The sequence below is a fragment of the Onychostruthus taczanowskii genome, unplaced genomic scaffold (assembly GCF_017590055.1).
Source record: "Onychostruthus taczanowskii isolate IOZ18803 unplaced genomic scaffold, ASM1759005v1 scaffold66, whole genome shotgun sequence".
Classification (NCBI taxonomy): Eukaryota; Metazoa; Chordata; class Aves; order Passeriformes; family Passeridae; genus Onychostruthus; species Onychostruthus taczanowskii.
Window position 1 is genome coordinate 33,835 of NW_024504344.1, and position 144,179 is coordinate 178,013.

Sequence of the window (144,179 nt, forward strand, 5' to 3'; positions counted from 1 at the left end):
GTGGTTGCATCCAGAGAGTGGTGGTCAGTGTTAAAGTGTCTGGATAGACATAAATTATGTCACTCAAGGGTCTGTACTGGGACCAGGGATAATTAATTTCTTCCTCAATATCATGGACAGTAGAGTCAAGTGCACCTTTAGAAAATTTGCAAATGACACCAAGATGAGTGGGGAGGTTGTCACACCTGAAGGACAGGATACCACCCAGAGGGCCCTGGACAAGCTTGAGAAGTGAGTCCGTGGGAATCTCATGTGATTTAACAAGGCTGGGTGCAAGGTCCTGGTATAAATACAAGCTGGGGCGTGAATAGATCGAGAAGAGCCCTGAGAAGAAGGACTTGGGGCTACTGGTAGATGAAAAGCTGGACATGACTTGACAAAGCACTCTCACAGCCCAGAATGCCAACTAATCCTGAGCTGCATCCAAAGGAGTGTGGGCAGCAGGTGGGGGCTGGGATTCTGCCCTCGCTTCCCTCTAGTGAGACCCCCACCTCCATCCAGCCCTGTAGGCTCCATCCAGCCATGCAGGCTCCATCCAGCCCTGCAGTCCTCAATGCAGACAAGATGTGGGACCTGTTGGGGTGAGTCCAGAGCAGGGACACAAAATGATCATAGGGCTGGAACACCTCTGCTATGAAGACAGACTGAGAGACCTGGGGTTGTTCAGAGGAGAGAAGGATCCAGGGAGACCTCACTGCAGTCTGTCAATGCTTCAGTTAGGCTCATAAGAAAGACTGGGACAGACTTATTAGAAGAGACTGTTGTGACAGTGGTAGTATAGGGATAAAATGTTTCTAAAGATAAAATGTTTCTAAAATCATGGGATATTCAGGGGAGTTGAAAAGAAAAATTTGGCCTGGTAGGCCCTGGGAAAATGTTAGGCTTTACTGGACCATGTGAAACTGCACCTGCATAATCATTTAATGATTATGATAAATGATATGATCATTATATGATAAATGATATGATTGTTAAATGCCATGATTGTTTAGTATTTGGAGATAATTATTGTTTAATCATAACAAGAATCATGAGAAACTATGTTTGGGGGATTTGATAGAAATTACAAAAACCCATGCTTGGATGAAATCAATGTATACAATAGAACAATATAAGTTTAATAATTAATATGTAGTTATATAATGATAAGGGTATATAAACATGCTCATCCCGAACCCGTGTCAGAGTCAGATTTGGGTCTGTACCACTGACACCCAAAGCTCTTCAATAAAAGCTCCTGAATATACTCATTCAGTGATTATGTGTTTCTGAATGCTAACAACAGGACAAGGGGTATTGCTTTTAAACTAAGAGATGGTAGATTCAGGCTAGAGATAAGGAATAAATCCTTCACAATGAGGGTGGTAAAACACTGAATCAAGTTGCCCAGAAATGTGGTAGTTTCCCCATCCATGGAAATGGTCAAAGTCAGGTTGTACTGAGCAGCCTGATCTAGCTGAAAATGTCCCTGCTTATTGCAGGGGATTTGACTTGATGACCTTTAAAGGTCCCCTCCCACCCAAATTCTTCTATGAGTGTATGACAGACCTCTAATGAAATGGAGACTCAGCAGGTCACACAATGTGGTTCCCCTGGAACTGACACTGCAGGGAGTTGCTACTTTTCTCAGAGAAACATGAAGGAAGGCACACAAGGGCCAGAAATATTACTTCTTTGAAGTGGATCCTCATCTCTGTTTTCTCCTCATCTCTGCCCTTATCTTAAAGCACTAGTCAGCTGAGTGAGAAAGACTATTGATATATATTGATATATTGATATGTATTGATATATAAACCTGAGGAGCAGGAAAAGGAGTTTATTGTAGCCTGGTCATTCTCACTGACTGCTCCCACCTGCTGTTAGTGGCTTCCCTCCCATTAATTTGCTCTTCTAACATGTGCTGTTTTGAGACTATGACCTGCAGCTCTGCCCAAGTGTCAGAAAGTGTCACTTGGAAGAAACTGCAATCCTTTTATGAGGATTTTAGTTTCAGGAATACGCTAGGTATTCCTGGTATTTCTTCAGGATTGTAAGCTTAGAAAAGGCATAATTTCTGAATCCCAGAAAGGCATAACATTAATTAGGTGCCAGCTCACTCAGTTCTTGCAAGATACTTTATGTGAGACTTCAAAATCATTTTTAGGCCTGGACCACCTTGTCCATTCTTTTCCTCACATAGTACTAATATATTCCTTTATCCAGGGGGCTTTGTTTCTCCATATTGAGCTGCAGTGAAGATAAACACTGTGTGGCTGGTTGGTGAGATACAAGGTGAGGTTCTGCACTGAGTCACTCTGGCTTGAGATAACCAGCAAGCAAATAAGAGAAATCAGAACCACTGTCATATCGTGACACTTAATCTGTGTGTACACTCATAAGAAAAGTCTAAATCAGTATAACTGGTATTTTCACCTCTCCTATTGTCCTTTTGTTTTATATGAGATTTTTCTTCCCTTGTTTCTGTCTAGTGGTCAGGTTTATTGTTGTTTTTTTTTTTTTTTTGTTTTTTTCCCTATCACTGTATCTTACTTATCATTCCACTATCCAGCTCAGCACATGAATTATTAATACTGGTTTTATGCTAAACATCTCTGCTTTGCACATAGTTTGACCTTACTTACTGAAGATGTATCTGTGCAAACCCTTCAGAACACATTACCCTCACTGTGTCTATGAAAAATGTTTCTTCCTTGTGTTTGACTTACTAAACCAAGATTCAAAACACTTTGAACAGCCATATGACCATTTTTATTAGCCCTTTTTTCATTACAGAGTAAGAAATAAAAAAAATAAACTACTAACCTTTCTGAAAACTAATTACTTTTTTGGTTGCTAGTAATTGTCCCTGTATTTTCATACTGGCATCTATCCTTGAACACACAGGGAAAGTGAAAAAATTAAAACTTGACTTCCAGTACACTTAAAAAATTACTTGATCATCAAGAAATATTCTGTGCAGCTTTCAAATGTGGTTTAGGAAGGAGCTGTAGCTTGTATTGACCTCAGGATAACTGGAAAAGGTCTCAGTGTATCATATTGGTTCTCTATTCAGCAAAATGTTTTCTTATACCTTTCCCAACACAGTAAAATTTTAATCCTGTACTGAGTTCAGCAGGAACAATTTTAAACACCTGCTGTCTCAGTCATAATGTCCACCATCTTTCCCTTAGGGAGTGTAGTTTCATTTCCATGTGGAACTTGAAAGGTAATTCCAAAGTCTTTATTGAAAAGGTGTATGTTTACCAACGGTCTGGTTCACTTCCAGGGAAAATAACAGGAGATGTCAGACATTTTGAAAGGCAAATGTTTGCTAACAATAATCCATTACAGAATAAATAGTTATCAAGCAGCATAAAATATTCATCAAGTTAACAATTAGCATTGTGGTTATGCTGATGACCATTGAAATGTCGTCTTGCTTTCTCAGCCCTGATATACCCTTGCTTCCATATTATTCTGTGGAAAGGGTTTTCATAGCCCAATCAGAAATTCATGCCCTTTTTGAGTACCATTATTTCCTCCAGTTTCAGTTCTCCTACTGGTTTTCCAAATATTTTTTTTGTGTTTCATTTTTCTCCTTGCCAAAAGAAGAAAGTCTGGTCTTTTACAGTTTTTGCCACTTGACAAATTCTTTCCTTATTGCACCGATTTCCTTGCTTACCTGGATCCCCTCAGGCTGTTTGTGTGAAGCAGTGGGCAGCACAGCAATTGGATGAGTTCACAGCCTGTAGTTTTTCAACTTGCAACAGTTTTTGATTTCAGAATGTGCTCATTGCCCACTTCCAGCAGCCTCCATTCACTGAGGTTTTAAGGTGGAGGAACAGACTGAGTAGTAGCCAGACAACACCTCACTCCTTTCTGTCTGAGTGTAAATTTGGAGATCCTTCTTGAAATCTGCTCTGACATGGATAGGGAAACCCCGTCAATCTGAGTTGTCATCAGATTTTTTTTTTTCTTCAGGAACCTCAGCATGTAAATTCATATTGTTTTATTCAATCCTGATGAAACAGAGCCTCAGCCATTTGTAACCCAGAGAATATTGACCTCTTTATGCTTTTTTTAAGTTGCATGAACATGTAAAGAAACAACTTATCCTATCTTCTATATGGCTTACCTTTTGCCTGTAATATAATTTACTTTATTTGTAGATAAAAATGTACTTACATTCTCATGCTCACGACATGATAGGAAAAAAAAATCTTAACTGTGAAACTGCAGCAACAAGAATATTTATACATACTAGATTACCAAAATTGTAAATATTTGGCAGTTATCACTGGGACTAATTGTAAAATTCACTCTCATTTATAACTAGCCAGAATGTCACTTATGAGATACTATTTTGAAGACATTAACTTTCCCTTTATTATTATTATCATGAATTTGAAAAAAAAAAATGCTCATAATTGTACCCTTACCAATGTGTAGGCTTTCATTGGTAATCAAAGTTTGTTTAGATTGTGCTGTGTCTGACACTTTGCTTTCCTTGCACGAGTGCTGCATTCTGCTGTCTTATCAGAATACATTCATTGCAAAAATGTAATAGACTGTTTCTTAATAGACACCTTCAATGTCTAAATTATTTCTGAATGCCTTAAAAGTCAGCAAATTAAATCGCCCATTTCTGCCTTTTCTCCAGCAAAATCAGAAAGAAAGAGATAATACAAGGCAAATAATTATCATCACAACTTTTACAGTAGAAGCTTAAAAAATAGAGTCAATTAATTTAAATGTCAACATATTGTCAGGTTATTTTCTTTTTTTTTTTTTCATTTTTTCCCCTTCAAATGTCAGCCTTGAATAAAAATTGTTTTACAATATTAAATTATGTACCCAAATCTTCAGTACAAGATAAACTTTTAGAAAGGAGTAGGTTGACTCTGCTTTACAAAATAAACAGGTATTTGAGTATCTCCTTCTTCTGATATTGGCATTTGATGAGTACAGGTGAGCACTGTAAATCTGTCCAGGCTGGAAACCATTTGGGCATAAATATTTGCATGGCTGAAATGTCAGTATGTGTTGGAGATAAGCCAAACTTCCTAAACTTCTTTTTCATTTTTATTTATGTAAAAAGGAGAAAGTACCAGGATACAGAACAGGTTAAACTCAACTCTGCTTCTTCTATTAGTTTTCATAAGGAAAAATATGTCCTTTCCAGCATATTGAAATGAAATAGGCAAATCCATGCCATCCACAACTCATTGACACAGGCAGAGCAGCATCCTCTGACATCAGGGCTGGATTTTAGATGTGAGAGTTACATGTCACTCATATCCAGAGTAGTAGCAGTAGAATTATTACTGCTGATATATCCCATTTATATAAAATATCACTGATATGTGCCAGTTCCCTAGAGATGTGGAGTTTCTTCATTATATGTGATTAATGCAGGAGATGGAGAAGATCCAATCTATAATGTTCCTCTTGCTCTGTTTACATTCATTAGGAGTTTTTTTTTTTGCTCACTTCTTCCCAAGTTACTAAACTGCTGTTGTTCCTATACATTCATGTCACAATTGATAAACTTTGGTGTTATCATTCCTACATTTAATGCAGTTTTCACAGCTAATTAGTACACTTCTGTGTTACTAAGACTATTCGAATTCAATTCCAAATTCTGCTGTGAACTTTAATGAGTTTATCAGGCAGGATCCTGCAGGGAAAGTTGGCAGGGCACCACATGGAGTCTTGTGTTTGACTCTGGCAAGTCACTTCTCCATCTCTCACCCAACATCTGCCCATCCTGCATAGTCAGCGAGCAAATCCTTCACCTGACGTGGCCTGTGCCAGCAGTGCACTGCTGGAGCTGGCAGTTATTGGAAAGCTGAATCAGGGCTTAGAACTGTGCTAAGACTTTGCCATAAAACCAGGTAGTTTAGGAATGATAAAGGAGTAGGTTGGGAAAGGACTCACTGCTAGATATTCTCCTTCTTAACAGAGTGTCCCACCTCCCTCCCATGGATAGGTCAATGGTCAATATCACAGGATGTTTAAAGATGAAGTTTCCTTTTCAAGAAATTCACATGAATTTTCAGGAGATTTCAGAAAATTTCACATGCTTTGGACTGACATCACTGCCTTAACCTTGGATGGAACATCCTCTCAAAACAACATATGGTATCCAGTCAGTCTCTGTGAGCCATCTTTGTTTCACCATTTTTGCACCACTGAAGTGCTCAACGTTGATGTGGGTTTTGTCTTTAAAAATAGTTTCAGTGTACGTGTCCATATTGCAGACAGAGAGGGAGACTGAGAAAGAGGCAGGAAATTTTACTCTGTGAACATAAATGTACTGAACACTTCAGGAATACATTATTTAATCTGTGATTTGATAGCGATCACTGTCAGTTACCCAAATCCAATACAAACTAATTTTCTGTTCTTTTCTTCCTTATTTTTTTTCTTCAGTTTTTAGCACCCCTGGCACAAAAGACTAGAAGTAAAATATTAACAGAGATCTTGTGCCAGAAAAGCTCAACTCAAGGGTGTGCTGGGTAATCCTGTTTTAATTTCCCAAGTTTCTAGTGCGTCATATGATACTTGGTCAATCAGTAACGCTCAAACCAGTAGTCTGGTTTGCATTAACAAAGACAATTTAAACTGCTTCTTTAATGCTAAAAGAGGAAATCATTTGCCTGAATTAACTGACAAGTGGCAAGTTTGTCAGTGTGCAGTGGATAAAGAGAACAATGAATTGTAAATCCCCTGTGAAACATGCTTTTCACACAAGCTCTAGGGAAGTTGTTGATGTGGTCAAAAGCTCCTGTTTTTGATCTCATTACATTTTCTAGTTAAGTCTTATTTTAGTTATGCCCATCTATATTGTGGTTTTATCATTCAAACATGAATGTTGTACTGTATCACAATTTGCTTAGACAACACAATGACAAATTGGCTCCTGGCAGTAGTGGTGTAGGATTGAAGTCTAAACTTTTGTTAAAAGTTCTGTTCTACTCAGCTATGATGGTCTAAAACAGACCTGGAGACAACTTTGGGTCTACAATATTAACAATGCTCTGTAGCTCATAAAGGCTATGGAAAATGAAAAGTGCATATATCAAATGTATGTCAGAATTAGAAATTACTGATTCCCAGTTAAGACAATTTAAACACAACACCCAGATTTGGTGTGAGATATTTGGCCCTGAAGACTGGACAGTCAAGCTAGGATGGATGTCTGCTATGCCATTTTTGAAAATCCCTATTTTTCTCTCCCATCTTCCTAAGTGAAACATTTGAATCTTTTCTTTTGCTTGACTTTAGGCCAAGTCTGTTCTTTAAAGTAGAGTTGTTTACTATAATGTGTCCTAGAAGTGACAGGAACCTCCAGGATTAATGAGAACAATGATATGGGAAAGAATATTTGACTTACTGAAGTATTTCATAGGTATGACCCAGAAGACAATCTGCATGTCCTGGAGCATGGTGTAACTGGGTTTGGCTGGGATGAAGTTCCTCAGGTGAATTCCTTTGTCACAGCCTGTGTGGGGATTTGCCCTTGAGATTAAAATTGTGGATAACAGTTTTGGCTGTTGCTGGGCACCTCTTGTACATTATCAAGGTTTTCTCACTCTTTTCCCTCACCCTCCCAAGTAAGGAGGTTGGAATTGAGCAACAGGCTGGGAGGAAACATATCCAGGAGAGCTGTCCCAAAGTGACCAAAGAATTATTCCATGCCACATTACATCATATTCAGCAATAAAACTCATGGTAAGGAGAAGGAAGAAGAAATTTCAGAGTTATGGCATTTGTCTTTCCAAGCACCTGTTATGCAAGCTGAGACTTTTCTTACCAGGAGAGAGATGGACATCTGCCCACCAACAGGAAACAGTGAATTTATTCACATTTTTGCTTTACTTGCACACACAGCTTTTGTTTTTCTTATTAAATTATTATTATTATCTTTATTCACAAGATCTTTTGACTTCCTTCAACTTCCTTCAGCTCCCATACCTTCCAAGAGAGGAGTGAGGGAAAGTCAGGGTCAGTATTTGGATGCTGTTGGGGTCAGCCCATCACAGCTGCCCTTATAGAATAGGAAAGTTATGGCTGTTATCAGAGACAGAACACATTGGGCAAGAGCAGAGGACCTTGCACATTCTCTTTTACATAACACACCTTATTTGATGTTTCCAAAATTGATTTTTTTTCTAAGTACAGTGTTTGGTGGGGGGGGGGGGGGTTGGGACCCAAGTTAAGACAACCGCATCAGGGGTCTGCTTCTTAATGTGCACTGGGTTCTTACTATGGGCCCTGCTTAATGACCCAAACACCTGAGAGGCAGTGGGGTACCTTGCCTGGGCTCTGTCTGTTGGTCCAGAACAGTCCTGGGTATGTTGTGGGTCCAGTGTGGTATCTGCCAGCCCCATGAGCCCCTGCTATCTTAAACACCTCCATACCTACCTGAGAGTGTCTGAATATTACCACTACCCAATGCAAGTGGAGGGGGAGATGCCATTAGCTCCTAAAGTGGATGGAGCAGCTGAATTGCTAAATTGCTGAATTGCTGAATTGCTCTCTGGGCTCTGTTGGCTGAGCTGACAGATGAGCCAGGCAAGAGGATACCTATAGATAGGGGTCTGATGGCACCTGGGACATTCAAAGGTACCCAGGACCACCCAAGAACCTATGACAGAACTTTTAAGAGTACATGACTCCTGGGAGTGGCACTTGGAGGAAAAGCAGGGTGCATTAAATGTCTTGTCCCACTGGAGATGACGTTCAAGCAACTGAAGTGCATCTCTAAAATTTCAATCAACTACAGAGAAGTCTTAGACACTAAAAGCAGAGGTGAACATCTATTTGTAAATACTTTTATGAGTATTTATAATACAATTTATGAGTATTTATAATACAATTATGAGTATTAAAATGAATCCCACCTGGTAAAGGCAGGATAATTGTGCCCAGGATGGGGGGGTGGCTGGTGCCATTTAATGGAGCTCTGCTCCACTTCCAGCTGCTGCTCCAGGTAAGTACAGGTTCTGTGCAGCAGCTGCCAGCCCTGGAAGATGTCTCAGCTATTTGTGGGTGTTGCAAATAACACCTGACACCTCTGAATAGGCAGCTGACTCAAGCCTCAAGATTCATTCAAGCAGTCTATCAAACAAAAATGGAAATTACAACACTGACGTGGTATGAAATGCTATGCTTAGGATCTGCATAATTGCAAATAATAGAGCAAAAATGCCTTTTGACTATATTTGCTATGATGAACTAAAATGGAGTCATTGTATAATCATCAATAGCTGAAGGAAAACAAAACAAAACAAAACAAAACAAAACAAAACAAAAAAAAAACCCCAAAAAACAAAAAACCAAAAAAACCCCAAATTAAACCTACTGTAAACTTCATAAAAAAACCTGGAAGCAAACTGTCTGGTCCCATGAAGCAGATTAACTATACATGTGATGGAGGGATATTAAATTGATTATATGAGAAAACAGATTGACAGCTCCCTGGCTGAGTCTCTGAACTCTTCAGTTTTGGTTTCAATAGGTTGCCTAATTTTCATTAGTACAGGTATTTTTGGCAGTATTAGTTAGACTCCACTGAAAATCTTTTCAAACTAATACTGCCAAAATTACATCCCTGGAAAATTTGCTATATCTTCACATTTGCATTTACATGATATTTAGTTGGTGTAATTTTTATGTGTGATGTTCACTATGCAAACACAGCTATTATACCTTTCCTAAACACATAATCACCATTTTTTTTTCTTCTCCCTAGAACATCTGCAATAGTTTCTGAAGTTGATGGCCCTTCGATGCTTATCAAATCCTAACAGCTAACATAGAAATGGTTGCTTGAATTCTCCAAATTAAAGTGCAAACTGAACCAGACTCATAGAAATCAACAGTGATTGTTCCAGTCTAAGACATCTCTGCAAAGAGGAGAATGGATTTGTTTTACTTTGCTTTTGAGAAGAGTAGGAACCCCACATATTCAGCTTCTATGTCTTGATGGGAACAGTAACGAGGAGGTGAACAGTACTAGCAAACTGCTGCTGTAGAAGTCTGAGAGCATGTGACTACATTTTAGGTTCTGTGATAACAATTCACACTTTTCCTGGAAAAACTTGGTTCTTTCTTTATCTGGTTGCACATGACAACTGGAAAACATAAAAGTCATAGGCTCTGGAAATCTATAAAATCACAAAATGTTAATTAAAAGCAGACATGTGGATCTTCAGAGAATTTGTAAATTTCATCAGTATAGAGTCATGGAATTGTAGAATTCTTTGGTTTGAAAATACATCTAAAGACCATCAAGTCCAACTCTTAATCCAGCACTGGCAAGTCCACCGTGAAACCATGTCCCTACATACCACATGTCTTTTAAATACCTGCAGTCATGGTGACCCAACCAAAAGTCTGGGCAACATGTTGCAGTACTTGACAACCTTTTAGGTGAAGAAATTTTTCCTAATATCTGACCTAAACCTCCCCTGGTGTAACTTGAGGCCATTTCCTCTTGTCCTTCACTTCTCACCTCAGAGAGGAGACTGCCGCCCACCAGGATACAACCTCCAGGCAGCTGTAGGGAGCAATAAGGTCAGCCCTGACCCTCCTTTTCTCCAGGCTACACATCTCAGTTGCTTCTCAACAAATTTGTGCTCCAGACCCTTTCTCAGCTCTGTCACCGTTCCCTGGATCTGCTTCAGCACCCCAATGTACATTTTGAATTGTGGGTCCCAGAACTGGACACAGGATTCAAGGTGTGGCCTCGCCAGTGCCCAGCACAGAGGGACAGTCACCACCCTGGTCCTGCTGGCCACACCAGTGCTGACACAGGAGGCCACTGGCCTTCTTGTCCACCTGGGCACACTCTGGCCCATGATTTCCACTGGGAGCTTCCCAGCCACTCTGCCCCCAGCCTGGAGCACGGCAGGGGCTTGCTGGGACACGAGGGCAGGAGAAATATATCCATGGAGTTACACTCATTTACATCAGTTAATGATCTCCCTGATGGAGTCTAGTAACCTTTCACCAATGGTAGACAAAAATGGTGCTGAATGTAACTAAAAAATACAAACTGGCTACCTTATATTTAAAGAGAATTTGAAAAGACTGTTACAATTGCAACTGCCATCATTGCCTTCAGCTCTCCTTTGCAAATCCATGTGCTGTTTCCTACCTCATAACCCTTATAACCTTTATAACCTTTATAACTCAACTGGAAATCTTGCTTTGCAGGGCTCCTATTTTTACCTACAAGCATATTTTCAGCCATGTTTCAAAAGAAAGATGATGCAGTGATCCATCATTGTAAATCCTAGCTAATATTAGCACTACTATTACAGATTGTTCCTAATTAAGAGGGAAAGCTAATCATTTGAATAAGGCATGGAAGACAAAAAGAGGAAGAGATAGAGAGAAAAATCTAGTTAAACTTAGAAACTACTTGTACTTTCTAAAGAAAACAAGAAGGCAGTAAAAAAATTGAGACCAATTTTGATTAAAAGTGAGGAGTCTCCTTTCTATCTTGCAACTGATACCAGGTCTCAGTGCAAGGTGCTTTAAAAATAACTGTGATGATACATGACTAAAATCTCTGTCTGTAAAGAAATCCTCAGAGAGACATAAGGAGCTTGTACACAGCAGATTCTCAGAAAGCTGACTTTTTTTTAGAAATATTGAGAAAGTTCCATGTTTAAAAAGTAGTTAAGGGATGAAGGTGAGTTTGTTCAAAGGAGTTTGGCCTGAGAAAGATGCATCTAATTGAGCTGACGTTGTGAATAAAGCAGGAGAAGCAAGGTGTTCCTCACAAGAGCTCACTGAGATGGAGGCTGATAGCAAACAACAATAATATTTGTCATTTGCTCTCTTAACCTTGGAAACTCAGTAAAGAACAGAAGCCATGCTGTATTAGACCCCCCCCCCCCCCCCCCCCGCCCTGTTTGCCACTGTTTTGCTTGAAAAGACAGCAGAAGATAATTACTTATTTCAAATATTTTCTATGTTTCTTTTGAGGTAGAAACTTCATTATCATGACTCTGAATGTGTTTATTTATTCAGATACCATTTATAATACATCAAAGCTAACTTTTCCAGGTTGTGACCATACGAACACTGAAACAATGAACCCTACAATGATTGAGGTCCCGTAACCTGCTTTATGTCTGACTTAGTGATTGGCACTCTTCAGCTGTCTGGGAAATTATTCATTCACTTGAGAAAAGGTAATGAATAGATTTTAAATAATAATAATCAGATTCTCCTATGGCAGATTTTGACCTTTTGATGGAAACTTGAAAACACTTTGACCCTGAAATATCACACTGGTTACTCCTGGTTGATCCAGGAATCACATTTTATAAAGAAGAATAAGGGTATGAGACACAGAATTCATGAGTCAAAGAGACAGCCAAGCAGCCAAGTGTCAGCAGAAGTTGGAAACACCAAATAATTTGAGTCTGAGCTTCCCCAGGAGACACTTTCTTGGACATTTCATTGAATGATATTTTTTTCCTTTGAAGCTGCCTCAGGAGATTTATCTATTTAATTAATTTTTTAAAATTAATTGGGTGAATTGTTGGCAGAGAGGCTATAGATTTAAACACTTACACTAGACCAGCTTGATTTTTCTCAGTAGAACTGGTCATTTAGACATGAAGTATATTTCTTTCCACTTACACTATAAACAATTCACTTAATTTTTTTAAAAAGCAGAATTTATTTGTATTTTCTTTTGCTGCATAATGTTTTATTGATCTAAAACAACACAATTTTTATTGCCTTTTCCAATTTTGATAGATCCTGAATACAAAGGGGATACCAGCTCAGTTCTAAAAATAGGTTTTTATTAAGGTGCATTTTCATTGACTTTTTTTGGCTGGAAATTACCTTAAGATATTTTTATTCCCTGATGTTTTTCCTCCCAAGAGGCCTCTTCACCTGCATTGAGAAAAAAAAAATGCTGGTGTTCCTGTGCAGTAAAGCATGTTTCTCCGAAGTCCCAGTCTCTCTGCCTCAGAGCCTGAGTGTTGTGGCTGTACTTTTTGGCCAAAAAGTTACTTGTGACATGGGGCACCAAGGCACATTTGATGGTGATTTTTGGAAAGCAAGAGAATATAGAAAAGTAATCATTTTAGTGATGTGGAGTAAAGAAATAAGACTTGAGAGTTAGAGGGAGAAAATCACATTGTAGGCAGGACCTAGCTCTGAAAAATAAGAGCAAAACAATCTGTAGTTTTTAAAATAGTCTCTTGTGAGGTTTAAGTCTTCAGGAATTGGTGCTATCTTCTATGTTATATTCTTGGTTAGTGGGACTGGGGACTGAAGTTCTGACCTGTATAATGCTCATGTTTGGTTAGAGCAGTGCTTCAGAAGAATAAAAACCAAATTAATGCACCAGCTCTCACATTTTAAATGCATCCAGATGCAGAGTTTTGGAGGGAGAAAGTTGGATTTCTTGGTGCCAAACAGGGAAACAGCAGCTGAATTCCTGCATGGATGCACCAACCCACTGGATATCACACCTCAGCACCCAGCTGGTGTGCAGGTTTGGCACATGGAACCATTTCTCTACCATCAAGATACCAAATGCAAAAAGCAATTTGCTTTGAAAGGAATCAGCTTCCCTTACTTGGAGATGTGACTCTTCCTATGGGAGTGAAGGTGATTGCTTTAGGGTGGGCACATGTCGTGTGTGTGGCTGCAGTCAAGTGAAATGGATTTTACTTATTGAGATCATGTAACTTAGAATCCATAAAACACCATAGCAGAACATCTCAGACATTTTTTGCAGAGGCACACAGAATGATGCTATTTCTTAATTTTCTTCCTTCTGTATGGTTTTGTGGCAGACTGTCTTTCTAATCTATCAGTATTTATGAAATGCTCAGTTCTGAGTCCCAAGTAACTTAATTTCCTACAGAACATATAAATTGGAGACTGCTCTTTCTATATAAGTAACACATGCAGGTATTATTATATGATCAGAAAGAACTCAAATAAATTTACAGGACAGAATTTTGAAAACAAGGTAGAAAACTTTAGTATATAGCTCACAAACACTTAGGGGCTGAAAAGAATCTCTGCCTTAATTGCTTGAAAATAAATTTCCAATTAATTAAGGAAAAAAAAAAGAGAAGATGAGCTAAATAAGGATTCTCAATTAATAATCCTGAAAACTGAAATTAAATCTCAGTCATTAAACTCATGTAATGTCTCTGAACCTAATTATGATTTCCCCAGAATTCCTCTTAAATTTATATTTCACATTATCTGAACTTAATGGCCCTATTATAATTGGACAAGATGTAAACTTAGCCTCAGCTCTGTGCATTGGACCAATCCTCAATGAGGAAACTACAAGTGCATGAGCAGTGTGAGTAATAAAGCAACACTGAGCTGAACGGAGTGGGGAGAATTTCAACTCCTGGAAGGCCACTAAAGATAAGTTGTGTTAAATACAGGTAGGTATGCACAGGACATCCTCTGTAGCTTCCTTTTCAAATACTGTCATTCGCGATGACTACAATATCCTAAGGAAAAAGAAAAAGAAAGAGAAAAAGAAAGGGAAAGAGAAAGAGAAGAGAAAAAGAAAGAGAAGGAGAAAGAGAAAGAGAGGAATAAAAAAGAAAGGAAAAGGAAAAGGAAAAGGAAAAGAAAGGAAAAAAGAAAAAAGAAAAATAAAGAAAAAAGAAAAAGGAAAAATCAAAATAATTTTTCTAAGAGTTTTTTTCTCTGAACTCTTTTTATTATTAACAGAATAGCCATCTTACTAATTTTCTTTAACTTTCCCTGGCAATTTAACAAAGTAAGCATATTATTCATGCAAATAGACTAGAAGGAACCTGTATATATGTATATATGAATGCAGCATACTGGGGACTGAAGTTCTGACCTGTATAATGCTCATGTGCACAACTGTGAAAGCTTTATCACCTGACCAGCAGAGCTTTTGCATAACAGGAATTCCTGTTTAAGGGGGACCAAATCTGGAGCTGAAACCAGCACACAGAAATGATTTAGTCTCTTTTCTGTAAAATTAACTTGGAATTCTATTCCTTTCTCAGCTCCTCAATGTGTACCTAGTAGGCATTTCATGCATGTCAGACCCACTAATACTAAATTTCTTTCTCAGACTCATCCTTAAAAATTTATGTCAATATTCTCCTGGATATATCCATTTAACAATAGAGATTCCTTGCCAAATTTGAAAAACTTGTCATCGGGCTGTATTAGCCTATTAAAAATTTAAAATTACCCTATGGATTAGGCAAATTCAGGGCCATGTTAATGCCTTGTGTGTCAGTTTAGGGTTCAATGAAAAGCAGGGAGGTCAGGGACAGAGAGAAACCCTGCAATATCTAAAGGCAGCAAAACAAAGTGCACATGTGAAATCACGAAGGATTTTGTTTACTGTTGATAGGTCCTAGTAGGATTTGTGGTCCCAGCAAGACACCTGGCTGTAGGATAAAGGATCCTAGAGAGACAGCTGTTTTGGGTGAGAAGAAGGAAAAATGGCAGCAAGATAACCACAGTGCAAAAATACACAGCACGGGAAAGTAGAACCCCAGCTAAGATTTTTAAGTGAGCAAAGTAAAGCAAAAGTTATTTTCCTTTTTGGTTCTGTTGGTGGTTTATTGTCCCTATGGTGGGACATGAATATCCTTAAAAGAGATGCAAAGTAAGAGATAAAAAATATTGTTAGGATCTCCACAAGAGACAGTGAAAATACAATATATACCTATAGGAGCAAGCACAGGAAGAGTTTGGTCAAGATGAAAGAGCAGGAATCAGTGTCTGCAGGGCACTCTGCTGTCCCATCGCTGCTGGTGAAGGTGTCAGGCTTCAAATCCTAATGCTATTTGTCTTCAGGTCACCTGCTTGGAATACGAACGGGTCATCTAATCTATGCCAGACAGATCCCAGCCCACATTTCATAAACCTTCTTTTCCAGCCCTGGGAGTATTAAATATGTCCTGGTATGTCTGACATGAAGCCAGAGGAAAAAAAACCCAAAAAACCTACAAAACAAAACAAAACAACCTAGAAAAAAACAAAAGGAAGCATTCCACTGTTGGGAACTCCCCATGTGTGGAGATGTGAGGCTTGACTGCATGTTTCCAGAAGGCTGGTTTATTATATTATGATATATATTACATTAAAATACTACATTAAAACTATACTAAAAGAATAGAGAGAAAAAGATTGATCAGAAGGCTTGAAAGAACAAGAATATAATATAATGCATAACAAAATCTTGTGACAGCTCACAGCCTTGGCACAGGTGACTGTGTTTTGTCATCAATCAAAAACAATCCACATGAACCAATGTTGCATTCCATAGCAGTAGATAGTTATTGTTTACATTTCTCTCCTGAGGCTCCTCAGGAGGGAAAAATCCTAGCAAAGGATTTTTCATAAAAGATCATAACTACACTCCACTACTTTCTTTTCTTCCTGATGCAAATGCCCATCACGTAAAATTTTGTTAATGGTGGTAAATTCATATGGAATGATCAATCAGAACAGTTTGTCCTTTCCATATTTCTGAGTCTAAAGTTATTGCTATTTGTCCATTTCAGCTGGCTGCTGTTTAGAGCCAAAGCAAGAACTGGTACTGGTGGGGAACTGCAAGTAAGCTGCAGAGAAATGGAAAAGCAGTTTCTGTCTCAACAGAGTGAGAAGATGTCAAGCCATTTTAATACATTATTCTGGGTTCTCAATATGTTTCTTAAGTGTGGAGCAGTATTTCATGCTTGACAATAAGAGAGGTTGCAAAAGGACTTGGAAGGCCTCTAATAAAATCTTTAATCAGCTGACAGAAGAATTTTATTAGCCAGTATTATTAACATGGTTTACACAACTCCATGCCTTTGCCTGCATCCAGACAAAGCTATGTCTGTACTACTGCTGCTTTTACTACTTCGAAAGGCTTAAAGTTGGCCTTTCAATGAGTTACCTGTGGGTATTCTCACAAGCAGTGGACTTAACACAGTACTTGATACTGTACTACAGCCAATAAATCCAGCACGAGTTACTTCAGTGTTCAGTGGATTGTAATATTTTTGATTGAAGATGGGAAATTACATGCCTCAGGCTGAGGCATGGGTCTGGAATGACATTAGTGACTTATCATTTTCTTACACAAATCAGGAAGGATGTAGGTGAGACTCACAAATCTCAGATGGAGAACTTTGTAAGATGTCAAGAGCTTCTCAGTAAATCAGTGGGTGGAGCTTGATGAAGCGTGGTGATGGATGGATGGATGAAAAGCCTTTGTAGATGTGTGTGACCTTTTCTGCAGAACAGGATTCTTCCACAGAGCTCAATTCCATAAACTGAAGATGCAGGTTGGGTTAATTACAGACTTGAAAGGTTCAGTTGCAGCTTAAGCCTTTCTTTGCAGACATCAGAGTCTTCCCATGGCTTTTTAATGCACACCATGGCCAGGGAAGAGAATAGGATGAGAGGATATATCAAAAGCAAATGGTACTGTACAGTGTTAGATACTCACCAGAATCTTCATTCAAGAACTAAACCACAGGCTCCTGATTAAAGCCTTTGTCCTGGTTAAAGAAATTTTGGAATTTGTTTATGTTTTTGCATTTTCAAACAAAGGCATCTTTTACGGTTTAGGAGCAGAAGAGTTTTGTCAGATGCCTGGTCTGATTCTACAACTTTCTGTAGAACTTCAAGGGAGTGTAGAGGGACTGCACTCCTTGTGAAGGTGGTGCAGTTAAACTCTCAACATAAGACAGGATGAATTAGGGTCACAGTGAATTTGGTAGATCTCACAGCAAGGCTTTCTTTTGACTCTCAGCTGCCTGGCAGAAAGGCTTGCTGATGAAAGCAGAGGTCAGAACTTCACAGATGGATATCAGTGAAGATCAATTCTTCTTCTTTCAAACACTTATCTTTAAACACAAACAGAATTTTTGAGTGTCATAATAGCAGCTTAACTGCAGTCCATATAACCACAGGTACAGTGCACTCTGTTTCTCACACTTTTTTCTCAGTTCTTTAAATTCCTGCAGTGTAACAGAATATTTATCCTAAAGCAGTTGTAAGATGTTTACTTCTAGATGTGGATTTCTGCAATTTCTGGCTGTGTTTTAATTTGGAAATCATTTCTAATTGCATGCTTGCAGAGAAAATTCTTCATGAGTAATTTCTTTCTGTTTTACTCAATATAATGCAGTATATTTACATATTGTGAAGCAGAAGATAGCTCTCTGTGGTTTTCTCTAACTATACTCAGGGAAAAAACTCAGCAAAATGGGTATAATTTCCTGCCTTTTAAAATATTTTTGTTTGTTTGTGGCTTTTTTTGGTCATTTTTGTTTTGTTTTGTTCTGTGTTTTTAGATTTTTTTTGTTTTGTTTTGGTTTGGTTTTTTTGTTAGATGGTGGAGCACTGTGGGAAGCCTGGAACATTGATCTTGGGGTACCTGGACAAGGAGAGAGCAAAACAGTAGATTTGAAAGATTGTATAGGACATGTGAAATATGCCATACAAAAACTCAATTTCTGTTGCATAGTGCAAATTTCTCAACTGGCTTCACCCCCTGTTTGCACCACTGAAGTTATCCGTTGACACAAATTAGTGTTTTGTACACAGAGATCGACTTGCTGTGGTGAAGAAAGCATGCTGAAATCCATAAAGACACTAGAACCTGTAAGAGGACACAGAGCTTTGTCTTTTTAACACTTTTGTGCTTTCCAGACTGACTACATATCAGCATCTGCTGTAAAAATAAAACCTGCTTTCTATTTAATTTACCTCCTCCCACCCAATAAAGGATGCCGTCTTTTCAGGTAGAGCCAGAGTAAAACTACACTCACTTTCCCTTTCCAAAGCTTCTCATATAAACATAGAATTCTGTGGACTGGAAGGGACCTTAAAGATCATCTGGTTCAAAATCCCCTGCCATGGGCACGGACACCTTCCCCTAGACCAGGCTGCTCAGGATCTCATCCAACTTGGCCTTGAGCATTTACAGGGATGGGGCAGCCCCAGCTTCTCTGGGCAATGTGTGCCAGGGACTCACAGTGAAGAATTCCTTCCTAATAGCTAATCTGAAGCTATTCTCTTTCAGTTTGAAGCCATTCTCCTTTGTTCTGTCACTACATTCTCTTGTAAATAGTCTCTCTCCAATCTCAAGGGAGTGATTGCTGTTCCAGAAGTCTGACTGCAGCAAAGAGTTGAATCCCTAAATCTGTATCAATATGTATGTTAGACATAGGGGAAGAGGAGGCTTTTTTTTTTTTTTTTTTTTTTTTTTTGCAGTGGCAGCATGTTTGTGACTCATGAATTTTGTTTGGTAGAATTGCTTTAATAATTTAACCTTGCCAAAAGTGGCTGCGCCTCTCAGTAGTTTTTCATTATGAAAGATCCTCTGTGTTGCCCCTAGATAGTCTCAAGCCAATAAAAAGAAACTGATTATTACATATTTTTTTGTCAAATAGAAGAAAAAATACCCAATGTGCATAATAATAATGGCAATAATAAAAGATACTGACAATACTTAGAGATCAGCTGAATAAGCCCATGAACTGCACTGTTTTTGGGAGTGTATTTTCATGTCCCTTCTTGATGACACTGTTGGAGTGTAATGTATTCTGCCTTCCAGATGACACACTACTTTTAACTTTCATGTACAATATAAGCTAATAACATCTCATGGCTTTTCAATTGGAAGTTGTTCTTCCATAAACTGACAGTGATATGAGCACTCCTGCAAGATATTATTTTTGGAACAATGGAGAGAGAATTGGAGATTCTATGATTAGTGACAAATTTTCAGTGGCAATCATTGTATATTGCCAACACCAAAATCAATAGGAGAATTCTAGAAATAATGTTCTACATTGTGTGTGAAAAGAATGTGACCTATCATTAACACCTTCAGGCAAATAAGTGATGATTTAGGGCACTTAACAAAAGCTCATTTGTCTCTTAGGCTTTTGAAAATGAGGACAGGAACTGTAATAGCAACAGTGGGGAAATTTTTGAGCACATGAGAGATTTGAGATTGAAATTTCCTGTTGGAGTATTTTTTTACTGTACTGTTGCACTTAAATTGTACTTTGAAGTTACATCAAGGACATCCAGAGTGTGCAGATAACCAGCCAGTCTCTGTCAAGTCCTAATACTAAAAAATGAATCACAGAAATATGTTGTTACTTAGAACAGATGTTTTTATATTACCATTATAAACTTATAGAATTAGAGCCACTCAAATTAATAAATGTCAATAAAAATGCCATTGAGATCATGAACCTCAGAATAAAAATGAAATCTACAGATAAACAGTCTCCAGTTGTATTCTAGCCATTACTCACACTGTTAATCAGAGTGTGGGCCAGTCAACATCCTTCCCTTCTGCTAAAAATGAATCCAGTGTCCAAAAAGGAGGAATGACAGATCCAAATATTTAGCCTATCTGTTCCTTCCAAGTGTTCGATAAAGTTAATTTAGGACATTTTAGTGTCATAGACATCCAATATTTTACATCTTCTAACAAAAGGCAAGGTTCCATGTCAATATTTTGACCAGATAAATCTCTCCATGTTCCTTCCACCAGTCTCTAAAGAGGGAATGTCCTTGTCAACCAGGTGTCTCCATCTGTTTGGGATATGTTCCAACAGCATTTTATTTCATGCATGCTTTAAATTCTGCTGTGTGGATCTTCAGCACTGCAGAATATCCTGTCAATACTTCCAAATGAGTTTCTCTGTTTCAACTCGTCCATTTCGTACCCATAAATTGTATCTCACATTATCCTGTTTTTCTCTTACAAGAGGTTGGATAGAAGGTGTATCGAGCCATTAGGTAATTTCCAAGGTACATTAATCATCTTACCAGAGTGTAAGAACAAGCTCACAAGTGCCAATTTCAAAGCTAAGTGTTGTGCTTGGAGGTGTCCCACTGCTCTTGAGGAAGGTCAAATAACATACAATAATGTAAATGACAACGCTTTCACTAAACAATTATTCTCCATAATGTTCCATAAAAGGAACACAGAAATAGATACCCTGGGTCCAAAGATGATTTTTTGAATCAGAATGTCAGAAGCAGACACACCAATCTCTTCATCAAATACAAGTGATGTCCCTTTAGAGTTACCCTTCAAACACTAGCTTTTATAACAAATGGATTTGAAAGCAGACTCAAGTCAGAGCTAAGGCTCTCTTCAGAGCCAAGAAAAGAAAGCTTCATCAGTTTGCACCAAATTCACAGTATAAAGCTTCTGGTGATCTCAGTGGTGGGGCATTTAGAATTCTTATGTACTGAAACGGGAGCACATTTCCCCTCTGTGATCTGGCTGCCCCAGCCTGACACCAGCAGCCTGTGCTCTGCCAGCACAGCTGCAGAGGAATCCTTTCACTCTTGAGGTGCAAACCCCAGTGTTAATCAGGCCAGCACGATGCAAAACATCAGCTGCCCCCAGATACTGCTCAGCAGTGGGAGAATTCCCTTCCTAAGGAAGCTTCTTTGGACTGGGATGCAGGTAGGAGCCCAGATCCATCTCTCCTGATTCCCTCCCTGGGTTGGAAAATGCTTCAGATATCTCTGAAGTTCTCTTCTGGCCAGAATTTTCTCTCATCTAGGGCCCAGTGCAAGTTCTGTACAAAGACACAGACATTCTTCTTTTTTTTGCCTTCAGGCATATTTCAGCTTTTTTTCTTTTATTTTAAGGGCTCATCCATCAAAACACAGACAATTGCAGATGTGACTATCTTGGCGAGTCTGTCTGATCATTACAAAAGGGGAGTGGGAGATGATGATGACAGCTGTGTTTTTTGGAGAGGGAGACAGGAATTTTAGGTCTCATTTGATTCTTCACTTTAACTGGCTTTTGCAAATGGCAGGAAGATTGCAATATCTTCATTCCCAGAACAATATCAAATCTGTAAAGCCTCAAATTTCACAGAATTGCTTTTAAATTCAGATATCATTCCCAGTCACTATACAAAGGATATTAATGCTGGGATTAAACTACAGAACGACATCAACCAAATTAATTTTCTCCCCTTGTATCCCCATGTTCACCATGTCCTGTATCTTGTCTGAAGCATGAATGAAAATTAATTTCCTATGGAGGGAAAATGGCTGCGAGAAATATTGAAGCAATTAATTACTGTAAATTTTGTTCCTCTTGACCAAGACATTTATATTTTCTTAACACTTAATTGATGCTGAGTTTTCAAGTAATGGAATGGGGAGAAGCTGAAGTGATACTATGTGGAATTGGATTACACTCCCCTTCTTCCTCCACATCATCTGGGATGCTTGCTCACATTTTAAAAAGGAGTTTCACAAGGTTAAAACTTATGGAGTATAATATGTAGATCCTTGAGAAATAGATTCTGGTTTTACTTAAAAATCAATAAAAGATAGAGCTGCTGAAAACACCAAATGCATCTTAAAAATGCAATAAATAATGGTTGAAAATTATTAATGACTTTTAAATAATAACCAAAAAATATTAGATCTTCAAAGGGCCATCATGACCTTTCTTTGTTACCAATTACATATTGAAATTAGAATGTAAGGTTTCAATATATCCTTCCCAACCCTGTCTGAACATCAAAATAAACTCACCTTATGCAATTTTCTTTCACAGCTGATTTTCCCTTTTATCACAAGACCATCAGAAGTGCAGTGTGCATACTCATTTGTATGAGTATGTACTTGGATTTGTACATATCTGGATTTTTCACGCTGTAAAGAACATCGACACTTCTGTTCTTCTTCAAGCATTACAAACCACTGTCATCAAGCAGCCCTCCACAGCCAGTGGAGTTAGCCCTGGGTTTAATAGCTGACTGACCCTTCATGTTTGGTGATGCAGAAATCTGTAGTCAAACTCATCCAAACGTGGGGATCAGCAGCAACTCTCAGTGTTTCACTTCACAGTGGGATTTTTATGAATTTCTATAAACCACGGAATTTCTATAAAGGGACCGTATCCTCTGCAGAGCGGATAAGCAAACAATTGTCAGCTCTTTTCTCCCAGTGAGAAAGACTCCCAATTTAGAGCAGCTAATTAATAGTTAACTGTAATCTCTAGAGCTGTGTATTTGGAGGATAATAAATCCTAAGCCTGGATAAATCTTTGTGGGTAGTATAACAAGACCAGCCCTCACCTGTATCTTGCCACACAGGTATGAAACCCAGTCTGGGACTATTCACAGCTTGTGGTCCTTTGTTAATCACTTGTGAATCCTCAGAACTGCTCCAGCACTGGTAGGGTGAGTCTGGCTGTGGCAACTGCTCAAGGCAGTGAAAAAACCAAGTTTCAGGAAATCATACCTTTTGAGACACTTTCCAAGTTTCTAATCCCTGATTTTGCTACCAGAAATTTCTTGGTGTTTCTGTTGACACGAACAAGTTGTAGCAAGATGCAGAGCATTACAGAACTTCCTTTGCAATTACATCAGTATTACTAACCATGGTCCACAGGCAGAAAGCTCAATATCAGCTGAGCAAAGATACGTTTTCAAAAAAGGTCCTACATTTTTGGACACCCTGAGCAATATGCTGAAGTCCCCAAACCATGTTTAGAGCTAGCATCACTCAGGGATGATTGACTGATTGATTGATGTGAAAAACTGGCACACAATGACAGGCACCAAAAATCAAAAGTTAGTTGCAAAATGTCTCCCCAGTAAGACCAGCTTTAAAGTCAGGTAAAAAGTGCTTGGAAGAGTTAAAATGCAAGGTTAATATGAGTGCTTATTGCCATGCTTAATGCACAGAGTGCTATTTCCAGTGGTGGTCTTTCCCTTCCCCAAAAGAATTATTGAAAGTGACATTCCAATCTGACAGATGTTTAATTACATATGAAACTCTGCTGAAGTCAAAGGCAGATTGAGTATTTCTGCAGATAAACAGAAATACACTGATTTAATTCTAACAGCAACATATTTCAGTATTGGAAGGGTGCAAAGAGAATACCTAATAAAAAGTTAAGGATTTAGAAGAAACTTCACTGATAGGTTTACACACTATGATTTTTCCTTATCTGAATCATTTATAGAAATTTATGCTGCTCTTATAGATATCTGACATTTTATCTACATTTAGTGCAGGTCTTGCATTCAGTTTCTGTCTATGTATTTTCAAGCCCAAGGTTCCCCTTTGAATTCTGGTGATAAAGTTCAAAGTAATTCCAATCTAACTTTCAAGGTGTCACTTAAACTTATAATGAAGTCACAATTTTTGTTTTGATGAGTTTAAAAATAAATTTTGCGACCAGCCTCACACACTGCCTTCTCAGGTCTCTATTTCCACTGCTGCTAAAATGTCTCCTGTCTTGGTGTTGTCATACTTAGGTCTTGATCTCATTGCCTGGAGGTGAGATCTGCTGCTGTGGTTTCCAAACCTCCACGCGAGGCTGACAGGTATCACACAGGACCTCGGCAGACCTGGTGCTTTTAGAACAGGAGCTGGAAGTCTTTTCTAATGATGCCTGATTACCCTGTTCAGACAATCAAATTTCACTCTTCTTTGTAAAATGGGGCAGAATAAATAAACTCCCCCACACACGTAAAATTCATGTCTGAGTTCTTAATTCTGGTTAAACCATGAGGGCTTTCTGCCTAGGCACTGCTAGTGAGACATTAATGAAAGCAAACCACCATAACCATCACTCAGAATTGATGTTCTGATCCAATAAAAATGAGAAAATTTTGCTATTGAAGGCTCCTTTTCTCTGGACCCATACTGTGATATACCAGGTATGATATATAGAAGCTGAACCATTTATACCAGAACACAGAAATGATGTTACTGCTGCAAATATCTCATTAAACCATGCACGTACCCTGATGAAAAATAGCTTTTGCAAAATCACATACACAGACCACTCTGTCAGGATCATGGATAATCCTTGGAACACTCAATAATCACTGGCAGGATTTTGCTTTATAATTTACAAATATCCCCTTGGGAATCTTAGCTCTACCATGCAATGGCTCTACTTCAGGAAGGGTCACAAGGCATTTGTAACATTGCACAATCCCTTTTGCCTCTTTGAATTTAAAAATGAAAGAGCTGAAAAAATAAACCAGGTTCAAAGCTGTAACTATCACATGGGAACTTTCCTGAAATCTCCCCTCCCCTGGCCAAACCAGAGCTTGCCTAATGTCATTTTTGATATTTAAATGAAGTAGCAACAGCATATTAAATATATAGACATTGAGAATTTTGTGTTTTCCAAGGAAACACCTGGAAGCAGATGTTATGTTCAGTCCCAAAAAGGTGTTTCTAACATTTCAGTGAAAGCAAAGGAGGATCAGCAGCTCTCCAGGCAATGCCACAAACAGGGCCCAGTTGTTTATTTGATGTTGGTGTTATAAACATGCAGTCACCTTTTTTTTATAGGCAATTACTTTTTAGTTTCAAGGGGAGCTTTGGTTTAATTTCCTTATTTGGTACATATGGAAGAGCTGCCTAAAGCACTAGGCAGGAACTTTTGACATTTCTATAAAAACCCAAGTGCAATCAATAGCTAGATATTGAGGTCAGAAAAGTAGCTACTGAAAAAGTTCAGTTAGTTACTGTAGTTTGCACAAAGAAACCACTTTTCATTTAAACCCACAGACTTAGGATAGAAGCTAGTGAAGGGCTATAGGGATGACATGATGTCAAAATAAAAATAAATTGTCAGTATAAATCCAGGGAGACACTGTCACAATATCAGCTTGAAACAAAATGACACCAATGCAAATTTTATAAGAAACAACTTTAAGATGTCAAGACACTGGTAAATTGATGTCAGTTCAGGTCTGCAGGGAGACTGTTAGGATTAAAAAAGAAAAACCTAAACAAACTAAAAAGCATTCCCAGAGTAATGGCTATAATAGGCATTTCTAATTTTGTCAGTTGAAGTTAGCTGTAGCAACACAAACATGCAGATACCATGATTAAAATGTCAGCAAAAAAACCCCAAAACCACACACAAACCCAAAAGAAAATATTGATAAAACATAATACACACTTGTTGCATTGTTTGTACAGCTAGGTACAGATATTTCCAGTTTAGATGGCTTCTATATTTAAATCCGTAATCTCTGATGCTATTTCAGTTGACTAATAAGAAATCTGGAAGCTTCTTCATGCAATACAAACCTCCTGTAGCTTTTTACCCATGCAGTGTGCAACAGAATTTATGGTGAGTCGAACAGATCAAATAGACAGCAGGAGCAGAGCTTGGCTCTTCCAGTCTCTCATTATCAGGCTTTGCTGGATCTCCCTGTCATCGTTTCACATGTCCTGTAATTCAGTATATCCTGGTAAATCTGAGCCCAGCCCCACCAGCAACCAAGAAGGCTCAGAAACACAAACAGATTTATTTTGAAAGTCTTACAGGGTTTTCTAGGAGTGTTTTGAAGTACTGTTTTTGAGCAGTGGGATGTTGGGGGCAGTTGTGAGAACACTTAATGCCTGGCATCTCTTGAAGTCATTTACATTCAGGCAAAAGTGGGTGGAAATTCTGCCATGTGAAAGCGACATTTGCGAATGTGTAAATGACTGCACAGTGCTTTTGGAGCAGTCACAACCAGGGCCCTGCTCAGCACTGTGGTTCTGCCATGTGCAGCATTAACCTTTACCATGTTCTGCTTTCCCTGAACACAATAACAGCAGATCCTTGTCAGGGGGTGGTTACACAAGATGGTGCATATGCTTCCAGGCTCCCAGTCCCAGATCAAAAATACACAGCATGTAGCACAGAACTATCTATACTCATTCCCCATTCTAAATTGATTTGAAATACTTTAGGGTGTACATCTGCCTCTGAAGACTTTTTGGCATGAATCCTACATTTTAAGCCCTGGCTACTTTAAAATAGAAACTATTATACCACTGGGACCAAAGTGGATCAGGTTCCAACTGCCTGAAGTTCTGATCGACCACAGGCGATCTATTTATCATCAACGTGAGCCCTGTTGAAATTAAATACATTCTGCAGCCCCATTTTGGTGTATGTTCAGTCATACAAACCTAAATAATGACAAAACCCACAGGCAATAATAATAATGGCACCTTTGAAATCATTAATTCCTGAGTTTGTGTTTAGAAGCTGACTGAAAATATCGCAGGGCCAGATTTCAACACCTTCCATGCTGGAGCCTATCTGAAGTGAAACCATTGACGTCAGTGGAACGATTCCAGATTTATAGCTGCCAAGTTATGCACATCTCTGTGTGTGTCACTTTATGTTAGTTATTTAATGCATTGATTTGCATACCATAAGCAATTTGCATAGAACTGAAATTTGCATAGGACAGCATGGAGCCACACCAACATGCCTGAAGAGGTGAGGGGAGTAAAGCATCTGGAAACTGGGGTGAAGGTGTCAGTGGCTGTGTGCAGTGAGACATGAGGGTCTGTGGCTGATTTGGGGGCTGATGCTGTGATAACATCAATGAATCTGTGAGATACTGTGCCTTTCACCTGCCATCCTTGTGCACAGAGGTTGTGCCTAAAGGTGCCACTGCATTTCCTACCCAGGGCACAGCTGCTGGGAGTGGGGACTGAAGGCTGATGCAGCAGGAGGAGAGGAGTCAGGAAGCAGGAGGGATGCTGGCCATGTTTTCTGGTGAAAACATCACTTGGTGGCTAACACTTGCACTGCCAAGTTAAATTTGCAGCCAGATGAGAGCAGGCTCATGTGAAATACACATGTGAAAGATATAATGAAAAATACATGGATTTGCTAAGCCCACAGATGTACTCTAGGGTAAGTGGAATGAGAATTCAGCTAAAGTTGACCTGACATAAAGGAAACTGTCATCAGGAAACTGGGATTACCAACAAAATCAGCTACTCCCTGCTCAAAGCACACATCTCAGGTACTGCTCCTTTGACCACTTTCTAAAAATTGCAAATCTAGTCTGGAGGAACTACAAAAATTTTACTTTGAAGGGTTACCTAGAAACTCAGTTCACATCATTAATATCCTTAGTTTTGTGGGATGAAAGTAATGTTTTTCTCCTCAGAAATCTCTCTGAGATTAATTGCCCACTGGCATTTTCCATGCATACACATCCACTCAGCACCACCTGGGGTCCCTGAAGGGCAAACTGGGGAATAGTGCAACCCTGCCAGGTTCTCTGGTTCCCAGGGTGCTCAATGCCTGCTAATGCCTACATTTTCAGCAAGAAATTCCTGATTCTGTGCAAATTTAAATTGGTGGCTCTTAGCAGCTTGGATTCTACAGAAGTTCATCAGACCTGTCCTTCTCTCTGAATGCCCTCAGTGGCTTTGAGGATGCTGTTGGAGATGCAGCCCTGCAGCCACATTCATTTCAAGCCCCAGTTAAGGTAGTTGAGTTGATCATTGTGAGAAGCAGAAGAGCAGCCCTGGAGTCATGCTTCAACCTTGAGAACTTCAATCCCAGCTGCTTTCCCATACACTTTTGGTGTTGCTTTCTTTGCTGGCACCCAGAAGAGGTTTTTTTTTTTGGTTTGGTTTTTTTTTTTTTTTTTTTTTTTTTGTTTGTTTGTTTTGGTTGGTTTTTTTTTTTCCCTACACCTTGGGTAATGTCAGGACTGAATCAGAATGCAGAGATGCTGCCTGTTTCAAAGGCTAAGTAACCAGACCATTTCTGTTAGGAGACCTGGGATGTCTGCAGTACAACTTCTCCAAAAAATGAAGCCTCACCCAAGGAAGTTAGTTTAGTGGTACTGTGGGATCCCAGCTTGCTTTCCCCCTAAATATATAAAGTTTGTATAATGAGAAGATAGTGCGTCCTTAGACTCTGTCTTTCTTGGGGACACTTCACTCATTTTAACTAGCAGAAATTAGTTCACTTGCAGCAAAATCTAGGAAGGCAACAGTTTAATTTTCAGTTTTAACAAAGGCTAAGTGTTCATTCATGAAGCAACCCAAGTAGCAGAGGTGCAGTCACATCATCTCTGCTGCATGTCCCCTGCTCAGGTCAGACCTGTCTGCCATTGATTTAGTGGGCTGAACTAAATTCAGTAGGCTCCAGATTTTAACTAGACTTTGCTAGTCTTTGCTAGAAACATTTATTACATTCATTTCTCTTTTGGCCTACTTTTAGACAATCTGCAGTTGTTTGGGGGGACAAAAAAGGACACATTTTCTAGCTGAAGACAGGGCCTTTCAGTGCAACCCCCTTCCAGCAACGGTTAAAGGGGAAAATCCAGTTTTTACAAACTGCTCCTGCAACAATATGTTACCCATTATTATTATTATTATTCATTATGAATAAACTGAGGTTATTTAGGTTTATATAAAAAAGTGGAGCTCAGCTGTGACTTTCAGTAACTGTCATGAGTGAATTGCTGGGATGATGGACAGATTTCAAATGGTCAATTCTGTTTCTCCCACTGAGATCTAGATCAGTTAGTCAATCAGATCTGTTAGTGATAATCATTCCTAAGCAAACAAACAAACAAACCTCAAACAAAGCTCACGCACAAATTTTTGCATCAGAACTTGTATTTAACTTTAAATGGGTGGCTGTCTGCAGTTTCTGCTCTTTATTATTCTGCTTCTCTGTGTTTGTCTCCATCTATCGTGTGTTGTTGCATTTATTAAAGTTCTTTTCTTATGAATATGTTTCTAATCACAAAATAAGTCCCAGTGTAGCAAGTTAAATTAAGGCCACTCACAATACTTCAGGTATTAAGTGGTAGTGGTTCTCATAAACCCTCTCTTTTTGGTTTGGTCACAGTTCTGCTCCAGGGCACCTGAAATACCATTTCAATACTTCTAAAGATAAATAGAATTCTGTCAATAAACTAAAAATTGCTGACCTTGTCTTGTTCATCAATTTAGGCATCGAAAAAATTCTGCCTCCTGGGATTGGCAGTGCTTTTCCATCTGAACTGAAGAATGCTAAGCCTGCCATATTTAATGACAGGCCCGGGAGGGTTAATGAAAGAGCAGAAGTGGCATTTCACCTTGACTTGCAGCTGCCCTATAACATTGCCTAAGGGTCCAGCTAAGTGCTAGCTCCATCTGAGCAGTGCAGGGCAGGAGCAAAGCCCTACAGAGAATTCTAACAGGATATCCTCAATTGCCCTGCTTCTTGCCCTGCTTGCCTTTGTGTGTGTGTGAGTGTTTGTGTGAAACCTGTAACCAATGAAGCCTCGGGGATTTCTGTCTTCATTGGTAACAAAAGCCCTGGAAATGCTGAAAAAACTGAGCAAGAAAGAAATGCTGCAATGAATGACTAAATCATCTTCTAGCTTATGCCTGGAATCTACCAGCATTTCAGAATTTGCTTTTGTTATTGATAGATTAATTTTTATTAGCTAAACATTGATGATTAGTCTAGACTGGTAATTAGAAGTGATCCTTTTACACAGAGGCTTGGATTAAGAGCTTTTGTGATTTTGTGGACTCTAGTTTGTGTGAATGTCAATTTGATCCTTTTAGCATGTTTATGCTAAGTATCAATAGGCTCCTGGGAATCCTGGAAGTGCAGTGCTGAACCTCTCAGACGCTGAGCAACAGCTGGGGTGCCGCTTCCGTTTGAAAAGCTTTCTTCTCTTCTCACTAATGGAGGATCAAAAGTCATCCCTTCAATTAAAAACTAAAGAAAGAATCTCATTCTTCCGCATTTTATGTCTAATTAAGGATTTTATTTGGAAATGTACAGCAGTGCTCACTGATTAATTTATCAAACATAAAAGTCCCGCTCTCCTTTACCAGTCCAATTAGCCAGGCATTTTATATGGCTGAGAGATTGAAACACTGTTACTACATGGAAACCAGAGGCTCTTTGCATTTGAAATTGTGTGGTAAAGAGACTGGAAAATTTCTTGTCTAATACCGTGCATACTTAGGGCCTGATCCTGTGAATTATTGAAAATCCCTGCTAAAAAATGCATGGTCTTCTGAAGGTCCATTCCAGTCTGATATTCAATATCCTGAACACAAAGGAGCATCAGGGAAAAGCAGAGGATGCTGAATGCTTTGGAAAATAGAGCATTTACTGTATAAAATGCCCAAAGGGAAGCATAGCTGCTGCTCAGACGATCTCAAGCACAGTGGAGCATAATTCAGTGTTAGCTGCTGCCTTCTTACCTTGTGCTGAGATCTCTGTGCCTTTCAGAACCAGGGATTGATCTCTCCTTCCACAAGCCACCTGTCAGAAACAATGTGGAAATATATTATCAATCATTTGTCACTCTCCTCTAACACAAGGATCATGAATCACACTGTTTGTCAGCTCATGTCCCTTGCCTATACATCAGAAAGGGTTATTATCATCTCACTTTTCCTCTGCTGAGAGCAGGCATGTGAGCCACAGCATCCAGACCACTCTCCCTGTGGTATGAGTGTCTCCCAGGAATACACTGGGAAGCATATTACCTTTCATGAGTTCTTTGTTTGCTTATCCTCCCTCTCAGGATAGTGTTTGGTGAATGGCTTTGTGTTGTGGTATATTTTTGGTTTTTTCTTTTTTTTCCCCCATTTTATTCTGATATTTGATGATTTTGCTGTTGTTGCTACTTGTTGTCTTGTTTAATTTATTTTGAAGAATTATGTTGCATCTTTGTTATGGAAGGTAAGATTAAGGGAACATGCTTGGTTTTTCAGATGGATTTGAACAGCTCTGGGGCATGGGGATGCTCCATGAACCTAGCCTTGAGTAATGAATTAGTGCTAAACTGCACAGCCCTGATAAGAGCAGCTGGGACGTGCTGTGGCTGCACTTGGGTGGATAGATGAGGTCATATCCAAACACCTTGGAGTGCAGACCTTAGCAGGTTTGCATCTAGAGTGTGTCATTGAAGCAAATCTCCTCATTCTTTCCACTTGGTGCCCTTTGATTTGCATTGGGCAGAGCTCTGAGGCCATGACTTGGGCTCCTTCCAGGTGATATTAAATCGGAAGAAGTGTGTCCTGGTCCTGAGGGCGCTCCCAGGCCATGCTGGCCCTGGCCTGCCCCACCTGGTGCCTCTCACTTCCCTTCCTGTGGGTGCCAAACCCCATTTTGGTCCAGACTGAAGAGAACAGTCTGTTCCCCAGGGTTCTTCCCAGCCATCCCAGGCTCTGTCTGACGTGATTTCCTCTCACTAGGTCTCATCCTGACCCTTGTGGTGGTTAACCCTGGCTAAGGGTGGAGGATTCCCTCACTGCCCTTCTCCCTTGGAATGGGGGGGAAGCAGGATGAGAAATCTCGTGCTTCAAGACACAGGCAAAGATGGGATGGGCAAAGATGGGCTGGGCAAAGATGGCATGGGGGTTGTGCTCAGTCCCTCTCAGCCCCTCTGGGCTGCTCCTCCCTGTGCTCCCAGCTTGGCTGAAGGGCTCAGCTGTGCCTTACCTCAGTCCCACCCTGCTCTTCGCCTGGCACACCCCAGTGCCAAGGATCCTCTGTCCCAGCATGGCCCTGCCTTTCTCTGCTCCTGTGTGCCCATGTCACAGCAACACTCGTGTCGCTCTGAGAAAGGGTTTTGTGGCAGCTCTTCAGGCTGGCAGACAGGTGAGTTACAGCAAGAGTGATAAAGGTCTGTAAAACCATGAGTGGCAGGAGAAGATGAATGATGTTCACTGTGCCTTCTGTTGAGTGCTGCAGGAAACATCAAAAGGAACTGGCAGATTAAAGGAAAAGCAATGCAATCTGTATATTCCTGTAGTATGGGAACTCCTCACTGAAGTGTTGATCATAAAAGTTAACAATTTCATTAAACCATTGGAAAAATTAACAGGAGTGGAAAAAACCCCAAATTAAATCAAGGATTATGAAATGCAAGTAAGCTGGCTCAGGCAGTCTGAGACTTACAAAGAACTAGAGATTGTAAAATTCTTCTTGGGCATCATCATGTTATGCTGTCCCTGCATGTCCCTGTCTTTCTTGAACACTGTTGGACAGAGAATTTTGAACCAGACACACCTTTAGTCTGACCCATTGTAACCATTCCTGCACTTTTATTTCATTCTCACTCTTAAAACCATGAAAAGGGAAGATCAAACTCTGATCTCTTTGTGTTCAAAGCTTGTGTGCTGCCCTTTGCAGAGAAACCTCCATGGCCTCATCCCTCACTGGTGGAAGATCAGTCCTTCTCATTGCACAGTCTGAGCTTTGGATGGAGTGCAGGGTAGCCAGAGAGACCTCATTTGTTCTTTTCCTAATGCAGTCTCCTTTCTCAGGAGAAAAGTAAGCCAAAATTAAATAGGAGGGATTGGGTAATTTTCCAAATATGCTGTGATTAATGAAGAAATAATAAAAATATATTGGAAATTTTCTCCCCAGAGGAAGATGTTACAAAGAGCTAGAGTGATTTGGATACTGTGAAGAATTTGTTGACAGGGAACACAAGAATTAGATGGGAGTGACTATCAAGGAAGACAAAATTATGTTTCTGGAGGATGAGATCATTGAAGAGGAAGAAGATTAAGGCTTTATGAGGAGAGGAAAACCAGTTCACATTTATATTGGCAATATTATGAACTTCATTACTTGCCCAGCCAGTTATGGTGGATGCCTACAGCCTGAATTAAAAGCTCCAGATAACATGATGGGGTAAAACTGGAAGCCATGTCAACACCATTATTCCCTCTCTTCACCTTGCATTCTACCAACTTGCACTAAGGACATGGTTTTGATGTCTGTATGACCCTTTCTTTCACAGGTGATGCCTCTGATTTTTCTCTGTTGATCATTTATACTCTTCATAAGTGGTTGGCACTGCATATCTGAATTACCAAGAAAAAGCAGAATTGCACAGTCAGGCAGAATTTGTCTAAACACATACAAGCACAAGATAAGGCAAGGAACACTCTGATGCCTTGGAGTGGCTACCTAGAACAAGGCAAGACAAGATTAAGAGAATTAAGTGGATATTTATTAAAGGCCTTCAATAGATACACCTTGGGTAGTCAAAAGCCCTCAAGAGGGGCTGCACCCGAGGTGGATGGAGGCCATGAGTTTTTCAGACAGATGTAAGTTTTGTCTATTAGCATATCAGTTAATCCTCCTCTTACAGCTTCAGGTAATGAAGTTATGTACCCCCAGTTTTCTTCCCCCAGTTCACTTTTGTTTATGCTTTTCAGGGCCTGAGGCAGAGGGTGTCCTTGGATCTCAGGTCTGGAGGGATTGTTTTGTCTGACCAAAATGTGAAGAGAGTTAACAAACTCTTTATATGGAGTTTAGAATTACGCATTAATGGATCACTACAGGATGTAGAAGGCATCAGCTTCTACATACAGCTCTGGTACTAGGAAAGCAAATTTGTAACTAATACATAGATAAATTCAGGCTATATTTGGGTCTTATTTAACTGCATTTAATATTTGTCTTCTGGAATTCTAAACTTTAAAGTTCTGGTGGCATGGAAGGGAGAAGTGCAAGGATAACTCATCTTTCAGCAGCATTTGGAAAGTTAAGAGTACCTGCAGCCTACTCCCAAACAATAGGAAAGAATTTTTGATAAAAAACTATTCTGCCTGGTCAGGTAGCAGATGGAAAAAGAGGATCTGTTATCCTTAACCTGGCAAATCTCTCAGTTTTCTGTTCTGGTCTACAGCGGTTTTGTACACCTGACGTACAGGTGAGCTGCTTTGGATGATGCCTTTGGTGCAGAAACATCTTTGCCCTGCAGTAACCTCTGAAGGGTACTTTTTCTTGCCTCTGTACATTTGCCAAACATCCCTCATTTTCAATGGATGTCCAATTGGAACATGGGAGAAAGTCTTCATGTTAATAGTTCACACAGATTAATCTTTTTGTATGACAGGAAAATGATTTTGACAGGTAGAAACAAACATATAGATAGAGCAGGAGAAATTTTACACCCTTTGACAGCTAAAGAGCAAGACTGGCTCATCTGGATTTTTTTATACAGTCCACACTCTCCAAAACAGTTTTGGAGATTTCTGTTTGCAGTGAGAGTGACTGAAGCTTCAGCTGAGTATTTTCAGGAAACTTGGAGTGTTACAAAGCATGTACGTGCTCCCTATTTTCAAAGGCTAAACAAGCATGACTGCAAACACTATCACAGCACTAGCAAAAAGGTGCTGAACCACACTATAAGAGACAGTAATTCATGATGGAGAATACTCTGTTATCCATGAGGGAGATTGGTCTTTGTGTAGTGTGAGAAAAAGATAAGCATATTGACATGGCTTCTTTTGAAGTGTCCATCCACTCTGGCACAGCCTCCCCCTTTCTGCTCGCCTCCTATTGATTATGTCTGCACTAAAGTTCAGCTGACCATTTATATTTCAAGTGAGAAGGAGGGAGAACTGTTAAAACCATTTAAACACCTCTTGCTAGAGTTAATGCTTGCATGTCACCAGCAGTTGTCAGGACTCAGGCAATGAAATTCCTGAGGGTGGTTCATAATGATTCAATTTGTCAGCATTTCAAGCATTTCAAGCAGAAACATGCAGGTCTGATATTCCAGTCCAGGGGGTATAAGAACAGCCAGAAGAGTGTGTCTCTGTTACTCACCAGTCAGCAGATGATAACACAGAGCTGGTGGTACAACTTTAACTGCATTGCAGGATAAATTGGGGGTGCAGGCACAGAGGCCACTGAAATACCTGTCTGTGAGAACTTTCTGTATCTGCTGTGTTAGTTCCTCTGGTAAATACAAACAAAGGTACAGCACAAGTGTGTGCACATGAATGAGGGATGCTCTGAAAATCCTGTGTAAAGATGTACGTGGTCTTTTACATTTGTATTTATGTACCTGACCCATGCTTGTTGTACGTGTATTTCAGGCTCTGACAGGTCTTCAGTAAAATCTGTAGTCAACTTCTGCAGGTTTTTGTAATCCTATTTTCTTATTCTTTAGCAGTGTTTGGAGACCTGCACAGACAAGAGGGGAAATCAAACAGCCAGAAGAAGATACAGGGTACAGCCTATTCATTATTCTGTTCTGCCATTTCTTCTGTTGCCTGCTTTGTCTTTCCAGACCACATACCTGGTGTAATTTGTGCTGTACCTGTGCTAAATCTGGGGCAGATTTTTTTTTTTTGCCTTTTTTGTTCAGCACAGTAGGTGATAGATTGGCGACCTGATATGCCCCCACAGTGCAAACACATGGTGAAGTGTTGTTAAAAGTGCAAAGCAAACAGGATAACAGGAAGGATATCTTGCTTGTCTCCTTGTATAAGGTCAGATTTAAGGGGAAGTCTGGAAAGGAGAGCAAGCTAAAAAAAAAACAAATACAACCCCAAGAAACAAAACAAACAAACCCAAACAGAAAACCTCCTAAATAATACTAAAAAAGCCATTACTAACCTTTTCTCATAAGTGCTAATGGCTTAGTTTCAACCAATTAAAAACTACTCTCTAGGTTAGGTGAGCCTTTTCATTAAACTATGTCTGCACACAGGCTTAAACCTGTGATCTGAGAAACCTGGTGGTTTGATGGACTACTCCTAAGTAGCTGTCATGAAAGGTGACTGAGAGAAGTCAACACATGGTTTACAAGTTCAAAGTCCCTCTTAAGGATCTCTGTTTTCTCCAGTGGGAAGCATGGCTGTTTTCCTGACATAGAAAAAGTCTAAATAATTACCAACTAGGAAAATTGAAAGAGTAAGCTGGAAACTAACCTTACAGACTGTGTCCAGCCCAAGCTTACTCTCTTGTTTGCAGATCTTGTATACTGACAATAAATAAGCATAGGTTATACATACGTGAAAAGTAAAATTTGATCTCCATTGGATTTTAATATTTATTTATCTATGAGAATCTTCTGTATCAGTTAATGTAATGTACTTGTCTGGGGTACCTTTTTAGTAAAGATTCAATATTCTGCTTCTGATATGGGTTATTCAAATAACTGATTAATAAAGCTGCACAAAAAAGTAGGAGCAGGTTTTGTTTTACTACAGTAGGGTGACTCTCTTAGTGTAGAACCTTTATGCAGCTTCCATTTCCCATACACTACTCTCTTTTTAATGATTTATTTAAAATGCTCACATTAAAAATAAATTTAACGCAAAACACTCATAAAGCTTGAATCCTCCTATGACTGTGGAGCTTATTCTAGACTAATTTCATAGGGCAGTTTCATTAAGGGGCAATTTTGTCTGCTGCTTCAGGCTGGTTTTTCAGAAGGTCTGGAATGAATAGTCCATGAGGAAGGACAAAGTGAACCAGCATTGTTACATCTTTATACGACTGAGGGGAAGGTTAATTGCAATGTAAGAATCTGAAAGATAAAAGATGTGATTAGTAACACTGAGCTTGAAGTACTGGAAGGAAAAAAAATACATCAGACATAAGGAAAAAAATTAGCAATTCTCAAAGGATACAGAATTATTATAAAGTAATAATAAAAAATAAGTAAAAGTATCTGCCATTGTCTTTAAGCAAAACAGGGCACAATAAAAAGGGACAGAATTTAGGCTCTGAAATGGGTAAAAGTAGATATTTATTGTCTATGGATATACAATGGAGTAAAAAGAAATTTTTATAAAAATAGGTTCAAGCCACAAGACTGAAGAATTTTAGTGCTTGATTTTAACAAATACTAAAACACTATGTCATCTTTGATTGAATTCTTCAAAAGCAAATGCTTAAATAAGGCTTTTCCTCTCTGTTTATTTTTCTTTGGAATTCACTGTTAAAAATTCCAGAACTGGGTGTTGCCAAGAACCTCTATCACAGAGGTCAATCATCTGAGAAAATAGATATTCCCATCTATTAAACCTAGTGAATTTTTACTTGGTGTCGTGGATGGATATTGTAATATCTTCTCTTTGTGCTGCAACAATTAAGGTGGAGATGACATTTCCATTAGAAAGATTATATAACTTAGTGGGGAAAAACTAAATGATCCAACTGGGCTGAAGCTGTGCTTTGGACATATCTGCCTTGAAGAGAATGTTTCCATCAGATTCAGATTTTAAACTGAGATGTGTCTAAATAAAATCATGGAAATATTTTTTTTTAGGGACCAGGGAATCTGTGAAATGCTATGTAGATAAAAGCATTCTGAGGCTGTACAGCCCTTTGCATAGAAATTCTTTTCCTGAACTGGATGAACAATTCCACAGGGAAGTTATTGGGAACGAAGTATTTTAATTAAAGTGGTGACTGTTCTCAGTAGTTTTGGGCCTTAAGTGGATTAAAAAACTTGATATTAGAATAGGAAATCCTGCACAGTTCTCCAGATAGGTCCTGATGTTCCCAAATTTCCCTCTCCCTGCCTCCCTTCAGACTCAAGCCAGGCCATGGCTTCCTCAGGAAGAGTACAGCAATCTTCTCTGGCAATACTTAAGCCATTTCCCTCTCTTCCTGACTCTCCTCTCCCAGTATCCCTTTGATAGAAGTCTGAAGAGTGGGGCATAGGAAGGGACTGTTTTTAAGGAGTAGCAAGACTCAGTTCTAGAGCAGAAAGCACAGAAATTCTTCAGCCCTCCTGGACCCTCACAGCTACAGCATCCAGCACACATCTGGAGCAGAGGGAGTCTGAGCCCCAAACACCCAGGTTTCCTTTTGCAGTCATCTCCTAATGGGGTTATTTAGGAGCAGGAAAGATAAATGCAATCAGAATCGATCCAGACACATTCACAGGGGAGAAGAAATGTTACAGTACTTGGGATAATAAGGCCAGGTTTGCAGTGACCCCATCACACCTTTCCTTAAGGAGGATGTAATTTGGCTCTTACTCTGTCCTAAGGATCAGACTGGGTACAGCCATGAGCGTTTGTGATTTGTGACATAAGGACTAAGACTAAACTGAGCATCCTTTTAGTATCAGACTGGGACATTGACTCATCATCTTGCTGACTGTTCTCACAACAGCACAAGGTCTTCCATTATCCCAGACCTTCAACTTTTAGCAGACAACTTGTTATACACTATTTACTTGAAGAGCAAAGCAGCCAGAAAGTTTCTTTAATGAGTACAATAGATTCTGATCTCTGCTCAGTTCTCATTTATCTCAAATCCATGTTCCAAAGTCAGTGTTGAGTGCAAGTGAAGGAAGAAAATGAGGCATAAGGGTTAGCTAAGAGAGGCCAAACTGCAAAGATAAGAGGCCAATAACACATATGACAATTATAGATATAGGAAAAAAAAAGATTAGAACTTATGTGAGAAGATCTAATGTAGTCAAATTAAAACAATCCAGAGCAATGGTTAGTGCTTTGACTCACATCCTGACTTCATTTGGGTACAAGCTGGATGGAATATCAGGCAGGGTAGTGTGGCCATTCACCAAGCTCTGTGTACTGGACACTGGAACAGCTTTAGTGTAGCCTAGCCCAAGTCCTGATGGCAGGTACAAATATGTGGTGACCACTGCCAAAACCCAAGGGAATGGAATAAAGCTCTATCAGGGGAGATCTAATTTAGGTGTTGGGAAAGGGTTCATCTTTCAGAGGGTGATTGGGCACTGAACTTCCCTAAGGAAGTCAAGACAGCTCCAAGCCTGAGAGAGCTCAAGAAGTGTATGGACAATGCTCTCAGGCACATGATGGTATTCTTGGGGTGTCCTGGGCCAGGAGTTGGATTCTATAGTTCTTGTGGATCCATTTTAACTAAGGATATCCTGTAACTGTGCAAATCTAAAATATTTTATAAATGCAAGCCTTGTCTGGGCTTTGTATGCTTTTTGTCCTGTTAAATGTTCCAATATCTAAATAGAAATAACCTTTTCACATAATGACTTTTACTTTAATTCAGCATTATCAGTGCAACCATAGGAAAACTTTTCTTTGTGATACAGAAACTCAGCTGGTGCTTTGTGGCTGTCTCATAACAGTCTAAAATTTTCCTTCCCTGCTCAGCATAAAATTAGCCCTAATGGATATCAACTTTAGAACACAGTTCTTTCTTTGTTTTTTTTTTCCCCCCCCACATATTTCTTTGTACTTTCTCCCTCCAATATTTCTCCCTGAATTATTATCCAATCACGGTATACTGTCAAGCTTCTCAGATAAAAGTGCAGAAGTGGAGATTAAATGTCACTTGTTCTGTTTTCACACTTCTCCGTTTTCCTCGGAGCCCATCATGATAGGACCGAAGTGGTTTCTGTCTGAAATGCAGGAATGCTCACTGAATGAGGACACTGGGAGAGACAGGCAGGAGGGTGTTTGAGGCAGGTCAAGGCAGCTCTGCCACAGCAGAGACCCCTGGAACACAGCCCCGTGCAGAACCATGTGGAAGGAGGGATGTTCTACTTGGACTGTTACCATCTGTGCTGGGTTTGAATGGGATAAAGTTAATTTTATTCATAGTATTCAGTATTAGGCTGTGTTGTGGCTGAACACCTGCCTGCCCATGGGAAGCAGTGAATGAATTTTTTGTTTTTCTTCTATGCATGGTTTTTGCTTTGCCTATTAAACTCTCTATATACCAGCCCACAGATTTGCTCATTTTTACCTTTCTGATTCTCTTCCCTATCCCACCCAGTGGGGAGTGAGTGAGCTGTTTTGTGGGGCTTAAATCCAGTTCCCAGCTGGATTTAAACCACACCATCAGATGCAGAAACTTCTCCTGCTTTTTTCTGTCACATTTGAACAGTAAGAAAATCCCTTTGCTGTTGCAGAGTTAACATGCTGACCAATCTAGGGAAATGTAGATCCTCTCCTAAAATGTGATATGGGTCTGGATCTTCTCCTGCACCTCAGAAGTTATCAGGACCCTTAGGCATCTTTGGCTATGGAATGGGGCCCAGGAACTCAGTATTTCAAACCAGTTGCTGTGAAATACTAAAACTGTTGGCAGCCTGGGGAAGAGAAACGTGTGTTTCTGCCTCCCTCGCCTGCACTAATGTTTGTTATATCTACACTCATCCCAGCTTTTAGCTCCAGCTAGAACTCTCATCAATCACCACATGGGAACAACTTCCCAGAGCAGGCGGACGTGAGCTTTGGTGAGGAAAAGCAGAGGGAAGGAGGCTGTGAGTGGAGGTGTGAGTGATGATTTTGGGGTGCAGAGTTAGAGACTGAAGTGAGGAAGAAGTAGAGCAAGGAGGGAAGAGGAAAGGACACTGCAAGAGCTGTTTGGGGAGATAGAATGAGAAAGAACAGAGGGGAAAAAAAAGACAACCCTATTTCAAACTAACTGGGCAAAGGGGAGAGGAGTGCATTACTAACAATATCCCATTTAGACTGCTCTTTGCCACAATTGCTGACAAATTCTAAGAGAAAAAAATGTAATTAGGTCAAGACCATTTGCCAATAGCAAAGATGAGGCCAGGAGGAACCCTCCCCCCAGTTTCTGGTATAGTTCTTCCCTCCCTGTGAAGACTTTCATCCAGATCTCATTAGGAACAATTTTCTTTTTGGCCATAATTTGTGCTAAGAATGGCATAGAAAGTACCCCAGGGCAGGCAGCTCTCCCATTTCCTGCAAGGTTTTACTCTGATCTCTAGTAATTGGTAGACTGCTAATAAGGTTATTATTATTTATTATGTTTATTACAGTCATGCCTAACAGCCAATAAATGATATGGTTTCCTTATGTTAAGCACTCTACAAACATACAGTGATAGGAGATCTTTTCCTCAAAGAACTTGAAGTTCAAGCAGAGACATGGGTGAGGCTAAGATCTTTATACAGGGGAGTGAGGAGAGTGCTGGCAGCATAGGCAGCACTGCAGCACGTGGCAGTAGCTCCATGCTTTTATGTCATTGACATGATGAGAGGATTAACTATAGAAAAGAAAACTTGGAGTATGGAGAGAAGAAGAAGAAGAAGAAGAAGAAGAAGAAGAAGAAGAAGAAGAAGAAGAAGAAGAAGATCAAGACACATGATGTGCTGTCAAGGAGTTCTAGGAGTACAAAACTGGCCCATTGAGACCTACAGATATGCCTGAAATTCAATAATGCCCTGGTTTGGACTGTTCTTAACCCATTGCTTAGTATCTTTTAATGATGCTTCTCCACAGGTTATTTCCTTTTTCTTTTTCTTTTCTTGGGGAAAACAGTTGCTCACAATACAGAAGACATAGTCCAGCACCATGTTAGGCACAAGATGTTCAACTTATGTGCTGCAGATGAAAAACAATGCTCTTACAAAGCCATTTTTCACTGCTCAGTCATTTTGTCACTGTTTTCCAAAAAACATATAGCAATGCCACTGGAACAATACATAAGGAATGGAAAAGTCTCTAGTTTTTTACTGATTTGCAGATAAGAAATATTTTCTTTTGAAAATGTAAGGAACTTTTGTTTTCTCTAAATTGAAAACTCTGGGCACAAACTTTCCTTAAGTCAGAGATATTGTCTGAGACATTCATGGCCTGTGATATGGTCCTGCACAACAACCTTCACTCTATGTTGGAGGGACAGAGATTTGGTGGGTGGGCTGTTTGGTGGAGGATGAACTGGTTGGGGGGGTCACATCCAGAGAGCAGTGGTCAGTGGCTCACTGCCCAGATAAAGGTTGGTGACAAGTGGTGTCCCTCAGGGGTTCCCACTGGGGTCAGTGCTAATTAATGTCTTCATCAATGACAGACAAGGGGATTGAGTGCACCCTCAGCAAATTTGCAGACAGCATCAAGCTGAGTGGTGCTGTTGACACACCTGAAGGACAGGATGCCATCCAGAAGGATCTGGACAAGTTTGAGAAGTGGCCCACAAGAACCTCATGAGGTTTAACAAGACCAAGGGCAAGATGCTGCACTTGGGTGGGAGAAACCCATTATCAGTCCTGGCTGGGGATTGAAGGGACTGGGAGCAGCCCTTCCCAGAAGGACCTGGTGGATGAGAGGCTGGACATGACCCAGCAATGTGCTCTCACAGCCCAGAAACACCCCCTGTCCTGGGCAGCAGGTGAGTGAGGAGATTCTGCCCCTCTCTCTGCTCTGCTGACGCCTCACCTGCAGTGCTGCATCCAGCCCCGGAGTCACCAGCACAAGAGAGATTTAATCTGTTGGAGCAAGTCCAGATGAGGGGAACAAAAATGATCAGAGAACAACTGTCCTATGGAGAAAAGCTGAGCTAGTTGGGGTTGTTCAGCCTGGAGAAGAGGAGGCTCTGGGGGCACCTCACTGCAGTCCTTCAGTACTAAAGGAGGCCTACAAGAAAGACAGGGAAAAGGTTTTTGGCAGGGTGTGTTGCTGTAAGACAAGAGGCAGATTGCTTCAAACTAAAAGAGTATATTTAAAATAAATACAAGGAACAAATTTGTATGGTGATGGTGGAGAAAAAATGAAATAGGTGGTCCAGAGAGGTGGTGGATGCACTGTCCCTGGAAACACGTGGATACCATTTAGCTGTGATACAGAACCATGTGTGCAATTCCTCTCTTTATAGACAGAAAGGCTACACATCTGATAAAGAAGGGGTTGGTTTTGGGCTGAGTGTGCAGATAGCATGGCACAGGTCATACCTGTCTGATAAAGCCCTTCTCTTTCTAGTCTCAAATAGGGTGACTGTACTGAGTAACAAGAAGAGACCATGACTGATGCTAATACCAAGCTTAACAAGGAAATTCTGCCAGCTGGCACAAGAATACTACAGCATTAAAAAATGTGGATAAGCATGGACCAGCTTTGTTTCCATGTCTCTGCCATGGGTAGTCTATAGTATAGACAAAACTGAAAGAACCAACACTGTAAACCTCTCATAATGAAGCCAGACAATTTCTTTTCAGTGCAGTGCTTTTATTTCAGACTCTCTTTGGTGACTGTGCCATGACAGAATAGATTTATTTTTTTTTTCAAAGGTGATGAATTTGTAACTTATTTTAGAGTTTCATTTTTGGGACCTTTGCCTGAACCAAGGCATGCAAGATGAATGGCCTTTGCTGAGAATAGTAGCTCCACAATCTGGTGCTGGAACACTTTGATCCTAGATCCTTCTCCTTTTCTTCTATTTTGATCCAAACGACAAAATCAGTCTAAATCATTTCTGTGCCTGGAGCTGCTCAGATGCTGGCTGGATCAGTATGCAAGCCGTATTCTTTGACAACAGGGAATGTCAGACGAGTGTGACATGTTGTGTTTCCTTTTAGGTAAAGATGGCAGTATCTCGGGTTTGGTGATTGTGGCAGTTTCTGTCTGAGTCTTTCAGCAGATGGCTTCGATATGCTGGAGCTCAGTCCCTTCCTTTGAAAGACAAAATCCTTGGCTAATTTTATGATGCAGAGCAACACTGTGGGACACAAAAATTATATACCTTTTATAACAAGTGGCATTACACATTTGATGATATGATGCCAATTATGCATTTCAGGATGTCTTAAAAAATCAGTATGTGACAAAGTTTTAATTTGAAGGGAAAACTTAGAGATAAATTATTACCTTCTCACTTTCAGATGTTTCTATGTTGAATGTTCCATACCAGTAGAGTAATGAGATTTGCGCATATATATCATCATTTTCTTTTGAGCTTCACTGTCTAATTTCAATGCTCATTAAGATTTCTTATATATAGCAGTGCTTTTTTTTATAATTGGGGATCATCTTTAGTTAGCCTTAGGGCCATTCTAATCAGTGTGATATCTTAAAGGTAGCATATTTTCTTTTGCTTTTAACTATTCTAATATCTACATCATCTGCAGCTAATTCTACTTGTCAGATTTTTACCATCTATATACAGGAATCAAGTGTTGCCATTCAGTTGTTTTTTGGGATGGAAGAACAGACACAAATTCTGCAAAGTAGATTTAACATTTACTTTTCTGTACATACAGTCTTTAATGCACAATTTTCAGCATCTTTAATACTGTGTTAAAATGTCAAAGAAAGTTTTACAGCTAAGAGAAATTGCTGGTTTATGCTGCTGAATAATTCTTCTTAAAGCAAAGATGTAGATATGGAAATGAAAGAGAGAAGAAAACAATGTAGGAGATACAGAAACTCAGTCGTGACTTGGAACCACGAGCCAATTATTGCACTGTAATTTGGAAAACAGAGTAGGACTGCTCTATACAATGCTTATTTCGAGTCTGACAAGGAAAATTCACAATTGCTTTAATCACAAAGTTGTGAGGTACATGTGAATCACTTGTAATGGTGTTTCCTAAGTAAGAAATTGTATCTGTTTAATGCTTATGAACTTAAAAAGACCCATAATTAAAATTCAGGAGGGAGAGTGCCAGTGAGATATTTGTTAGGGAAATGGTAGAAATGAAAGATCTTTGCATTTTCCAAGTAGGATGGTTGGTTTCACCTTTCATTGTAGGCAGCACCTAGAAGAAGCATGGAACAGCATAAATCTAGGTAATAGTCCCTGCAGAAAATATCTCTTGGTGATTTGGTTTTAGACCCTAAAGAAAGCTTCCACTATGAAAGGCAGAAAAAAAAAAAAGTACCTGACTTGCATTTTATCTTCACCTAAGGAGGAAGCAGGGCATCTAGGACTGCAGACGTAATTGGACAGGGACTTTGCTTGAAATGATAAATATGGGAAAATAATGGTAAAAACATTAAAGGAAAAATAATGCTTAAAACAGAAGACATATTTGTAATGTCTGTGCCCCAAAGTAAAAATATATAGGGAAAGTATTTGCCATTTATATATAAGCATTTATCTTTCATAATATTTTATTTTAGTGCCTCTTTGTGAGTAAATAATCTTATTGTGACAGAATGAGAAATATTCATCCACTGCTAAATCCAATAAAATAATATTTGATTTTCTCCCAAACCTTTATAGGCAAACTTGTTAAAATTTTGTGCAAGATTTGGGTAAGGGAGGACTTGAGAATTTAGCTTATTTCAGAGACTAATTCATTTAGTAACATGTTCATTTGGCCTTTCATCCTCTAACCAGATTCTTTGGTCCTTTATGTAAAAAATAGAAAAAATTAATTTTATTTCTACATTCATTATGTGCAAGTATGGTGCAAAAATTCTGAAACTCTATATTTCACTGTTTGTTGCCCTTAAATTTTGCATGGGTACAAGGGGCCTGAAGTAAGTGAGAGCTCTGAGGTGGATTTGGAGCACACCACAAACACCCAGCATGCTCTCCATCATCCCAGATGTGTTTATAGAAACACAAGAAAGAAGTAACTTTGAAAGTAAAATTGTAAAGTGATATTTCAGAGCTAAATCCTTTGGGTAAAATGCATTAGAAATTAAAGGATTTGAAATCATATTCCTCTGTTATTCTTTCTTAAAATGCCTCAGCCCAGTGGTTGGTTTTCAGAACCTTTCTGGGCTATAACAAACTCCACATGAGTAGGCTGCATTTGGTTCTTGGAAGTCTTTTCACTCATTCTCTAGAAGTTTACCAGTCTCAGTCTTTGTTACAGATTTCCTGCTGCCCTCGTCAGTCTCTGCACTCCAACTGCTTCACTCAGGCTGTTCTCAGGAAGGGCACAAATTCCCCTCAGCCCAGAGAGCACCACTTCATGCAGGGAGTATCTGTCAGCTTAGGGAGGTGAGCAGCTTTCCTTCCTGCACCCCTTTTCAGCAGAACAGTACATGTAATAGAATAGATCAGACTGCAAGAAAGAAGATTAACGAGTAGTTCAATCCATCACTGTGTCCTTCCTTAATGCTGTCTCCCTAGTGAGACCTCTTTGAATTCCCTGCCATGATTTCTTATATTTATTTCTTTCCTTTGCTGGAAATAAGATTTTTAATTTTTGTGAGTGCGGACCTTATTTTCTGGTGAGTCAGAACAACTCCTTTCATAATGGACACCAGTTTTCTTTCACTCCCTTGACCATTATCATAACAGAATATAAATTATAATGTTGATATGCTGGGGTGGACTACTTAAATATTCCTTCAATAGTGCTTCCATCTCATTCCTGCTTTGTGTTTCTGAGAGGTGCTTGTTGATTGCTTGAAGCAGATTTTGCTGTGTATGTTAAAGTGCAAACAGAGGGGAGATAAAAGAATTCTTGTTGAAAAAGTGGCCACTGTGCTCATGGGTCAATGTGCAATATTCAGTTGCTGAATTTTCAATTTCCAGTAAGGTGCCCAATACATCTCTGTTTCAGTGCCTATTGTATCTGTGTCATCACCTACTGTCAAACTAATAAGAGTAATTTCATTAGTCCGGACATTCAGAAAAGCAAAACTTTTGTCTGAGATTAATAACTCCCACAGATTAATCAAAGGTAATTATATTAGGAGAAGTTATGTCTTCTTGTATCCTGAGTCATAAAATGAATTTCTCATTAAAATTGTATTACATTCATTACCCAGATTCCCAAAGATATACATTATATAAGAATCTCCATTTCAATATTGCTTGCAAACCTCATTTTGATTCAGGGCCAGGGCTTCAGAACAAAAGTGTTAGGTCTGAGGAAATCATACAATCCGTCCACACACAACTTGGATTGTTCTGTTGTGAATAAAAGATGTTGCATTCAACTTAGCAAAGGCCATTTGTGGTCACTTTGCCCTCTTGTAAGCTCCAACTGATTTGTGGCTATAACTATCAATCCCTGTTTCAGGAGGATAATTTAGTTACAGTTGCACCTCTCCTCTTGAGAGAAAAACCTGAAATCACTGAGGTTTTATTACATGTTGTTTTTTTGTGCTATGAGGCAGCACAACAATTTGGGCAGAACCCAAGCTTAAAACTCATGTGATGAGCACTTTCTTTAGCATTTTTCTGAATGCACTCCCATTCTGTCCTCCGACTTTTATCATTGTTTTCTTCTGAGCGTTGAGCAGCAGCTTGCTCCTTCCATGAATCTATGTAATGCCTCACACAATGCAGCCTTGACCTTGGTTGGGACACTGCAGTGCTGTGAACAAGAAAAATGTTAATTAACTGCTATGTCCCAGCCAAAATATTTGTCCTTCAAAGGTGCATAAGGGTTTTGCTCTTCCTATTGGTTGCAATAAGAACTGCCAACTCTGTGCTTTTGTGGTGAAAAGCTCTAGAGATATATACAGTGTTAGCTTTTTTCAAGGCAAGATATCTACTAGAAAGGTTGCTTTGAGTAAGAGATAAGGTTGTGCAATTCTTTTTTGAGGCCAATAATATATTAATTACTTGGACAGAGAAAAAAACCTTAGGGAGGGGTATTCCTTTTTAAACTTTTCTCACCATCATTTAATGATGTACTTTTCTAACTTATCTCAGAAAATTCCATAGCTGCTGCTTTCTTTTGACTCACCTGTGGTCCTGCAACTTTCCCCTGAAGTCCATGTCTTCATTTGAAAGAGCATGATAAAGGCTAAGGAAATTTTCTGAATGAGAACAGTATGCAAATAACTTGTAAAAATGAATCTGGGATTTGGAAATCATCTGATTCCTAAAATCACCCTATTTTTGCTTGAAAACTGCCATTATCACACAGCACTGCTGCCTTTCTGAGATCACCTCCAGGATGAAGTAAATCAAAGAACAAAATTTTTGTTATCAAAGTGAATCAAACTAATGAAATTAATACCAGGTTAAAAATAAGGCAAAAACCCCAAAGCCAAAGCAATGTTTTGGAAAACAACAAAACCACATATTAAGTGGGATTTGTTGTGCTTTCTGGAAAATGAAACTGTTCTTTGAATTTCCACTTGACACTTTTTGACCAGATTTACAGCTTGGACCAACTAAGCACATCCTCTATTCTTCATGAGGGGCAGATCTGGCTCTGAGCTCTGGTTTTGGTGCGTTAGATGAGGAACCTCACCTGGGAGTCCTGGCACAGGGGTTTATCAGGGCAAAGGAGCTGCCAGAAATGTTCTTTATACAGCAGAGGAAGCATGATAGGAAACACAAGCCTAGAGGTAAATCACAAATAGAAAGCTACTGAAAGAACCTGAAACCAAACAAGAACAAGCCAACCTGTTCCTATGATACAGATAGGGAGGTCTTTATTTTCACATCATGAATTTTGTGGATTTTGTGCACAGATGCAAGGAAACTTATGGAATGGAGCTCGGAGGAAGGGACTGGAAGATGAGGCTGTGTTGGGTGCCTGATCACATCATGGCCATCCCAGCAATAACACTTGCAATTCCAAGAAAACAGAAACACTGCTCCTGGGATGGAGTTAAAGGTAATTGTGTGCTTCTGACTTGGGTACCATGTGACCTGTTTCTCTGCAATGCAATGAGGGTATATTGTCATGTTTTCAAGTCACCCCCATGCCAGGATGCAGGGCCCTATGCTCAGATGAAAGGAGACAGGAAACAGAGCACTTTTACCATAACAGCCACTCCTTTCTTGGCAGGTCACCTCATGGAGTAATTCTTAGAGAAGATAAATTTATGAATGACAGCTTCTTTTGTGCTCTAAGGCTTCATATGGTCAATGGAATCTTGTTGTCACAGAGGTCTCCAAATGGACTAGAAAAGTTTCATTTCTTTGCTTGGCACAGGACACTGGCAAAAACCTTCTTGACACAAGCACAGGAAAGGAACAGTCTTGTAAGGAGCTCCTGAGCAGCAGCAGTGGCAGCACACTCGTGGCTGACCTGTCAGCTGTAACACATCATGCAGGGAAACTTTCCAGGAGGCCACTCATGGAAACAGGCAAGAACTGTACAGAATACACAAACCTGCAGCCTGCAAACACCTGGGGCAGAGACCAGACCAGCAGCAGCAGGTGTGAGGCCACCAGTCATGTGAACAAGTGAGTATTTCTGCACTGGCCACCAGGCAGAGTTATACAACAGAGCCCTTCTAGGGGTAGAGTTTTGTTCTTATCAGCATGAGACACCTTGGTGACGAGTCTGCTCACACCTCTCTCACTTACATCCTCCTTCTTTGTGGTGACCTTGAGATGACTTCTCTCAGCTCCTCATGTGTTGGAACTCACCCCAAGCAAATTCTGCAGAATCTGGCAAAGCTACCTCATGCAAATTATGGCTTGATGTCAACTGGGCTTATTTTTATTCATAGGGAAGCTCAAGGAAGGTGTTGTCAAAAAAGGTGTGGACAGAAGGAGCATTTCTATAAATCTGAGAAACTGAAAGTGTGACAAAACTAGATAAAAATGGGGATGAAAAAACTGGGCACAAGTCAGTATCACTGCCAGAAGACCTCTGCAAAACACCAGCTGACAATAGTAAAAAAATCAAGGGATAATGAAATGGGCATCTGCCTCCTTTTTAAAGTAACTCCAGTATATCAAGACCTTGTGGGAACTATCTGTTACACTTCTAATTTGTTCTCTAAAACATTGCGATGTGTCAAGAAAGTCCTTTTCTTTAATTCACTTTTGCCACTTGAGAACAGATTAAATCTATCTAGGAGAGTAACTTCAGATGTGTAACAGAGAAGACAAGACTTCCCTAAGTTCAACTCTGCTGTGAAAACTATGTCTATTTTAATGGATATGTATTGTCCAATTCTAATCTACTCTAAATTTATTTAATACTTGTGTTTAACCAAAGCACCAAAGCATCTCATACCTTTCTTTAAAGGAGAGTGGTATTTCTACTAAGGTAGGTTTTGTTTTTACCCCCAAGACCCATAAATCAGCTTTCAGAGAGCATGGCCCCTTATGTAAGTCAGTTCATTTTCAACCAGAAGGCCATTTTACACTAAAGCAAGTGATACCTATCTGGCATATCTTAGTCTATGATCTTTCACTTCTTTTCCCTGGCTTACACCTAGAATACATTGCTGGAAACTGCTTTAACCTTTTTGTAAAGCCCATAAACCCCTGACTTTTTGTCTAATTTAGTTTGGCAGTGCTTGTTCTTCTAAGGAAACATTTGCATGATAGTACCAAAGAAAAAATTGTAATTAAGCAAGGACTCTTCCAGCAATTTTATGTGCTAGATGGAATAATTTTCCAGTAATAAAAGCTTTATTTGCTATCTGTAGCTTGATTTAATCATGTTACTAAAAGGACGATGTAATCCAGACAGCCTTACGTTCACTCTCAAGTATCTAGAGTGTAACACTGTGAACTTTTCAGGCTTTGTAGCCTTAAAAATAAATGCATGCTATTACATATGAATTAGTCACTGTCGATTTCTTTTAGCCTAATCATCTGTTTGGCATTTACTTTCCTTCTATTTCATTGGTTGATGAGCAAATAGAATTTTTTCTAAAACTCATTTCATTTCCAGAATTTTTTTGTTGTTGACAACTTCATGCTGCTGCCTAAATCAAAATAATTTTCTCTGATAGAGCATTATGATAATTATTAACAGTAGCAGTAATTGTCAACTGCTGCAATAATTATTATTTTCTTACTTAATTGCCAGGAAAGCAAAAATCTCCAGAATGAGCATTTTACCCAAATACAGCTTTGGCTTAGTGGAAGAATTCATTAAAGAATTAGGATATTAAAAAAATATGTTTGTCATCTGTTTTCTACACTGGATTTAAAAGCATGGGTTAATACGTTCCCATCGGAAAACATTTAGGCATTTCTGTAAATCAAGTATGGTGCTTATTCTAATTTTTATCATCTTTTAATTATGTTGAAATAATTCAAGTTCAGGAAAAATGTGTTTCCCATTTTTCCTGATACTTTGAAGACCTGTGACAGGTAATTGATGTGCTGGAGAGGAGCACAGTGCACACTACAGTAGCACACCAGGTTCTCAGCCCATATTTTGCTTTCCTGATCCTGATTCCTCACCACAAGTGGCTCCAGGAGTACATTAAGTGACCTGGCCAGCTCCTGACATTCAGTCTGCCCTTTCCTGCTCTCCCCAGCAGTGAGTGAGGTGTCTCTTTGAGAAGCCCTTGCTCACTGTTTCAGTGCACGTGTTCTGTGTGCTTGTGCTAGTGGTGGCGCGGACATGGCAGCTCCAGCCAGAGCAGGAGTGAGGTTTGGGAGGGTTGTTTCTCAAGACCATTGTCCCTACAAGGTCACTTAGGCATGAAGCCAATCCCATGTAACTCCCTGGGTACTGCTGGGCTCTGCTGGGTGTTGGGAGCAGCTGTGGGTCCACACACCAGTTGTGATTGTCCCATCTGGTGCAGTAAAATATGAGTTTGACCAAGAGCCCTGTGATCCGTCCTTGCTGAGAAGCCAGGTGGCATCCTTGGTGGCACTAGCCAACAGGCTAAGTGTCAATAACAGTGTGTCAGCATTGCAGTACAGACTAAATCATCTGAATCAAGTGCTAAAAAATCAAATGTTATTTGGTTTGTTAAGATGCTAATGCAGAGAGAGGAGAGTAGCCTTGATATCGCCAGTGTGGAAAGGGTTAAACTGATAAAATTCTCATATTATCAGCTGTCCTTGGTGACAAAAACTAGCTTGAGAATTTTGCCAGCTGTGGATGATTTGCTGCCCACAATTTTTATATTGATTGGCATTAGTTTTATCTCTTATTGATCAGGGCCACCTGTTTCTATCCTGTGCCTGGTGGCTCTGGATATCATGTTAATATCATATTAAGTGTCTGTTGTGAGATCTTAATTGTCCCTAGTCCATTTATTTTCCATTTTAATTTTTAGCAGCAACAGAGAGCTCTCTGCCATGCTGTATGAGAGCAATGCTCTTGCTTGATTTCGTTATTTATTTTGTTGTTATGTTTTCCCTTTGTTCAAATAATGAGATATTTTAAAATATTTTAATTAAATTATGTCTTGTAAATTCATATAAATGGCTTCTTTGTGTTTGGTGACATTAATAAGGCCATAACAGACCTGAGAAATTATGAGAAAACAAATCTAGACAGAGGTTTCTTTCTCCTGTTTCAGGGGCTAAAGTATTCTGATGAGGTTGAGCTAAGGAAGCTGGATTTGAAATCTTTGCAACAGTTTGCCTTCACCAATATCTTTCCATCACTCCTCCTAAATTTCTGTGGTTGCATCAGGGTAGAATTCAGATCTTTATGTGGAACAGAGTACAATTTGTGTCATGAGGAAGCAAGAGTTTACAACATTCCTTCCTACAAGAAAAAAAGGTGTGAAGGTCATGCTGACGGTACGACTGTCTCTGCTGCACAGCAGTCACTGCCCATTGCAAAAACCCGTGCAGGTAAATAATTTTCCCCAGGTGGTTCCCATGGATGTTGCAGTGCATGCCATCCATGCAGCAGAGTGAGAGGCAGAGGACCCAGCCCCCAGTTTGCTTATCAGGGCTGACCAGCTAAATTCCTCCAGGGAGCTTCATCTGATCAGCTTCTGCGCCCAAGGACCCCAGTCAGGACTGAGATTTCACAGTGCAGGGGGAACCAGGCTGCTTCCAGAAGGACACCATTTCCTCATTAACAAAATGACAGATTATAGAGGATCTTGCCATAGCAGCAGCAGGTAGTTTCAGAAATGAAATGAGAACAATGTGACATGGTACCCTTTTCATATGTACAGCTTTAATTAAGTTAGTGGCACAACTCATGTTACTAAAGAAGAGTAAGCAGAAGATTAATAGAAGCAATATCTAGATCAGAGGCAATTATAATGGCTCCAGTCGTCTAATTAAGAAATTCAGCTCCTGAAGTGACTTTGTTTTTTATATGCCAGCCACATGGTTTTATAATTGAAACCCCCACAGTGCATAAATCTCTTGTGAAGAGCATGTGGATACACAGCTGGTTTGGAAGTGACAATAAATAAATAAGTGTCTTAATTTTTTCTACCTGTAAATGTGAAAAGAGGTCAGAGCTGCAGTGACAATTTATAGAACAACAAGGAACATATCTGAAATTAATAAGAGCAAGAGTCCATTTTCTTATGCTTAGGAAAAAGTCATAGAAACTTAGCAGTCAATATATTCTTTTACTGTGCTGAGTAAACAGTAAAAAGAAAATGTAATTTGCTCACAGACTATTTCATTGTGGAGAAAATTGTGGGAATGGCATCTTTTTATTAACTTATAAATATATGTGCATATATAGGACAATTTAAAGACTGGATTTCAAATACTGATGGATGTGGAAATGCCATATATATATATTACAATGAAATGAATAAATTTTGGAGAGGATGAAAAGTTAACTTACACATTTCCAACAGCTGCAGCCCAACTTTTAATATAAATACAGGATTAATAAGAAAGTGCATTAAGCAGTTGGTTCTAAGTGTGCCAGGTTGTAAATGTTTAAGGTATCATCTTTAAGGAGAGAAGTGTCTTTCACCCAAACCCAGGTTTATGCCCTGTGTTGATATTTCTGCAAAGTGATGGAGATTTCATATGTTTAGAAGTCCTGTCTCCAGATAGAGCTGGAAAGCACTGTCCTCTCAATGTAGATCCATTTCATGGGGTTTTTGTTGATTCATTGGAAAGTTTGAAAAAAGTCCATGACATCCTGGGTCACTGGTATTGCTTGTCTCCTGAAAGTCATGTGCACAACCTAAGCTTTTGATAAGCCAATAACGAACACTGAGTTGTGCTCACAACACTTCTGTATAGGAGCTTCACTTTGGGGCATGGAGAAAAGTATGCAAAGGCTGAACAGGGAAGACGTGGGGCTCTTCTTGGACAAAATAAAGTGTAATAGTAGAGGAATCAGTGCTGGTTCATCTAGAGGAGCTGGCTGAACAGGTTCATCAGTACTGGTGGGTAGTTCCTTGTCAGCAGTGCCACAGCTGCCACGTACCTTCTCCAGCTGTAACACTGCACAGAACTCTTGTGCCTCACTGGTGACCTCCTTGTGTGAAAAAACAGAGCTACCAAATGCTGAATATCAGCCCCGAGTGTAAGACTGTGAAGAGAGCAGAAAGGATAAATCTTCTGATGTCAAGTATTGCAGCACCTGACTTTCAGGGTGGCCAATCACGGGAACATTCAGCATTCAGGTGAGGTGTACTAGGAGAACTACACATTTCCTGGGATGACTCAGATGCCTAATGGGAGAAGGAGAAAGCATTGTACTCTTTCCTTATCCAATAACTCAAGAGCTGGGGAGGACATTTAGCTAAAGTGAGATTTGACTCCACCTGAAGGGATTTGGAGACACATTCTCCATTATATAAAGCAAACACCTACACAGGACAATTAAATCATACAACACAAAAAAGGGTAAATTTAGGGCTGGACAGGTGATCATAGCTCAGAATTTGTGAGAAAAATGGCATTTCTATAGAGGGACAAATGTTATTGTTTTCTGCCCTGTCTCCTGCTAAATTGTCTTAACTTTTTTTTTTTACTTGCAGGCATGATCTGAGTATAGTGAACCTAGACATCTCTTCTTTTTTCTACTTTCAAAACCACTGTCCCAGTTTCCATCCACCATAAATATAAATAACTTGGTTAGGAAAGGTGGCAAGGATGAGGAGAGGAGCTTATTATCCTCTTCCCCACCAGCAATTTTCAATACCAGCTGCCACGGTGACATTGACACAGTGGGATCAAATATGATGAACCACAAGGTGCCACTTTAACTGTCACTTCAAATTCCTGGAGTCTTCATATATTTAGTCATGTTTATTTATAAGATAAATTTCCTGTTTCTATATTGGCACTGATTTTAAACTGTCTGAAACTAAACATTTGCCTGTCAGAATATGTCTCTCTCTTACTAAGTATGTATCATGGTGAATATCATATTCATAACCCAGAAAATTATTCTTTCCAGTCTATGGAACTAAACATCTATTGTAGTCTCATTTACTCTCCAGCCCAATCAACACCCCATGCTTTTTTCTCCTTTCAATCTAGCAAATATTCCTTCATGTTGCTGTGAGCTAATTTTGAGATTTCCTTGAGTGATTTTCAAATCACCTGACCATCTGTTTCAAATTTAAGCATCCCCAGATGCAGACAATCTAAATATGGGAGTTATGTTGTAAATTACATTCAGAGCTACCCTTTAAATTATCTGGAGTTCTGTTTGTTGATATTAACTGCTCCATGCGTAGGGCTATAATTGACTTTAAAACTTGTAAGCACTTTATTATCTAGAAGAAAGAACTCAGTGTTGAAATAATGTTGATGAAGGCAACAAACAAATCAATGCCTGAAGCAGACTCCCAAACAGAGCAAGTTCAGAGGGATCAATTAATAGTAGCTCACTTGGAATGGGTGAGATTGGTAACTGTGAAAACCCTGCTAGAGCTGCATTCCCAGGTAGATGACAACAAATCATTTCCATCAGTTCAAAAGAATGAATAAATCTTAAATTGGGGTTTGAGTGTAGATTAGATTCTGTTTGGCATGTTACATCTGAATTAGGATTGGTGCCTAGATCAGATGACTGTATGTCTCTCCCAGAACTTCCTGCCTCAGAAATTGCAGATCTAGAACACTGAGGTCCTCAAGTATCAGAAGCCATTATTTTCTAATGAATATTGAGGTTTCTTCATTCATAAATTAATCTTGGTGTTTCAACACAACAAAAGTCAGAGCAGGTGTTCCTTCTACAACAGAAGGGCAATGTGTGGATTGACTGGACCACAGAAAGTAGGAGAAAGAGACAGAAACTTTCACTGCAGAAGAAACTATTCAAGAAAATTTGCTCTGCTGACTCAATAGTCCTCTGTCAGGAGAATGAAGACACATCTCCACAGCTGTTAATATGGAATCTTACCCCAAATCTAAAATTTACTTCCTATAGCTAAAAGAGAACATCAGATATATGTAAGGCTGCTGCTGAATGTCCCTTGACTACAGAGAGGACTTATCTAATGAACTGTCAGACCAAAGCTGGGCAATTTTAAAATTAGTTTTACTTTTCTTGAAGACTGAGTTCTGCTGCATAGAACTGTTTGTGTGGAGGACTGATGAACAATAGCTGCCCTTCTGTGTCCATGGGGATCCAAGAAAAGTCAAGTCAGCAGAGGAAGATGTGAAGAGTGCATTTACTCTGTAACCACAATTAAGAAAATACAGCTGGGTGAGGTGCCAATCAAAAACAGAAATTACTTTCTCTAACCATTTGGATGATGGTTTTAAGATGAATGAAATAACAGAATCATAGAATGGCTTAGGATGGAATGAGAGATGATCTTGTTCCAACACCCCTGCCATGGCCAGAGACATTTTCCACTAGACCAGGTTGCTCAGGGCCCTCATCCAACCTGGCCCTGAACACTTCCAGGGATGGGGCAACCACAACTGTTCTGGGTGACGTGTTCCAGTGCCTCACTGCCCTCACGGTAAAGAATTTCTTCCTAACAGCTAATCTAAACCTACTCTTCCAGTTTTAAGCCACTCCCCCTTGTCCTGTCACCACTTGTGAAAAGTCCCTCTCCAGCTCCCTTCCAACTCCTCTGGGTACTGGAAGATGCTCTAAGGTCACCCTGGAGCCTTCTCTTCAAAAGGCCAAACAGCTCCAACTCTCTCAGCCTGTGTTGACAGGAGAGGCATTCCATCCCTCTGATTATCTTTGAGACCTCCTCTGGACTCATCCCAACAGGTCCAGGTTCTTCCTTTGTTGTGGACCCCAGACCTGGATGCAGCACTCCAGGTGGGGTCTCACCAGGGCAGAGGAGAAGGAGAGAATCCTCTCCCTCACCTGCTGCCCACAGGGCTTTGGATGCAGCCCAGGACAGGTTTGGCTTTCTGGGCTGCAAGGGCACCTTGCTGGGACATGTTGTGTTTCTTATCCATCAGCACCCTCAAGTCTTTCTCCTCAGGGCAGCTCTCAATGCCTTCATCCCCCAGCCTGTATTTGTGCTTGGGATTGTCCCAACTCAGGTCCAGGACCTTGTTACTTCTAATAGAGAAGCTTTAGACAGCTGGATAGACAGAGACACAGATCAAGAAATTGTGATCCTTGGGCAAGGGAGTAAAAAAAATTAGGTTAGTTTTATTTTTTTTATAAAATATCCCTTAGGAAGAATTGCATTTTTTTATGTTTTTCATTTGTTAATAGTAATACCAGCCAGCAAGACATTCCAGGGTTTCATGGATGGATGGAGATTTCAATACACTCTGCATGGGCTGAATGAAGCAGAACAGAAATTGGCAAAATAGGGTTATTATCTTTGTTATTTAATATTCATAATGGAGTGATACTCAGACAGTCTAACAAACTTTATACTGCAGTAGTTTTTCTGCTTAGTCTTTTCCAGCAAATTTAAGCTATGCAGTCCTGGTCTGTCTAAACAAGATTCTGTAAAGTCTAATTTAAATAAAGTTTAAGGCAAGAAATGAAGACTAAATAAAGTACACACCTTTCAGCCACTCTGGGTTTTATTCTCAAAGCTTTCCAGGTGTGAGGACGCAGAAAAATCATCACATGAATGAACATGATTTTGACATTGGTGGGAGGACACTGACAGTAAGTTCAAAACCAGTCTTCCAAGGATCTAGAAAGGTGCAGAAGGAGCCAAATATGCAGGAAATATTTCTGGGAATTCTCCAGTTCTCTAAAGCAAGAGAAGAGAGAAGGTGACACATTGTGGGAGTTGGTTTTGTGCCAGAGGAGAATGGTTCTGTTCTGTAGGACATCCAGTATCTGCTTTGAGTAGCTGCCCTGGATGTACCTGTGCCTGGGATACCAAGTTAGTTTTAATAGCTAAAACAGCTTTAAATACCCCATAAAGGGGAAATTCCATGCAATCTGTCATGCAAGGAGTATAATTTCAGGTTTTTAAAATATTTAGGAACTTAAAGAGAAACCGAGGCTTGTACAGGTCATTGGAGAGCAAGTCCAAGACAACAACCTTTGTTACTTTTTCTCTAATCCCATTGCTTGAAGACCTCTTCCAAAATAATCACATTTCCTAGAGCACGGATTTTTAAGACGTCTTCATTAGACACCTTCCTAATTACAGCTGCTAGACGATATTGATGCTTCCTGACAAATTTATGCATAATTTTAAAAAGTGGCATAGCCTTGATTCCAGCATATTTCTGAAGGTACTTCTGTTCTGAAAAGAGTTTCAGAGTTGAGTTGCAGTTTAGAGGAGGAATGTTCTGCAGCAAGAAAAACAGCAACTTCAAAGTAATGTTTTGTTTATATTCAGTCCTTTCTTCATGAGATTCACTTTAGCTTGTTTAACTTTCATGTAGATTCAGTTTCAAAGAGCAACATTGGCTTCAAAATTAGAGTGAATTCAAAAGGGTGATGGAGGGGTAGAGATGAGATCTGGGCTGCAGAAAAGAGTTTTGCCTTCCTGACTTTTTAACTCAGTAAATTGAACATCTTCTATTGTTTTTGTCATCTTTCAAATGAAATGGGAGCTGCTAAGCTTATATTTCAGTGAAGGACTAAACCACACAGCATTTATGCTTAAAAAATATTTCTGCTCTACTTTGAAGCACTTGTTGGTTTTTATTTTCGCATAGAAGAACAGATAAAACACTTGGTGCTGACATTCTATGTATGCACTCTCTGTTTTGAGCATCTGCCATTCCATTTTGATGATCCATAATATTTTAAGCATACATAGACCTTTCTTTCTAGACTAGATTCCTTTCTACACAGTACACTCAATTGTCTCATTTTTTTAACTTTATGCAAGACCTGTTCTGTATGAGAAGTTGTTTTGGGAAATGCTTAAAGATACACAGAGCTGTCAGAGTGACATTGTCTCATCCTAATTGTAATGTTTTCAAGGCTTTTTTTTTTTTTTTTTTTTTTTTTTTTTTTTTTTTTTTTTTTTTTTTTTTTTTATTCATGTTTTCTGCATAAAATTTGACAGCCAGGATAGACTGAGGTCAGAATACAGTTGCTAAGATTAATGCATCTGCAATCAATCTCCATTAAAAGCAAATGGAACTATTTTCTGGTATTCTGGCCTGCTGCAGATTTTGTTAATTTGGTTCTTTCTTGTGAAATTTAGCCTGAGGTGTAAGGACACTGCTGGCTACTCTCCCAAGTAGGTGTGGTTTTGTTAACACTGCCTCCCATCGTTTGGAGTAAATCTCTGGCAAGGATGAAGTTTTCCTCAGTTACAATGTTTGAGGAGTTCCACCATCCCCTGCTATGAATATGTATTTATTTCCACCAGCATGTCTTTTATCCCAGTAAGGCCAAATGAGCTTTAGTCTCCAATACTCATTAAAGGAGTGCTCCTTTTGACCACTATTTTTTTTATAGATAGTTCTAAAAGCTTTACAGCTCTGGCTACTTGAAATTGAAATAGCAACAAAAATATTTTCAGAAATTAAAATAAGAAATTAGGTTTTTTAAGACCTACTAGTAAGCCCAGTTTTTATTTTATGATGAGAGTATTCTTTTTTTATTTCATCTATGAAATTTGCTTTGATAGTGTGTCAGCTTTTGATACTTGAAGCTTTACTAAAATGCTTTCATTCATTCAAAATCAGGACCTTTCAAATTAAAAAATAAAACATGCTGGGATAAAAACAAAAGTTGGTTTTCTTTGGAAAGTCACACTTATTATTAGACAGCTTGAAAGGGAAAAATAAGCCATCAGTTATTCTTAAATACATCTCTTCAGAAACACAAATATCAGATTGCTTATTCCTGTCCTCATCAGTTTGTAGTCATTCATATAAAAACTAAGACCATGTATCGAAACATTGCAGCATGTAGCACACCAAACTCAAATCATTCCTTAAAGGTGCAAGGGGGATTTCAGGAATGAGGAAAAGGGTGTGCATAGGGTCAAACGACTCACCCAGAGGCACACAAGAACTCTCTGTCACAGCCCTCCTCCAGGGCTGGTTCTGCATGCCAATTGTGTCCTTCCCTCACAGTGCTTTGAGTCTGCATTTATACCAGCCACTACACATTCAAATAAATGCAGTGTGAAGTCAGATACATATATATATATATATATATATATATATATATATTTGGTTCTCACATTGCAAATTCAGAGGAACACAGGTTTATTATTAATGTTGATAATGAGATAATAAGCTGTCACTGGGGATTGTGATGAGCAGCATCAAGGCAAGTCTATTGCTAGCATCCACAGTGGAATTTCTGCCAAGGAAATGTAATGAGGAAGACTGGGGGAAAAAAAAAAAAAAAGAAGTAACAGCACCTGGTAGTGTGAGGGGTGTGTGGGCTGGAAACACTATCTTGGGAGATCTGCAGTTCTGCTTGTAGAGATGCTGTTTAGCCTGTCATTTAGCTTTTTCTGGTAGTTTTCCTTTTGAAATGAATATTATGCTCATTACAGGTGCCGAACTGACAGCCCTTAAGATTGAAGTTCTTTTTTACAAAATCAAGTGTACTAAACAGCAGTAAGAGAAGCTTTTTCAGAAATGCCTGTAAATAAGTCTCCACCTTGGCCAGGAAAAATGGAAAATAGCTAAAATTCATCTTTGGTCTTTGTACTTTGCCTGGTAGCAAAGGGATTTTTAATGCTATTTGTGTTGTTTCCACTTTCACTTTGGAAATGAATTGGTGTCAACGTATTTGTCTTTTGAGGAGTACCCTTTATCTCACCTTGTTACTGATAAGTTACCCCAGCTATAACACTGACCATGTACCATCATCATTAAGTTGGTAGTCATTAAGTTTTGAAGGGTCTTGAATGACACTTAAGAAAACATCTAATGGAAAAAGCTGAAAAACTTATTATAGACCAAGACAGCACATGTGTGTAGCTTTGTGATCCCATAATGCTTTTGTTTACCCTTCTTGAAATATTGACTTCCAGTCCCTAAATTCCATTAATTCTCTCTGCTAAGGTCCTGATGGTTTTCCTTTCTTTGGAGCAGCTGAATTGTCTGATTTTCAGGTGTGGTTGGGTTCATAATAAAAAACGAGACAGAAGAAAAACCTCCAGAATGTACCTATTTATATCCTCTGCTCTGTGGAAGTATCAACTCTGTCTACTCTATTCCTGATGGATATTTTTCAAAGATGACTTCAAAAATTTTCAAAGAATGGAGTGTCTTTATAACAAGAATGACCTTCCATAAACACTGTACTATTTAATATAGGCAGTGGACTGAGTAAGATGGGCCATCTTCTTGGTGTGAGTGCTATCAAATAATTTCCTGACTTGCCTATACAGGGTTAGTTAAAATAGTTCCTCCCTTTTTATTGACACTGGGATTGTCAATCCCTTAAGAAAATTAAGTCCCAACTTTCAGTTATGTTTTATTGGGCTTTTATGTCTATGAGTACATAGACATAGTATATAGACATGGTATGAGTATATCTACCTATACCCTAATTTAAGTCTCTACTTTTCTGACAAAGATCCAAAGACACAGCAGCATGTGATGACAGAGGCTGAGATTAGGTTTTGGTCACACTCAGCAAAGAAGCACGAAGGAGGATGGTGATGATATTCTTAGCCCTCCAATTAACAGCTGTAAAATGGGAGCAAGACATTGATTTTCATCAACCCTGCCTCATCCATCGAGTGTGTTGTGACCTATGAAGAAACTCAGATGCACCCAGCTTAGCACTGAAAGGAACTTCTGGACATAGTGGGGCTCAAACCCCTCTGTTTCATTGGAACTGGAGGTCATTGGATTGAAATTCAAGCAGCTGTGAAAGGCCAGATGAAATCTGACTTAATTTGTCTTGTGAGCTACTGTTCTTTACCCTGTGCCAGTGGCTCTTCACTTTTGTGTCCACCTGGAGGAGAAATCCCAAAGGAAGAACAGCACCCAGGTTTTCATCAATCATAAATCTCTTTGAAGACACAATCTCTTCCACTGCTTCAATAAATCAAAGCAACAACCACTGTTACGAGTTCTTATCTAGATACCAACACTGGCAGAAATTGGAATTTCATTAAGAAATCCACAGAATACAAATTTGAGGAACAGGACCATTCCTGAAAGGGGGCCAGATGACAGTGCAATCAAACACCAAAAATCAGAGCTGGCTGTCTCCGTAGAAAATCTATTTCTTCATACAAGTTTTACTCCAAAATGGATGAAGTCGCTGACAGTCTCTAGTAGCCACCAAAGAGAACCTGTGTGAGGTAATGGATGGAGGAAAGGGAGGGTCAGAGCTGAGGGGCTCTGTGGGCAATGTGAAATATTCCTTCTGATTACAACATTGTAAATGTGATCAAATTAGAACCAGTGAGATGGAAACAGGTACTCAACAGCCACTCTGCCCTTCAGTTCTTTAGGCTATTTTTTGTGAGAAAAAAATGCTCAATTTATGTTTTGAAATGTACACAGAGATTTCTCTGGGATAAATATCATGGACTTGTGGGTTACATTTTCAGGTAAAACAAAAAGGAAGTAAAATACAAAATTGTCAACCTCCAACAGTCTGCCTAAACTCTCATTGTGATGTATTGCCCTGAGAAAGCCTGCCAGGCTGTTTAACACCTTTACTGCTTGATCCTGGGAGCTCAATTTATTGTTTACTGATCCTTCTCCTGTCATTGGTCATGACCACGTATCTGGTTATATTATTCCTAGCAGGTTTTCCAGCACACATTGGTTCAAAAATCAATCACTTCCTAGATCCATCATTTCTGTCCTTCTTTTGGGCTCCATGTCTCCAGTGCTAATCTGCCAGTGGCAGTCTAATGCTGTTTACAGCAGCACCTGCTATTGCCACATGAGGAAAGACTTGCCTCTTGTTTCTTCAGCCAAAGCACTGCAATAAATAGATGGCATGGACAAATAAATACATTTATCTCTCCAACAGTACAGGAGTTCCCTGTTGTACATTTATTTATATTCTGCAAATTTTCACATGGTTTCACCATTCCTCTGGGAAGATGGTTCTTCAAAGTATCAAATCATCAGTATTTGTTTGAATTACTGTCATTCTATACTACCTTGAGCTTACTTTCATCCTATTACTTATACTCTTAAGTGATATTCTAAATCATTCTCATCCTCTTGTTGCTTATTCCTCTCTGTATTGCATACCAATATATGAATTTCTAGTTTTATTCATGATTCTTACTGTTCATTTATTACTTAAGGATTTTAATATATGCTTTTGGATAAATGTTTTGATGGTATTTTTTTTCACACTTAAATGAAGGTATGGAGAGTAATGTATATGATAAGGTTGGCTTATTTTTCTGCCATATCTCTTTGCAAGCAACTGCACAATTTTTTGTTATCTTTCTTAGAATTGGCCTTTCTGAGTTGTTTTTCTCTCATGTAGTATTGATAGTTATCTTATTGATTTTGTGAATTTGCAGATCCTATTTTGTTCTATTTTGATAGAATCATAGAATCGTTATGTTTAAAAAAACCCTTAAGATCATCAAATCTGAGCATTTACCCAGCACTTCAACCCAACTGAACAACCCCATGTTCACCAATAAACCATGTTCCTTTAGCACTGCATTTACACCACTGTGAAATACCTCTAGCAATGGTGACCCCACAACTTCCCTAAGAAGCCTGTTCCAATACTTTACAACCCTTTTGGTGAATAAGTTTTTCCTAAATATCCAATTTTCTGGCCAATTCCTCTTGTCCTGTCACTTGTTACTTGGGAGAAGAGACCAACCCCTACTCCTCTTTTCAGGGAGCTGTAGAGAGTGATAAGGTTCTTCCTGAGCCTCCTTTTTTCCAGTCTGAATACTCCCAGCTCCCCCAGATGCTCCTCATCAGTCTTGGGCTCCAGACCATTCCCCATCTCCATTGCCCTTCCCTGGACAGGTTCCAGCCCCCCAATGTCTTTATTGTTGTGAGTGGCACAGAACTGGACTCAGCACTTGAGGCGTGGCCTCACCAGTATCCAGCCCTACTCTTGCATTCCAAGTCTCTAAAACTCAGGTAATTATGATCCATTTTCACATTTTCTCTGATGTTCTCATCTTATTTACTGCTTTGTCAGGCTACTACTGTGCTAATTTTTGCAAAGGGCCTTTCCTTAAAGGAGATGCATTGTGGACTCATAACAAATGTGGTTGGTTTACATTGGCTGGATACCAGATGTGCAAGAGAGCTGCTCTGTCACTCCTCTCCCCAGCTGGACAAGTACGAGAAAACATAAAGAAAGGCTTGTGGGGTGAGATAAGGACAGGAGGAGGTCACTCACCAGTTATGGACTTCACTTGGGGAAATTAGCTTAATTTATTACCAAACAGAGCAGAGCAGGATAACAAGAAATACAACCCAAATCTTACAACGCTTTTCCTCTACCCCTCACTTCTTCCCAGGCTCAACTCCACTCTCAAATTCTCTACATTCTCTCCATCAGAGGTACTGGGGGACTGGGAATGGAGGCAGCAGTCAGTTCATAGTATGTTGCCTTAGTTCCTTCTCCCTCCTTGGGAACAGGACTCCTCACACTCTTCTCCTGCTCCGGTGTGGTGTCCCTCTCATGGGAGACCACCCCCTGCAGCAGGCTGACATTGTCTGGACACCAGGCACCCACCAAAGCCTCTCTATCCCTCCCTTCCACAGCTGCACAGGGGAGAGAAAATAAAATGAAGGGTTCATGGGTTGAGAAAAGGGCCAGGATAGATCACTCTCCAAATACCATCACCATGGTATTTCATACCAGAAAAACAGGCTCAGCTTGGGGATATTAACTGAATTTATTACTAACAAAATTAGAGCAAAAACACCTTCTCTCCACCCCTCATTTCTTCCTAACCCTTCCTCCTTCCCTAGCATGCAGGGAGACAGGGAATGGGGGTTATGGTCAGTTCATCCCACATTGTTCCTGCCCCTGCTCAGGGAGAGGAGTCATTCCTCTGCTGCATGGTGGGGTCCCTCCCACAGGAGACAGTACTCCAAGAAATACTCCAAATTTAGTCCATTTCATGGGCATCAGTCCTCCCCAAACTGCTGCAATGTGGGTCACTCTTCCACAGGGTCAGTCTTGGGCTGCTCCAACCTGGGCTCTTCTCTCCACAGGTCCCTGCCAGTACCCTGCTCCAGCACAGGCCTCCCAAGGGGTCACAGCCTCCTTTGGGCATCCTCCTGCTCCAGCGTGGGGTTTTCCATGGGCTGCAGGGGGATCTCTGCTCCCCACGGATCCCCATGGGCTGCAGGGGCACGGCTGCCTCACCATGGGCTGCCCCAGGGGCTGCGGGGCAATCTCTGCTGCAGTGCCTTGAGCATCTCCTGCCCCTCCTTCTCCACTGGTGTCTGCAAAGATGTTCCTCTCACGTGTTCTCACTCTGCTCACCCCTGGCTGTAGCTGCAAACTGTGCTATAACTTTTTTTCCTTCTTAAACGTCATCAAAGAAGCATTACAATCATTCCTGATGGGTTCACCCTTGGCCAGGGGCAGATCCATCTTGAAGACATTGGCATTGGCTCTGTTGGACATGGGGGGAAACTTCTGGCAGCTTCTCACCCTGTCCCTCCCATCAAACCTTGTCACACTAACCCAATACAACAAAATAAATTATTCAGAAGATAAATACTCAAAGAGGGAAAGGGACATTATCAGTGAAGACCGTTGTGTGTGGGTCATGCATCCTGCTATTTAGATGTATTCCTGATTTGACCTCCTCATTTTTTGGAGTTTTCTGTTTAAAGACTCCTAGGTTGATCCATTAGACTGTAAGGTTGGCTGTGCACTATTTTAGATACTCCACAGGAACATTCAGTTCTTAAGAAATATAAATTTTCCTGTTGTCTCATTGAGGACCCTCTGATGTGATCAAAATCACAGCATGGGCAGTGACTATAGGATGTTGTGAGGCCTTAAAATGGGGAACAGGGAGAACTTCAGGGAAGAGTTAAAATATTGTGAGCAGGCAAGAAAGCCAAAATAAGGGGGAAAGGGAAGAAGAAAACTTTCACTGTTTAAAACAACCTTCTGAGACCATTTAAACTTAATTTAAACCTCTCTAACTTTTCTATAAACCCAGATCAGGAATCTTGAAATGGAATAATAATCTTTTCTGTTCACTTTTACAGCAACTAAACTTTTTTAAGGACTTGAAAAAATAGTAGCTAACATTTTGAGGATATATGTCTTTATTTCTTTTTAAGGAATGCTTATATTTGAATATCTTAAGCACAACATAAAGCCTGCTATTTTTCTTTCAAAGTTACACTCTATGCCAGAGCATATCTTTCAACAAAATAAAAGTTTTCCTTAACTGACCTCTGCTGGAGCTGTTTTGTTTTTGTCCTAAAAGAGATTCTGGCAAGGACACTGAAGGTTCCAGATTTGTTCTATGACTCTTGCTCGTTCTGCAGCTCTCAACGGGCTATACATTATTTACTGAAGCACAACATGCGCCTTGATGACCCTGAAAAATGAGCAGACTCTACAAAGCAAAGCAGGATCTCTGCTCAGAGGATTTTACAATCTTCTGAAGTGTTTTTGGAAGTTATAGCAAGCAGCAGACTTCTCACCACTACCACTGTACTAAGTCCAGCAGCTCTTGGGGTAAGGTGTATTTTTCAGAGCTGCTGCACTCCCAGAACAGTTTCTCTGGATGATAAACCACATTCTACAGGAAAACATCTACTACAGTCTTTGCTACTTTGGTATCACACATTGCTGAGGTTAGAAGTGACCTCTGGAGATTGTCTAGCCCACACCCTGCTCATATCAGGGTTAGCTAAACCAGGTTGTTCAGGGCTATGCCCAGTTGGGTTTTGAATATATCCAGGGTCTGAGACTCCACATCTCTGGGCATAACATTTCAGTTCTTAGTCATCCTCACACTAAAATGTTTTTTTCTTTCCTGTGTGTCAACTTGTGCCTATTTGCTCTTATGCCTTCAGTGACTACAACTGAGGAGAGCCTGGCCCCCTCTTCATTGCAACGCCCACGCTCCCCAGCCAGCTACTTGTACACATGGATAAGATTCCCTCTGTGTCTCCTCTTCTCTGGTTCCCTCTGAGCCATCCCTTCTCTTACAACCTCTTCTTATATGTCAGATTCTCCAGTCCCTTAAATATCTTTGTAACCCCTCACTGGACTTGCTTCAGGACATACAAAACTCTCCTGTCCTGGGGAGCTCAGCACTGGACACAGCACTCTCAAGCTGCAGCATCAGTACTGAGCAGAGTGGAAGGATCCTCCATCCATCCCTTAAAACCATGTCTAAAAAAGTGGAAAGCTTTATTGGGAGCACAGTGAAGGCCACATCACAGTTTTGAGCTGCCTGGAGGGCTATCCAACTTTTGCGTCTATGCTGCATTGCCTCCTGTGTTGCTTTCAGAGTAAACAAAGGCTCATGTATCAGTAAGAAAGCTCTGACTTTGTAGGTTGTTTACTCCTGATCTAGATCAGTCTTGATGAAGACTGCATGTGATTGAAATTGGATGCCCGGGGACTCTTTGCCCCAGAGAGGTTTCTGAGTATTTTAAGTGCAGCACTGGGGTGTGCCCTGGTATGAAATGAAGTAAGGAAGGCTATGTGATATGCTTCTTTTGAAAGACAGCTCTTATGAAAAATTCAAGAGGAAATGCTTTCCTTTTGTTCACTGCCAGTTCATCTAGTTTGCAGCTACAGAAAGAGAGATTATTATTTTTGGGTACTTTAATGTGTGGGAGCTTTTAAGTGGATATAGATTTGTTCTGTTTGTTGTCAAGGTGCCAGAAGTTTTTGAAGCCTGATAATGCTCTTTCCATGTTTTATTCAGGTTGTCATTGGTAATGAAATATAATTTAATTTTACTTTCCTATTATGTTTTTCTAATCTCACTATCAAAAAAGAAAGTGTGCAGAATAGTTTTTATCACTGCTTACAAATAAGGGAGCTTTACAAACAAATGTATGCAAAAAAATTAATGTTTTTGTAGAAAGGCTTTAATTTATTATTTAGCTCTATTTCTCCAGTGATAGTAAAAACATGCTTTTTATGAACATCATAGTACCCTTAATTCTTGAAGACAATTTACACATTAAAAATAAATTGCAAAATCCCAGTAGGTTTCAGCATGTTGACACATTTTAGATTAAGGATGGTAATTGTGATGGTTGCTAACTTTTAAATAAGTAAGTTAGATGGCTAAAAATGATCAGCGAGCACGGGGTTTGGTTTTTGTTTTTTTTTTTGTTTTTTTTTTTAAACTAGACTGATAGCCTTTTTTCTTCAAGATGGAATCTCAACGCTTTTTCCTTTCCTCTGTTTCTAAGAGTTCAAAGAGAAAAATGAACAAATAACCTTACGATGGCAGTCTGGAGAGGACCTGAACTGCGTCTTCCAAGAGATCCACAGGGTGTGGGCGTTTGTTTCTGCCCTCATCCCAGTGGGAGCTGGTCAATCTCTCATTGACTGGTCAGGCATTGTTTCTACTCTTTAATGTAGCCTTTGTGTCAACTCAATGTCCATCCAGGAAGCCAGCTGCCTGGAAAGGGAGGAATTGCTGCAGTGGTTCCTTGTGGTCACAACTGGTAAAATGGACAACTGGTCAAATTTCCAAACAGGATTTCCTTAAACCCACAGCCTGTCCACTACCCACGAGCCTGGACTCCCTGCACCCCCTCGCTGCTGTCCTCAGTGTGGAGGACCAGCAGTTCCTCCCTTCCTCCCACCCTAGCACATGGACTCATTTTGTGCTCTGGCTGCTTCTGCAGCATCGCCTCCTGCAGCCCTGGCACCCATTTCCTGACAAGAATCTTCATCCTTCTCAATCACCCTCATTCACTTCCCCTTAATCTTCCTCATCACACTCCCATAAATCCTCTTCTGCTCCTAGAACTGCACTTGCTTGAGATCTTAAAGAGAAGCAGCCCCTTGGCTATCAGGTACATTTTCTGTCCTTTTGCAGATTTTTATTTAAATCCTATTTCTTTTGCATTCCTTCATTAGGTTGCTGTCAAACCTCTGTGCATTTTTGCCTCAGGATAATAGGCTACATATGCATAATACATAGTTTGGATGCCAATAGATTTTATTACAGTTTAGGATAGTGGTGCTGCTTAATTTTCATGCTATCCACAAACTAGGTGGTAAATTGTTGTCTCTGACAGGAAGGTTATACTACAGGCTAAATTTTACCCTGAGTTACATTCAAGCATCTTTCTATCAGAATTAGAATTTGGCCTATAACACATTTGGAATTGAAACAGAGAAGTTCTGGTCCCCTTATCAGACCTGACATACAATCCTGTTACATTACAGATGCACCTCCTTGATATAAAGAAAGTGAACAATCCCCAGTTCATGGTGAATTTTTGTGGTTAATAGTATCTGATAAAATACAAGTGAATGAACAGCACCTTGAGGGAAGGTTGGATGGGTGAGGGAGACAACGCATCCAGACAAGCATTGTTACATTTCTAGTAGAAGGGCAAAAGCAAAGATAAATGTAGGTCACTGGAAAAGCCAGAAGCAAAATACTAGAGAAAATTCCAGAAGAAGCAAGACAACGTGACTGCAACAGTGCTTAATCCTCATCACATCTCAGGATGTACTCAAAGCAGATGTAAAACCAAGAAATCAGCAAAGCTACATCAGTCCCTTCCCCTTCCTTCAGTAGGGCATGAGAAACAAAATTGTCATTTTGCAAACTCACCTCTTTATGTCTATAAGGTCTCAAATTTCTGAACCAACCCCCACTTTGGAATTTCACCAACAATTCTTTCTTGTCCACTGAAGAACAAATCCAAAAAGACACTGGTCTGGCCTACCTGTGTGAATAGAAAGCATTCAAGAAAAGCTGGATGTGGCACTTGGTGCTATGGTTTAGCTCACGTGGGGCTTGTCAAAGGTTGGGTGTGATGATCTTGGAGGTTTTTCCAGCCCCAGTGATTCTCTGGTTCTCTCATTCCATGAAATGCCCTGCACACCACTACAGAAGGCTGGCGAGTGCCTCACCTGACTTCCCACACTTGGCTGTTGTTTCCTGGAGCCCAGAGTTCAGCAGTAACAAGCTCTTCCATGCAAGGAGGGTGACAGCACAGATTTTGTATACCCTGGTTCAACACCAGGCTCCGGTTTACTCCAGCCAGTCTTCTGCCCTTTCCCTTTCCCATGTTTGTAATCTGGATACAAGGCGGATGTGCCTTTGGCATGTGCAATGAATGAAAAAAAGAAAAAAAAAAAGGGAAAAGGTATACAAGCATTAGGACCACATAGGAAATTAGAATATTCTGAAAAAAATGTTAAAATCTGGCTGGCCTCCTGTGTCTCTCTCCCTCCCAGACTGCTTCTCTCCCTTCCCAGATTTAATTTCTAATAATCTGTCCCATCTGTCAGACACAAGATCACTGGGGCATTTTCAGGGTTGATTCATCCAAACATAAGAGATCCCACCCACAAAGATGCATCTTTTCTGTACAGAACTGACTATATGGAAGCAGATAATTGGAAGCAATTAATCACACCAAAGACAAACAAACTTGGACATAAATCATTAAGCTAACAAGAACATGGTCTACTTCTCTACCCCCTTCTATCTCCTCATCTGCCTTCACACAGCTTGGAAGAAAGGCCTTGGCTTGCAGAGAAAATGTTGACAGTGCATTTTATGGCTTATAATGATAGCAGGAGGGCTTGTTTTATATTTTTTGCTTTATATTTTTTTTTCTCTTGTATGACTATAATGTGAGTGTGTAGATCTCCCATACTGAGACCTCCAACCATATATAAAGAGAGCACCTTCTATGCAACCATCATTAAGCATCTTTTTCAGCCTTGTACTATTTCACCAGTGTACTGTCCATTCAGCAACTTTTCATGCTTGAAATAGCCCCACTGACCCTTGAGATGTGCCAGCTAGTTTGTGTTACAAACTAGTTCTGATAAGGTGCTTTTGTGGCCACTGTCTGCACCTCTCAGCTCTCATTCACATTCCTCGTGCTGTACAAGAGCCTTGCATCTCTGACCTCATTCCCCATGACCTAGTCGTAATACTTTAGATTTAATGGTCTTATTGTTGAGCTGCCCTTGGAGGAATCCTTATGATTTTCCTACCAAAGTCTCCTTGAGAAAGGTGTCTCATCAGAGCATTTGCACTTCAAAGTGCTCCAGGAGGGCCCGAGTCAGCAGCCATCTCACCAAACACAGCTTCTAGCTGGAAGAGAAGCTGGATTGTGTCCTTCACAGAGGGCAGGTGCTTTAGGAAATGAGAATGAACTACAAAAGGACAGGTAACAGATCCTGATCTCTGCTTTGCTACTCCATATTCTTTCAGCAGATATGCCCGGAAAAGCCCCTAAACCAGCTGGTGCAGGAAACACACTCCACTTGCCAGGTGATGTGAATCCTTGAAATGGAGAACTTACACAGCTGATTCTATTCTTTTTATTTGTAATGTGAAATAATGACCACTGTGATACAGAAAACACAAGAAAAGACTGACCGGAGAAAGCAGCTAGCCCAAACAGAAGCCTTGAAATTTGGCTGGTGTAGACTTGAAGAAGCAGGGGCAAAGTGTGAGCACAAGTATGTGTATGGCAAGAGAACCTTAAGTGTGCAAAGGAAATATCAAAACTGCAGCACCTCTGTTACAAAAGAACATTCAGCCAAAGAGGAAACAAGAACTAATAATGGGTAAATGTTGTCTACACAAATGGCTGTCTAGGCTACAGGATCCTTCAACCCCCTGGAAAGGTATATAGTCAGAAACATGCAGTTTTCTCCCACAGGGTGCAATCTCTGTATAAAAGGAAGCTTGAATTGTTGCTGTTTATGTTTGACTAGAGAGGAAGATCTAAACTTCCTTTTCATAACTGGCAAATATATTAGATTTATAAGGAAGTTAGATGTTCCAAATGATGAGAGTCTACCAACAAATTCAAGAAACATATCTAAAATATCTAAAATATAGCTAATGTGCAAGTGATAAGAGCCAAGTCCACCCCTAAAATCCTTTCACCCACCTTTATGCATTGCCATGCATGTACACCTCTGTCTGGACTAGCTCCAAGCACAGTCAATGAAGGGAAATAAGTACATGGGGGATCTGAATCATCTGGTCTATTTTAGCTCTCTACCTTAGGGGATGAATCACCTCTTGCCTGCTTCTCTCTGGCTACACAGGAAATCTGATTGCTTGTTCAAATGCAGGTGATTATCTTGTAGATGTTTCTGTTGGAAAAGATGTGCATTATCTTTCAGAAATCTTTGATATGTTGAATAATTTTGTGAAGAACTGAACCTATGTTTAGTTTTTGGGAGTGAAGAGGATTAACTGAGGAATGACAAGAGATGGCTGCAATGATTGGTGAAAGAAAGATTAGTCCATCCTCAGTTTCTTTGCAGACCCCAAAATGTGAAGAAGGACTCTCTCCAGGCCTAGAAAAATTAATGTCACTTACTGTGTCACCTGCCATTCCTGGGTAGGAAGGCAAGCACGGGGTGAATGAGGTGATGCCAGGCACAGTGCTCTGCATTTTCCCTTCTCCCTATGCCAAAACTCTTGCTGCTTATGGTGCAGACTTGCCTAGAGGCTGGGGGCTGATGAACTAGCAGAATGAAGCAGTCAGCCTGTTCCTCAGGGTGTTTTACAGGTCTCTGTAATGTCACCAGTGCAATTCCTGTCTGTGGTGGGGAAAAGGGCTTAGAGGAGAGGAAATTTTTGTGAATAAGATCAATATCATTTAGAATAAATGGGTGCTTGGTATATCCCAGCCAAAAAAAAAAAAACCACCAAAAAAAAACCACCAACAGCAAAAAAAAACCCCACAAACAAACAAACAAGCAAACAAACCCACAACAAAAACCCATGAACTATTACTAGCATTTTGAAAACAAAATTTGAAGTAAAAAGTCAATCACAGAGAAAGAACTTAATTATGTGTGCAAAACCTATTCAGTATTCAAACAATCCTGAACATCAAAAAGGGTCACCTCTCCATGATCTGAAGGGAAAAAGCTGAAAAATAACTAAAATTAAAAATATTTTGCATAAGCAAAGAAGTCTGTTGTTAAAAAAAACCCCAAAAAACAACAAACCAAACCAACCAACTAATCAAACCACAAGCAATAATGGTAATCTGCAAAGAGAAGGTTGGCAATTTCAAAAAGTTCTTAAATGCCTACCAGATAAATACAGCACCATGGCAATGTAGTCACTGTCTGAGAAGTATCCCCCAAATATATTAGGCACTCTACATAAGACCAAGAAAAGGGATAATTTGACCAAAGACAGGTGAGAAAAACTGTTATTCCCGGAGAACAGGCCTGATCCTTCTATCTGATTCACAAAAAAACCCAATTGATAAATTCCCTGGACATGAACTTACCTACTCTGAAGTGTGGAAGAAGCAATCCATGACACAGACATGTGATGCCTTGGGCTGAGGCATTCCAAAATGTGCACATCTGCCAGCCTCCAGGAAGGTGCAAGATAAGAGAAATTCAGGATAATATACATTACTTCACCTCTGAGGCTTTATCAATAACCTAGGCCTACTCTTCTGTTAATCAGTTACCTGGCTTTTGTTTTCATTGAAGTGCTTAGCTCAAGCAGTAACAAAAATTAAGTGATTAGACTTTTAAGAATAGTTAATATCCAAACCTAGGTCTCTTTTTCTTCTCTTTGCATTGATTTACAAAGAAAAAAGAGCAGATATTTCCTGTGGTTGCTACTAAGATCCATAAGTGTCTGAAGGGTTTTTCATGGAATTAAATCTCTTAGTTAAAGAAAGCAAGAAGTCATCTTCAATAAAATAAATATTGTAACAAAATTTTGCAAAGTTGACAAGAATGTTGGCTCCTGCCCCTGCCCCCCATGTTATCTGTCTCTGAAGACACAGCACAAAGGAAATACAGTCAAAAAGATCAATGACCTTTGAAGAAAGTCTCTGAGAACAAAGTTGTGTTGTTTTCCTGTCAGTAAATTTAGCATTCCTTTTGTGAAACACAATTTAGTCAAACTATTAAATGCAACCATAGATCTTATTAATGAAAAACTACTAATTTATTTTTTCTCCAATTATAGTGTAAAGTTTGGCGTAGAATGGAAAAAAAAAAAAAAAAAAAAAAAAAAAGCTTCTGATTTCTCCAGTCTTTCCATTGTCTGTAGTAGAAAAACAAAATGAAAAAGTTTTCTTCAGGCAAGAGAATGAGAAAACAATTATCTCCTTCTTCCCTTTTTAAATTCCCTTTTCCCTGTCTAGCTTGCCATCTCCCTTAACAGAGGGATTATTATCAGAAATAATAAAATCTATTCCCTAAGGATAGACAGGTAAACCTTATGGAAGGTGAGATTTTCTGAACCATTCATTTGAAAAGTCATTTGGTATTCATAACCCTTTCATTCTAATTTAAATCTGTATGGTTTGAGCCAGCTTTCTCTTGGACCAGTTTTACACCCGAACAACTCCTCTGGGAAGGCTTCTTCCCTGCATTGCATTTTGCACAGTGAATTATACCTGAAAGAAAAGAGTGCTAGATGCTACAGCCCTGCTCTGGGACAATTCTTCATGCTCCTTGCAGGGTAGAAGATGATTATCTGCGAGACATAAAGCAGCAGAGATCCTGGGCCCTTTGCCATTTATGGGGTTACTTCAGACTTTCAGCAGCAGCAAAACCAAGGAACTTTGTACGGATGATTCAGATGTACAATAAAAGAATCTCCTATGACAGAGGAAAGTATGCATATGTGCTCTACTCCTTTCTCCTCTCCTCTCCTCTCCTCTCCTCTCCTCTCCCTCAAGGCAGCCTCTCACAAGGCAGGAGCAGCCCTGCAGGTGAATAGCTGGGGCAGTCCTGTGCTCCACCCCAGCCAAATATCTCCTACTTTGAGAAGACAAAGCCTTTCAGCAGGACATGGGGGTTGGTCAGAGTGTCACACTGCAGGGGCCGACTGGGTTCTCAAACTGTCCTTCTTCAGAGAACATTTTAATTTTTATCTAATAAAGAATGAAGCCTCAAGTTGAAAGGACTTCTTACAGCCCATGTACACATGAGAAGGGTGCCAAGTCTGTCAGCACAAATACCCCAGGTTGCTGTTTCCTTGTATTGAAAGAATGCTACTGAGAAAAGGACATTATTGCATCTGAATTCTAAAAAAAAAAAAAAAAAAGGAAGAAAAGTGTCCACTGAGTATAAATTTTTCTGGGAAACTATTTCTGAATAGAGAGGTCTGAAATTATTCTAAGACCATTGCATTGTCTGTATCCACCCAGGAGTCAGGAATACACCACAGCCTGTGAGGCTGCGGGTTATGGAAACAACCTGTTCCCCATGAGCACACTAAGAGGACTCAGCCTGGTCACTGGTGGCTTGATGTGCAACACAACATCAGTTCCTCAGCCACTGTGGGCCTGAAAATTTGATGTGTTAATCTTCACAAACCCTTTGGATCATAGATAAAAGTTATGTCCATTACCCAGGGAAGGAGCCTGCAGCAACGAGTCTGAGGGAACTGCACAAAAACTAGAATAAAATGGGCTAAGAAAATGTCAGTTTTGTGCCTCAATGTTGTTTCAGAGTTTCTACCCCACCTAAGGCAAGCTGTAACCTGGCCTGTTGGGTGATGGGTTCTCCTCCCTGTTTCATTAATTCTTCCCAAAGTCTTCCCCTTCCCTAACAGAAGACCTGATCACTTCTCCCTCCGCCTCCTTGGTGCCTTTTGGAGTAAATGATGAAAATCAGCAATGGAGTGATGGGTGACATGTCTTCAACCTTTGTGGAATTTTCCATTCACTCCTGTGAACTGGGGCTTTTCTGACCCAAATCTAGATGAAAAATGTCCATAATGTAAAATTTCCCAACCAGATGCAGAACCCCTGGAGCAGTGTCTAATTTTAAAATAGTCAAGACATTTTATTTGGATTCTATTTTTCATGTAAGCACAATGGGGAATATTTCAGGGCCAGATTCCAAGTGTTTAGTAAAGGAAAGTTATTCCAGACTCAACAGGAAATATACTTGCCTGACACCTTCTAGGATATTCATTCCTGGCAACATGTGAGATACATGAGAACCTAAATCTTTAGGTTCTCTTTAGGAAAAAAAGAGTTTTTTTCCCTTGTAATTTTAGCTGCTTGGCATACTTATTCACACATTCCCCAGCTGGACTGCACTTAACCCAATTAAAAACATAGAATGGAAGAACTTGTGACCTTGTCTTCATTCCCATATTGACAGTGTAATACCTCATTATGTAAAAAAGCACCATTGACAAGTCTTGCACAGTGTAACGTTAGAAATTGTGTTTATGAGCACTTTGCTTCAATGTGAATATAGCCTGAGTGAAGTGTGTGCTGCTTGCCTCCTGCCCAGTCCTTAACCCTCCTATAGCCTTGTGCTGAGGCAGGGGCACAGAAAATCTAAACCCCACAATCAACAAGCAAAACAATCACAGGAGGTACCTTGATAAACAGCCAAGGCGTTTGTCAAACCCGGTGTCTGTAATTGCCTAAGACAAGGAAATGAAAGTGGAAATACACCTCACAAAGGAGAATTATCACAGTGAAAACTTCCAGAAGATAAAACAGCACTTCCAAGAAGCATTTTGACAGTTGTGCTAGAGAGGAACTGCAGGAGAACAGTGTAAGGTTGCCATTGTGGCCAGAAGTTGCTGATAAGATTGACCAGCCTTGCTCTGTGGAGGGCTGCTCATACCAGCAGGAAGGCCCAGATCAGCTGAGCTGCTGTGTCAAGCTGGTCAGTTGGCAGCCTCACACATAAGGCTGGCTGTAAAGCAAGGGCAAAATGTTGTGAAAATGATCAGCTTTTGACATTTCTCTTTCGTGTTCTAGAGAAGGCTTCCCAGACTTAAAAATATGCACCAAGAGAATTACCATAGCTGGTGCCCAGATCTGGAGGGGACTACCAGGGGTAAATGGCCCTTACAGGTGGTTTTAAGAATCCACAGCAAGAATAATGGTTTAATGGTTTAAATGCCTTCTCTGATTGACTTGAATTTGACCTCCCAGATGATAGTTCATCTCCAAGCTTTGCTGCCTGGGAGGCAAGCAGGCAGTGGTTTGAGTTGTCTCACATTATATAAAAATGAAATATTTAAGCAGGACCACAAGGGGGCTAATTATGTTTCCTGGAGAACATCTTCTTCCAGATAGATGTCCCTGAAACAAACTCCTGCCTGGTCTAAGGGATTTTCATACTGTCTTTGTAGTCCTGAGTCACTCTCTAACTTTGATCATGAATTGTGTCTTATACCTGTTCATGCCTCCTGATGGTTACCGGGAGTGAAGGCTCAATTTCGACAAACCAATGATTGAATCAGATGATGACAAACACAAGGAGCATTTATTGAGTTACATGATCCTTTATTACATAAAACAATGTTCCAACCATTAGCTATAATCTCGTTATGACTTATTATAGCCTTGTAACAACACAAACAGTATCCCACCTAACGTGCACACCATGAGAGCATGCACATTTCCAGCACAAACCCTGCTGGCACATCTGCACACCAGCTGCCCTGTGATGACAGAACCACCACTGACCCTCAGCCCCCTGGTGTGGCAACAGAAGTCATGTTCCCAACAACTAGGGAGGTTATCTGGGCTGATGCCCTGCCCTTCCCTTCTTGATAGGTCTCCTTGGGGTTTTGTCCTACATTTCTTTTTATCCAGAAAAACTGATCAACTGTCATTCATGTTTACAGCAGTGACTTTCTGCCTAGGTGTCACATAGATCACCAGGAAGGTGTTTGCATGTTCATCTTGCCACAATGTTATCTAAGTTTTCATCAGTCTAAAGAAAGCTGTTTAATTTTATCTGTTAGTTTCAACCAAGCTCTGCTAAGCTTCAGGTAATTTCTCTTTCTTATATCAGCTGACTTTCAGTTACAGTTTACATTTTACTCCATCGTAGGCAGATTTCAAGCAATAAGGGAAAGTCTTGCATACTCCTTCAAGCTGATGAACTACAATATTTCTGACCAAAATTAGAAAGAAAAAATAATATATATAGACATACATATGGAAAAGAAAGTTGTTGAACATTTCCCAGTAAACATTTTTGTGGCATTTCTATCACAACTGGAATATAAGGCTCCTCATAATTTCCCATATAAGCACACTCAGTACCAAATCCATCCCAGCTGGTTTCAGGACCAAGACAGATGCTGCACTACCTAGGCCTCATAGAAAGTTTTCCACTTTCATACACCATGGTCACTGTCATTAGGTGCACTATGGACAAAGCCAAGTAAGGCTTAGCAGCATAACCTTCCCAGCTCTGCCACCAGTCAGCAGAGCTTGAAGGCTCAGTTTTTGACTATCAGTATCAAGATACCCTCCAGCTTCCACCTGAGGGCAGTCTGAATGAATCAAAGGGCCAATGTAAAAGCCAGATGAGCAATGAAGTAAAATCAGTGCAACCAGGGGCAGGAATCTCAGGTGGTTGCAGTCAGCTGGCCTTCCCTGACAGAAGCCAAAGCTTTGAGAGGCTGGAGTTAACATCCTATTTAAATCTCTCAGCAGGGGCAGAGACAGGCCTGATGATCAACCTTGCTGGCTCAGAGTGAGTAATGACTCTACCATTTGTCTTGCTCACTGTATTTCTCCTCCCCTGTCCCCTCTTTATCCACATTTCTTAATCCTATTAAGTGTCTCACATACCTACTGTTACATTATTTGAGCTAAACGTTCCTGATAATTTCTCCTCATGTCTTGCCTAACCAATCCTTGGATATGAAACTTTCATAAATCTATGAAGCAGAAGCATGGATTCAGTGTGGAAGTATTTTTCCTCCTATAGCAGAAGTGGACTATCTGGGGATGAAACAGATGTATTTTAAATGTTTGTGGTATTGTAAAGTGCAGCTGTTTCCCAGAAAAGACGAATCAGATGTCTCCTTAAAAAATGCCATGGTACTTCTAAGGTACTTCCCAAAAGCTTTTGATAATTTAATGGGACTTTTTATAGCACCTAGCCATTTTCAATAATATTCATCAAATAAAAGATAGATATGTTCATCTGATTAAGTACATTTGCAACCAGTATGATCAATTTCTTACCAGCACTCATACCTACTTTATATCTAGATACTTCAAAAGGTGAGCAGTCAGCCCACTGATCAAACATGAGCATGAACCCCAGCCTTTTTGGTTATCTAGTTTCCTTACTTCAATCAGACACAGCATAAGAGCTTCTGATCATTGCCCTGCTCTCACCTTCCAGTTCAGGCTGCTGATGTGACAGACAGATGCTTGGACTGTTCAATTTGGATGAAGAAGTTGAAAGCAAAGATTCAGCCAGGAGCTGTTAGTCCAATGGATTTACTTCTAAGTGAGATGTGAGGAACCATCTGCTTTTGGAGCAGGGATTTGCATGCAATCTCCAGCTGCTCCCCAACATCTGAGCTCTTCCCTGGCACTACGTGGTGCTGCTCTTGCCTTTGTGAGCAGGTCAGTCCTTAGAATCCATGAACACTGCCATGAAGTTTCAGCTGGCTAAAGCATAGAATAATGGCAGCTTTGAAAGCTAAGACAGCCATGTATAAGGTGTAAAGAAATAATTACATATGCAAGAGGTATGAAGAAAAAATTACAAGAAATTGATTTAGAGACAATTTTAAAAAATCAGGCAAATGCTTAAAGATAGGAGCAGTATCCACAACATATTCTCCAACTTCTTCACAGGAGTTAGATTGTGTACTTCCTCTCTAAATGTCTTTGGAACCTTCCTGGTATTAGATCTACTTTTCCACAATGAAATTACCTTACAAAAAATACAGACTGGTTAACTCCTGAGAAGGTTGTGAAACTCCAAAAGGCTTTGGCAACAGGTAGCATGGATTTTCATGTTCTTTCTCTAGTTTTTGAGGTGAATTTCATTTTCTTTTTTCCTGTGGAGCTGGATTATGGTGTCCTTTAGGTCTAATAGGAGGTTTTTGATAGAAGTATCTTCGTCAGATTCCTTTGTTCAGACCATTTCTTTGTTATTCAGCTGGGTTTTCTTTTCTTTTTTTTTCCCTCCCCTTTTTTAATTAATTTGAAGCCCACTGCAACAAGAAAAGAAAACTGATCTATTTTCCTTCTCAACTGACACAGATCCAACAGAATTGTTCCCTTGCAAATCCTCCTTCCATACCATGCTTTATTCACCATTTTTCCAGTTCTCATTCCTTAATAGGCCCAGCTGTGTGTGTTTCTATTTGATCATACTGTGATGAAAACCAAAAAAGCTCCAGCATCTGTTTCCTCTTGTTTCCTCATCATCATCCTTCACCAGCTACTACATTCCATACCGCAGTTCTCCTGCCACCATTTTTTCTGTCCTTTCAGGTTTTTTTTGTCTCACTTAATGTGTTGATTTGGACGTGCTGACAGGTAATGGTGAGGTTGCTATGCCACTGTGTCTTATAACTATGGCTGATTAACTGAACATTTCCTAGCTTGCTCCTGCATGGCCTTTCTGTAAATGGAAATTAAATTATTTTTTAATTATGTCCAGTATTTCATGCTACAAAGCACCAGATACCTTTTCTCTCTCTTTGTAATAATCCAAATTACATGCCACTATTGAGGTACCAGGGTCCTGACCGTACTGGGACAGACTGTTTGTTTAGGTATTTCCAGTTTGGAGTGAAGAGTCCTGCTTGCTAATGTTAAGTACATGCCATGAACAGTATATAAAACAACACAAACATGAGCAGATGAGGAAATAATGCTTTAATATGACTGATCATGAAGTATAAAAAAAAGCACTGAAAATGGCTCACAGTACAGGACACAAAATGAAAACCTACAGCAGTGAAGCTTCTCAGAGCTTTGCCCACTCCCCTACTCCTCCATTCTTCCATGAAAATGCTGCCATTCAAATGTTTCCACACAGGCAATTGCTCTTGGTTTTAGGGCTTGTACTTCATGGTCTGGGGAGCAGTCAGAGAACTGGACTCAGTGTCAGAATTTGATTCTACCCTCTTTTACTTTAAAACCATTACCCCTTGTCCTACTGCTGCAAGTCCCAAGTGCTGCTAAAGCAATCCTTGGGAAGGTAACGGAGAAATTTCTCCTGGCAATTGTATCCAAACATATGAAGCACATTGTGATTGTGAGTCAGCATGGATGTTTGAAGGGGAAGTCATGTATAATCAAGCTAATGTCTTTCTATAATGAGATAGCAGGTTCAGCGCATGAGGGTAGAGCAGTGGATGTTGTTTACCTTGACTTCAGCAAAGGTTTCAATGCTGTCTTTTGTAATGTCCTGATGGACAAACTGATCAGGTAAGGAGTAGATAAGCAGACAGGGAGGTGGACTGAGCTCTGGCTGAACTGCTGTGTGCAAAGTGCTGTGGCCAGTGGCACAAAAGCAAGCTGGAGGCCAGACACTACTGAAGTAGCCTGAGGATCTGATACAGAGGCCAGTAGAGTTCAACATCCTTATTAATTACCTGGATGGTGGGACAGAATGCACCCTCTGCAAGTTTGGAGCTGGTACAAATGTGGGAAGAGAGACTGATAGTCCAGAGGATTGTGTTGCCTTCAGATGGATCCAGTGAGGCTGAAGATACTACCAGGAACCTCAAGTACAACCAAGGGAAATGTGAAGTACTTCAAGTCCAAGCAAGGCAAGGGAGGTGATTCTTCCCCTCTACTCAGCCCATCAGGAATGCTGTGTGCAGTGCTAGGCTGCCCAATAGAGGACAGGTATGGAAACACTGGAGCAGGTCCAGAGAATGTCCATCAAGATGGTTTTTAGAGATGCTGGGAAACAAGGCTAGGGGGAAAATTATCCATGGGTATAAATATGTGCAATCCAGATCCTTTTCAGTAGTGCCCAGTGATGAGGCAAGAGGCAATGGGCACAAACTGAAACGAAATGCAGGAAATACCATTTAAACATAAGAAAGAAAACACTTTTTCATTGTGAGGATGATCACACACTGGAACAGGATTCCCAGAGTGGTTATGGAGTCTGCACCCTTGGAGACACTTGAAACAATTCTGGACGTGAGCCCAAGCCAGCCTGTGTGTGCTGACCCTGGTTTGAAAAAGGTGAGGTTGAGCTACATGATGTTTACAGGTTCCTTTCAGTCCCAGCAATTCTGCAATTCTGTGGAAGTTCCCTCTCTTACCCTACACTACAAAGTTTTTGGTTTTTTTTTTTTTTTTTCGGGGGGGGTTTTTTTTTTTTTTTTTTTTTTTTTTTTTTTTTTTTTTTTTTTTTTTTTTTCCAGAGTGTGGAGTTATGACTTCCTTAAAAACCTCTCAAAGCCATTGTCTCTGTAAGAAAGGAAAGTTCCAGTCTAACTACCTTGAGGCAGTCCTAGCCTACAGGCAAATCAAGTATTCAGGTGCCGGCTGTTTCCTGGGCAAAGGTCTGCTACCTTAGAAATAAAACAAGGAAAAATCCACACTGACTAATATATCTTAGTGGAGAAGGCCTTAAGGCTGTTGTTTGCTGGCCTGTGAGGCAGCTAAACTTTGTTGATTTCTTGAGGCTTGCACTAGAATGGTCATTATTTCATATGCCCTAAGATACCATGAAGTTGAGATTATCTGCCTGCTTGTCTTCTGGCTTCTTTTTTTTTTTTTTTTTTTAAAGCCATGTCATCACGGCTAGGTTCCAGACAAGAGTGTCAACAAAGAGAACATGGCATGAGATCTTCTCCAAGAACCCTGGAGAAGGTGTTCCTGCTTTTTTGAGGTTCCTCTCTTATGGTTTGTGTGGACACTTTTAATTTGTTTCCCTGTTGCAGATGTCTACCAGTTCTCTGGACTTAGCTCCTGAACTTTTTGACTTTTTCCACTGAAATTAGAAAGAATGGGAGTGGGAAAAAAGCTGAAAGCTCTGAGAATCCACTTTTCTGTCTTTATTAAGTTGCAGCAAAAGCTTTTAAACACAACTTGTGGAAAACCATTTTCCCCCCTTTTCTTTAAATTTGCTTTATACCTGAAGGGGTTTCTCTATTACAGAAGTGGCTGAAGAGCTAAGCCCTGTAAGGAAGCCACATACCACTCACTGCTGCTCCACAGCAATGGATGCTAGGAGAGGGGAACATCCTCTAGCACCTGGTCTCTCTATGACAAGATAAAATTTTTTGAGGAAACACTCAATGTGAGCTGTAGTAAGGAGAATTTCAAGAGAAGGAGAGGAAGATGAATTAAAAAGGTATAAAACCTGTGAACCCAAAATATTTGGGTTAATGTTTACTCTCATTAAGATGTGCACTATTTACAGCCTATATTCTCACATCCAGGGATTTGTTTGATTACACTTACAGGCTTAACAATTTTTGCTGTTCAGAAATTGTTCAGACTATTCTATAATAATGATTTCGTAATGCTACTGGATTTAAATTATCTCAAAGAATCTTGCTCATGCTTTTCTATTAGGTAGACCCAGTAAGAGCCATAAACATTTTACTGACTCAAAAAAGCAGGGAGAGTGAAATGCAACAGTAAATTCAAGGTGATGGAACATGTTTGCAGCAGATTAAGTAATTTGACTTTTCTGTTTACTCTGTGAGGATGTATGTGCTTCTAAAAGTCAAATTATAGGTAGAAAAACTCTATGAGATTTATTGTATTGCACCAGACAAGGGTTCATCCAACTGCATGTGGTGCCTTCTAATTTGATGTATGAAATTAATGAAGCAGAAACAAGGTCATCTCAAATCAAAAAGACTCATCTTCTCTGCACAGAAAAGAATGCTACATCTAATCTAAAAAGCAGGATTGCTAGCAAGGGGCTGGAGCCTGAAAGTATGTGTAGGCAAGGGAGAGACTGCAATTAGCTGGAGGTGAAAGCAGTAATAAAAAATAAAAAGGCAAACCCAACTTTTTAAATGCTTTCAAATTATTACTATAACAATCTGGAAATGATCAGCATGATGTTTGCACCATTAACAAAACACATAATTCCAGTTCTGTAATGTTAAACATAGTGCCAAGGAAGACAATTTTGTGCCAAACTTTCTGTAACACCTGGTGTTAGGAAAATATGCTTTCTATTTCTCTGCTCTTTTATTAAAAGAAGACACTGCTGGTCTCATTCTCCTGAAAGTAAGCCATCCTTTCAGCTCTGCATGAGCATTCCATCCCTTTAGGAAGAAATGCTCTGTACATATAGCCAAACTCCATCACTAATCATGCACTTCCTCCAAACCAGAGAGATGACCTCAAGGTGACTCCCATCCCACTGGCTGTGCAAACCACCTCACTCATGTCAGGATGTGTGACCTTGAGTCCTGCTCAGGTGTAATTACTCATGCACAATTAGGTTGGCTTGCTTTAACTCATCTCACTGGACAAGGGCATGTGACACTCATATGAACCAGACCCTGATCTAACTGCTGGTCTAAATTCAGCACAGAAACATGAAAGTTCAGAACAACACCTCTTCATTTATTCATGTGTCCTCATCATTCTGCTCTGAGCCAGAACCAAAATCTGTGCTCTTAAGGAACTAATATCTTTAGTATCCTATTTTTACATAACCATTTTCAGCAGCATACCTTCAAACACTACCTAAAGTAGTTCAGGTCTACCAGGACCTCTTCTAGATGCAGAAATACATATCTGTAGGCAGAAAATTATGTGCATAAGATCTCACAGTTACAGAATCTTGTGCAAGGCACTAGTCTCTAACCAGAGATCTCTATAATAATATACCATAACACAGTTGTGGTAGGCTGGCCGTGGCCAGCTGCCAGCTGCCCACTCAGACACTCTTTCACTCCCCCTCCTCAACAGGCCAGATGAAGAAAATAGGATGGAAAAAGTCTTGGGTGGAGATAAAGACAGGGATATCCCTCAGCAGTTACCATCATGGGCAGAACAGACATGACTTGGGGAAAATAAATTTATTCTATTGCAAATTAAAATAATTGTTGACAGTGAGAAACCACAAGGCCCTGCTCAATTTTAATTCTTCACTCTTGACTCCTCTCCTTTGAAGGGGAGACAGACACTGTGTTTTGGCTGAGGAAGCCCCGAGGCACAAACAACCCTGTCTACTTCAGGGCCAGAGCCAGATTTCCAAACACAGGGCTCTTCCCTACTGAAAACTTCATTTGAAATAAAGGCTGATGGTATAACTTCTTGTTAGGGTAACAGGAACATTTGCACTCTGGATTTGTCTTGTGATGGGAATGCCACAGCTGTTGGACTGAGGGATCCAGGGATTTCTGACTTGGCTGTCCATAGGGTGAGGCTGCTGCCATTGCAGCCTGTAGGTCCAGGAAGTAACAAGGATGAGCAGGTGTCAAAGATGTCAACCTACACTGAGCAGATAAGAGGCCAGGCTTGATTACAAAGAGCAGGATTTTATCCTATGTCCACACAGAAACCAAGAGCACTCCCACAGGCATGAGAAACACAGAGGTCTTTATCCCGTTTCTCCTTTTCAGATGACCAAGTCTGAGGTTCACTAGTAGACACACACACTTTTAAATCTCTGGTACCTCAGTGCAAACCCCAGGTTCCTTACTCAGCCACCAGCTATAATCTTGGGTCTTTTCAGCTGTGAGCTGCCCAGTTCAGCTTGAAGTTCATGTGTGAGTCACATGGAAAGTGAGGTCACACCCTCAGTAAATTTGAAGATGCCACCAAGCTGATGGGTGCCACTGACACACATAAGGGACAGGATGCCATCCAGAGGGACCTGGACAAGCTGGAGAAGTGGCTCCATGAGAACTTCCCAAGGTTAAACAAGACCAAATACAAGGTTCTGTGCCGGAGTCCAGGCAATCCCCACTATCAATCCAGGCTGGGGGAGGATGAACAGATGAGGAACAGAAATGAGAGGCTGGACATGAGCTGGCAATGTGCACTCACAGCCCAGAAGCAAATCCAGAGCACTGTGGGCAGCAGGTGAGGGGGGATTCTGCCCCTCTGCTCTGCTCAGACCCCACCTGCACTGCTGCATCCAGCTCTAGGGTCCACAGCACCTTTTGGAGCAGGTCAGGATGAGGCCATGCAGGTGATCAGAAGGCTGGAACTCCTCTCACAGAGAGGTTGTCTGAGGTCTCTGGGGATACCTGGTTGCACCTTCCAGTGCCTAAAGGGGGTTTATAAAAAATATGGGAGCAGAGATTTTAGCAGGGCCTGTTTTGATAGAACAAGGGGTAAATGCTTTAAACAAAAAAAAGGCAGACTCAGAGTAGTTATAAGAAGAAATTTTTTACAATGAGGCTGTTAATACACTAGATCAGGTTGACAAGAGACTTATCCCTAGAAACATTCAGGACCAGGTTTAACAGAGGTTTTAGCGACACTGTTGGAAAGTGTGCCAGTCTGTGGCAGTAGAGTTGGACTAGCTGATTTTTACAGGTCTCTTCCAACCCAAAATATTCTGTGATTGCATGAAAATGGAAATAGGCTTTAATGAGAAGAAAGCACAGACTGCAGTTCTCAATTTGCCATGCTTGTTTCACCCCAATCTACTTTGATTCCTCCCTTTCTCACATTTAGCCCTTCCTGTAAATGTGCCATAATAATTGTCATTTGTCCTCAAGATTCCCCCAAAGCATTCTGTAAGCAGCTCTACACAGCTCTACAAGTTTCACCAGCCATCCCATCATTAGTTTTCTTTTTCCTGTGTGCATGTGGGAAACAGATTTCCTCCCTTCTTGATCAGCTACAAAATTCTGGTTGGGCCCTCTAAAGGCTTTAGTCATTTGCTCAATGGCCCCTCAGCTAATGACCTGGAGGCTCAGGCTTTTGCTGGTGTCTATTATCTTGTTTTCCTTAGGGCTTGTGTATTTAGGTGTTTAATTTATTCTTTTTCCTGCCTCTTATCTGTGTCTGTTATCTTTGTCTCTCATGCTGATAGCTGTTAACCAGATGTCCTTAGATTCCACTATCTTTGCATCGGTCAGGGCTTGGATTAAAGAGTTGGAATTAAAAAGACAGAAAGTGCAGAGCAGACCTGAGCATGCTAAAGGCTTCTGTTCCAGGGGCTCAGACCAACATATGAATCCCAAATTTCAGTTTACAAGAGGTGTCAAGCCTCCTTCCTCTCTATGTTTATCAGTTATTTATAAATATCACGGGAAAGACCAAGGCTGTGTGGAAATGAATGTGCTGTGAATTTGGTCTGCTATGAGCTGTAGACATTTTAGTAAGAGCTAGTCCTGATCTCATGGCATTGACAACAAAATTACACAACAACAAAATAATAGAATTTCAGCTTTATGGCTAAGGGTCTGGGACACAGACACTGAATGGCTAAACCTAAATCACACAGGAATTCTGTGACAGATTGAGAATTGGACCTTTCTTCCTTCCTCGTCTCTATCTAGTGATGCAGACACATCAAAAAATCAAAAAAATCAAAAAAATCAGCTTTGGAACTTTTTGCAAATACATAGGAACCAAGCTAAAAGATGAAATCAGTGCTCCTTCCAAGATGCTTGTCAGGTTCTCTTAAGGCTTACCAAGATTTTGTTATTCTTCAAGAGTCCAAAAGGGTCTTCAAAACTTCCAGTCACAGACAAATCATTCTCCTTGTTCCTAGAACAGACTTAGGAGTACTTTTGCATGACTATATGCTCCAGTGAGAAGGTCTCACCCAACCCAAATTCAGTAAGACAGATGGAAACATCAGAGGAAAAAAATAAAGAGCACAACTGGAAAATCCTAATGTAGATTACACTGCACAGTGATGTGTTCCTTTGTCCTTAGATTCAGCTCACAGCAATGTAAAAATTGTGGGTAGGAAACCAAAATTCTAGTGGAAAAACAAACTGCTTGGGAAGTCACTGCCAATAATTGTGATGCAATCCACACAATCCAAGGTGATTATTTCAGAGATTTCCATCCTATCAATGATTCCACATGAACTTTGTTTGAAATATAAACACTGCTGCTAATCTGCATTTTTGTTTTGTTGATTTTAAACCACTAAAAAACCACAACAATGATTGATTACAGCACATTAAAAATGATGTTAAAAAACGTTGGAACAGTGTTGCTTTGTTGCTAAGTCATTATTCCTGAGTACATGTTGGCAGAGCCAATGCAAGCAGCAAAGCCAGATTTGGCTTGAGTTTCTAAAAACATCATTTCTTTACAAAAAAGAATTTTCTTTTTGAAGAACATTTGGATGAAACTTTTAATTTTAATGGTGCCTGGACTGTAGGTTTCTGAATTAGAAGTTGTTTTATCTGAAGAAGGGGAAGTGAGTCAGAAGGAAAAAGCAGCAGAGATAATGTGTGATGAACAGAGTGCAACTGTTATGAATATGAACGAGGACAAACTTTCTCGAGAGAAAGAGGTTCTCATTTATTTAAATAGCTACAAGGAACAGACTGCCCAGGATAGGCCTGAGCACTCAGGCAGCGACTCAGAAAACAATAAGTACGTGTTCCCAAATGTACTGGGTTCTCCCCAGAAAACAAGTTTCCAAAAAGAACCAAGCTAAATTGAACTTCCCCCTTTTATAGCCCCCTTCGAGTCCAGGATTGGTGGATTTTGGATCCGCACGGTGATTGGTCCGCTTCCAGGCCTCTCATTGGTCTTTAATGACGTTCATTCAGGCCAATCATTTCTGCAGGGCATTGAATGATTGGTCAGTTGCTCTGCCCAATCTTCCTCATCCTTGCTCTGCCCGCCAGACTGCCCTTCCACCAAACCCTGCACCCTTCCTCCAGAGCATTCTAACAATTCTAACTCTTAACATAACATAATCAATACAATATAATTGAACTCTAATATAATTTAACATAACTTAACTTTTACTTATAACACAACCTCCATTCCCTGTTGCCCTGTTCTTCTTAGGGTGAAGAAGAAATCTTTGGGAATCAAATTTACCCAAACACTGGAGATAGTAGAGAATTAGAGATACTCTTATGCTCTCACAATGTAGTCATCTTCATCTCTCTTATTTAACACAATATTTTTTTTAGTATTATATTATTTTTTTAAATTATCCAGATTTGGCACATTTGTTTGGTGATGTTTGTAAAATCTGTATAATCATAATATTGGACACAATATATTTAAAGAAAGGTGCATGCTCACTTATATGTGCAGGAAGTTTTCCCTTTCAAAGTCTGCAATAAAAAACCAAAATTTAAATATAGTATATCAGGAGACAACAATTCAAATTGGAAATAACCTTTCCACAAAATTTAGAAAATAATAAAAATACAATTTCTTAAGTCAATAAATTTATGCTAAAATTCCAGTATCATACTCCTGAACAAAGTAAAAAACACGCAAACAACAACAAAAAAAAAGCATAGTTTGTAATGAAGGAATAGATATCTTGCTGGAAATATTTGATTATTTTTTCTTTCCCTAACTGCTGTTCTTATTCTTTGCAGGTGCAGGTGCTCCTGTTATCAGTTAGTAGTTGGTTTATGGCTAAAATGCTTTAGTTTATCCCATTAGGCATGGGTGAGAACTGTTATCAACTCAGAGGCAGGCTCTAACTCAAATTTCAGGCATCTACATGTAGTTATCAGTAGTGGATGACTAAGCTGCAGGCATCAAAAATGAAAATGGAATCAATACCTCTAGTATGAAACCAGCTGGGAGATACTTTAACCTGGTTTGATCAATGTGTGTTCCAAAACCAGCCTCATTTTTTGAACAAAATGTTCCTTTTTGATTGTAAAGGTAGCTGAATCAAGCCTCCCATTCTGTTTCTGGACCAGAGGAGGGACCCTTCTCTTCAGACAGATCTTCTGAGTGCATTTAGAGACATGTAACCGAGTGGGGTGATTGCACTTGATTACATTTCCATACTTTAAAATCAAACTTGGAGCATGCCTTGGTTTGAGACATCACTCCTTCAAAATAATTGTATCCAGGACATTTTTATACTGCCCTGAGAAATGGAAGTTATTCCTTTTCCTGTCCTTTTTTTTTTTTTTTCTAGTGACAAATGAGAAGGAACCAGAGCCAAGCTGAGAAGAGCCAACACCTGCTTTTGCAGAATTTAGGACATGCTCATCCTTTCTCCTCTGTTCCTCTCTGTTATGGTGCAAACAAACCATGAGCAGCACCAGCTCTCATCCAGCAGTGCTTTTACTCATTAACCCTGGGGTAAATAAATGGCTGCATGCTGGCAAGGGTATGGGAAAATCAGATCTTTCTTGATATTAAATCTTTAGTTTTCAGCTTGAAAATGTTTTCTTTACCTGTTGACCCTTCATAGTTTTTCAGTTACTCAAGGTAAAAGTAAAATAAAGAAAAAAAAGCGCCATTTTTTGTTGCTTGGGGAAATTTTAAACCCAGCTTAATTCTGGAGCTGTGGTTCATGTCCAGAGCTCTTTGATAATAGAGTCTATAACCGAGGGAATTGCTTAATTCTGCTCAGTTTGCTCATCTCCACTCACAGTCATAATGAGTTCCTGAATAAATTAAATGATAATTAATTGTGTGACATTTCAGACCACGTGTTGTGGATTTTAGAGTTAAGATTTCCTGATGGAATCCAATCCATGGGTTTAGTTTCTCCTTGTTTACTATAACAGTTTTCCAAGCTTTTTCATACTGAAGAGCTTGCAATGTGGCTCCATGCATAATAATCAGATCGGGGTAAGGTTACATAACAAGAAAGAACTTCACTTTCATCCTCTCTTGGTAATAGATGAGCAAGTCAGACAGGAAATCAGTCTGCTTTCAAACAGGGTATATTAAAAAATTTATGATGCAACGATATCTTGTACTCCCTGGGTTTAGAGGAAAAAGCATGGTTTGATAAAGAGGCATCCTATACCCAAAGCAAAATGGTAACACAATTGCAAGTGTACAACATGAAAAAGAACCAGTGACAATAGCAACACTGCCATTAATCATTCTGTTGAGGATAGCTATTTATCAAGAGATGAATCTCTCAGCAACTGTGGCTCACATGGCTTGAACTTAAAGAGCCCTGAATGATCCTTGAAGGATAAAGGAAATGTTAAATTTTCACATAAGTAACACAGCCTTTGCTTTCCTGGGTCAGGAGAAAAATATGTAACTACCATTCAGGCCATGATGGTCCAGCTTGTGCTTGTTGCAACAAATCACAGAAGAAGCAACAGGACAATGAAGAAGAAAGGTCTCTCTCAGTTTCCCCTCCAATTCTCTAAATACAAGTGTCCCAAGGAGGAATGACCTTTCCTGTAGAAGAGGACCTGGTTGCAGCCCTTCTAACAGTGATCATGTGCTGATTTTGGCAGGGATAGAGATCATTTTCTGGGACACCCCAGAGGATAAGGCACCATGTTCAGGCTATGAAGCTGGGGGAAGAAGGAAAGGGGGATGTTCATAGTGATGGTGTTTGTCTTCCCAAGCCCTGGTTGGGTGTAATGGAGCCCTGCTGAACAGCTGCCTGCCCTGGGAAAGGATGAATTAATTCCTTGTGTTGCTTTGCTTGTGTGCATAGACTTTATTTTACCTACTGAACTTAGCCCATGAGTTTTCTCACTTTCATTGCTCTGATTCTCTCCCTATCCCTCTCCAGGCAGGGATTGTCTGTGTAGGGCTGGTTTTGCGCTGGCGTTAAACCACAGCAGGTGTTCTTCACCTGCCTTCGCACAGGGCCTTGCAGAGTAGTCCTAAGGCAAAGAAGAGACATTCCCAGGACATTCACCTCTTTCCAGGAGGGCAGGAGGTGGATTAACAGGCATGGAGCCCAACTCATCTTCTCAGAACCAGCCCTAAGTTTCCTACAAATCAGAAGCCTCAAAGGAGGGATACAGAAGTTGTTGCCTGAGACAACCTTCCTGGCAGAGGTGGTGGCTCAAAGTCAGCACCAGCCCTGAGGATTGGAGCTTCCTCTGCTGCTGATATTACTGAGGGGAGACTCTGGTGTGTGGGTAATTGTGTGGGCACAATTTCCCACTGAGGAAGGGGAGTGGGGAAATGCTTGTGGTGCCAGCACATCAATTTCTGCATCTGGTATTCAGGACACTGTTTCCCCTGGCTTCAATGAGGGAAAGAAGACACACTGTGTGCTGAGGGAAGTTTGCCCTGCTGGCATTGTATCTTTCCATCTGTTCTGCAGGCAGACTGAAAACTTCGATGTCAAGAGCAGTGACATTAACAAAGTACTTTTTCCTCTCTTTTTTTTTTTTTCAGAAAAAAAACCCCCATAAAATTAAGAGAATCAGAAAGAAGTGGATAAAAGTGCATAACTTTCCACAGGCACTTCTCCTCTGAAGAGAGAAAACAGTCTGGGTGGATGCTGAGTTGAAAGAATTCAAGAGTGCATCTGTCAGTTAACAGTGATTTGGCTTGAATGATGCCTTCCCAGAGGAAAAAGGTAACTCATAAAACTTTCCTTCTGGAAGCTCTCAGATTCCGGCTAATTAATTGCAGTGAGGTATCTTTTAAACTAGAGGTGTGCCAAGGCAGATCCAGTTGCTTCTGAATCACTGTTGCCAAGACTTTTTATTATTACTTTAAAGACCATCTCCATCATATATCAATGCAAAAATCCTTGGCAGTATAAAGATAACGCAGAAATGCAGCAGTTTATTTATAAGAAATAGTATCGCAAAAAAGATAAATGGGGAGGAAGCACAGAAAACCACAGCTTGCTATGAAGCTTTTGAACTTGACCACCTTGGATAAAGGTCTGTGCCTTGCAGGCTCAGGGGCTGGTGAGCACTGCAGCTGCTTTGCCAGGTGAACAGTTTGGGGAGACTACATCATCCCCCTCTTTAAATCTATCCCTGTACAGGTGTTCAGGGCCTTCCTCCCTACAACCATACTGAACTGGCTAGGAGAATGCTATTTTTTCCTGCACCTTCTTTCCCTGACATGACACCTCATGTGCTGGGATTTGTCCTCTAGTGAAAGTTCTTGCTCACACTCCTGGGGTTTTGCAATGCAGCCTGGGCACAAAAATTCACTGACTGAGCAGGAAGGAGCTCTGTGGGCTCTAGGAATCACACTGGGGCTGTGGATGCTACTCCAAAGATCATTGGAGTCTCTTTCCATGCAAAATGCAAACTGATGTGTTTGACTTTGCTCTCTCATGGCAATTCCCCCAAAAGCACCAGCTGACTTGTGCTTATTACAAAGTAAATAAAGAAATTCTCCACAATAACCTTCAGCTTTATTCCTGATCACAAATCTGGCATAGGTAGGACACACTGTTGTACCTAAACTAATAAATAAGGATAATCTCATTACAGTTTACTAATGCCAGTTAAGAAAGCTGTATAGACAAGGACATTTGCTTTTTAACTAGCAATAGCAGGTGATGACAAAACCCTCACAGAGAATCCTGCCAAAGCAAACAAATTCCATATTGATGTTTGTTTCTTTTTGCTTTTCACTGATATTTTAACCTGTGATAAGACCACAGCTTTTCTCATGATGGGTAGATTGACCTATATTAACCTTTACCAGATTTCTGAATCATATAGAGGATGTTCAAATAAGAGGGTAACAGCTAACCTCAGAAAAACCTTGATGAACACCTTGTAATTCATCTGCAATACTGAGAGATGAACAGGAAAGATTGAGGTCTGTGGCAAACAGTTTTGTTTTGACATTGTATTCTTCTCCAAAACAAGGAAAACTAAGGAAAAAAAAAAGAGTGCACAATGACCTAAATAAGCTGTATTTTATTATGCTTAAACATGAAAAGCAGAGTAGAATGTCCACTGTTTATATCCCTGAGCCCCACAGAGCCACAGATGGAGGTTGCCACTTTGAATTTTTTAATGAATGTTGTTCCCCAAAAAGTGCAGAGGAATAATAGGTAGCAGGAAACTTGCTCAACTATTAATGATGTCACTCTGTGAGAAAGATGTAGGAAAAAGAGATAATAATGACTATTACAAAGTGGGAGAATGAGGTGGAAAAATAAACTACAATTTCAAAGCCATAAAAGCACTTGGGAGGCAGTTTTTCATCCACCTTTTTCTATGTCTGACTTTTTCACATAAGAGCAGAGAGCTCTCAATAGAAAGACAGTTTGAAAAGATTGATGAGAGCTAACAGGACCTGAATGTTCTTTTACAAATGACTGTGCATTTGGATTTAATATTCAGGCTTATTAAATGCAAAAGTGTAAAACTCACAGTTCTGATTCAAGACGGAGACCAGAAAAATGGTTCTGCAAGAGGTCTGAGGCAGGGACTGTACAGCTGGGGATGTGCTCTGAGCCTCACCATGACCTCCCATGCTCACATTCTTTCCTGAGTAGGTGCCTTCTTGGGGGACATCTAAAGGGGCTGTCTCCCCTGCTTAATTACCAGAGTTCACACAGTAATCAGAGTCCTGATTTACATTAAAACACTAATTTATTATCTGCAGAGGTTTGGCAGCTGTTGCAAGAGCAGACGATGCAATTCTGCAGATTTATTTTAAAAAGGCGGTCAAAATGACAACTAGAGCAAGGAAATACCACTAGTGTCCTGAGTTAAGCTGAATTCCTTCATAGAGGACAGAAATTTGCCCTTGTTCAAGGCACCTAAATGTGTGCTTACATTAAAGATATGTTTAAACTCCTTTGATTATAACAGAGTTAAAAGTATGCTTAAATATTAGCATATGTGTACGTGATTTCACAGAAGTTTGCAGTCTTGAGTCAGAGTCCAAGCTAACTAAGACAACCAGCTCATCCTGAATTCACAGAATAAATTTTTATTGCTATTGATAAAGAGCACCAAATTTGTATGATGTAAATGCTGCATAAGCTGTCCCAAAAGTTTATTCCTCCTATGGGATATATATTTTTTGATAAAAGATGAAGTCTGATATGTTGCATCATCTGTCTACAATCATGATAACATGATGCTTTTCAAATGAAGCAAGTGCTTAAGATTTTACTTAATTAGTAAGTTCTGAGTTGAATATTATCTCAGGGATCCCATGATCAGTGAATTACATCGTGGTGGTAAATTTGCAGTAGATCTTCAGAGGTTTAAGCCATAGCACCTGACAACAGCAAGTTCAGCCCCTGACCAGGTGTGTCTGTCCACACCAACAGCACAGCAGGCCTCACAGGCACGTTTGTAAACAGAGCCAGATCCAGCCACCTCCTGTTTAACATGCTGGAACTTCAGGGCAAAGGAGAGTCCTAAGCCCTCAAGCACCAGCCCAAGTGACTTCTTTTTGCAACATCTTCAATAAATATGCAGTATCACCTTGCAGAACTAGTGCACAAAGTCTTTCAACAGGAGACCTTCTGCAGATTGTTGTGACAGCAGCATCTGTTTACTAGGGCTGCGTAAGTGAAAGTAGCATAGCAATGTGCTTCTCTTTCTTCCACCTTGGGGCACGTCCCGTTTGTTATCTGAATGAATTTAGACCCATTTCTGACAAACCCATGGAGTTTTAGCTATTCCCTAAGTTTTCCGAACATTTCTATTTGCTTCTTATTTTAACATCTCAGTGATTCTTTGGTTCCCTCTGATTCTGAAGTGCTCATACTGAGCTCTCTTCTTTAATCTATTTTCCTGGGAGTTATTTATATCTATATTAGGGTTTATAACCCTGCAGGCAGTCTCTTCAATCTGCCTAGTAGAATTGCCATAGCAAATTTTGAGAGCTTCTCACCAATATCGATAGCAAGTTCTCTTCATGAGTCTTCTGAAATCAAAGCTCTGGCTCAGGGTCAAAAGGATTTTTGCTCAAATTTCTGCTAGGCTCAGAAATCTAAGAGGGTGGTCATCTATGGTGTGGAACTTACAAACTGAAAATGTTATGAGACTTGCTCTTTAGGCACAATTAACCAGAGACTGTATCTCAGTTTCCAAAGCTGATAATTTTTAGCACATTTACCAAGTCTTGGTCAATGCAGGCTTTGATCATCTGCATGATGCCAGGGAAGCTCTATCCTTGTCAGAGGGATGTGTGTCTTGAAGGCTGATCTAAGTGGGGTGGGAGTTCTTGACTGGTTTAAGAATTAGATCTGATCATTCAGACTTTCACTTCATGCGGACTGAAAGTAGTAAAGAAGTTACTCCTGGGAATGATTTTCTTGTGGATACCTTAACCACAGGAAGACAAATGGTTCCATTCTTATACCAGTGAGAAATGATCCTTATATTTCCTCCAGAAAGTGAAGGCAATTGGAGCACTGTAGTGACAAGCACTTGGATCAGGGCTGCCAGCAATCTCCTTGTCCTTTCCAGGTCCACGTGCCTGGCCTGATGGGCTGGGCTTTGTACACAGTCATCATCCTATTAGGCATGAAAGCAGGTGTGGATTTTGCAGTGCTAAAGGGTTTGAGGTCCACAGCTCATCTGTTAAATCAGGAAAAAACGCAGTGTAGTGTCTCAGTCCCCAGCAGCCCTGAGACATGGGGTTGCAGTGTTTGACAAGCATCTTTTGTACACCACAGCAATTTTCTCGTGATTTTCTCACTTGAATTCCCAGCCTATTGTAACAGCTGCTTTACAGGAGGAATGACTTGGCCCTGAGGTCTCCTGTGACCACTCCTTCTCACATTGCACTTCTGCTCCCTCCCTTTGGGAAGGGAGTTACACTGGCTGCAGCTTTTATCTTCATTCCTATTCAGTCTTTAGCAGCTCCCCTTTGATGCTTCCTGCCATCTCTCTCTTTCTTGCTGTGCTTTGACGGCTCTCTACTGCAGGCACAAGTAAGATCACGCTGTGATGATCTCCCTCAAAGCAGTGTCTTGCTGGTAGCAGGTGCCTCTGCAGTGGAGGCTGGCAGGGTACTGCCGTAGGGAGACAGTATGCTCCTCTCTGTCTTTTCAGATTCATCCTCTCCCGGGACTCATGAGGGCACCCCTCTTGACCAGAAATGTCAAACCACAGTTTCAAGCTGGCAGCAGATAAGTTCTGACAGGGTTCAAATCTACAAGCCCTAAGAGCAGTGGCTTGCATTGATGTGCTTCCTAAAGGTCTGCATCTGCATTAGGAGTGCTGCTGATCTTTTGCTTAAAGGTTTGGCTTGTAAAAAGGTACCACAGTGAAACACAGGGAGGGAGCATTATCCCATTTCTGAGATTCTGAAATTCTTAAAACAAAGTCTAAATGGATTATCTCTTCTCCTAAGAGATGAAACATTTTTTAAAAATAATGAAGGTTCTACATTTGCATGCAGAAAACCAAAATAATTTAGAAGAAATGTATATCATTTAAAAAAATTAAGATTGATGAGCTGAAATGGTTTCAGGTGCAAGACATGACTGGGTCTCACAGTGAACAGAAAGAACACTCAAAACACTAGATGGGAGAAAAATTTCTTATGCCTTCTGTTTACTCTCAGGAAAATATAGTTCCACATTTACACTTGGCAAACACCATGAGCTGTGAAAGAATGAAGCATTATTCAGCTCTCTATGGATGAACAATGTCAAAATAAAATGGTTACAGGGTCGGGGAATAGCCAGAAAAGGTCCATTGTCAGCTCATGAACTTGAGGACACCCCTGAGTTACATCCTTAGCCCAGGGATGTGGAGGAAAAAAATGAGTTACATCCCTCTTTCACTGTATACAAAGTAAAATGGATGAACTCAAAGAACCTCCTTCCTCTGTGTCCCAGTATTTACTAACCAGTGCAATTAACTAAATCCAAGCAGGACAGTGTGGCATCTGAGCATCTCACAGTCTTTGTACATGTGAGATTTACAAGAAACAACTGAAAAGACAACTGCTTTAGAGGTTGGGCTTGAAAATTTTGGGAGTTTCTGAGTGGACTGAATCACAACAAAAGTCTTAAAGTTTGTGCTGGTGGCTGTCTTTCAGCCAGGCTTCTGCTCAGACTGCCAAGGAAGGTGTGGAACCCTTGTCCTGGCTTTGAAGAAAAAAATACAGATAACTGTTGGAAAAGGCACAGGTAGGATCTATGATTTTTATTTCATTAAGAGAGTAAGACACAGGAGGAAGGATCTTATTTTTCCTACAATATATTTTTTTGAGAGAAAAGTTGTTGTCACAGGAAGAACTGGAGTAGGCCCAAGTCAAATGCAAATCCAAAATTCATTTGTGCTTAATATTTTTAAACATCCTCTTTGGGGAGAGGCTACATCCTGTTATCCTTTTGGTGAAGATGCTTGCACATGAGTGCTTGCACGTCTCACCTGGAGAGGCAGGATCCAACCTTCAGTGTCTCATAATAAGAAAGTTATAGTGAAAACGGATTTCAACATAGAATCCTGCCTCTGTTTAAGAAACTAGAAGAAATATGCATGAAGCATTTTTCTGACAATGTAAGCTGTGCAAAGGAACACATGAGAGAATGAAAACTCCTGAAAATAAGTAAAAAAAAAAAATCCACCTCACCCCATGAACTTTAGACAAGTAATAGTTTTGAAATTGTTTTGGCTGCTTCTCGTTGAATTATGCCTACATGCATATGATCAGAGCTAAAAAAATAAAATTGTTCTGCTCTGACACCTACCAACTCTCACTTTTAGTAATCAGTTCACGATATTGGCATCCATACGGCTGCGGGGGGACGGGGGGAGAGTATTTCACTTCAGACCAGCCTGTTGCTGTGAGATCCCTTCAAAACACCTTCCTGAAGAGCAGAGAGCTGCTACTTAAGACCAAACCACGCCACTGCTAAAATGATACATGCATTGTAATTAGATGTCCTTGCAGACAAGATTGGTTTTTAACATATACATTTTTAACACAGAAATTCTTTGTTTCATGTCCTTAAATGTTTCTGCAAAACGTCCTTTGAGAGGGAGTATTTTAAACTCAAGTGGAGCCAGGAGCTGCTTGCACTCCAGCAACCCATTGCTGCAGATACAGACAATTTTCCTTTGCACTCTGAACTACCACAATTTTGCTGTAACTATTCAAGTCCCTAACAAAAGAATTATATTTCATGCAAAACAGAAAATACTGAAAGAGCTATTGCAGCATCCCTCTGCTTCCTTTCCATATCTCTCTTTCCTTTGAGCTGGTTTTTGTTTCTAGTTTTTAAGTCTGCCTAAAGAATAGACAGTGGTGCAGTAAAGGTGTTTCCTTTCTTTCTACACAAAATTATAAGCTTGATATGCTGCTTTATATAAATGTTCCAGATGTAACCTGATCTTAATATTTATAAGAATTTTAAACCTGATGCTAATATAGCACTGCTTTTCTTAAAGATGTAACAAAGCACAATCCTTGAGGCAAAAACTATGAAATAAATATTTTTTGAGATAGCACTCTTCTTCACTTTGCATAAATTTAACACCCTGCTCTCTGTACAATATGTGTTCTTTTTCCTAACTCCCCACAGACAGAAATAGCTCTGGTGAGATGTCATGAAAGTAACAGAAGCTTTGGAAAACACCACACATTAAGGATGCTGAATTTAATTTTCTGCCTTTGTTTTGGATGGCCTACTTACTCTTCAAAAGCCTTGCCATGTCATGATGCAGAGTGGGGATGAAGGAACTATTAGACTATATTTAGCCACATACTAAACCTCAGCTATAAACACCCAACAGAAAATATTCATGTGAGCCTTGAGCTGTCTATAGACAAAAATAATGGGATGGAGCCGTCACCTCTATTCAGAAGAAGAGTTTGTACCAGTGGTCCTGCCTCCAGGTTATTGGGCTGAGCTTGCTGTTTTACAGGTTGATAAGTACAGAGGAAAGAGGTGACTGCAGAGATCTGCCTGGAACAGCTGTTCTTCAGAGGTCACCTCTTGTACTTCTTACCTGAAACTCTCCTTTGTTTTTTAAGGCCATTACATATTTCTAATGTAAAATACATTCATAAATTGACACATGATAAATGTTGTATCCAGATGGAAAAGTAAAGTGTACAGAAAGAGTAATAATCCTGGACAAAATTATAAAGTTACACATTATTGGCCAAATTTTTTTTAAGTTTATGCTCTCAATGTGGGTTACCAACCATTCCTGATAGTCTCCCTTTCTTCACTTTGCATCTCTAAATTATATTCTGCCACATTTTCATGAGTCATAGAGGATTCACCTCTCAGAGTTCAGTGTCTTCCCACATTTCCTTGGATTATCCCCTTAGCTGGTCAGCTGCTGACCTATCCCTAAAGCAACTAATATTTGGGAGTCTTTGGACTGGCAGACTGGGCCCAGACACTGCAGCAGCTCAGGTCCTCTCTGGAACCCCAGCAAATCTCTTCCAATGACTCCAGCAGGGAAGAGCCTTGGACTGCAGCTCAGGTTGCACTTCTTCCATGGCTGTTAGGTTTTATTTGGAAACTGAAGGCTTTCTTTGCCTCTCCATGGCTGGGCTCAATGTATTATGTGTTCAAACTCAGGGAAGGGAGATTCCCAACTTATATTTATGCATATTTTTTCAGCCCTTTTCCCAAATCCTGCAACTTTCTTGTCATTCTCTTTCCCTTCATGAGAAAGGAGCACAAAAGCAGCATCCTCTACTGCTCCCACAAAGAGCAAATTTTTTCTAACTTCTAGTTAACAATGCATTGCCAATGATAAGCAATAAGATAATATTTTATTTAGGCTAGCAATAATATTTTATTTAGACTACATAAGAACCATTAATGTCCTCATCTCTTAGAAAAGTAAGGAAACTGAGGAAGCTCTAAGGGTTTGAGGCTTTAACAGTGAACGCAGAGCAGCAGGACAATATGCTCTCTCAGTTTGTCTACAATGCTAAAGGCCTTAAGAATTATTGTAATGTTCTTTTAGACAAACATTTAGAGAATGCTTGTATGACAAATTACTGTTTCCAAATCTCACTATCCCTTCATTGAACCATAAAGAGTTTGCACAGATGCAGGTGCATCTGTAGCTCCAGGGCAGGGAACATAAAAATGATCAGAGGCTGAATTCTTGACTTGCAGGTAAGAAAAGCTGTACCAGTGTCACAGTTTGAGTCACTGTCCCTGAAATCAACTGATCCATAAAGATGGTGTCTGATTACATGGCCTTAGCTCATAATTGTCTCCATTCTGATAAAATTAAACTGAAGTATATTATTACTCAATTAATAATTGAATACATTAATACATTTGTGCTGATTTGGGACAGATGCTTATGTGACATCCACTTTTATTTTGCTAGGTGAAAGTTTGACATTCAGGCTTCAGTGCCCTGACTTCAGTGGTCATTTCACCCTTTACTGTGAAGCAGAACCAGCTCTCATTTCCCAGTGTTTCCCTGGGCATGATGCTTCAAACAAACTTCTGGGAATGCAGGGAGAGAGGGAAATGTTACAGCTAGTGAGAAACATCATAACACAGACATCCTAATTTTAGTATCACTGATAAATTTCTAAATTATGAAGCTTGTAACTTTAAATAGACCATTCCAGACTGTATAATCATCTTACATTTGATTAAATATTTTCTAATTTGACTTAGCCTTACCATCAAAGTTTTCTTAATTCACAAAAAAGTGGAGATTCAGCTCACCTGTATGAAGGAAACTGAATTTGGGCTATTGGAATGAAACTTCTTGATTTGATTTCTCTTAAAAATAACAAAAGAGCTCAAGAAAAAATCCAAACTTAATGGGCTGATGATCCAGGGTTACTAAGTTTAGCTGGCAAAAGTGGCTTAAGATATTTTTGAAAACTTTACCTTGATGAATTAAGGAAAAAACCCAATTAATTCTGAAAATTCCTGCCGAAATATGGCACGAAACCACCCAAGTTGCTCAGCATGGAACTGCATGTATCTAAATGACTTGAGACCAAATACTAATGAGCAAAACCAGAAGTATTCCTCTGTAGTGAATAAACAAATTTTTTATTCATCTGGTCTGGAAAGATAGGCTGTGGGGGAGAATTGTCATTTGTGCAAGAAATAGAACTTTTTCGAGTTTATTTAATGAAATTTACATAAAACAAATATTTTTCCTTATTTTGTCATATAATTATTTTTTTCAAATGGTAATGTATCTGTATAGATATTTAAGATTCTTTGTCTTTTTTATTTGCCTAAAACTGTTAACAAAATGCACTGCAGGTTTAGAAATAAATACTCTTAAAATCCGATTTTCAGTGATTTATGAATTAATAACATGGAGCTCAAACAGTAGATATGGAGCTGGATGAAACATATTTATTTATCGTTTGATGCTGAATTTAATAATTGTAAAAAGTAATTTGAGTCAAAATGAAAAAGAAATGTGATCATCTTGGGTCCTGGAAAACAAAAGTGGTATAAAAATAATTTTCTTTAAATTTAAAATTTTATATATACCAGTTCTTATATGCTGTGCAATGATTTTTTTCTAGATGTACTAGTTGGTAAAAAAAAAGATTTATTCTTTATGAGATTTTACTGCTTATCTCCTTAAATCATTATTGCTAGAAAAAGTATGGAAGGAAAAGAAAACTTAGCAGTTTACATTTGCATTACTTAAAAAAAAGGTGCAAAGTTCAACAAACATTTGTGAATTATTTTATCTCTATCACCAAAACCTCAATTTTCCACCAAATTGCTGGCTCTTTTCTGTGTTCATCAGCATTAACATCTGAAGAGCTGCAAATCTTTATGCTTCAGTGAGATGCACTTCTGGCTGTGCTCAAGGAGAATTTCCCCTCAGTGCAGGAGCCACCAGGGCGTTGGCAGTGCCAGGATCCAGCGTCCCTCCCACTCCCTCCCCAGCCTGCTGCTTCCCACCAGGACCCACAAAACCACCTCCCAGCTCCCATCATTTCAGGCAGATTATAATTACAGCCTAAGTAAACTGACTTTACAAGTCATGACAACATTTAATCCAGCCCATTAATCCACCCCTAACTGTTTCACAGCTCTACAGAAAAACTCACAGATGTCTCCAATATTTGCAGCAGGATCAGTTGGAAGGTGACTGCATCCAATCCCCGGGAGAAGTTTCTTCTCAAAATCCTTCACATTAGAGAGGTGCAAAGCTACTCTCATTCTCACATATTCCTGGGAAAGCAACAGGTAAATCTGTCTGCTTAGCCCTTCACACATTAATGGGATTTTCAGCATTAAAAAGATTCTGAGACACTCTTGCCAAAGGCACAAAAATCATCCAGTTACACTGAAAACAGCAGTCAACACAAGGTGGATAAATCCTGCATGACCTACCTCTGTGAACCAGAGGTTTCCTTCAAATTATCCCCATCAAATAAATGTGGGGTTTATGCATATTTTTGCACACAAGAGTTCTTGGTGGCAGAAAGTGCCAGCCTGAGATATAAGAGGGTTTGATGTAAACTTCACAGATTATTGCTTGGAGCCCTCACCATGACATATGGCCAAAAAATCCCCACTCCACATTCCCTGCTTCCTGATTCCCTTCCTGTAGCTACATTTCTCAATAGGCCAAGGAGAATTTTTAGTTTTAGAGAGTGAGGACAGCATATAGTGATTCTGGGGACAAAGAGCTAAGGTTGAATAACAGTACGTGCATAGAAAGGCTAAGAAAAATATTTCTCCCTGCAATGTCACACATGGCAGCTACATGTCCCCAATTTGTCATCACTCTGGGATCCTCTGGTGAGCAAACATCCTTTCACATTCTGCTCTTAGTCCCCTACTCTCCTCACAGAGTTTATCAACCCTGTTTTTAATGTGATTTCAGCCCTCTGCATATCCCATGGAAAGAGAATTCTTTCTGTCTCACAGCCTTAATGCAACATACACATATTTTCTCTCATTATATTCTCACTTCCTAATGTGCTTCTGGGTCTTGGACCATCCCACTGCATCTCTGTGACCCCAAAAAGAATAACTGATGAACCACCCTGCAAGCTTAGGTTTGGCATATTGTTCTTCAATTTTTCCCTTAACACAAAGGATATAAGATCAAGACATCTGGGATATCCATTACAGAAGCTGGCTGCAGGTCCTCCAGAGGTCTGTGAAGCCCTCTCACAGCTGGGATTTACCTCAAGAGAGCAATAAGGGCTGCTGTGTGCAGTCCCAAGCAAGTCAATGTGCACCCTGCACACCTGGGTGTGTGGCATCCCTGGCCACTGAGAGAAACTTGTGTGGAGGTACTTTGCATTTTGAAAAATTCAAAATGAAAAATCATTATGTACATAAAATTCCTGCCAATTAACAGCCAGCTTTGTCTCCCAGTACCAAGGAGTTTACCTGATTGCATAGAGCTAGAGACAAGAGATGAAATCATAAAGTTTAAAATGTTAAATTTTAGATTTTTTTTTCATGTAATATCACTTATCTTTCAGACAAGTTGCTGTTCTGAGTGTGCTAAAAAGAACAAAAAGATACATCAAAGAATCAGGGAATCCAAAATTTATTTATTCAGACTATATTTTTTGAGACTATATTTCTATTTTGTCTCTATTTTTTGTGCATGTATATAGGCTTCAATGTACATAACTCTGTGGTCCTTGGATTAAGAACAAGCCTTCATCTCTCCTGTGAGCATTTGCTGGCACTGCTTAGGTATGAAAAAGGCTCCCCATTCACGGACCTTCCTCTCCAGCCTCATGGGCTCTCACAGCTGAGAAGAAGAAAAGTGTTGGTCCAGTTTGTGCTGAAGGAGCTGCAGCCTGTGTCAAATTACAGAGAATTCTCTTCCTTCAAGAGAGGCTCTGCTGAGCCACAGTTCTGACAGGTGCCCTCGAGGATCACAGTCCTTTAGAGAAAAAGACAGTTTCACTTGTTTAGGGTTTGAGGTTTTTTTTCTTTTTTTTTTTCTGCAATGATGTGTAAAAATTTTAATGGAGGGAGGAGAACAAAAGAGTAATTGAAACACATAAGAAGCTCCAAGAAGGCTTTTCAACAAGCTAAAAATACTATTGCCTTTATCAGAACCCCTCATATTGACGAAAATGTTTGCATCCTGGTTGCAAAGATTTCACACAGACCTGTAGTATTAGAAAATGGCAATCATTCTTTATCAGCAATTTAATTGCTGTTGGACATTTACATGCAGATCATTCCGTGCAATTCATCACAGACCAGGGAGGGCCAACAGATAGAGAGAGATTATTCACAAGAGCATGTAGTAACAGGACAAGGGGGAATGGCTTTAACCATAAAGATAATAGGTTTAAATTAGATATTAGGAAGAAATATTTTACTGTGAGGGTGGTGAGGGCCTGGCACACATTGCCCAGAGAAGCTGTGGATGCCCCATCCCTGGAAGTGTTCAAGGCCAAGTTGGATGGGGCTTGGAGCAACCTGGAAAATGTCCCAGACCATGACAGGGAGTTGGGATGAGATGATCTTCAAGGTCCCTTTGAACCCAAACCATTGTGTGATTCTGCATGGGGAAGAATGAGTTAAACAAAATCAGGACTTTAAGTAGCAGACTGCCACAGGGCTGACTAGCAAAAGCCTGCAGTCATTTCTACCAGGACAAGACTGATAAAGTAGATTTTTATTGGATCAACAATTACTGTAAAAGGCATTAAAGGTCAAAATGGATAAATATCAGGTCATACAAAGCCCATCTTTAGCTAACAGCAATTTGGAAGGTTGTGCTGTTTTAATAACAATTCATTGTACAAAAGCTGCTGAAAATGTATCACAGAGTTCTTACAGAAATCCTACATTGAAACTGCATCTTCCTAGCTATTAATAATACTACAACAAGCATCATCCTGTATCATATCAGTGGTTTTAAACTGTTCTTCATAAATATTTCTGGAGCTGGTTGAATTAGACTTCAATGATTTCTCCATTAAATGTGGTCTGATCAATTTTTATGGCATCGCCTGAGGAATGAAATCAAACAAATGTCATGCTGGACTCACATTTCCTCTATGGATTTTTGAGGCATTCCTTTAAAAATATATTTTTGTTTGACAGCAGAGACATCGATTTGACAACTTGCTTTATAAAATTAGAGTAGCTTTCAAGTAAGGTAGTTATGCTGGGTGATCTGCGTACTGCTTCTGTGTTATTTGAGGCTTCAGCTCACATCCCAGTCACATGGGGCAATTTGTCATTATCTCTGCTAATGACTGTGTGAATCTGGATCAAACGGAGGAGCTGGTAAGTAAACATGTTGATTTCTGGAATCAAAGAGCTTGATTTTAATATTTGTCATTTAAAAAGTGACACAGCTTCCTAAATGCTGCAACATGGCACTGTGAACGATGAGATATATCACTTATCAAAGTTATAATTTTAAATCTAATTGGAGAGCAAAGGACTTGTGAAGTACCATGAGTCAGGCTAAAGGGCCTTCAGTCCAGTATCCTGATCCTTAGCCTGGCAAGAAGCTCCTGCTTAGAGAAAGGCAACAGCCACTACTGAAGTTGATTGGAATACCTGAATATTATACATTCAACTATTAACAAGATATCAAAGGTCATTCTATCTGAACAATGAAGGGATTTTTTAACCTATATTGTAAAAATTTCAGGAAATGTAGGGCTGAGATGAAGAGGAAAAATACATTGAACTTAGCCAAAAGCACCTCATTAAACCCTGTTTCATTAGCACAGCTTGTTAAGTCACTTAAGGCTTAACGAAGGTCTATCCACTGCAGCAGCTGTGGTCCTGCAGGGTTCTAGGTAGAACATCAATTGAATTATCCTGACAAACAGCTGAGAAGGGTCTGACAGCTTCCTCTTTCAGGTAACAGGTACTTTTGCTAGTACAAGTGAACAGAGAGAGGGTTGTGCAGGAAACCTTTTTCAAGTCTTGCTAAACCACTGAAAATGGCCAGATTTCAGAACACCTGAACAATAGCTGTGATTAATTATGATCTATTTTGAAATAAAAATAATGGGTTAACTACCTTGTAATGGGAGCCTGTGGTGAGCCTGCAGAAGACTTATCCTTTCCCCTCTTTTGAAATAGCTTTCCTTGTGTTAAATAAAATATATTAAATCCCCTTTTGATTTTTTACTATGGTCAGGAGTAAGGCTGAGTAATATCAGTTTTCTGTAGATTCAGAGAATAAGAAGTTAGAGGAGATAATTTTAAACTTTATTTCTTGTCCCACATGAGCTCTTGAACTAATCTCCAAACTTTCTGTTGGTTGAAATCATATTTCTTAAGAATAATTTATGTTCTATTTTAAAGGCATTGAGTAATCTGGAAGATGAAAAATCAGTGATGTCAGCTGTGTGTTTCGTACCACAACTATGTGATATCTGAGCACTTTTAGAAAAGGAGCAAATTCTTTGTCAAAAAAAAAAAAAAAATTGTGGCCCATTGAAGAACATGGACTGCATCTATTTGCAAGCTTATGAGCTATAATATTTTATGACCATCAGCTTTAAACACAGATTACTTCAGTGTAAGTGAAGTGTGACTTCAGTGACTGAACCATTTGACACAGAGGTAGAACTAATCTAAAACTGGTGCAATATGAAGTGCAGAAAATATGTTCAAAGTGAGACAGCTTTAACACTGCATCTGGCAGTGACATTGCTTTCACCAGGCAAGGAGCCAATTTTTTGAAAGGATTGAAAGAGTTCTGAACTGAGCCCTGTCCCCCACCATACCCCTGTAGTCAACCAAAAATCATAAGGAAAGGGCTAGAGTGAGCCATGCCAGCAGCACTAAACACACAATTAACTCCAGGCTTTAGGGAACTGCACACCTGAACCAGATTGTCCTGAGAAATTCTGAGTCACCTTCTTCTTCTCCACGGTTAAACAACCCCCAGCCTCACAGATGATCCAGCCTCACATGCCACTTCCATCTGTGGGTATTCATTCCCAAGCACCTGAAGGGAAGCCCTGGAGCCTAGAGAAAAGGGCTCTAAAGTTCTCCCATTTAAGCTTTCCCACTTTGGTCAGATTTCCTGAATATTCATTAGACCACCAAGAGACAAAACTCATGAGAAGTATTCTGCAAACACAGAGGCTGAGTCACCAGTCAGGAAGAGAAAGAAACAGAATACTAATGACTGCTGAAATTAATAGCTACTGCTACTATACTACTACTACTCAACTATTACTTAACTTTTCCATAAAAAGGGAATGAGCTCCAGCAGAACATATGGAAAATGTAAAGACTTCCTCCAAATACAATCTCTTCCTCTTGTGATCCAGATTCTTTCCTAAGAGTTAAAGATGTCAGGCAGAGGGCAGAGGTGACACTGAATCTCCCAAGTCTGGCATTTGTTCTAATCAACACACTACAGAGTAAAATGTTCTCCTCATCCTCTAAAATGTCTTTGCAGATGGGCCTCAGGGGTAACAGGGTGGATGGTATAACAATGCCTTTATTGTGAATTTAAACAAAGAACAATGGTGAGATAGAGACTGATTGTTCACAATGGATAGATGATGGTTGACCTTGAGCTCTATGGAAAATGTCAAAAAACAAGAGATTTTCTGGTCCTTCAAAATTTGGTTACCAACTGAGGAGCTATTTAGCTTAAGTTCTATGATTGCAATTTTTCAGCAGTTAGGCCTCTAATCCCTTCCATGGATTGAGGTCTAAAATGCTAAAAAAATCATATCAAAAAAACGCCAAAAAACAACTAAACAAAAAACCACACACACAATCAAAAACCCCCCAACAAACAAACAAATAAACAAAAACGACCAGAAAAAAACCACACCTCAAAAAAACCCCAAAGAGCCCCCAAGAAACCAACAAGTGGGGCTTCTCACTCGCTTGGATGTCACTGGGATTTTTATCCCTGAAATTTCAGTTCAGTGAGCCCTGATCTCAGAGAATCTCATGTGCAATGTGCACTCTCTTTTATTCCCAAGATTTTCCTGTATTGCTAGAATAAATGACCAAGCTTCATCATTAGTCTGCACTTGTTCCAAGGTCTGATGTCTCCCACGTTCTATTGTTATAAATCTGATTTTAATAAATATACACAACCGTGGACTCCACTGTGCTTTGCTACAGACTTAAACTGGAGTTACCTACAGTGACTGGCATAGCAATAAGTTAAAAAAATCTCCTCAAAACCAAACAACAAACCAGTCCCAAAGTGGCATGAAGAGTTAAATTATTTAACACGAGATTCACTCAGCTCAAAAAGTCAGCATTCCCAAATCTCTGCCATTCTTTTACATACTTCATAGCCAGACTGGGTCTCCATATGTTCAGAATAATCCAGCTCATGGTGAGACTAATCTCCCGAAAACGAACTCATTAAATTAATGTCAGTGATTTTATATGCCTGACTTGTGGAAACAACTCATGGGAGAATGACAGGTCCTGTGTGCTGTAGTGCCCTGCCACCACTGCCATTGAACTGACCCTTATGGATAGTTTGAACTACAGCGCTGAATTTGGCAACCTAATTTCAGGTTTACTGGAATCCAAGAGCAACATGCATGTATCTGCCCTGTCAGGACAGCTTTTGCTGATGCTTATTGGCAGAGGATGCTGTCAGAAGAGAAATCTTCTGGCCACAATGGTCTATCTTATTGTTAGACCATTCAGCAGTCAAACAGATCATCCCTCAAATGAGTGATTGCAACAGCAGCAGCATTTGGAGGTTAGAAAGGGTGTGATATCAAACACAGACCAATCCTGCAATGCTGCCACAAAAAGGAAAATCCTGCACCAGGTTGAATTCATGTATGTGCAAAATATAAAAGATGTTAAGTGTTTTTATCACTGTCCTTAGCTTGGACTGAGGTTCAGTGGCAGTGATTTACTGCTTTTGGTTCTGGTGTTACTGACCAAATTAGTTGCTGGTGTTATGACATAGATTTACTATTTTTAGTGTTTTAGAAATAGGTGTCACTCCCATGAACTATGTCCCTCTTGTTCCACAGGCTTTGCCACCAGGAGACAGAGTTGTGGTCGGTGCTGGGAGAGCTCCCAGTGGAAAGCAAGGGATGCAGACAGATGGGAGAGCAGAAGGAGCCAGAGCATCAACACTGGGCCCTGGTCTCTGCACAACTCCAGCCCAGCACCAAGCCTGACATGCACAGCAGAGGAATTTAAGGTGGGATTTGAAGCAGGGAAATGCAATGGTTTTGGGAATTTTTAGAGGGAGATACTCCAAAATAAACAGTGGGCTTGGATAGCTCACATCTGGGCTGGGTAGGAGGGAACTGTATAATCTTGATAAAGCATGGTCAGAGTCTGGGCTGTGAAGGAGCTTGGAAGTGTTGCCATGATATTTTATGGAAAATCCCTTTGCCCTGGATTTTTCCCCTGAGAAGCTGAGAAGCCTCAGAGGAAAAGAAAAGCAATAAACAATAATTATCTTCTGCTGTGCATCCTTGATTGGTCCATGTGAGATGTTTCTACTCAATGACCAACCATGGTCTAGCTGTGTGCACTCTGAGAGTCACAAGCTTTTGTTATCATTCCATTCCTTTCCTTTCTCGCCTTCTGAAGGATCCTTTTTCTCTATTCTTTTTAGTATAAATTTAGTATAGCATTTTAATATAATGTACTATCATAATATAACAAATCAGCCTTCTGAAACATGGAGTCAAGATTCTCATCTCTTCCCTCATCCTGGGCCCCTCGAACACAACCATACTTGGAAGTAAAGACAGAAGGTGTGCTTGATGCCATGGAGAAGGGGAACTCAAATGGGGAGGAAAATCAGAAGGGCCACTGTCTCCGTCTCTCTGGGTGCCTCCCAGTGAACCCCGGCCAGCCCCGGGTCAGCAAACAGCGGGGGGGCAGCCCCGAAGTGACCGACAGCGGGGGGACACTCTCTGGTGCCCCGAGGGTACTGAGGGCAGCTAGGCTAGTCACCTTTGCAGCAGAAGAGACGCTGGAGACATCGGTGGAGGGTAAAAGGCCGACTCTGAACAGGGGGCCAGTCCAAGGTTTATTCGGAGCTCCCCAGGGAGCCCCACTCCTCAGGGGGCGCCATGCTCAGAGTAAGACAAAGGAGTCTCGAGGTTACATTTAAAGGGGGGGAGGAAACCGAGGGTAGATACATTTGCTGACCAATAAAGACCCTCCAGGGATACAGCCTTAGGGGATGGACATTTGGGATAGCGTATAACATCATCCTTGGAGGGCTGACCCCTGACGTCGGGCTAATCACTCGACGGCTTTGACCGAAAGATCTGGATAGAAGGGATGGGATGCTGAGTGACTGACAGAGAGCCAGGGCGGGGATTTGGGGGATGATCTCAACACAGGAGAATGGTTACATAGGTAGAGGAAGGGGGTACAAAAAGGGGTACATCATCGGGGGGGGAATAAGGGGGTACAAAATCCAACTATTACAAAGTATTACAAAGTATAAAAGCACGCTGCAACAGGCCACAACAGGAAATTAATTTTTACAGCAGTTTTTTGAATTGGTACATGAGAAGGTGAACAGGCAAGAACACAGACATGACAAAAATGTATGGGAATGCCATGTAAGGGGACTAAAGAATACTCCAGACAATACAGAAAGGAAAAATGGATAGTTCCTCTCTTTTGTTCAGTTTTGGCTGTCATAGAGGAGTTTTTTTCCAATATTGGGTAAAACTCTTAATTTGACTATAACTCAGTTCCTCCTCTATAGATGGATAATAACATTTTTTCTTGTTGTTAGGAGATATTCCTTTTTGGCCGAGAATTTTCTGACCATGGTTTATTCCTCACTTAGTACAAGTTTGGCCTTTTATCAAACCTAGATTTAAACTAAAGCAATAAAAAATAATAACACTTTTTAAAGCTATTGACAAATGTAAAGCAGCTTGAAAACAACAGAAGATATGAAGCAGAGAAAACAAGAAGAAAACATTGAGAATGGAACTTTGTCCCCAATTTTACATGTGAGAAAGCCACTGCATTACATCACTTTATTTGTATTGTGGCTGTTTGAGCAGCAAAACACAAGGACCCACGTGGATGCTGTCTGCTAGGACTTCTCCAATGCCTGAAATGCATCCCTACTCTTTACTTGGTTTACTAGTTTGGAGTTTTTTTGATTGTCACAATGGATTCAGAAGGAAAGGGTTTGTTGAATTCCCTCCTGGCAGGATAACACAGACAAATGTGGCAAGCCAAAAGGCCAAGGAGGGAAAATTTAGAGAACTGGACATGTATATGAATATAATAAAAAATTATTCTGTTTTCTTACCTACTTCTTTATTCTCTCTGATCATTCACTTACATTATTTAACTTTACTTTTAAATTACATTAATTAACTTACATCATTTTACCTTCTGCTGACCTGAACTAGGAAACAAAGTCCCACACTGTTTCCAGCAGATTTTTTTTGGGTTTTTAAATTTTTGATTTTTTTTTTTTAATTAATTCCTATTAAGTATTTTGTTAGGGTTTATTGAAAAGTTGTAATTAGGCTTGTTGAAACATTACCTTTGCCAAATGCATAGTATCTAGGTAAATTTGACTTAAATTGTTAGCATATGCCCTCTAGCAGAGGGCAGCTCTGGCCTTTTTGTGAAGGTGAAATATTGAACTTGATCCACACAAAAGTAACAGCTGTGCTAACAACAACAAACCTAAAAGATTTTTAATAATGTGTACATAGTTAAGGATTTAAAAAAAAATCTTACTGGAAAAGGACATTCCCTTCCTTTACCTTTCAGTGAAAGTATCAGTGTAATGAGGGAAGAGAGAACATGTTGGTACCATGAAAACTGAGGCTTCATGTAAGAAAAAATCAATCTCTCTGTAAAAGTACTTCTAAAAACTGCATACAGGGAGACACTCTAGTAACAAACAAAAGGAAAAAAAATCAATCTGGAAACAAAGCTTGTTTTCATTATTGTGATGAGAACAAGATTTGTGTTGAGAAATTAAATTCCAGTCAAGAGTCCATGTTACAGCTTCTCACTCAGGTGCAAGCATTGAGAAACAGAATGTACAGACAAGTCACAAGAGAGAGCCACTTCGAGAGAAGGTACCTAGGAAGATATTAATACAGTTGCTATTTGAAAAGAATTATGAATATTTGTATATGTTTCAGCTGTAGCATATCCCATTGTTGTCTCAGAGGAAATCTTCACAAATTAAATTACCACAACAAAGGCTGTGGGTAACATTTTTATAGTATAAAGCCCATTTTTTTCTGAAAGTATGTGATTAATGTGCTTTATGTCATAAATCTGGTCAGCTGGTAGGATGATTAATCAGAAACATTGGTCCCCTCTCTCAGATCATTCCTGGTTTATCGATTATCACACGGCTTTTTCTCCCCTACAGCTAGAGCTCACTAGTTTTCACTTAAAATGATCAGATTAGACCTGAAATGTTTGCTGTGCGTAAGCTAATTCTAGTCACTTGAAACTTCACCTAGAATATACTCTGGGTAAATCTGATTAGAATGGACAATTGACTTCTGATCTGTGCTCACTCCAAGGGACAGCGCAGCAGCCCCCAACACGCAATTAGACCGAGCACACGGAGCCCCTGCGCGGGGGGAGGCAGCAGCTCCTGGCCAGTCTGCCACTCACCATTACCCAAACCAACAGAGGATGTCACTGAAACAAGAGCTGAAGTCAAAAGGCAGAGAGAGACTGAAAGTGCCTGGTCTCTGAGTGCTGTAAATGACCTTGAGAAATCTCCTGTAAATGTTGGGGAGTCTGGCTCTATTCTCAGGCAAGAACCCACAGTGATGCTTTTCTCAGTCATTAAATACTGTGTTTGAAATGCCATTCTTGTAATTTAAGACTCCACAGGATAAATAAAATTTGTGGTAGGCAGATCTATTTGTGTTTACAGGAGGCGTTGAGCTCTTTCTGGATTCTGGACCATTTACAGTTGTCCATGCCTCCTTCTTTCTGCTCTGCTGTTTAAGGACTTCAGAGCTCTTAGTCATAATAAATCCCTAGTGTCTATTTTCTACTCATCTGCCATGACCCCTCACACAGGAACTTTATTTTAAAATCAGACTTTTTCTGCTGTCTGTATACAGGCATCTTGTAACCCCAGTTTCATCTTTCCCCTTTTCTGCTCCTGCTTTTATTCTTTTCATTTCTTACATTCTACAATTTTGCTTTCCTGTCTTCCCACTTTTATGAAGTCCTCAGAAGCTCAGCCTCTGCAGTGTCCATTATATTGGTAAACTACTTTTGACCTGCAAACACGCTTCTCAGCCCTGGGCATGTCTCTTCCACCAGCCTTTGTCTGTGGTGCTTCTCCCCGTGCTAACAGCTAAATGTAGCTGCCACAAAATGGGTTGCTTTGTCCTCTTATCCAAGCCATCCTTCCCACATGCAATGCAGAAAGAATGTTAGTCTGGATTTCACCCCTGGCTTCCTGATTGCTGCCCTGCTCTTAAATCTGTTCTCTGATATGCTATTAGCTTTTTATAGGCACTACACCCATTTTCTTGAGTCCCTTCACGATTCCTCTGTGAGTCACTGACATCAGATGCAGGTTACCTCTGCATCTTTACCCGTACAAAAATAGTTGCACTTGCCCTTGAACACTTTCATGACCTCCCTCTTCCCAGGTCTCTCCTGTTCACACAACTCTTTTATGGCATCCCTTATGTGCTTTTCAACAAGATTCTTTAAGTCTAACCTACAACTCAGGAATAAACTCTAAGGTCCATCCCTCTTTTAAGTCCCTCTTTAAAGTCTCTTCAAGAATGTCCCCCCAACTGTGCTTCCTGTAACAAACCACAAGGACTGGCCAGAACACAAAGATCTTCATCTATTTGTAGGTGCCTCATTGTATGCATCTGACGTTAATTTACTGAAGTCCAAACTGTAAAGATGTTCAGTCTGAACATGCAGCCTTCCTCCTGCTCCATTCTGACCTTTTGCCTGGGCTTTTCTAATGTCTGGGGCACCAGCTTGTATTTTTCATACATAAGACATAGCTAATGAGGAAAATGTATTGTGCCTTTCACTGAGAAATGATCCTCACTGGAGGGTCTCAGCTCTCTTGCAGCATAACCAGCAAGAAAAACGATAATAAATGCACTATGAATAAAAAGTCTTTTTTTAAAAAAACAAAGCAAAAAAACCCTGGCTTTATGGATACATCCCTATACATGTGAGCCATGAGAAGAGCTGATATTCACATTACAAAGACAAATAAGGATTTAATAGAACTAACTCACAACAGCAGGATCAGGCAAAAGAAAATATTTCAGAAAGACAAAAAGAGGGAGGAAGTGACCACTTCTATCAATGTAAGGAAATGAACTGACCTTGCAGTTTCACCAAGAAGAGATTATTTTTATTATTTTTTTGTGACAGAACTGAATTCCTTTTCTGTTGCTTTTATCAAACAGTAGGAATACAATATCTCCTTTCACAAGAGAACTAGAGTCTATTTTCTAGCCTCAAAATAACAACAAATCTTGCAAGTGCTTTAAAAATGGATCAGCACACAGAAGCGAGAATAGATGTAAATTTCTAATTTAGGGCAGCATTTTCTTGCACCATTTCAGAGTAATTTTGGTGTTTTATGTAGTATTTAAAGTCCTACAACTATAACTTTTAAGGGGAAAAAAAGAAACAAGTAAACTCTGCAACAATTCTTTGCCCTATCAGCTGTGATTATTTTTAGGCCTTATATTAGGTTTTCAAGAAAAAATAAAATCATGTGGTAAATGTAATCAAAATAATTGCAAAAAAAACAAAAGTGAGAAAGCTAGAGGGAAACAATAAAGACAAAAATAAGTTTCTTAACTATAATATCAAACCTCCTATCAGTGTGCCTCTCTTCTAACTGGTAAAGGTAATAATCAGAGCATGTGAAAATGGCCTCCTGGTTATTTTGTCATTACAATTCTTTTTAAATTGGGTAGGCAACAGCAAGTGTGAAGCTCAAAGAAGAGTTCCATATCAGTGGTCAGAACATATTAATTGTGTCCTCTCCTTCCTTGCCCCTTCCCTGCCACACACACATTTGGTTCACAAAGAACTGTGACCTGCAGTCCACAGGCACAAGGGTGGCTCATTGGTGATCCTAAAGAAGTGGGTAACCATCTCTTCATCTGTGGCTTCCAGCACTAAGGACTGTGTTGGGGGGGAGAAGAAAGAAAGAGGGGGAAAAAAAAAAAAAAAGACTAAATGCCTTAAAACTATATGGAAATACCATGTCTCATTTGGGTGGGATAGACATTCCTTACCCAGATATGTCCATATGCACAACTCACTGTGGGCTCCCAGACTAATCAAAGCAGTTTAGACCATGGTCTGTTGGGTTTTGTAACTGGTGTTGACATTTGGTTGATTGAATCATGCTCTAAATGTCACTGACTGTCCAATGGGTCTCTGCTGAGCAGGCAAGAGCTTCAACATGGATGTTGACATCACTGACACCTGAACTCGGGGAGTTGGGTCCCAGTGTAGGAATGCGATTCTGTCACTGAAACAAAGGTGCTGATGGAACTTTGAGAAGTGCCAGACCATCTCAGACACCTCACTCAGGTACCAGGTATAGGAAAGGACTCTTGGGAGATCCAGGTCTTTTGGATTGTCAGACAGAGATCAGGCATGATGTCCTAGAGGATTGAAAATCCTCAATAACTGGAGTCCAACACATGGACTGTATTTTGTGCCCTGGTATTGGAAACTCAATATACCTAAATATGTGAGGAGATACAGAACTTCTAGGAATTTTAAAGAACATAAATATAAATACAAATAAGGTTTTTTATAATAGTAATTTTTACAGGTGTGAAAGAACTTGAAAATGTTTAAGATTGCAGGTTGCTCTGAATGCAAAGGTGATAGAGATGTCCTAAACACCAGGACTGGCACATAGCTCTGACATGAGAGGGATGTCATGGTTTAACCCCAGCCAGCAGCCAAGCTCCAGGCAGCCTCTTGCTCACCCCCCACCAGCAGGATCAGGGAAAGAATGAGAAGAGTAAAAGCTGGAATACTCATGGGGGGACATATAGACAGTTTGATAGGGAAAGCAAAAGCTGTGCTCAGAAGCAAAAAAAAGGAAGGAATTAACTCCCTGCTTCCCATGGGCAGGCAGGTGTTCAGCTATCTCCAGGACAGCAGGGCCCCATCACAGGTAATGGGTACTTGGGAAGAAAAACACCATCACTGCAAATGTCCCCTTCTTCCTCCCCTCACTTTGTACACTGAGCATGATGCCACATGGTCTGGAATCCCTCTGGTCAGTTTGGATCCCCTGTTCTGACTGTGTCTCTTCCCAACACCCCAAAATTCCTCTCCTGCGTGGCCGTACAAAAAGCAGAAAAGGCCTTGGCTCTGTGTGGGCCCTGCTCAGCAATAACAAAAACATCTCTGCATTATCAACACAAATCCAAAACACAGCCCCATACCAGCCACCATGAAGAAAATTAACTCCACCCCAGCCAAAAGCAGCACAGGGGTGAGAAAGTAGAAGCAGCAAATTTATATGAAGTGCTAATATTTTGCAGTAATTGTTAAAATTTTTTTTGCTTGCTCTTGACCTCTGGTGATTTTTCTCTGCTTTGAGACTTTTGTGCCTAGCTCTAAGTGTTCATTTTATGGTTGTTTGTGGATTAAGTGCTTTTTATTTGCTTGTTTATAAGCCAAATACCCTGTTTTAAAGAGCAATATTTTGTTTTGCTTACATAGAGAAGACGTTTTCTCAGTGAAATTTGCCTGAAATTCGATGGGTTTTATATGGAGGAAAATAACAGTTCCATGGTGCTTTAACCAGGATTGTGTACTATGATACTGTAAGAGAAAATAGAAATTATAGAACTTATAATAAAGATATTATATGATTTGTCCCTTTTAATGAAAAGTTCATCTCTTTCTTTGATGCCATGGTATTCTTTTGTGACTTTATTTATAAGTGCTTTATGTAGAATTCATGGTCTTTTTCTTAGATTGGATTTTTTTTTTTTTTTTTTTTCAGTCTCTGTGTATTGCCAAAGTCTTCTCCTGTACACAGATTTCAAGTTCAGGCACCACTGAAAAAACCTCACATCTTAGATTTTCAGAACTCTCTATACTACATAGCAACTCAGATTTTATAAAAAAAATTGCTTTCTTCAGCTGTTACCTGAAGCATAGGCCTTTTCAAACTTGCCCAAAAATTAGTGAAAGATCTTATTGGATTACTCAACAGGAAAGCTTACCAAAGTTCTCCATATAATATCCAGGCATTTTGCCGCCTTTAATCTTTTTTTACTTACCAAAAACCAAGGAGAGGCTTCTACTTTGAGTTTGCGTTTGTGTCAGGGCATCAGAGGAGCTTGCCATTGCTCCTATGGTTGCAGAGTGAGCTCCAAGGACCTGCTCTTCCTCAAATACCAGAGGAGAAAAAGTCTCAGGAACACACAGGATCTCCCTCCTCAAGGTGCTCCATTCAGGGTTTTGCAGTAGATTGTCTGAAAACTGGAAATTTGTGACCAGCTGGGGCAAAGCCCCAGGGTGTAAAGGGACAGTCCACCCTCCTCATCATGGGCAGCCTCTCCTACCAGATGTCAGAGTTCAGCAAAGGTCACTGTAGTCTGCAGACAGTCTGTCACCAAGATTCAAGGCAAGATCCTCACACAGGCTTTTACACGCTGGAGCCATCACGGTTTTTCTTGATTTGAGGGTGATTGTAGCAGTTTTGTGTTGATCACAATTATCACTTCTGTGGCCACCGGCACTGTCTCCATGCTGACACCCACCAGCCCTCGAGCAGCACTTTGCACTTTCACTGCCTGTTTGTTCAGCCACAGCAAGGTTTGAATTGTGAGTCTCCTTTCCTTCCTGCACAGCCCGTGCTGCTAAATTTGTGATGTCTTTTTCTGGGATGCTGAAAGAACACTCTGCCTTTCTCTAAATGTTCCTGTTATGTTTTGATTATTTCTTCGAACAAAGATGCTCTCAGGTATTGCCATTCTCTGCTTGGCAAAGAAAGGAAACACAGCAGTTCTGAGTGCTGCTTTCACATGTTTATAAGGGACATGGTACAAATCTTTTCTAGCTGGCTTAACTGCTCCTGTGATCTTGTATGATTGTTGTCATACCTCTTGCTTTTCTCCAGAGTAATTCACACTCAAGCTACAATTCATCCTGTCTCCTTGTATGCTGAGAACATCATCCATGGCAGGATCTTTGTCACTGTGTCTCTGCTGAGAAAACCACTAATTAATCTACTTTATTATTGTTTTTCAACTTTTTTTGTTAAACAGATGCGATAATCATACTGACAGTGCAGTGACAGGATTACACAAGTTTGATTAGTACATAATGAAAATTGCCTGTAACATAAGTATTTTGCAATTATGTAGAAAGCACAATGCCATCTGGGTCCTGCTCGTATTTCTTTTTTTTTTTTTTCCTAATAAATGACGACTAACAATAAAATTTTACTCTGTAGTAAAATGTGAATTGCAGCAACAAGAACTTATTAAAACATTTTGTGTTTTCTTCTTAGCATTTTAAGACTTAGAAATCAGGCCAGGAAGTGTTTTGCCTGCTGAGTAGTCTTTACTCACAAAAGGAGCCATTGACTTTAATAGTGTGACCTATCTGGTTAAAGATTATTTGCAAGAGCCAAATGTTTCCAGGTCTCCTAGAGAATGGGGAGAGATTGATTCAGGCTCCTGCAGAGTAATCATTTCCCATCTTTCTTTCATTCACCTGACCTATGAAAGTATAGCAAATTGCAGTGTTCCAGCCCACTATGTGTACATTACTTCTATTATTGCTGTTATTTAGTGCATGTGTCCACCTAGGGTTTTTAGACAGTGCATCCCATAGTGGCCATAAACTGGCAACCAGGACCTGGCATCCTCTTGACTCTTTGACCTCGCAGTAGCATGTCTCTGGATCACTGAAATTGAATACTTCATTTCTTCCAGTAGACATTCAGATATCAGTGAAAGCAACTGGCCTGTCAAAGACCCTTGAAAAGGCTGAGATAAATGACATGGTGAGAATCCCAGCACAAACCAGTGAGGGAACTGGGATTACCAGACAGGGTTAACTGCATCTCAAACTTTTGCTACATCCCCTGCAAGAAAAAGAAGTTTATCCAACTCCTTGTTAAAACAGTGGTGGGTGAGAAGAGGAAGGTAATTATCCTTCTATAAATGTTGAAAATTAGATAAGAACTTCTGGTACAAGGGTCTGCTGGATTTGGGCTTTTATCTCTGCAGAACAGTATTCCTTAGGCACCAAAATACATAGCTAGAAAAGTTCTTGCAAGATTCATGATTCCATGCATGTATAATGAATTCAAACAAGAATTATATAAACCTCCGCGAACTACTTTCATCTAAGTCTGGGAAGTCCTCTGTGTTTTTGCAGTCAAAATGCTGTTTGAGATTACTTTAGCTGGATGTAAAGAATGGCCTGTTTACATAAAGAAAAATAGCACAGTGTTCCTGTACTGTGGCAGGGAGAGCTGTAAAGAACTTTCACTCCTGGTAAGCACTTGATAAAGCATTTCTCTGAGCTGTTTGTGGCCCTTGGGAATAGAATGTCTTCATTTTCTGTTGGGAAGATGGCACCAAACGCAGGGTAAAGGGATGATGAGATGTAGTGGAAAAGGAAAGCTCCATGTCTGAGGAAAGGAGTCAAGTGGACAGGCTGGGCTGCCCTCTTCTCAGACTCCAGTTTCTGTCAGGTGAATGTGCTAAATGACAAAGAAGGATTTAGGTCAGTGTACCTGAGAACAGTTTGTCTTTAAGTGAGGGAGAAAGGAAATTATTGGAATAAGATACAGTCCCAAAGCTATGGCTTCAACACTCAATAGATTTAAAAAAATATTTTAAAAAAGAGGAATGCTAGTTATGTGAGGTAAATGGAAAATGAGATAAAATGCTAAATAGTTTATCAAGACTAGATAATGCTCAAGTAATCATATATCTCCCTTTGATAGCAGAACTGATTACACAGACAAAGGAAAAGCAGTAGATGAAATCTGTCTGCATTTAGCTAGGACATTAGACACGGTGTCACACGGGAAGACACCAGTGAGGGAGAAAAATGGAGAATCAGGGTAATATCTGTAAAGTGGGGAGGGATTTAGCTAAGTGGTCTGATAGCTACTTCACTCAGCAGGGAGGTGTCACTCTGAAGAGAAGCTGTTAGGGAAGTTCTCCAGAGTTCCTCCAGACTTACCTTTAATATTTTAATTGCTGAACATGGCATAAAATATCTATTGAAATTCTCCATTGAACTGAAGTTGTGACAAGCACAGATCAGAACTCTGTGGATCCAGAGGAGCTGTGGTTTGTCTGAGTCCTGCCACACTAGAAATGGGTGACACTCAGACTGAGCACAGGGTCATGTGCTACTGATTGAGAACAAAAAATTGTGCTGTGAACTGGGAATAAAGATGGAATCAGATGGACATCCTGGGAAGATGTGAATGCAAACATTTTTTCAGCTGTTCTACTCGTCAGATCCTCTTGGAGAAGTGCTCTCAGGGTAGAAATGAAAGGAGGGGTAGGAAGACATTTCCTGCTTAGGCTTTTGCAAATGAGAGCAGAGTTGGAAGTAAAGGAACAGACCAAAGGTCATCTGCAGCTTCCATTGCTGCTGTCAGCAGCTGCATCATGGAGAGAGGAGAAATGAATTCTGCAAATGTGGGCAATAGACAGCAGCAGAATGCTCTTCCAGCCCTCAAGATTCCCTTTTCCCTGTACTGGGAGAGGCTCCTTTGCCATCATTTGTTTTCCACTGGGACCCCTCTACAGCACTTGCAGCTGCTGGTGCCCACTTTTCAGTTTGTTCCCTTAGTGAGAATCCCTGATTTGATGTCTCAGACCCTCACTGCCACCTCAACAGCTATGAAAAGTGAAGGCAGAACATTTGCTCATTTTACAACTGCATCAAAATGGGTTTTGGGCTGCTTAAATGCCTTTTTGATGAAAACTTTTATGGAAAGACACCAAGAAATCTTTCATTTAAATATTTGTGAGACAAGAGTTGTGTTTATGAAAAAAGTCATAGTCACACAAAGTGATGTTAAAAACAACACTAGCTATTTCCAAAACAAATTGCAAAAGTTACAAAAAACCCCTACATTTGTCTCTTGAATTTCAGGGGACATTTTAATAATAAATTAAGGTGTGTAACCTGTTCTTCTTAATTAATCTGAACTGACTCAATGAATTATGTAATACTGGGAATATTTCCAGTCTGCAAATTATTTTAAGTCCATAGTAGTTTATGATAATTCTTGTGTATGAAATGTATTAATCTTGTGGAAAACAAAATACTAGCATTTGTTTAATGAAATCATTATCACTGAACACTTATCATCTGTTTAATGAAATTCAGAAATTCACAGATGGTTGTTCTCTTATACAGCAAATGCATGTTTAGCAGAAACAATGTTGAGAAGTAAACACAGTAATCAGTATCACAAATGTCTCTCTTCTGCAATAAAACTGAAACAATTTTTGTCAAACACGGATATGGACTATCAGCCCACAGTAAGATTACTTATCTCTTTTGAAGAGTCCTCTTTGAAATTAAAATAGGAAATAATCTGCTTTTTGTAACAACAGATTAAAACAAACCCAAAAATGCAAAATGCTATCCTGATCCAGAGGCTCACAACTCTCCAGACTTTTTATATCCCCAGCCACCACATGTATAATAAACTTTAGTGAGGCTGATAATTATACTGAGGAATTATCCAGGATTACAATGGCAATAATTGTTATCTCCTACCTAAAACTGGTATAAGTTTAGCCGGCACTCATCACAAGCACATTTCTTTTGTAATGCAGAATATACAGCTTTGCAATTTTCTTTCTTCTGCAGATTTGGCCTGCCTGTAGGCATTTACCCCTCACTGCCTGATTTTGTTCTGCTCTGCTTTAGATGTTCTCAGTTATTTAACTGCTCCCATATGAAATTCTGCGTCTGCCTGAAGTCATGTCATGTTGAACTGAAGCTGAGATGTTAAAGTATGTGATTTAGCCATACAGCACAGCCTCACTCCTCTTCCACATCCACAGAGGTTCTGGGGATAGAGCTTGACAAAGTGTCTACAAAATCAAATTGCTTCTCAACATTTTGTCCTTGGATTTGTTCTTCCCATATACAAGGACAGCAAGCAGGAGAGTAACTAATACAGGAAAGGAAGCTGTAAGGGAGCATTTACTTATGGGGATTAACATGATACAGCACAGTGACTTTGCAATCTGCACTGTAAAATACCAGATGTCCCATCACAGTAATTTCCATAACTTAAAGGAGTACATGTACAATTTCTTTTTGCCCTAAATGAATTCTGTGTTGCTGTCCCCCTGAAAAGGCCAGACTTTCCTGTCTGTTTTCAGTTTGCTGACAATCTCAGCAAGAAAACACAAAGATCTCAAGCACAGCTTTATTCAAGAGATAAATGTCAGCTGAAAGCAACTCTTCCATTGAAAACTTGAAAAGAGCTGGTTGCATTAGACACAGAATTGCTTACAGTGGGTGAAATTTTAATTCATTAAATATAGATTTTATCTTAATCCACCTCACCACTTTATGGAACTGGTAGAAGAGCCACATGTCAGAATACTCTTCCAAACAAGCTACACATTAATCATTTCATAAACACATTTCATACATCCAGGCTGGAAATCGGCCAGACTCTGGAGAGAACAGCCTGGAATTGCTCCCACGTTTCCCAATCACATGGAAGAACAGGTTTCCAGTTTTCTATTGCCACTCTTTCATGGTTTTCATGTTTATGGCTAAATATGCTCTCAGCTCAAGGCAAGGCTCATGGGATGAAAAAGGAAATCTGAGCAGAGAGGAGAGAGGGGAGATGCTCTCCAAAGGATCCATTAGTCCTCAGCCCTGGGGAAAATGGGGGGATATTATTAGTGCAGCCAGATTTTGTATTGCTTTACTGTGGTGACTTTCTGTGTCTGTGAAGACCGTCTGGAAGCACCATAACCCCAGATGCAGGATTGCCAGAGAGCAGGTGGGAGAAGTGAGAAACCCTGGAGTCCAGACAAAAACCTGACTCTGAGTAGCTCTTTTCCTGCAGACGTGCTGAGGTAAATAGGGCAGGCGCGTGGACCACTTCTTCCACTCTACAGGGCAGACCCATTCTCTGAAAAGAAAATAAAAAGTTGCTGAAGCTGCCAGAAATACTATGATCAGTGGAAAAATAATATGATCCCTTAGAATTTCCCTTCTTCAGGACTTTCTTCAGGAACAGTCCAAGCCAATGCAGCGTCAGGGACAGTTTCTCTATCTGGTTAAGTGTAGCACAATTAAGAAATCACAGACAATAGTGGCTGACACACTGGGATCTCTATTATTTAGGGATAATTTTCACAAGAGTGAAACTTGAGAATTTGGTCCTGCAAAAAAAATCCCCATGGAACCTCAAAGCCAAAGTAATTATTGTGCATTTTCTTTCCAACTGCTTCTCTGCCACTTTGTGTTTCTCAGACTTGTACTATTGAAAGGAAAAAACTGAAGGGCATTTTCTTGCCTCTACCGCATGGTTAAATCTTTGAAAGCTTTCTATTTTCATCCAGCACAGATCCTTCTCTGACTTATTGCTGCCCACCCTCCAAGAAACAGCAAATCCAGACTATGTGTTAAAAACAAAAAGCATTCAGACCATATGCACATTATATTTAAAAAAAAAAAAACAAACCAACACCAAAACCAAAAACAAACAACTCTTTCCTAATGTGTCCCTTTAAATTTTGTCTTATTTTCCCCCTCTGGGAAACCAGTCCATACATTTCCCCCCTTCTTTGCATCTTCTGAAAGCCCTTAACTCTGCCCTCTTAGCATTGTCATGCATTTAATTTAGTTAAGCAAATTTAGTTTGTATCAGTCAGTTTGCTGTTCCTGCCAAGGCTGTGAGCCTTCTGTGTTAGCACAGGGACTGCAGGAGCAGCACCGAGGTTTTAATCTGGAGGTACAGTCAACAGAGGAATTTAGAGCACTGGCAGACCCTTGTGTTTGTGCTGGACTGTGAGCCATCAATCATTTCCAGAGGATTTTTCCAAGAAGGTGAATGGCCAGATGTCTTATTTTGGTAAGTTTATAATTCTTTTTAAACAGGGAAATAATCTTTCTGCAGCAGACAAGAATCTCCTCCAGGAGCAACACCTCTAGTTACGAAGCCCCACATAAGACAGACCATTGGCTTTCAAAATACCCACGGAGCTCAAGTGTCCCACATTCAGAAGACTGCAAATGCAAGATTTAGTTAATAAGCACATTTATAGACTGACATTTACTCTTACTTTCTTTCTTTTCTTACTCTTACTTTTGATTTGAATCAAAAGTCCAAGCATTTGCTTTTAGAAATGTCTATATTTTGGAGTAGATTTACATCAAAAATTCCAATAACTTCAATTTTCAAAGCATCAGTTAATTTCATTGCAACAGGAGACACTTCTTCTGTTCAATATCTTTCAGTAAGTCTTGGGACCACTGAAGTTTTCACAACCCCACCACCACCCCAGGAAAACAGCTTAGTCAATTCTAGCAAAGCCACTGGCATAAATGTGGTTGGGGTTTTTTTTTTTCCTCACATTTATTTTAAAATAACATCAAAAGAAAGACAACACTGGCACCCCAAGAATAAAATTGAAAATTTCTAACTTATTTTTCAGAGTAGTTTTCTCAAAAATCCAAATCACAATATTGTAATTTCCCTGTGAGATTTTTTTTTTTTGGACACAATTTCAGAAAAACTCCTTCAACCTCTTTTGCAACAAAAATAAGGGCAAAAAAAGAGAACCTTTTCCAATCACTTTATCCTGCAACAAAATACATACTGAGCTTCCTCACTGGTCTGTATTACTGCTGTCTGAATGAATGGAACAATTTGATTCAGACACGTGTTCCAGCAGAAGAAAAAGACAACTTCACTGCCCCTAAATCTTGTAATCTTAATACTGGTTTATTCTTACATGTTTTCAAAAGTAGCTACCATTGTCCACAAGCAAAGCAATTTGTTCAGCAGAGCTGAGCTGAGCTGAGCCCTTAGGCTCGTTTGAATCTGCTCTCATACACCCCTGAATGGAAAAGAGATGGAAACCCACCTGCTGTAACTGGGAAATCCAAGATGATGCAGCAAAAGGAGTAAATATTTTTCCCCACTTTTTGGGTGAAGTTCTGACATCACATAAATGCCAGAGGGGGAAAAAAATGGTAGTCAAGGGATGATAAATAATGTAAAAATCAGTTCTGCTGAAAAAATAGTTTCAAACCTGTGGTCTGGATTCAAGGAAAAAATTAGTGCTAATTTTTCTCATGTATTTTTCTAATTATATAAAAGTCAAGAAATAATACAGTATTGGCATCATTTGGTGAGTGATTTGATCAAGGATGAGTGAGGCAAGGAAGACTGGAATTCCTTCCTTGAAGTGTTCTATAGATTTACTGACAAATACAGCAGCAACATCAAAATCATAATGAAAGAGGAGAAGAAATGGTTAATTATTGTGTATTCCTGAGGTGGAGTTTAGATAGGGAGAAATTAAAGTCCTTAAAGGTTTTTGACAGTTTCTACTGAACAACAAACCACTGGATTTAGAGCTTCTAAATTCCCACTCATGTCACAGTTACTGGCTCACTCCATCTTTTATAACAACAATCCTATGTTAGAAAAAAGATTTTGAGGATTTCTGCATCCTGTGTACTCCACAGAACAGCTTGAAAGGAAGATGAATCATAGGCAACCAGTTGGCACCTTAGTCTCCTGTTTATTGAAGTGCATAGTTTAAAAGGGAGAACGTAACAAATATAAGCTATAAAATTAGTATAAACCTTTAATAACTGGAACTACAAAACATCCGGAGTGTGAAGTTTTAACAAAGCATGTTTTTTGGACAATCGCCATTCTCTTCATTGAGTAAAGCCAAAATGATGATTGAGGAACACTCATTGGGCACTGGCGAAGCTTCTGGACACGAAGTTCCAAAATAATGGGTCCCTCTTCATGGATGCAAAAGCTATTAATAATTTGTCAGCCATTTCAAACAGGAACAAAGCCCTACAAAACAATGTTGTGTGTTCAGAGCTGGGTTCATCTGTTTGTAGAGGCATGCCTGCTCTTACAAAGTCATATTTGCCATGTATTCGATTATGTCTCTGTACACTCCAAGGGGCTCCACATTTAGGTACCAATGATGGATGGTATTGGATCACACTGATATCTTTCTTTGTTTCTCTTCTAATTACCAAATTGGGCTGTGCTATAACAACTGTGGAAGGACAATTTTGTACTGCTAAAAGAAAAATTTGCCTTTGCTTATTTCTTGAGCATGTCTTATATAATTTTACTTTTCACTTCCTCAAGAATATTGAAATCCAAATGAAATGAATCCTCCAAATGAAATCTAAACCATGATGGGGTTTGGTCTTATGTTCAACTGGCCTTATTTGAGGAGTTTTTTACCAGGGTTCCTGTGATAGGAATTACATGGCCTTTGTGTAGTGTAAAAGTCACAAGAAGGGAGGAATTGTGAAAATAACAAAGTGCTTTTAACTGCAAGCTGAAAATAGAAACCACAGCACTTGACAATCTTTTGAGCAGAAGGGCTTTTGAAAAAGAGCAGTTTGTAAAAAGGGAGAAACAGAGGTCAAGCGACAAAGAACAGGTCTGTGTTACAGGGAAAGCAGCTGAAAAGTGAAGGTACTGAACTGCAAAGCAACCAGCAAAGGAATTTACTGACTTTACAAATCATGCACCAGAAGCCCTGCAGAGGAGTTACACTATTTTCCTTTTCCCTTTTTTTTTTTTTTTTTTTTTTTTTTTTTTTTTTTTTTTTGAGGGGGGAAAGGAGCAATACATTTCAGAGCAGTGGAGTGTGCTGGTAGCCACATTCCACTATTTAAAATTATTCTTTATACTCCTCACTTATTTTCCTTATCATGATTCAGGAGGATGCTTAAATATGCAATGAATCCTTTACCAATCAACTGAATGACATGCTTAAATTTTGGCAACTATTAAAGCACCTAAGTGAAATGGGGCCTTAAATGAGATTTTGTATGTGACGAGATAGGCCTTACACAGATATGCAGAAATGATATGTAATGGTCACATCAATTTTTGAAATATTAATATACCTCCAGGGATTTCAAAGTCACAGTGATTTATGCTGCTAAAGACTTGTCTCATTGTATATATCATATATAAAAACTGTGGGTGTGGGTTGTTAAATAAATATCACTTTTCAGATGAATGAAACACTATATCAGACAGTATAAAAGCAAAATTCTTCAAAGAACATTCTATGACAAGGTCCAGAACAGAAGTTTTGGAGCAAGCTAAGTTAGTTTTTAAATTATTAAGGAAATTTTCACTTTCCCTTGATTTTTGAAGGGCTAGACACCGTTCTTGTCACATGCTGTTGAAACTGAAACATGTCATAATTGAGAAATTCAATATTCCATCAAAGGATAAGAGAAACCAAGTAAGGGTCAAGAAATAGTCAATCAAAGCAACTGTCTACAATACTGAATTTGTGTTGTTTTCTGCTTAGCACAAATCCATTCTTAATTGGTCTTATTATTAAAATGTATGACTAATAATAATTTAAAATTATAGAAACCTGGAATAACTTGGATGGGTAAAGATCTTGGGATGCCTCCGGCACAGTTTCAAACACTGCCAGTTTTGGGGTCAATCCAGATTGCTTTGGGATTTGTCCCATTGTGTCTTAAAACCCTCCAAGGATGGAGGTGGCACAGCCTTTCTGACTGGACAGAAGCTCCAGATGGACCATCCCAGTGGTCAGTGCCTTCCAGCTTGCTGTCCTTCTTGCACCGTGGAAAACCGGACATGCACTGTCCTAAACTCTTCACAGGTGCCGCTGGTGTTTGACTTATAAAAGCTGAATATTGGTGTTTTTTTTCACCACTGACTGTTAAGGTACCAGGCTCACGCAGGCACAGAGAGCAGCGTGGGCTGCCCCACAGGGTGGGCAGGGCAGGGCCTCACAAGGCAGACCCTGCCCCACAGCCCCAGGCAAGAGCAGCAGAGATGTCTGCGGGGCTGGGGATCGAGATGGGGATGTGTCACTCCAGGACACGAAATAGAAAGATGTGGACACTGGATTCTCCAAGGTAAAAAAGAGGGCAGTTTAATTTCTGACTCCAGCATTTATAGATTTCCAAAAGTGACAATGGATTGGAGGGTGAAAGTGCTGCCTCTCCAATGACACTGGGCAAGCCAACAGTCCATCAAATTTCTCCTCCTCTGGAAAAGAATGCAAAACAATTAATTATTTACATAAAGTTCGAGTGAGAAAGTTTGTTACAAGAATGTAAACATCAGAAGGCTTAGAAAAACTCAAAAGAACAGGGCGACAGGGATGGCCAAGGCCAGGCCAGGCCAGGCCATTCCCCTGTGGCTCAGGGACGGAGCCTGCCTCAGCAACAGCCACAGCCAAGCCATGCAGGCTGCATCCAGCACAGCCAGAGCTGGGGCAGGGCTGAGGAGGAGAGATGTGGGGCACAGCCACTACCCTGGGCCAGAAGTCAGCCCAAGACAAGCCCTGCCCATGGTGCTCCCAGCAGGTTCTCCCCACAGTCATCCAAGCGAAGGGGCTGCAAGGGAAAGGGCCACTCTTGGCTTCACTGGTGCTGAACTGGTCCCAGCCCTGTCATTAAAGACTCATAGGTTGGGCTTTGTCAAAAAAGACAGTAATTTTCATGCTTAGAAGAATGTCTTTGAAATAAAATCTACATAAAACAAGGTATTGATTTCTTTCAAGTAGGAATCCTCAGACGAGAGAGGTAAGGTCGCATGAGAAGGTGAAACAGACTTCTCATTCTTCTCCAATCTGGTGGAGAGACTTTACACCCAGAGGAAGAAATGTCATCCTTATGAAACCCAAGGCAGCATGCTTTACTCTGGACTCTGTGCTACTGACCACTTGTGAAGCTCAGAGCACACACCATCACTATTTTTCTTATTTTTCCAGCAGAATGGGAACATTCTTTCTTCGTCCTGGAAGTGTAGGATCTGTCCATATCAACATCCTACTACTACTACTACTACTACTACAGTATTTTCCACATGAGGATGTCACTCCACAGATGATGATGCTCCACACTGCACCCCTTGACATTTTTATCTCCAGATAGTAAGATTGTGACATAAGTCCAGTGATACAATTGCAGAACAAGTGTAGAAGTAATAACAGACCCTCTAAGTCATTCCTCCTGGGAAAGACATACAAGTCTGGCTTCCATCACTCACAAGACAGTTGAAGTTTTAACAAAGAGTAAGATCACTTTGTTCATGGATAAACACAATGTGTTGGATAAAAGTTGTCAGGGGAAATCCTGTTTTACCAATCCAGTCACAGTTTCATGGAGATTCAGTAAGCGTGTGGCTAATGGATGTGCAGAATGGATGCACACTTTTAAAAGGTTTTTCTTAAGATTCCATAACATTATTAGGGAAAACCAAGTTGTCAAGTGGCACTAATTCAAGTTTTTGGACTGAAGCTGCTGAAATGGTAAGAAGTCACACATTGCAGGACTCAGCAGCAGTGGGCTTTTGGATCCTTAAGTCAGTAATTCTTAAAAATAGAACATTTTGGGGGCGAAATAAGACAGAAAGATACAGTAAGTAACTAAACTTGGAAAAGTGTATTGGTACACAATTAATTGAGAAGACAATTCCCTGCTTCCTTCCCAGGTATCAGGAATTATCACAACCCTTACAGCTGTGAAGAGCTTATGAGTTAACTGATCACTTCTCCCTCCTGTACCCCTTCTCACAGTTCATTCAGGTTTGGATACAGCATTTTGGACACATCTCTCTGATTCTCTTCAGAAAATTGCAGCTGAAGTGTTCTTCTATGTCCCTCACATTTGGTCATAAATAGGCCCCACACTGGACTCCTTCAATTGGCTTCATATGGCAAAACTCAAGTAATCTGAGGCCCTTACCACTCAAGGGGAAATATCCTCCACACTGTCTCAGCTTCCCAGAGAAAAATCAATGTCATAAAGAATCACATTGATGTTTTGCCCACAAATAAGCCCTTTGAGCAGAAAAATGCTTGTTTCTAGCTAAACCAGACAAATTGGTGTTCAAGGTTATTCACCTCCTCCCCAGACCCTGAATCCCCAGATGTGATTCATTTACCATTTCCTCAGTAGTCTGCAATAACAGCTTCTTTACTATTAAACACAAATATCGCAAAAATCAACAACACAGTCCCAGAGCATCAGTAGATTTCTCTTGTCCTACAAAGGTTTCCTCTTACTTGAGTTATTGGATTATTATCTGGATTTCTCATAAGCATTTCTATTCATCTACCAATTCCTCCTTCATTCTCTGAAGATTTAAACTCCACACTTCTCACCTCACATCTTCAGGTAAATTTTGAGGGAAAATGCAATATGCACAGTACAGTCTGCACGTGTAAATGTTACAAATCAATATGAAATAGTCATACTTAAATAAACAGAATTAAAAGCTCAAATGAAACTGCACCATCACAATCAGTAACACATTTAGAGTAGAAGTTATACTATGTTCAATATGAAATATGGGTATCATAACAGCTGAGCCATCTCCAGATGTCTTTCAGGCTGATAAATAATAACATGCTATTCAGAGACACAGATTCAACCCCTTAAGCCCTCCTAACAATGTGAGAACAAATTTCTCTTTGTTCAGTATCTCATTGTATCTGTTTTGCTGTAGATAATTTTAGTCCTACAAATTCTCTGTGATTGCTGTTTATGTTATGTTTCTGCACCTCAAAGTGACTCTGGAGCTCCCTAAGCATTGCATGCCAGTGATGTTCATATCAAATAAGCTCAGTTTAAAATCCAAGGGGTTTTTTTTTTCACTACTTCCAGCTCTACAAAGTCAAGCCACCCTGTGATAACCAGAGCTGGGGTTTTCCACAGTTGCAGCCACACAGATGAGCCCACTAAGAGTCAGGAGAATGTATTTCAGGGCAGTGTTTGCTCCAGTGTTTACTTAAACACCCAGGGTTCCTGACTCCCAGAGTCATCTCCCCAAGAGCCAGCTCTCATATCTGAGCACACTGTATGCACACAGCTCAGTTGTTTGTTTTTTTTTTCCTGTGTCACTACTGGCAATAAAGGTAGTGTCCCATTTTTATCCACATTGTCTTCAGGTTATGTTCCAGCATCTCCACATGATGTCAATCTTCACCCCTACTAGGACATTTTCTGTAGAGAAGTTTTTCCTTGGTGTAACTTCGAGGATGAGCAAATGGCAATAGGGTTATGGAGGTGTTATTGAATTGTTACTGCTGGCAATAAAGTGCCAGCAGAGCACAGCACAGTGTGACTGCCGTATTCCAAACTGAGTTACCAGCCCTGACAGCTATGAGTACATAGCTTTTTTGCTGATAAAGTGATCACACTTGACTCAAAGGCCCTGGAACACTGTGTGTTTGGGATGATGTGTTACAGCCTTTATAGCCACTAATCACAGGAGAAACGTGATTTGCTATAACTTCTTTTAATGCAGACATCTGGATGATACAAGCTAACTGCACACAGAAAATCTTACAGAAACTTAAATTCTGATCCAAAGTTTTGCAATAACCATGTATACCTACAGTAATAGCTTGAGCTCCCTAATCTTTATTGCATGTGTAGTGCACCACTGTGGTAGAATAGTATACTTTATAGTCATTTGCTTTTCAGCACTGAAAATTTAAATAATGTTAATCTCCCTTTAGATTTGATGTAAATTTAACTTGCTTATATAGCAAACTCCAATATTTCCCTGGGTAGATTCTGCATTCCTCTTCTGTCTTGACCTTTGAAAATCTTCCCCATGACTACCAGTCAAAACACTCTAAACATCAGAAATTCTTTCAGATCTTGCAGGAAGATTAATCATTCTGTATTCCAAAATATTCATTGGAGAGCCTTTTAGTTAGTTAATTTCCTCAAATCTCACTCGAATAGTATCTAACTACTAAAAAATTGACAGGAATGATTAGTGGCAGTACCCTGCAATTGCCATTGAAAAGGATGTGAATACTTCCTAACAAAAGACGTTAATTCCCTGAAGTGCACTTCCTAAGCTAGCTCAAATAAGAGACTCCTGTGCCTGAAAGCCAATATATGTATGATATTTAGAATCTGATTCTCCCTAGGCAAAATGCAGAGCTCTTTTCTGTGTGTCTGGACTCTGGGTATGAGACAGAGAATTACATACCACAAAATGAGACCAGGGCCAACAACTGTGCTGAGCAGAAAGCTGACAGGAGCATTCATGCCCCCCCCCAAAAAATGGGATAACTCTGGATATAGCTTTAAAACAATTTAAAACACCTCTGCTCTGTTTCTTTACACAGACTAGTTTCTTTTGAGAAATACTGAGATCTACAGGTAATCCAAGTATAGGAGCAGACAGGTTTAAGAAAGAGCTGTCAAGCTCTATCCAGCAGCTGTCCCAAAGCACACTGGCAATTAGCACAGACACACTCCAAACAACTTGCCAAGGACAAGCCTTGCCATACCCACAAATGTGGGGTGAAAGTGTGTGTGTTTGCAGAGAGTGCTCATGCTGACCTTAATCCCTGTTCCTTCATCTGTTTGATGGAAGGTAGAAAGGTAATCAGATAAGAAATACCCAAAAAGGGGGATACTCTGGGATTTGCTGTCCTAACTTGACTCACGCAGGGGCACAGAGTCCAAAGAGTTCACTACTCCCACAGCTCTAATTTCTCATTTCTGCTGCACTGGAAACATACATGTCCAAGGGAAGGCTCTGAATTAGAGCACAGGGAGACAAATCTTTAACTGCAGGTTCATGTTCATCCCCCCAACGCTGAACTTCTTCCCAGAAATTTATTTTATTTTTAATTCCCTTGCATATCATAAAATCACGTCTGTTATAATTCCTCCTTGTAAAGTACCTGCAGGGTCATTCAAGATGAGAGACACTTTAGAAAAACATTAATTATCATGGTGATATCAGAATTTATATTTTGCAAAGTGTATAACTAATGTCTTAGCAGCTTTCCCTAACTTTATGTTTTTGCTTCCAGTAATTGGTATCTCTCTTGGGATTCGTCACCACCAGATGGGTGACCATATGGATAGGGAGACTTGTTTATAAACCCCGTTATTTATGCACCTACAAGGCTACCTAGGGAAAATAAACTTCCTCTAGATTTTATTAGGAAGACAGACATTAAAGTATTATCATTCCATAGTAGTAGAAATTACATTTTTCTTGTCTCTTTTCAATAGGAATTAGAGAAAAACTCAGGCTTTGGTTGATTTTTAGTGGTTTTTTTTGTTTGGTTTTTTTTTTTTTTTTAATAACTTCTTGAAGGAAGTGAGGATATAAATTAAGGTAAAAAGTTACCTGTGCAACTGTGTAACTTTTTCTTCTCCAAAGAAAGAGCACAAAGAATGGTGAAATGAAAAAAAAAAATGTCTTTTGCAAGAAGGTTGTGTCTAATAAAGAACGGTATGTTTGACTATAGGTGAGTCACCAGAAATACCAGCTGGAAAATCAACAAAGGAAACCTGCATTTGAAATCCCACCAAGAAGAAAAATGGGTCTGGATTCTGATCTGTTCCATTAGAAAATGTTAAGAAAAGTTTAGTAGCTCTAAGTTAACAGCTATCTGCATTCACACCAGTGTAACTGAGATCAGTCCCTGCCCTGGAAACTGTCGTAAAACTAATAATGTTAGAATAACATTTTAGGCTAATGATAATTTACATTACTTAATTTGCCATTTACCTAAAGCCGTTTAATCCACCAGAAAAATTAATTTGCTGTTAAAAGACCTCTTATATCCCATTGACTTCAATGGACATGGGATAAAGCTTTGTAAGTTCATAGCAGTTTTCAAAAGGGAATGATGATAGGTAGCAGGACAGTTTAACACAGGTGAACTGAGACAGTACAAATATTGGAACAGGCTGCCCAGGGCAGCTGTGGAGTCAGCAACCCTGGAGGTATTTAATAGATGTGTAGATGTGGCACCTGGGGACAGGGTTTAGTGCTGAGTTAGTGACTGGACTTGATGACCTCAGAGATCTTTTCCAACCTGCATGAGCCTAAATGAGGAACACTATGAACTATTTTACACCAAATAATTTTTATATAATTCCTGTAAGCCAGCAAACGAGTTTTCTCTAACAGGAAGTTAATGATTGCATTACTAACACATACAACAAATGCCATTGCACAGGCCCATACACTGAAAAGAAATGTAACAGTTTTGCATTGCTGTGTGTGACATTGACTCTGTATAGATATACCAGATGAGGAAACCTTGTAAAACCACCAACCCAAGTAACAAAACATCTATTTGTATTTTTTCTGTAAGCATTAAACAGTCTGATGCCTGGCTGGACTGAAGGACTGAAACGTGGCCATGTGGCATATGCAATAAAGGCAGAGTTATACCTGCCCTTTCAAAGCAGAGCTGCTGTGTTCATCTCTAGGCATCATTGTCAAACCTCAAAAGCCTCATCCAGCTTCTCTTAGGGCAGGTCTTCCAGCTGAACACCTTACTGGGCCCTACTGGGAGCCTGTTTCTCTTCCCAGTTAATAGGTAAAGGGAAAAAAGACAAGGTTTCTGTGCCCCCTCCTCTGTGCCTTTCGTGGCTCTCAATTTTGGACATGAAGTGAAATGTGAGGAGGGCCTGAAAGTTAATACAGAAGCTGGGAACACACAACTCAGATTGTTGAGGTTTTTGTTTAGTTTTGTTTTGTGTTTTCAGATATAGCTCAAGAAACTGCTTGATTTGTGTTTAGCCTCCACAGCCACTTGAAAGTGAGGTTATAGCAAAGCTGAGCTAACATTTTCAGATTGTTGGTTTCAGCAACACAGCACCGCAGGGAGTTTTCACAAAGCAGCTCACCTTCAAAGCTCAATGTGCAGGAATGCCTCATTTCCCCTTTGAAGCCTTGGAAGGGAAATAACTAGTTGGTGTGAGACGGGGGAAAAGATTCTTCTGCACTGCGATTCTCCACTTTATTTGTCTGAAATCCTGCTTTACTTTGATATCAGTTGAGCTAACTCAGCTGTGAGGTTAAATTTAGGTAGAAGGTTTGCATTGGCACTCCTCCCTCTTCTGTATAATCCCCCAGTAATGCTCACAGCAAACGGAGCAGCAGGCTGGGTACCCCAGTACCGATTTCTCTCAACTGTCTGAAAGATACACACTTCCAATGACAGAGCAGCACACAAAGTGTTTTCTAGGTCAAGGGTTTCTTCCTGTTTACCTAATAGCCACATTTAATGTTGCTTTCCTGTAGAGTTTATGGCTGTGTCTACACAGTGCATTAAACATTGCCAGGAAATATCCCCACATGGATATTTGATTGTGCTGTTAAATAACTCAGATGGTCCTGGTGCTGTTCTGGTCCATGCCAGTCAGCAGTCCCCCAAATATTTGGGAGTTAGCACAGGCCAGGGATCACTCCTAAGAGGAATTTTGGGTGTAGTCATCCTGGTTTGGAAGCCACAGAGTTTGAGCAAGCTAATTGCTTCAGGGGCAGATGATGGTCTTGTAGTATAGCAGTGGTCTTTGATCTTGCTGTATGAAAATCTTCATGCCAAGAAAGATGCTTAGAAAAGGGTGAAATTTATAGCCATCACAGACCATAAAAATCACATTTCTGTTGTAGCAGGCAGCAGTGCATGTTATTAAGGCAGTTTATAAAAATAATGATAGGATATAGGGGATGAATTCCAGACAAGACGGATCCAACAGGAAAAATATACTGTGAGGGTGACCGAGCATTGGCACAGGTTGCTGAGGGAGGTTGTCTCCATCCTTGGAGATATTCAAAAACCATCTGCATGTGGTCCTGCGCAAATGACTCTAGATGGCCCTGCTTGACTTCCAGAGGTCCCTTCCAGCCTCAAGCATTCACTGATTCTGTGATTCAAATGAAGAAAAGTAATTTTAATTTCTTCTAATTTAATTATGTCAAAGGCCACAAAGAAGATGAAGGAAAAGATCCTTTTTTTCTGGACTATATGGCAGCAGAATTGGATGCATTACTGTGACTGCATATGGCTTAGGCAGAGTTTGACCCATGGAAATCCTCTACTCCTGGGTATGCTGTGTTATATTGTGCAGGAAAAGGGGAAAAGAGACTGGTGGCCAGGTGAGCTAAGAGAGTAGAACAAAGACGAAAAACAGCTTTGCCACTTTTCCCTTTTATTGATAAAACATCAAACATCAGTACTGACTAACTCCAGCTGGAATGTGACATTTCCCTTTAAAGGCAGAATGTATTACATTACAAAAAGGTAATGAATTGTTCAGCTTCTGCCTAGAATGGGAAAAGAACAAGGAATGAAAAAAGAAAACTTCTTTGTCATGAATTGACAAGCATGTTATTAAAGATACTTATTCTGCAAACATGCCTCCAGAAGTAAGCTGTCATCCTGTCATCCGGAAGGACTGCAGAGGCCAATGAGTAGGGTGGACATCTGTCCACTAGAAACAGGGCTGAGATCACTGCACTCACTTTTGACCACAGATTGCACTGTAAAAGGTCTCACATCCAATAATTCATCAGGTTTATAAAGCCAGAAACATGGCCACATTTGTGGTCCTATTTACTGAATATACTTGAGCATTAAAGTACCGATAAATCAACTTTTAGGCAAAATCTGCAAGAGAAACATTTCAGATGTGTCTTAATATTTCACAGTTGGAAGAGGATTATTAGCCCCTTACCTCTCAGAAGCTGAAATTTTGAAAGACATGTCTATACCACCTCCTTCTCATATCAACTGCACCACATGTTATTCCCTCTAAATAACCTACATTTTGGACTTGATACATCATTTTTTTAAAATATAACTAATTTGAAATATTTTGACCTTGGACAATGCAGCAGTTGAAGGTACTAGGGAGAGTAACAGCTTGTGAAATGACTGGTGTCAGAGAAATTTGAGCCAGATCAGGGTGGAGGGGGGGAAAGGTGCTGGAAAGTGAAACAGAAGTGGAAGAAGTAAATCCAAATGGGGCTCAGCCCAGCTGGAACCCACCACTGAGGCACCTCAGGCAAAGCAGGTTTCTCCTCCTGGCCTTGAACTCACTGTGCACGCCTAGAATTGCCCTGACAAATAGTATAGGTCCCTATCTCTTTCTGTCTACCTGGGCTGGGAGGTAAAAAGAGTAAGAAAGAAGTTTTACAGTGTCTTGAGGACCCCATCCAGTCTGTTCAGAGTCACATGATCATCATACCAAGCACTGTCTGGAAGCTGCAGATTACATTTATATTTGCAGTGATGCCTGATGGCACTACCAGCCTTTTCTGTATAACACATCACCTATTGGATTGCTCTCAGGCAGCAGACTGTACTAGCAGAGAAGAGGATTTCCATCCCTATTGCTGACATAGATAATGCTTGAACAGAGAGGTGCAGCTTCTTTAGAACCACTGTGCCTGAGAAAGGCCTCGGACCAGGGTCACATTTTGTGAGTAAGTTTCCAACCACTTGTACTGAAGGTGAAGTGCAGCTTCTCCTGCATCTTTAAAAAGACAAGAGTGAATCATCATCACATGAGCCCTTTGACAGACTGCAGGGGCTTTTCCTAAAGAGGACTTTGGGCTCTAGCTTCCAAACAGAAATTCTCTAAAAGACCTTTATTGGGACTGCTCATCTGTGGATGACAGTGAAGGCTGGAAAAGAATCCAGATGCTTGGCAAATTTAACAGACTGCATGGAGAGAGCCCTGAGCCCTGAAAGGGTTGAGTTGATCTAATACCCCATGATAATTAGGAGTGACCTGCCTATAGTTATATGCTCTTGTTGCATCTTACATCCATAGAGATCTTGAACATCACTAATCCAGGAGAAAAATTATGACTTCTCCATCTTAGAGTTTTTTTCAAGCATAACAGAGGGAAAAAAGAGAGAGGAGGAGGAAGAAAGCAGTAGCTCTTGCCGAAATGAGAACTCATCCATCCTTTGCACATTCCTAAGTTGCTTTCTTTGCCTAAATCTCCCTTTATATCACATGAAAAGTGAAACCCCTGAGATCTGGATGCAGTCCCAGACACCAGGGAACTCCACTTGTAGGTACTTAGGTTGTACACTGAATTAATTCAACAAGAGTCAATAGTACAAAAAATCTCAATGCCCAATAACCACAGGTCAAACCACAGTAAACAGATCTGAGCTATGCTGCACTTTCCTAATGACCCTCTGGCTAAGTTAAATTTTCCTCTTCATTGCTCAAAGGTGGTGAGTAATGCAGAGAAAGTGATATATCCTGGCATGTGGAAAACACTTTGGAAATCCCCCAAAAATGGGTACTTCATTGTGTAAGTGAAAACCATTCTAACCACCATTTGAAAAATTGGCCTTCGAGTCAATCTGACTGACCTCATGAAAACAGATGTTACAAATAGATTATTTAGCTTTTTAGTCACTCAGTTATTTTTATTCTTGTCATTAATATTGTTGGGATCACTGTTAATCCAGGATCTTACTTACTTTTGTGCCATTAGGATTAAGTCAGACTGGAATTCCTTTTTTTTTTTTTAATATGTGCTAAATGGTAGTTGTTGCTCTCAGACAAATCCTAATGGACAAGCCATAAGAGGTGAGTGCCAGTGCCCTCACAAGTGCAGTTACTAATGGAAAAGATTGGAGACCTGAATGGGATCAAGAAACAGTGTGTAAAAGTGGAAGAGAGGATTTTGAAAACAACACATTATTTCAGCATTAGTCATCAATATGCATAATTTAGAGCTAATCAATAGTGGTAATTACAACTCCTTACTGATCTAACCAACATCAGATGGTAATATTATATAAATATCCATGTTATTGGAATGGATTGCCATTATTATTCACAGCTGTATTAATTTTCAAGTGACATAATGGTCAAAATTCTTTTCATCCATGCATGGCATATTAAAATTTTTGTTTTGGTACAAAGAGATCTGCTCCATCCATCTTAACATAATTCAGCTGCTGATGAATTTTCTGATTACTTAACCCTAAAGAATTATTCCCCCTAAACAGCCATTTTCTCTCCTCTAGTCACAATCTGCATTTCAGAATAGCAGGACAAGCACTGGGAAGTGTCAAGCATTTATAATTTGACTTCAATGAAAGTTACAGATGCTCGATACTTTTCAGGTCATGAACCACCGTCTGCTTCTCCAGCTCCTGGAACAGTAATGCTGTCCATTGTAATTTGAGTTCACTTTCAAATCATGGACTTGATTGTCAATTGCTGGAGTTAATGGCTGTCTTGCCATTCATCCCACATGGGCAAGAGAGAGCTGCATGCAAAGTATAACAGAGATTTATTTTGCATTATTTCATTGAGTATTCCGTGAGGGAGCTAAGGAATAGTAGAACAGATTTTATACACAAGTCATAAAATTAATTTGCCAATAGCATGGGGCTGCAGTTCATGTCCAGCTCCCAGTGACTCAGAAAAACTCTTGTGGTAAGACTTGCCTCAAGGTCAAGGATCCAGGTAAACAACAAAGTATTCATTTACCAACAAAATAAAATTAAATACTTCTGTAAATAATTATTTAGTTGGACTATACAGTAAAACTATCCATACAAATTATAAAATGTTGACATAAAAATCAGATTAAAATGTGAAAAGACATAAATACATAAAGAAATTTTTCCAGTGCTCACATATGGCCATATGTTTCTCTGCCTAGAAATTAGATGGTGTTTTGGAGAGGGTCGGATGAATTTCAAACATTTATCTCTAGGGTGTACAGTATTTCTAGTAAGTATTTTTTAGACAAAAATACAGAGTTGCACTGATGTTTCAGCAAGGGTAAGGTCTGATGCATCACTGTTTCCCAGCTGATCTATGTTTGCACGGTAGTTCTGAAACTTCCCAAATGGGCTGACCATCCAAAGACTGGAGTCTGTGAGTCCCCCTGTGAATGAAAAGGCACTGAACACATTGTAGTTGCACAGAATTGCACAAAATCTTATAACTCCACTGAAACTGAAGTTTCGTGCAAAAAAATAGATGTGACTGAGAAAATGTCGACATCTGGTAGCCATAAACTACTGTGCTCTGCAACGCAGAGATATGAAGCAGAAGGAGAAAGGTAAATTAAATGTCTTGCATGATGTTACAAATGAAAAATAGTTTCCATTAAAAGTTGAGCATTAAAGAAATCTCAGTGGTGAGGTGACAGTGTACTACTGTCAAGACCACTGCAAGTTCACAGCTCTCTATTTATTGTATTTTTGGAAGGATTTTGATCTTGAGAGATCTTCATCACTTATAAATGAACTAGTCATTAGTAGCCTTTTATGTATCTCCAGAGAGCTATCACAGCTCTCATTAACTGCTGTATCTAAACAACTGAAATCTCCTGTTGCAGTGGCACGTGTTTTCAAGTCTGAATCATTACCCACTACCATGTCCTGTCTCACAGAAGCAGAATAAAGCCTGAATAAATTAGGGTAAACCGCAAAACTTTCAGCATTGCCTCAGTTAGTATTTAGGATGTATACAAGGTATATTGAACTTAACCCTTCAGACTCAAAAGTTCCTTCAAGAAAATAAGGCAAAAAGTGAAGGACAGACACAAATTTTTCTTCTGAACTGACAGAACTGGGTTTTTTCACCAATTGTTGGTGATCTAGTTTATATCACTCATTTGCTAGCTATGAATGTGATTATTTAGGTCAGAAAAGAGAACACAATAAGAAAAGTTTTATACCAAACCAATGAAGACAACTATGGAATTCTATCAAAAAAAAGCATCTGTGTTTCTTGTTTGCTCTTTGCCATGTTTTCCTAGATGAAAAAAAAAAATACAGAAACGAGTTTTCACCTAATTCTCAGTTCCCACATTGCCCTTTGCATGATTCTTTGTCCTAGAGTGTGTGAAAACACTGTATGTACTTAATAAATTAAATAATTTTGCTTCTCTCAATCTTACTATTATAATTTATTTTAGTTAGAAATTTAAACCATATTAATACTGAGTTAGAGAACAGGTCCAGCCTGCTGAGTTCTGTCTGCAACAGTGGCCAGTAGCTGCTGTTTGTAGAGAGGTATAAAATCAGACTAAGATCCAACAGTGTTTTCCCTCACACACATTCCCAGTTTCCAGAAAAATATAATGTGTTGCTTCATACTCATCTTTTTGCCCAATTTCTTCCCTTCCTGCTCACTTGAAGGATTTTATGAAGCACTATAACTGCACAATCACTGTCCTCTTTTATGGGCACAGACAACATTTCCCCCCACCCCCCTCTTTTATTACATTTATAGTCTTTGCCTGCCAAGATACTTTTATGGCGGTGGAAATGATTGCCTCCCTCTTGATAAAGTCTGGAGTATCCCTTGGTGCTCCATATAACTTGTCACAGTGCTCTCAACAACAGCTCCTGGTGTGTTCCTGAGCGACTGACACTTGTCCCAACTCCCCTGATGTGCTCCCTGACATGGCAGAGAATATTCTTCTTTACAGCATCTCCCACACAGGGCTCTGCTGCTTCTTTCCACTGTCTGCTCTTGCTTTCCTCACTTGTCTTAGCTCCTGGGCTTTTGCCTTTGGAGACAATGAAAATTTATACCTTTCCTTTGCACAGTAACTACACAAACAATTTAAAGAAAAACACTTCCTTTGCTGCCTCACATTTCTGTTGAGAGTGTTTTGTGCAAGTTATATCCCCAACCCTTTTTTTAAATGTAACTAGAAACCAGGCAAGTTCACCTCCCAGTATCTTGTACAGAGCAGCCTGCATTGTTGCAAACTCTTGGCTTCCTGCTCAGCACAGCCTTGTTGCCTGGTTCATCTGCATTTCCAGCTCACAGAGGATTACAAGTGCACTTTCTGTACTGAAATGTACAGAAATGGGACCTTAAGGCAATAAAAGACCAGGCAACAGTATAAAATTGATTCTTCTTCAGAGATCTAAATGGGAAAGAATTATTGAAGATACTTTTAGGGCCCCTTGCTGAATCATCAAACTATTTTGCAGTGGTAATTGAGACAGCATATAAATACTGCATAGATATCTCTTCAGGCCCTCTTCATAGAGCAGTTGTATTCCATTAAAGTGCTTTTCTTGTACAGGTTAATCTCTCAAAATAAAAGTGGAAAATACAGCAACAAAACAAGATGATATTTTCACTACTCAATAAACCTCCCTTCCCTTGTCTGTAAATAAATGATTCCCAGAGACACCCTCTCTAGGGCTCCTGAAAACTCAAAAGGGCAAGGAAAGGAATTAAAAAATATCACACACTGCTGCTCATAGTGTTTATTAAAACAAACAAACAAACAAACCAGCACATCAAAGGCTGTCCTGCTTTATCCTGCATTTACATGGTATGAAAGTTAAATCAGATTTGGATCCAGTCTGCCTGTGGTAGAACACTCCTTGTACTCCCACTGATTGACACCAGGGTGAAAACAACCTCCCCACCGATATGAAGCAGAAAAGCTGAGGGATTTTTGAAAATGAGAATGACAAATCAGGCTAAATGATCAGGACAAATCCTAAGAGTGAAGAAGGCATAGAATAAGTGCACTATCACCCATTGCAATTTTTTGCACATCCCTCATTTTCTTTTTTTCTTGTCCTCTGATTTTTTTCCCCAGTTCCAGAACTATATCTACAGCAACTGAACAGCATCTGATTTATTTTGGATACTAAGACAGTGTAACTACCAGTGACAAAAATACATTCTCATTGCAGCTGCACACATAGGAAAGTATTTCAACACTCAGAGTTGGATTGATTTTACATTATATGTTAAAAAATACAAACGTCTCTCCTAAGGGAAGTGAAATCCTGAAGTTTAATGGCTAGATTCCAGTAACAGGGTGCTTAGACAAATTGCTTGTATTCATAATATATCTAATTATACATACTATCTGTCATTCTGTTTTGACATCTTTGTCCTTCTCTTCCTGTCCCAAACTGTGTACTGCATCTTTTTCCAGACAATGGTTTCCTGCTCAAGAAGTTCTTTATGGACCACGTACTTCCTCTCAAAAACGGTGTTTGAAGGAGTTCATAAAATGTTTTGGGATATTTGAGGGACGAGAGGAACTATATAAATCTTAGTTCTTATTAAAAGAGCACTGAATGAGTTGTCTAGAGTATGTGGTTTGGATCTTTATTGTAAATCATAGAAACCTGCAGTACTGGTCTGCTTTACTTTAGATGAAACAAGTGTTAGATGACACCTTGTATTTCACCAGCTGCTTTCCTGCAATTTTTCAAAGAAAGTAACACAATATATGGTCCACCTGCTGTGAGAACATCTGAAATACCACAGACAGTAAACAGCCTCTGAGCAAAGTTCTTCCAGAGAGTGTTGTGTTGATATGCTTTATGGCATATACATATACCTTACATGTAACATATACCTTACTCAGTTTTCAGACAGTATGTCTAGTTT